Source organism: Xenopus laevis, chromosome 3S (assembly GCF_017654675.1).
Source record: "Xenopus laevis strain J_2021 chromosome 3S, Xenopus_laevis_v10.1, whole genome shotgun sequence".
NCBI classification, from domain to species: domain Eukaryota; kingdom Metazoa; phylum Chordata; class Amphibia; order Anura; family Pipidae; genus Xenopus; species Xenopus laevis.
In genome coordinates, this window is record NC_054376.1 from 95,084,816 (window position 1) to 95,187,763 (window position 102,948).

The 102,948-nt window shown below is 38.2% G+C and overlaps 2 protein-coding genes across 11 annotated transcripts; one reads left to right on the forward strand and one right to left on the reverse strand.

The window, feature by feature from the left end:
• Window positions 1–16,667: 16,667 nt before the first annotated feature.
• On the reverse strand, window positions 16,668–21,825 carry rps16.S (ribosomal protein S16 S homeolog). The gene is made up of 6 exons (XM_018256034.2): window positions 21,735–21,825; window positions 21,595–21,646; window positions 18,218–18,319; window positions 17,790–17,886; window positions 16,943–16,990; window positions 16,668–16,852 (listed from the first exon to the last, which is right to left on the reverse strand). Exons 1-6 carry the CDS (start codon window positions 21,743–21,745, stop codon window positions 16,707–16,709), a joined length of 456 nt encoding a protein of 151 aa, XP_018111523.1. The 5' UTR covers window positions 21,746–21,825; the 3' UTR covers window positions 16,668–16,706.
• Window positions 21,826–28,548: 6,723 nt separating this feature from the next.
• mon2.S (MON2 homolog, regulator of endosome-to-Golgi trafficking S homeolog) lies at window positions 28,549–92,455 on the forward strand. Of its 10 annotated transcripts, XM_041588654.1 has the most exons (38): window positions 28,551–28,897; window positions 31,002–31,257; window positions 39,025–39,088; window positions 40,888–41,015; window positions 43,018–43,149; window positions 44,589–44,718; window positions 44,977–45,074; window positions 46,364–46,489; window positions 48,363–48,557; window positions 49,660–49,784; window positions 50,164–50,303; window positions 50,532–50,597; window positions 51,236–51,389; window positions 51,754–51,986; window positions 52,179–52,260; window positions 53,494–53,675; window positions 56,303–56,415; window positions 57,278–57,382; window positions 58,412–58,492; window positions 58,867–58,940; window positions 59,028–59,118; window positions 59,461–59,562; window positions 60,115–60,117; window positions 60,918–61,028; window positions 62,074–62,249; window positions 63,481–63,643; window positions 64,649–64,942; window positions 65,664–65,862; window positions 67,780–68,408; window positions 69,494–69,637; window positions 70,839–70,856; window positions 71,062–71,190; window positions 72,657–72,847; window positions 76,431–76,491; window positions 79,085–79,208; window positions 84,779–84,986; window positions 87,607–87,689; window positions 91,798–92,455. In XM_041588654.1, the coding sequence occupies exons 4-38, from the start codon at window positions 40,929–40,931 to the stop codon at window positions 91,962–91,964; spliced, it is 5,016 nt and encodes a 1,671-aa protein (XP_041444588.1). In that variant the 5' UTR covers window positions 28,551–28,897; window positions 31,002–31,257; window positions 39,025–39,088; window positions 40,888–40,928; the 3' UTR covers window positions 91,965–92,455. The 10 variants fall into 10 exon arrangements, 9 of the variants coding, with proteins under 9 accessions (XP_041444588.1, XP_041444583.1, XP_041444585.1 ...); XM_041588649.1 differs by lacking the exon at window positions 31,002–31,257; XR_005966682.1 differs by lacking the exons at window positions 31,002–31,257; window positions 87,607–87,689; window positions 91,798–92,455 and adding an exon at window positions 80,308–80,472 and having other exon boundaries at window positions 28,549–28,897; window positions 84,779–84,874.
• Window positions 92,456–102,948: the final 10,493 nt, after the last annotated feature.

A 102,948-nucleotide genomic window follows, 5' to 3' on the forward strand; every position in this document is an offset into this window, starting at 1 on the left:
AATGAAAAATCAACACATTGACTGCATTTTTGTGGGGTAAAAACACAGAAATATATGTTTACCCCCCAAAACCCATATATCTTTGGAAAGTACACATTCTACCGAATCTAAAATGGGTACCCATGCCTTTCTGCTCCAAACTACTGAGTCGCAAGGCTTTCCCACAATTGTCGGTTTTGGTGAAATATCTGAAAATTGCCTCAAAGCTTCAACTTCCCAGCACCATATCACCCATGTGTCATTACGTACTAAGAAAAAGCACCCTAAATATGATTGCCAGGGTTCCTCTGAACATTTTGGTGGCCATTGTTCATAAGTTTACCAAAGTATCTGGCATTTAGAGGCCCCAAAATGAAGTTAGCGCATACAAACAGTCCCGTGGGTAACTTCAGCTAATGAAAAATCAACACATTGACTGCATTTTTGTGGGGTAAAAACACAGAAATATATGTTTACCCCCCAACCCCATATATTTTTGGAAAGTACACATTCTACAGAATCTAAAATGGGTACCCATGCCTTTCTGCTCCAAACTACTGAGTCGCAAGGCTTTGCCAAATTTGGCGGTTTGGGTGAAATATCTGGAAATTGCCTCAAAGCTTCAACTTTCCAGCATCGTATTGTCCATGTATCATTACCAGCATAAAGCATCCTAAAAATAAACATAGGGGTCTACTAAACAGTTTGATGCCCAATGTGCATAGATATACCAAACTATGTGGCGCACAGAGACCCCCAAATGACAACATGTATAGACATTTTCACCGCTGACGCACTGGCTGCTGCAATATAACCACCCGGTGTGTGTATTATGCGACATTAGACCACCTAACAGTACAGAGACCCCAGAAAACCATATATTTTCAGAAAGTACACATTCGGACGAATCCAATATGGGTAAATAAGTGTTTCTACTGCAAACTGCCAAACTGCAAAGCAATGCTGAACATAACGGTTTTTATCAAATTTCTGAAAATTGTCACAAAGCTTGAATTTTACCCCATTATATGCCCCACATTTCGTAACTTATCAGCATAAAACATCCTAAATATGAACGCCAGGGGTCTACTGAACACTTTGATGCCCAATATGCATAGATATACCAAACTATGTGGCGCACAGAGACCCCCAAATGACAATAGTGTATATACATTTTCACGGCTGACGCGCGCTGGCTGCTGCAATATAAGCACCTGGTGTGTGTAATATGCGACATTAGACCCCCCTAACAGTACAGAGACCCCAGAAAACCATATATTTTCAGAAAGTACACATTCTGACGGATCCAATATGGGTAAATATGTGTTCCTACTGCAAACTGCCAAACTGCAAAGCAATGCTGAACGTAACGGTTTTTATCAAATTTCTGAAAATCGTCACAAAGCTTGAATTTTACCCCATTATATGCCCCACATTTCGTAACTTATCAGCATAAAACATGTTAAATATGAACGCCAGGGGTCTACTGAACACTTTGATGCCCAATATGCATAGATATACCAAACTATGTGGCGCACAGAGACCCCCAAATGACAATAGTGTATATAAATTTTCACAGCTGACGCGCTGGCTGCTGCAATATAAGCACCTGGTGTGTGTATTATGCGACATTAGACCCCCCTAACAGTACAGAGACCCCAGAAAACCCTATATTTTCAGAAAGTACACATTCTGACGAATCCAATATGAGTAAATAAGTGTTTCTACTGCAAACTGCCAAACTGCAAAGCAATGCTGAACATAACGGTTTTTATCAAATTTCTGAAAATCGTCACAAAGCTTGAATTCTACCCCATTATATGCCACACATTTCGTAACTTATCAGCATAAAACATCCTAAATTTGAACGCCAGGGGTCTACTGAACACTTTGATGCCCAGTATGCATAGATATATCAAACTATGTGGCGCACAGAGACCCCCAAATGACAATAGTGTATATACATTTTCACGGCTGACGCGCTGGCTGCTGCAATATAAGCACCTGGTGTGTGTATTATGCAACATTAGACCCCCCTAACAGTACAGAGACCCCAGAAAACCATATATTTTCAGAAAGTACACATTCTGACGAATCCAATATGGGTAAATAAGTGTTTATACTGCAAACTGCCAAACTGCAAAGCAATGCTGAACATAACGGTTTTTATCAAATTTCTGAAAATCGTCACAAAGCTTGAATTTTACCCCATTATATGCCACACATTTTGTAACGTATCAGCATAAAACATCCTAAATATGAATGCCAGGGGTCTACTGAACACTTTGATGCCCAATATGCATAGATATACCAAACTATGTGGCGCACAGAGACCCCCAAATGACAATAGTGTATATACATTTTCAAGGATGACGCGCTGGCTGCTGCAATATGAGCACCTGGTGTGTGTATTATGCGACATTAGACCCCCCTAACAGTACAGAGACCCCAGAAAACAATATATTTTCAGAAAGTACACATTCTGACGAATCCAATATGGGTAAATAAGTGTTTATACTGCAAACTGCCAAACTGCAAAGCAATGCTGAACATAACGGTTTTTATAAAATTTCTGAAAATCGTCACAAAGCTTGAATTTTAGCCCATTATATGCCACACATTTTGTAACGTATCAGCATAAAACATCCTAAATATGAACGCCAGGGGTCTACTGAACACTTTGATGCCCAATATGCATAGATATACCAAACTATGTGGCGCACAGAGACCCCCAAATGACAATAGTGTATATACATTTTCAAGGCTGACGCGCTGGCTGCTGCAATATGAGCACCTGGTGTGTGTATTATGCAACATTAGACCCCCCTAACAGTACAGAGACCCCAGAAAACCATATATTTTCAGAAAGTACACATTCTGACGAATCCAATATGGGTAAATAAGTGTTTCTACTGCAAACTGCCAAACTGCAAATCAATGCTGAACGTAACGGTTTTTATCAAATTTCTGAAAATCGTCACAAAGCTTGAATTTTACCCCATTATATGCCCCACATTTCGTAACTTATCAGCATAAAACATCCTAAATATGAACGCCAGGGGTCTACTGAACACTTTGATGCCCAATACGCATAGATATACCAAACTATGTGGCGCACAGAGACCACCAAATGACAATAGTGTATATACATTTTCACGGCTGACGCGCTGGCTGCTGCAATATAAGCACCTGGTGTGTGTATTATGCGACATTAGACCCCCCTAACAGTACAGAGACCCCAGAAAACCATATATTTTCAGAAAGTACACATTCTGACGAATCCAATATGGGTAAATATGTGTTTCTACTGCAAACTGCCAAACTGCAAAGCAATGCTGAACATAACGGTTTTTATCAAATTTCTGAAAATTGGCAGAAAGCTTGACTTTTACCCCATTATATGCCCCACATTTCGTAACGTATCAGCATAAAACATCCTAAATATGAACACCTGGTGTCTACTGAACACTTTGATGCCCAATATGCATAGATATACCAAACTATGTGGTGCACAGAGACCCCCAAATGGATATATAGTATATAAAATTTACAAGGCAAAACAAAATAAGGCAGTAAAGAGTGAAATGCAAAAAAATCCAATAAAACCACAAAAATCATTGTTTTTTTTTCCAGACTAGTGTTATCGGCCGTCAGAATCACAGTTTGAATATTTTAGCTGGGCCAAACAGGTTCTACGGCTAGAAACAAGTGAACACAACATATGCAGAGCTGAAAATGCAATAAAATGGCTAAAAATTCAATAAAATGGCTAAAAATGCACCAAAATACCCAAAATTGCAATATAATCACCGAAATAACATACAAAAGGTATTGCATAGTACGGTTAGCGAATACGGTATTCGTAATGGCAATAAAACATTTTTTTCAGCCAAAAAAAGAGACAATGCGATAAGAAAAAAAAAAAAAAAGCCACAATGCCATGTATGTGCGTGTGCGTGTGTACAAATGGTAAATTACATGTTATGTGTGCGTGTGTGCGTGTGCACATGTGTGTAAGTGCAGTGAGTGTAAGTGACCCCCCCCAATCCCCAAAAATGTATGTGTAAGTGTGTGTAAGTGTGAATCTAAGTGTGTATTACTGTAATAAGTGTGTGTTGGTGTGTTTGTGTGTGTAATTGTTGCACTAACCTGAAAAAATCGCTGAAGACTGTTGCAGGCGATCAGGAAGAGCCCCTGGAAGACATCTGCCTCGTGGTTCCTGTCTGTGTGCTGTGGGGGCGGAGATCGACGATCCGGTGCAGGCTGCAGCAGCAGGACACGTAAGTAACACGTGCCTGCTGCTGTTTTTGGGCCCCTGGGCGATCGCGCCCCAGGGGCCACTCGATCCCCTGCTCTGCTTGTTGCCTAGGGGCAGGGGATCGAGCAGGAACGGAGCGAGCGGCTCTAACAGCTGCTCCTCCGCTTCTGAACCCGGAAGTGCTGCAGAACGTAGAATCTACGTTCTGTGGCATTTCAAGTACCTTTGCCACAGAACGTAGATTCTACGATCTGTGTCATTTAAAGGGTTAAAATTGCCATAATTTCTGTACCTCTTTCAAAATATTTAAAATAGTTTGTTAGTATCCTAATGTATGCTGCAAACGATGAATGCATAGATCACTGATGTTTGCAAATATTTCTTGTATTTAGTAGAAAAAAACATAAAATGTATGTTATTGCTGTAGGTGTGCCATTCAGTGTACAGTTTGATTCCACTCATAGGCAAGAATTCTTTCAGCTAAATTTAAAATAGAATTGTAAATTACCATAGATGAGGAATGAGTATAGAGTAAGGAGATGAACTGCCTGAATATTATAAAAAAGATGAGGTAACAAATAAAAATTATAAGCTCTACACATGAGAAATGACCTTTACCATTGTTTACTACAGAATAAAAATGTGTACTGTTATCTCAAGAGAAGGCAATAAAATAGATTGTGATAGTATTTGAAACACCTCAAATTCCATCTGAGCAATACCAAGATGATATCCTCACCTGCTCGTCCAACTCATTTGCCAAGTGCCTCCTGTTCATGGGAGCTACAGTGCGTGTAATATTAGGAGAGAAACATGATGTCCAGGGCACACTATACTTGACTGCTAAACTCAGAAAACACTATATAAGAGCCAACACTTTGGGGCCGATTCACAAAGGGTCGAATATCGAGGGTTAATTAACCCTCGATATTCGACTGGGAATTAAAATCCATTCAATGGTTGAAGTAGCCCAAAAAACACCGTTTTTTTACTTCGAATCCTTCACTCGAAGTTAGTGAATCGGCCCCTTTGTGTCATGGTCTGAAAATGTAAGCTTAGGGGCCAATTCACTAACTTCGAGTGAAGGATTCGAAGTAAAAAAACTTCCAATTTCAAAGTGTTTTTTGGGCTACTTCGACCTTCGACTACGACTTCGAATTGAACTATTCGAACTAAAAATCGTTCGACTAATCGACCATTCGATAGTCGAAGTACTGTCTCTTTAAGAAAAAACTTCAACCCCCTAGTTCGCCATCTAAAAGCTACCGAAGTCAATAATCCTTCGGTCGTTGGATTAAAATCCTTCGGATCGTTCGATCGCACTATTTGCGCTAAAATCCTTCGACTTAGATATTTGAAGTCGAAGGATTTTAATTCCCAGTCGAATATCGAGGGTTAATTAACCCTCGATATTCGACCCTTTGTGAATCGGCCCCTTAATGTTTGGACACTTTAGCTTTTACTCATATATTCTATGAAATACATTGTAGATAGATCTAATACAGAAGCTCACAGCTATGCTTGCTCAGTTTTCCCATTTTGGATACTTATGTCACATGGATCCACTATTGGGATGTTGACTGGTGTTAGACAAGCAGATGATAACTTCCAGGCATTTGCATGGAGCTGAGGCTTTCCTTCAATCATCCCTGCTGGAGACCTAATAAACATGTCTTTCACAAACACATTTATGAGAAATGAATCTAGGATGTAATACTGTGCAGAAGAATATAATTCAGTGCAGTTTGGAATGTTTTTTTACCAACAATGCATTATTTTTTTTTCTAGAATGCCAACATCTTTGTGTGTGCTGCAAAATGTGTCACACTAATTTATACAGGTTACAAAACTGTGAGTGGAACGGTTATATCCTTAGAAATTTTATATAGGGGAAAACTACCCTTTATAAAACATAATGAACTGTGTAATTGTGAGACTTTATAACATTGTGCTTAATATTAAAGAGATACTGACAGCAGTTTGAATTTCTAAATAATGCAGCAGTGCCACCCTGAGGAACCAATATGGGATGGCACCTAGTGCAGTATTTTTTAAAGCTACTGCAGACAAAAAATACAAACCAGACTGCCTTATATGACTTCCAGTGCTCATTATGCAGTCTGGTCTGCCTGAGTAGCCCAACATACACAGAGCCTTAAAGCAACTGTTCTGTGTAAAAATTAAACTGGGTAAATAGATAGCCTGTGCAAAATAAAAAAATGTTTTCAATATAATCAGCCAAAAATGTAATCTATAAAGGCTCGTGTGAACACATATATCTAGCCAGAACACTACTTCCTCCTTTGCAGCTTTCTAACCTACCAGTCAGTAACTAATCAGTTACTTGAAGAGGGGTCACATGGGACATAACTGTTCAATTACTTTGCTTTCAATCTGACCTGCGTGCTAAGAATCAAAAGCAAACAAACTAAGCAGTGAAAAAAAGAGTGGTGTAATGGAGCTGTATTTGGACAACAACTTTGCCCAAAAGCCTAAGATCTACTGGTAAATTGTCATCTACTTTTTGGACACCCCTGAATGTAATTAAAAGTTTAAAGTATAACTGCAGATCTAGACAAATATAACAATATGATTCATGGTTAATTATAATCTTACAGTTGAGATCTTAGAAATCATGGAGTATGTTGTATATATGTATTGATAAAGGTCCTAGAAGGGGACCGAAACGTCGGCCTGTTTTTTAATTAACTTAAATAAAATGATGTTTTAAATAACCTACTGAATGGTTCCCAGTGTGCACTCACTACTCGTGGACTGCTATAAATATAAATATATATATATATATATATATATATATATATATATATATTTATAGCAGTCCACGAGTAGTGAGTGCACATTGCAATATATATATATATTTTTATATATATATATATATATATATATATATATATATATACACCATAGCTTTATCTAGCAACTTATTGTTAGAGGATGAACACTGATTTTATGCAAGGCTAAAGTCAAATTGTAACAAAGTAGTTTGGCTGCAAATAGGGTAATGAGGTAACATGTATTGCCTAAATCACCATCAGCTCATTTACTACTCTTTTTTAAATACCTTATGCCTCTGTCTGATAAGGGCTCTGCTAAGAGTCATTGGTTATTACCATATATCCCCGAGTATACACCATATATATACAGATAGACAAGACTCTTTGTGCAAAATAAGTTATGTATTTTACAGAATAACAAAGTAAGAAATTGACCCCCCAGCTAATTAGATATATTACCCCATTTGCAAATACAGTAGAACCCCCATTTTACATCCCCTAATTGTAAGTTTTCCCTCATTTTACATTGTTATTTTGTGGTCCCACCCATATATTATGCATAATACATTTCTCTGATTTTACATTTTCCTGGATTTTACACCATTTTTTTCTGGTACCCTGAAAAATGTAAATTGGGGGTTCTACTGTAATCAGCATTATTGCTGGCTTTGCCCACAGCCAATCATCAGCTCTACTTTATGTTAAAACTATTCTTTAAATGGAATAATGGCAGTGCCAGCCTATGCATTATATGGAGTAGTTTTGGTGATATACTTTATTTGTAGGGAAGTGTATTCTGTCATTAAATTCTGGGCTTCATTCATTCTGAGCAAAAAGCCATTGTTTTAATTTCAATTTTCTTAAAAGCAACTCTATCAGTGTTATGTTAATAATGTAATATATGAGGTTTTATTCCAAAAGAGGACATGTAAAAATGTGGCAGCAAAATTTTTCTATGCTTTCTATGTGGATGTGTCCCAGTAATTTTGTGAGTTGGTTTCATGCTTTCAACAGATTTGATTTGTATGAATCACAGGCTAATTGTAGGTCATTAAAATACCCTTCTCTGCCTCCGTGTATGAGTCTTGTGCATCTTTGTCCTAAATCACAACAGAACAATACCTATTTATATAGGTATATAATTACAATATATTAATATTGTAATGGTGATATGAGGAAAGAGACCCATGGGATATTACCATCAACAGTATGTTCAATTTTATTTAACAGTTTTGATGTTGACATTGCTCCTACTTTAACACCAATCCAGAATTAGAAATAGGCAATATCAAACTAGACATAAACCAGCAAGCAAATGTTGCTACTTCAGTGTTTCATAAGCATGGGCCCCAGAGATACATATGGAATTCTAGACCTGTATTTTAAGACTTTGGTCATGAACAATAGAGGCTGGCAATACTCCAAGTATGCAATTGGGATTGTCATTACAAAAAAGACTATCTACCTGTATAAAAGGATATAAAGAGCTCTGTTCTATTCCCTGTGCTATGTTTAGCACTAAAATTATCTCAGACTTTCCCATAAGGCATAAAACCAGAAAGAGGATTGGACACTCAGTTTATAAAAATAAAAATGTTTATTAAGTCAAAAAAAGGGGGTTACAAAAATAATTGGTGAGCCCAACGTGTTTCAACCATAGTGGTCTTCCTCAGGGGCACATATAATAAATAATCAAAAAAAGGTATCACAGGGATTTTTAGATGGCATCCAGAGATAATGTTTTAATTGGTAATACAAGCCAGCCCTATATGCAGAAAAAATGCTAGAGAACTCATATTGATCCAAAAAACATGCCTGCTATGCAAACTGAAACAATCCCAAAACTGATATTATGGGACTCATGAAAAACAGCCAGCCTGGGCACTTCACACAAAGAGCCTGTTGTTGGTTCCAAGACTATTTCCCACTGCACTTTTGAACACTTGGCTGTTAGCCTTATATTCATATGGTCTGTCAGTGCCCTCCTCAAACATGGTCCAGTGTACAGCTTAGTCTAATAAGAGGTTTCATTCATCTCCCTGATGGTAAATTAGACCATTCTCTGCCAATCAGTAGATTGATGTATCTTATTAATACACCTGTTTGTGTTGTAATAGAACCTAGTACTTGTGCAATCATGCAAAAGATATCCAGAGAACCACAGCAGCTCAGTACATTTCAAATGTATATATAACGGCCATCAAATGTGGTGAAATGCGCATCTCCAATTACAGAGCACTGGCTTGATAAAGGATCCGGAGGGGTCCGAAACGTTGACCCTTTGTGATGTATACTTTGGGCTTCAAATAAATCACCGTTTGGACACAATTGCAATTAACAGGTGTGCATCTGAATTTCTTTTGCTATTTACTCGTGTACTCAAATGACCCTTGTGCGAGGGAAGGGTCTTTCGGATAAGCACCCTACACTTACAACAAGTGTGTTGGGATCAGGTTGAGCTCTCCATGTTCGTGCATTGTAACTAAGCTGGAAATGTCTTTATTGTATTAAACATGCAGGGGTTATTTATCAAAGTCCAAATTTATCTCAATATTTTCTGCTACAAACGCCAATCAAATCCGCTCGTTTTTTTACGCTAATTTATTATTACATTTTCCTGAAAAATTGCTTTGCGGGAAAAAAAACTGATTTTCATGATTTTTTTTTTTGGGATTTTTCCATCCGATTTTAACGGTTTTCATGATTTTTTCAGAATTTTCACCTGAAAACTCCAAAAACTTCAGGGTATTGCACAAAACACAATGCACCTCAAAAAATCATTGGGACTTCCCCTTGACTTATATGCAACCTTGACAGGCCTGAGATGCCAGATTTTCAGATTCAGACTTCCATCCTCGGGGTTTAATAAATTCCAAAAAATTTGTGATTTTTTAAATGTCTGATTTTATAAAAATAAATCAAATTTTCTTTTGTGATTTTCACATTGGGAGTATAGTAAATAACCCCCTTGGATTCAGCCACTAATTATTATGATTTTTAATTAATAGATAAGAGATACACAAACAAAAAAAATGATAATTTGCTATATTTACCACATGCTGCATTCTTGTTCAATCACAGAACCTGCTGGATAGGCCGTTCCATGATAGATGCATGGACAACTGGTTACGGGCACACAGGAGCCATTATTGAGAATCAAGCCTAGTTTATGACAATTAGATGGGAACAGGATAACATGGACAATCAAACGCTGATCATAGGGTGCAATATATTTTTACCTGATGTACGAGTGATGTATTTTGAATTTATAAGAGTAATTATTTATTGTATTTAGACTTAAAGGGATACTGTCATGGAAAAACATGGTTTTTCCAAAACACATCAAAAGAACAGATTTTTTATATTTAATTTTGAAATTTGACATGGGGCTAGACATTTTGTCAGTAAAGATAAAGAAAAATGTTTGATCAAATATTTGGGGCAAATGCTATGCAAAAACAATGCTTGAATTTTTCTTTGTCGCTGCTTAAACAAATCCCAATGCAGTATTTCAAAGTGGCTGTTCACCTTTACATTAACTTTAAGAGGCACATTTATCAAGGGTCGAATTTCGAATTCAACTCCCATAAAATCCCGTGAATTCAAAATCGAAATTTAGTAATAAAATCTAATTTTCTCAGCTCGGACTAATTGAATCGAACCAAAACTCGAACCAAACTCGAATCAAACTCGATTCGAATTTAAAAAACTTGAATGTCAGAAAGGCTGCAAACATCACCAAATTGATCCCTGCACCTCTCCCATTGACTTATACAGCAATTCGGCAGGTTTTAGTGTGGATTTATGAAGCTCAATTACCCTCAAGTAGAAGGTATTGTTTTATTATTACAGATAAAAAGGAAATTGTTTTTCAAACAATTAGAATTATTTGATTAATATGGGTTGTATGGGAGATGAACGTGTAAACTTAGGCCAACATCGGAAAATGAAGCTCTGCGTATTTTATTCCACTTTGCTTTATTGCTTGTGAGAAAGCATTTTGGGGAGATTTGTCGCCCACTGAACTGCAGATTTAACCACAGGGGGAAAATATACAGTCTGCCATCACCCCTAGCCCCAGCACAGTTAGAAACTATCTGGATATCGGGTTTCGAGATAAAGGATTCCATACCTGTGTTAATTGCAAAAGTTCCAGGCACAAAGGTAGACGGTTCCTACTTTATTGTTCCCATTTACTTTCTCAGGGAAATATTCTGTATTTCCTGATTGTCCAGCAAAAGTGGTTAACAGTTGGAAAAGTTGACAAATCTTCCAATGCTCGGCCACAATGCTAATGGGAAGACCACTAATGCAGAGAGGCCAAGGGCATGCCATGTAAAGTTGCAAAGGTCACAAGCACATGCACTATTCACCTGCTTATGGTTCAGCTACTTGAATAGGACAGTTGCTATCAAAAAACCTTGCTTGCAGAACAGTTCAGAGGCAGTGACCGATGAAGTGTCCATTCAAAGGAAAGGTCCTACAGATAAAAGATCATGTTCAAACGTCTTTCATTCATACTTTGTGAAACTGGAATACATTCATCAAGTGAGTTGCTTTTTGCTTCAGTTGCTTTTCAGATTACTTTTTATAAGGTGAAATCTGCACAAGGGTCTGGATTCCTAAAACATCAATACAATCTTTGCTAGAAACCCCACTTACAGCCAGCAAATGACACACATTTGACTGCATTGTAAGAATGAGATGCAGTAACTTTTGATGAAGCACTGCCATTAAACCAGTATCTGAAAATACACTGCAGCCTACAGTGCCTTTAATACTAAAGGTCAAACATGTTGCATGGCATTTAGACTTGTGTTTTATTGTTGTTAAAGTGTGGGAAGTGACATTTTATTGGACTAATATATACACAGGGGTATCATAATTAAGATATGCTCAGAAGAAAGAAGATTATATTCAGCTTCTTCAAAATTAATATTTTTTCCCTTCCAGGGAAGGTTCTTCCTGCTGCTACCCCTTCTTATACTGCTGAGATTCTTTCAACCAGATGTCACAATAGCTCTTTATTCTTAAACTTATAACATGTAGTTTGGAATGAAGCTCAGGTAATTTTAGATAGTTAGCTGCTATCGAGATTTAAGTAGATGTAGGGGAGGGGTGTAATTTTAAGATTAAAGATTAAGCTCACAACCTCCGGTCTTCTCATGTCAGTCATGCCACAAGCACCAACGTTGCAGCATGTTATCTCCCTTACTAAAGAATACAAAAAAATACCTTGAAAGGACAGCTAAAGCCTCAATCGCCTTGTACCCCCCAATGCATAACATCTCTAATGAGTCGAGGGCAGGGCAGAGAACTTCCAGCACATCTGTGCAATGGCTAACGTCTTTTTAAAGGGATAGAGACACTTCTCAGGTTTTAGAATAACTGAATTCATCATCAAAATATGCCTATATGTCCTTTAGACCATTTTCCTCAATGTGACCTCTTTCTATGTATATTGGACATAGGGTCACATCTCCTTTAAGAGTGTCAGACTCCGACATGTTCTTATGGTCCCTTGGGGCTTGTCAATCAGAGCTGCAAAGGCCGGAAGTTAAATGCTTGACTGACAGGAAGAATCTGGCACAGTTTAATGGTGGTATACTAAGTTGGCTTATACTACGTTGCCACATAGGGTCAGCCTTTACATCCTCCTTATCACAGTGCTGATGATTCCTTTCATATTTAGATATAAGACAATAACAATCCTCCTCCATCACACTGCAAAACTCCTCTTTTGCACCGCTCTGTGTTGCTCATTTTTTTTTAATGGTGCTTTTAACTTATTCTGCCTTACTTGATTACATGTAGCCCTTGCTTGCCTGCTTTCCCTGCACAAACAGAATGATCTGTGCCAGGACTGCTTGCAAGATTTACCTTTTAACCCCCAGAGCTGGAGTAGATCATTATTGCAGGAAAAGTAAGGAAAGGGACATTCATATATAACCTAATAAGAGGGATGAGTTCAAAGCACCATCTGAAAAAAAAACAAACAAAACCTGAGCAGTGAAGGAATGGAGAATGTCAGAAAGAGGAGGCTTTTATTTTTTGCAGGAGTGGGTGTGAGATAAGAGAGGCTGAAAACATTAGTACTCGCCCCCTACGGGAAGTAGTTTGCCCCTCCATATGAGGAAGTGGAGTGTTTTGTTTTTTTTAAAAATATATTTTACTAAATTGTGGGTTGACATCAGTGTATATATATATATATATAATTGATCCATGAATGCACAAATATGGAATCACAGGAGGTAGGCAGGGACTAATAAAGCTGCCAGTAAGGATGTCCACTTCATCTGTATAGCTACACGGTACAATATTATTGTAATTAACAACAGCCAATAAGGTCAGCAGTTCAGCTGTCCATTAAAGGAGCACATAACACTGTTAAATATAGGTTGTAGCATGTTTAGTAGGTATGAACCAAATCCATGATTGCACTATATTCTAGTGCCTGGCTGAATCCAAATCTTTAATCACATGATTTGTTTGTTCTTTTTAAGGCAGATTCAGTTCATAAAATATTTGGGATTCAGCCGATTCCCACAGTAGTGGATTGGTCAGGGGTATAACTACAGAGGAAGCAGACCCTGCGGGTGCAGGGGGGCCCGGGAGGTACAGGAGGCACCATGAGGCCCAAATAATGTTTCCTATACATGTTTACTGTGCATGTGCCGGAATGCTACATAAATAGCGAAGGGAAGAAAAGGATCTGCAGATACAGAAGATGGCGCCCGTGAGCTCTGCTGTGCTACTCTGAATGGGAAGGTTTGTGCGAATTTCTGCGACAATTTTTTACATAGGGGACTATGCAGGAAACAAGTGAGGAGGGAATGGGGGCTATTAGATGGGGAGTTGGGGGGGTTAGTTCTCCTTTAAATTTTGAATTGCCCAAACAAAATACTTAAACATAGATGGTGATCCTTATTCTTCACAGAGTTCTGCCAATTTTTGAAAACATGCTGAATTATTTTAAAATTTGCAGTTTTGCTCGAGTTTAACAAGCCTCAAAATACAGGGGAAATTGCAGCAATTTCAGTAGGGACAGTCACCTCAAGATGTATATGCAAAAAAGGGCAAAATTACTATATCCTGACTCACACAGGTTACTAATGCCTTGTTTGGGTACTCCAAAACCCAGAAGTGTTATTAATCATCCAGACTACCACAAAAGGAATTACCTATCTTCATGGTTTGTTATTAAGAATATCACTGAATTCCAACCATATAGAAGCATATAAAAAATTACTATATAGAAGGCACCTCACGCCAATAAAGCTTAACAAAATAACAGGGACATACTCTCCTATGTGTTGAGGGGATGTGGACAACAAAGATCCCTATTACACATGTGGTGGTCTTGTCCCTCGGTCGAGGAGCTATGGAAAAAAAATCTTCACTCTTGTAATTGTTGACCTACAATATGAGGTCCCAAGCGCAGCTTTGCTACTAAACCTACCAAACATGGTCACAAAATATAAGAAGAAACTACTATTTCACATCTGTAATGCGACAACACTTATGATTGCCGAAAACTGGAAAACTAGTCTAATGGACTTTCAGCACATATTAATCTCAATGGACTCTAGAGCAAACATTGAGTTTATGGCAGCCAGAAACGAACAGAATCCCAAAATTTGACAAAGTGTGGTCTGATTGGCAGGCATTCAGCAACCCAACTCAAATGTCTACCTCAAGATTGCAGAGTGTTAATTAAGAGAAAATCAATTTTGTTTAGTAACATACAGTAAGTGGACATACCTGGTGACCTAGTTGACTGTTGACCTTAAGGGTCTTTCCCTTTCTTTGATCTTTTAAGGCTGTTTCCTCATCTTTTGTTTTATGCTTTGTCATATAATACAATGTTTTATATGACTTGGATTGTATGTATGTTACAAGTATATTGTACAAAGATATGCAAAGTGATAAAAGAACTATGTTGCATTAATGCCTTTATTACATGTGAAATTGCTTCCTCAAATAGAGAAGTTAAAAAAAAATGAATATCACCAAATTCTTTCAGCTTTATCCTAGGCAATTTGGAACAGCCAGCACCTAGATACTAGGCCAGTCACTTGCGAAGGCAAAGCCAACAGAATATTGTACTTCATTCACAAAATGAATCTATGAGTGGCGGTCACACAATACCACCATATTATATGTGATTGACTACTGCAATGCACTCTGGAATAGCTACAAGGGTGGTTTTGTCAGGCTCTTGCTTTACAGATTTTCAAATATTTTTTTCATGTTTTGCAACACTGGTCATCATTTATATTTAACGTTTTAGAAGAAGGATTTTGGCAGTATTATGCGAATTGAACTGCAGGAATCTTAGCTAACAAGGTTTCTTTGAGCGCTAAAAACAACAACTTTTAGCACTATTCCCATCCTGAAGCTAAGATTCATTTGTGCATCATTTGGTCAAACCCTAGGAGATCTAAGCAGTAACATACTGTATGACCTCTAAGGCAATGAGCCACCTTTGTGCCACTGCATCCTATTACAGAATTGCCACAGACCTTTGCAATGGGTTCTGAAGCTCTGTCTTTGGCAGCACAAAGGGGGCAGTCAAGGGAAAGAACTTTACCTCCTCCCTCTAATGCACAAATTAAGGAACAGCAGGGGATGCAGGTTGCAAAAGGGCCCAGGTGCTAGGACTTGTCAGCAAATCTGATGTTGGGTAAGGTGAACAGCAAGTCTCACTGGCAGAAATACTGTGGATGAACACAAACATGTGCTCTTGCTTTACGCCCAGTGGATTTGTAAGAGACTGCTAGCCTACAGTGGGTATTCAATAATTCAGTGACTGGTCTCTTAAAATGCATCAAAGTTTGGACTTTCAGTGGGGTTTAAATTAAATTATTACGAGTTTCATCTCGTTCTCAAACACTTTTACTCAGCACTTCTTCCACTCATTTATTTTATCCTGTACTACACCCTTTTCTTAGTTTCTTTAGAATCTCTTCCCATCAAAAGACACCAATGTGCTCCATAGCTAGTAAAGTGCAGTTGTAACAGATTGCAGCCACCATCTTTATACCTGCTAACTTTGCTGGTCCTGAAGTCCAATGGTCATGCTTTATTTGGAGATGGCACACAGACAGGTCTTGCAGCTTATGTGTCATCACTTTGTCAAGAATAAATCAAACTCCACAGGACAAGCCTTCGACATGGTCACCTGCACATGTGAAGAACCTGCCACAAATAAAATGTTTTTCTCCACAGCCTTGTGGATGTTCTCACTGTACAATTTATGTAAAATCACTTAACCAGACATGAATGGTTAACCGAGAAGTACTCTATAGGGGTCTCTGGTTGTTGATCACTTTTCCCTTCAAATTAAAAAGCTCCTGCTTTTAAAAACGCTATTTGTTAATTATTGTTGCTTATCTTTCTATATAGGCCCTCCTCCACTTAATGGTTGCTAGGGTAAGTGGGAGACAAGCAGCCAGACCAAAAACTACAATTAAAAAATATAAAAGACAAATGGTCTTAGAATATAATTTTTCACAAGTTACTAAATTGTATGGTGAACTACACCTTTAAGAATCAAATAGAAACTACAGTTACCTTTATCAACGGTTACTAGTAAAACTGAATAGTTTCGATTCCATAAAATATGGATGCAACAATTTAACTTTCAAAGTTTTATTTGCAGAAAAACATGAATTTTAACGGTAGGACTTCTGGTAGCGAGCACGGGCTCCAGGTCCACCGAATTTCTTGGACTCGCAGCGGCGAGGATCTGCAACAAGAAGGGTCCTGTCATACTGGATCAGGATGTCTTTGATCTCCTTTTTGGAAGCTTCATCAACATCTACAAAATGAAGAATATGCAGGTAACCAAAACAAGGAAAAATGCAAGAGGGAGTGAGGAACAGAAGGACAAAATCAGAACATTACTTACATTTCTGGTAGTAAGCTACAAGTGACTTGGAAATAGCCTGGCGGATTGCTGTTGAAGATAAATGGTTATCGTTATTGATATTGTTTGAAAAATTAATTTCAACAATTTTTCTTTACGTCTTATTTACCTTTATGTCAATAGACAAAACAAATATTAAAAGTACACAATGAGCATATATTTAACTACCTCCTTATAGGAGAACAAAAAGTAGAATCACATGGGGGGTAAGCCTGGGGTAGAAAATAAAGACTAATCAAAAAACATTACTTCATTGGGAATAAACTGCTGCAGGGCTGCAACTGACTCAGTAATTTAATTAAGAGCCAAGTCATAGCACATCCTACTGGCAGATTTTAGTGACAATTTACCTTAGTGTTTAAGAGTCCAACAAACTAAAGGCTACTGGTGGCCCAGGAAGCCAAAGATCAGATCATTCTTGCAGGGCTCCAGATTTTCAAAACTGCCCAATATTCAGGCAGACTTTTTTTTTGTATTATAGATTTTTATTGAGCAATCAATAAAGTAAATTAGGTATGGGTACAGAAAGAAAAAAGGGAGGGGATAGTATTACAGTAATACATAGCACTGATTTCAAGTTTTATAGACCTTCAGCTATACAACATATGTAATGCTACCTAGCCGCATTATAATTTCAACGATTTTTCCTAAGTGCCCATAAGTTGTTTATACTCGGAAGAGTTCCTGAACAGGAACCACCGTAAAGGCAGGACTTTCTGAGGGCTCTTTACATTGCCCAAGAAGTATCACAGCTAAATATATTACATCTAGAAACCTAGTTAAGTGCATTAATTGCATTCGAGCTGCAAAATTTTAATACAAGCCTTACCATAGACTTGAGCAACATGTCCACCGCCCTTTACACGAACTCTGATGTCAACACCAGCAAAACGTTCCTTGCCCAAGAGAAGAACAGGCTCCAGCAGCTGGGAGAAGAAAAAAAATGCGTAAGATCAAAACAAGGTTAAGACTGACTATTCTACATATTCAGTCTTTGGAGTAGAAAGGAGTGGGCTCTCGCAAATCCTGCTGAATTCGGTGCATCCCTAGCTACGATTATTTCCCTGTCTGATTGGACTAAAGACAGCGGTACACAAAACTAGCACTATTTCTCTTTCATAACGAAGGGGGAAAAAAACTGCCTATGGCAAACACTGTCATATTCGGGCGATATACAACATTTACACAAGATTTGGTGTTACATTACCATATCCCTTAAAAAGATATAGAAGCAACACAATTTACACGCATACTTACTTTGTACTGCAATGTAGCAGGTTCAATCATTTCAAGAGGTCTTCCATTAACTTTGATAAGACCATTGCCTCTTTTGCAGTGGGCAACAGCTGTAGCAGTTTTCTAAAATGGAATTAAAATACATATATGAATTGTAACGGCACAAACGGCAGGAGCCTCTATACTTTTGATAATCATTTGAGCTAGTTACAGAGCAGGCAATAACCAGTCTCCTCAGACATTTAGAAATTCTTGATGACACTGAAAGTGATGACAATCGCATGGTTGTGCAGTTACCAATTTTAACACATGTATGAAAGAAGAGTGGGCAGAATTGAAAATGTGGAAGGGAAGTATTACAGTGGAGAAATTATAATTGAATTTAGAATTCAGGAAAACTTAGGTCTGCCTGTTCTTTCATTTCCAAAATTACAGTTCCTATGTGACATCTCACCCACAAACTCCTTGGTCAATTAAACAAAAAGTTGATTTTCTTTGAGTATCTTTATCTGTTGCATCACTTGGGCCTTCACAGTGCTAACGTTGCTTGCCAGGCATATAAGCAGCTGGGAAAGGAATAGTTCAGTATAAATAAAAATTGATAGGCTGTGCAAAAAAAATGTATATAGTTAGCCAAAAAATATAATCTATAAAGGCTGCAGTGACTGGATGCCTAACATAATAGAGCTTTGCAGCTCTTACTGGGCCTGAGGGGGTCTCATACGGGTCATAACTGTTTGCTTTTGAATCTGACCTGTAATCAATTGCAAACTCACTGAACACTTATATCCCATGTAGCCCCCATTTAAGTCACTAAGTTACAAAGATGTAAAGCAGGAAGTAGTGTTCGGGCTATTTATGTTAGACATCCTGTCACTCCAGCCTTTATACATTATATTTTTGCTTCACCAACTATGTGGCTTTTTTTTTTTTACTACACACTGTAAGGCGACCTGTGACACTAATAATAATAACAACAAGAAGCCTACTGTTAAGTTATATGGTTAACAACCCTATGTATCCATAAGGGGGGGTGGGGGGACCAGGTGAGTTGAGCACTCAGATTTTAAATAGAAATAAATAGAAAAGAGGTAAGTTACCACAACAATAAAAATTCTCAATGCACTGTAGTGTTAAATAGCTAATGGGTAATTCATTTACAAGACAGCCAGCCAAGCAAAACATGCATGGTATAACGTTATTATATATATATTTGCATAAATGCAGTCCAAAAATCAATCCAATATCAGATGCATATTTGTGAATAGACATATAGGCTTAATAAAACCATAGTGCTGGTCCTTCAGAAAAGTTATATACACAGATATATAACACTACATGTCCTCCGCAGGAAAACGCACTGCCAAGTGCCAAACTTTCAAAACGACTAGAAAAAAAACTAGGCGGGGGGGGGGGGGGGAAGAGTGTCAACTCCTATGATCACCCAACATCAGTGCTGTGCACAACTGGCAGAGAGGCATATGATACATCTCCTGCTGGAGTTTTCCCGGTGGCAGAGAAGCCCGGTGCAGTTTAGTCTGTCAGATGAATGAAATTTGCCAGTCAGTAGAAAGGGCAAGCAATTCTGTGGCCATAGATGCACAGATATCGTAGGAAACAAATTTTCATACGATATTTGGTGCGTGTATGGTGGGAAAAGAGCCGACCAATATCGGCAGAAGACTTGGATATCGGTCTGCTAGTCGATCGGACAGGACGGAATTTTTTCGAAGGCACCCAAACATCAGCCACTGTTCCTGAATCGTCAGATACAGGTAGAATTCTATTTTTTCTACCTGTATATAGGACAATTCCACTCTACACGTGTGTATTCGTACGAACGATCTTTCTTGGAAAGATCGTAATTGTTACATTTATGGCCACCTTAAAGGGTCTGTTCACCTTCCAAACACTTTTTCTGTTTAGGTGTTTTCAGATTGTTCTCCAGAAATCAAGATTTTTCAATTACATTCCATTTTTTCAAAATCTAATTGTAAAGTTTAATGACTTTGGCGTTTGAGTCTGGCAGCTCAGTAATTCAGGCGCAGACTCTAAGCTAGAGTCCTGCGTGGGTCCATTTTTTGAGACCCGGACTCGCATTCTTAACCGATTGGAACCCGCAAGTACCTTATCCGCAACCTAGACCCGCTGACCATCAAGAATCAGGAAGTGCTGTCATTGTAAACCAGAAGTGACAGTCATCAAAAGTAGCCTTGACCAGAAAAAAGGAGTAAATATTGCTACTGAGAATACCCGTGGTCCGACCCACAGTACCGCGTCTTTACCCGCACCCAGAACTCCACCCCTCAACCCGCAAGGTACCACAGGTTTTTGCAGGTAAACCGCGGGTACCTGAACCGCTGCAGGACTCTATGCTGTTCCAATTTTGCAACATTTAGTGGATACATTTCTCAGCAGCATCTCTGAAGTATTAGCAACTATTGTATCAATTCTTACAGCTGCCTGTGAGGAAACCCAAAGATTCTGCTCAGCATGGACAAAGATAATATATAATACACAAAAGCCATGAATATCTTGTAAATTATATCCTTATAAACGGTGAGTTCTGATGTCATCAGTTATAAACGGTGAGTTCTGATGTCATTTCTGTCACATGACTCACTGAAATTTGTGTATTATAATAAATAAAGTACCCCCAGTTGCAAAATATGAGGATATTAGAAGTTACCTCGGAGTTTCATGACCTGTATAAAAACACTCGGCTTTCGGCCTCGTGTTTTTATATGGTCATGAAACTCCTCTGTAACTTATAATATCCTTATATTTTACAAGAGGGGGTACTTTATTCACTATATCAACTAAATATATCCATTTAGAACAGTTTACAGAGTCAGCAACCCCCCTACCCCCCCAGAGCTGTGATAGGTTAAAAATTATACTTTACAATTCATTAGAAAAATTGTCACACATGGAAAATAGAAAGCAATTGGGAAAAGTCTTATTTCTGGTGATCTGAAAGCAGGCAGCACACCTCCCCAGTTTTTATAAATGCACATGGGACAGTAAGTTTATACAGCAGGAACTATTTGATTTCACAACGAGCTGCACAACAGGAACATGTGCACAAATGAGCCAATGTATAAAAGCAACAGCCAAGCCTGTGCCTGGAATAGTCTTTACATGTGGGCTTTACACTGCACAACTGCTGAGAAACGGAAGTTGCCTTTGAGTTATCAGTGAAACGCAGAATTCCAATGAGAGGCCTCATATGCCGGCTATAGAAACACACGCAAAAGGCAACGTGTCCAAACCAAATCATTTCCCTCCGCCACAATAGAAACTGCAGAACTGCTGTGACATACAAACTTGTGTCACCCGCCAATGCTTACATAGCGCATACAGAAATAGGCCCGGGCACACGCGGTCACAAAACTCACCTTCCGCCCAAAAACTTGGACTGACTGCAGAGGTCCCTTGGCCGGCATGCTCCTGAGAGAAAAGGGAACAAATGGATCAGTCACAGGTGCCGAGAATTGGGCACAAACGACAATTGTAGAAGAGCCACAGCAACCCTCACCTTTCCGTCATGAGTAGCGATGAGAAAAGGAAGGACAGGGTTTCCAGGCCCACACATCAGGGGCCAGCGTGGCTTCGGCGCATGACGTTGGCCGGAAATAGTGCGTTCCATCGCGGCCATTTTACTTACGGGACAATATTTCCAGCTTGTAAAAAAAAAAATAGCTTTTTTTATTGGATTAAAAAGAATAACATTACCTTAATCATGTGCATGGACACGCATGAGTTATGTCTCGTTACTCGCAAACACGAAGGGCGTCCTAACATATTCCCGCAAATCCTAATGTGGATGTGGTTTGGTTTCATCAGTATCACACGGCAAAGCAACGCAATTTTATAGCATATTAATAGAATTTATTAACTTCTGTGATTACGAGGTGTTTCAAACAAAAAGTGGACACCGTGAATACGCAAATAAATGTGTCAAATTGGAGTCCGCAATTACTGGCAATGTCTGACTGCACGTCTGCACACCGTCACCGGGGTTGCCAGGACTAGGTTTCAAAAGCAGCCAAAAGTCAGCTACAAAACCAGCCCAAAACTATCCATGAGGCGCTTCAAAAGTAGCCCACAAATAGCACAATATGTGCAGTGAAAAAAAGTAAAAAAAAAAATGTTATCTTAATTGTTACAATTACTTATTTGCTTATCTCAAAATTGTTACAAATGTATGTTAGTGTGCCTGGTGGCTATTCTTGGCCTCTCTGCCAAAAGCCAATTAAGTTAGAAACTTTGTATCTTTTTCTGGCCATTCAGTGCAGGAGAAGAAAAGTGAAAGTCAGGACATTTCAGTAACAAGTCGGGACTGCCAGTTGAGCTGTCAAAAGGGGGACTGTCCCGCTCATAACGGGACAGTTAGGAGGTATGCATGTATGTGAAAATCCACCTTTGTCAAATTTTGACTCATTTGTGCATTTTTCCATGAAGCAAAATGGGACGGATTCACCCATCACCAGGGGAGGAACCCAAAATCTGGTTAAACAAAAACTGCATTACCCAACATGCATTGGGAGATGCAGGTTTGGCACATTAGGCAAGAAAAAACTTTGGCTGGTTGCCAAAGTACAAACCAGCAAAAGGCTCATAAAGTAGCCCAAAACCATACCTTGCTAATTTGTACTTTCAAAACCTTTAAATTAGTAGCCCAATTTTTCTGGAAAACCACAAACCTGGCAACCCTGCTGCACACCCTGTCACGCTTGAAGAGCAGGAAATCATTTATGTCTCAGAACCCTTTCTGTGTGTCAGTAACATGACTGACATAATCTGTGATTATTAAGAACCAAGTCCTTGTCGTTAGGGTTAAAATGCTTATGTAACAGAGTTGTTTTTAACAAACATAAACTAAAATGCAAAGAAAAATTTTGGCGTGAATCAATAGCACCCTTGCTGTAACTAGCGTTTTCAGGCTGACTGGGAAACAATTGGTAGGACCTCACTTCCTATTCATCACAATCGTCTGTAGCAATGTGGAGCACTCTTGGGTCAGGCGAATGCTGCTAAAATATGCTAACTTCTGCATTGGTCAAAATGCTGGGTTTTGTCAAGAACAACTATTAGAAGCTCAGGTGACAAATTGCTCAGAATAACTCAGGTACAAATCTTTGAATATGGGTAGGATGTCAGAAAACCTGTGGCGGTAGACTTAGTCAATTATGCAAGTGTCACACAAGATTTTCATCACAGGGAAAGGAGTGACAGCTCTTTTTGTGTTTTAATTACTCAGCCCATACAGTCCAGTGATCCAGATTTTTAAGGAGCAGTCCTGAATAGCAGACCACCAAACAAACAAAGCAAAGCTTACCAGAAAGTGGTCAAGGTTTTGAACGATCCATCTAGGTTTGCAAGGGTCAGTTAAGGCATGGCCTAAATTTTCTAAGTTCTAAAGAATCACATTGTATACTACAGAGCTTATCTGTTGACTGCTGTGTATCCTGTGCCTTTTCTCCTTTCTCCAGCTTGAATGGCAGCCCCATGGCTACAAAACATCTTGTTTATATAAACTTTAGTAGAGGTTCTGAAGCAAAAACACCAGTTGTACCAGTACAGTACAGTACATTATATTTTCATTACTTTAAAACACAATTTTTTTGGCTTTACTGCTTCTTTAAATTTATATTATGGTTGGAAGGGGGTGGAGTCAGTGAATTCTAAGAAAGAAGCTCAAGACTCAACAAAGTTCTAGAACCATCTTTGTGTAAACAACACATTTACTGTTAACTGATATAAGAATCATTTATATCTTAATTAATAAAAAGTGACTACATTTTTACTGTCTGTCTAAGGTTGTCACTTTCCCATTTTAAAACAAGACATATACTAAATCCACATTCTTTTTATTGGCTTTCCATGGCCAATATGTATAACTGTTTTTTCATGAGTATGATACATTTTAGAAGATCTGCAGTTCTCCACAAGAAAATGTTTCAGTTTCTGTGAACAATAAAGAAATTTCACCTTTGAGCCATTAGGGGTCATGTTCCACTGCACATCAAGGTGCACAGACAGATGGTAAAAATACCTTTATATTGCACCAACAAATTCCATAGCACTTTTACCGAGATTTTACATCATTCCCATCAGTTCCTTCTCTTCAGTGGAGAACCTGACTGTATGTCTTTGGATTTTGGAGGGTGGGAGGAAACTAACACCACCACAGGGAAAACATACAAACTCCTTGCAGTAGGTTTGCCACCTTTGCTGATGGCTAAACCCGAACATGGGGAGCGGGGCAGATAACATAGGGGGTGGGGCAGTGATGTAGGAACAGGCATGATGACATCAGAGGTGGTTACAATGATGTTGGTGGAGTTATGACACAAGGGCAAGGTTATTGCATCACTTAGATGCAACTGGCTGGATTTCTATCCAGTTTTCGCAATGTTTTAAAGTGTTGATGCTCAGTTCAAAACCACACAGGTGGCACCCCTATCTCTATCTATATTCTGCTTGATGATTAAGCCCAATCCTTTAATTACATATATGAGATCTTTTATACAGAAATCAGTTATCTAGAAAGCTCTGAAATACAGCAATGCTAATTTAGAAAAAAAACATTCTTATTTTTGATTGATTTGCTTTTTCTGTATCTGTAATAATAAGAACAGTGAGTTGATATTGATATGCTGTTTTGAAATCAGGAATCTTCCTGAGGCACTGATTGATAATTGTATCTTACAAAAACCGAACTGTTCGGGTCAAAACCGAAGAGGTGGCAACCCTACCTTGCAGACAGTCCTTAGATGGAATACTCTAGCCCAGCGGTCCCCAACCTTTTTTTACTCGTGAGCCACATGAATGTAAAAAAGAGTTGGAGAGCAACACAAGCATGAAAAATTCCATGGGGATGTCAATTAAGGGCTGTTGTTGGCTGTTTGGTAGCCCCTTCATGGACTGGTAGTCTACAGAAGGCTCTATTTGGCAGAACACCTGTTTTTTATGCAACCAAAACTTGCCTCCAAGCCGTGAATTCAAAAATAAGCACCTGCTTTGAGGCAACTGGGAGCAACATCCAAGGGGTTGGTGAGCAACATGTTGCTCGCGAGCTACTGGTGGGGGACCACTGCTCTAGCCCATTGGTTATCTCACTTTTTGCCCAGGGCCCCCTTAGCTCATAACAAGGGAAAAGATATAGGAAAAAATTGTCATCATCATCAGCTCCAAGAATATCTATGAAAAGGGTCTCTTAAACAAACATTTAAGTGTTTTTTGTGCATTTAAAAATGCATGCCAAGCTTGTAAAAATGCCTGTTGCATTTAAAAAAATGCAATGAAATGTGAATGCAACAAAATGCAATACTCATGATTCCAAACAGGAAGAATGCAATGGAAACAGTTTATTATACATTAGGTGTGCTCATGCATGTCAAATGCACAAAAAAAGCCTGTGTGTAAGAATCTTAATTGACAGTGGCATAACTTAGTACACCTTAGTACATGTGGGCCACAAACAACTGCAAGTTCCCTGGCCACAGACACCAGTAGACATGGCCCTGTGCTGAAATGAGGTCCACAGGATGTGGATAGGGGTCACAGGGGTCAGAAACAAGGAATATGGGACACGGTGAGAAGGTCTTCTACTACCAACTAGTCAAACTATTGCTAACTGACCTTCAAAATGAGCTAGCCTCACTGTTTGGAAACTATTACATCAAGCCTCAGCTGTTATTGTCTGGCCACATGTTTCATTTATTACCTTCCATGACACTGCTATTGTGTTATAAATAGGGTTGCCACCTGGCCAGTATTTTACCGGCCTAGCCGGTATTCGGGCAGGATTCAGCCTTTTTCAGCAGGATTATGATTCAGACGAATCCTTCTGCCTGGCCGAACTGAATCCTAATTTGCATATTGCTTATGATTAGGTTCGGTATTCGGCAAAATCTTTTGAGAAGGATTCGTGGTTCGGCTGAATCCAAAATAGTGGATTCGGTGCATCCCTCAAAATTATAAACAGCATTCAAAGATAATGTTATGATGGAATGAGTATAATGCCACTGGAAAATTTATGTTATAAAACACTTTAACATTGACAAAAAATGACAATAGGACCAGTAACTGTATGCACCACAGTTATTATCACCATATATTTATAAAGAGCTAACATATTCTGCAGGTCTGTACAATGAATGGTTGTATACCTTGCACATACAGATTTATAAACAATAATCGATACAAGACGTAAAGAGGGCTCTGTCCAAAAGAGCTTATAATCTGAAGGAGAAGGGTTATGAGACATGGTGTAAGGCAATGTTTATTAACAAGGGTTGTCATCTGGGTGGTGCATTGGGCTGGCTAATATTTTACTGGCTTAGCTAATGTTAAAAATTAACATTGCCAGTAAAGTAATAAAGGTGGCCATAGACGTGCAGATTTAACCTCACATTGGATAAACGATCGTTCAGTGCTATCTCCCGACCAGCCACTAACCATTCAGATCAAATAAAGAACAGATCAGACAACGTTATGCGAAAGTTATGTCCGACAAAAGCGATCAGCAATACATGCAAAGATATTATCGGTAGCCGGCAGAAATTTTCTAACCTGTCTGCTTGTCTGAAGGACCGATTGCCATGGCACGAAAAATGTCGGGACACTCCACGCATGGCCTGAAAATCATACGAATCAAATTTTTGCGTCTATGGTCAGCTTTAGGCTCCCTGAAATAGGAAACTTTCTAAATGTAATCAATTAAAAATTCTGAAATAGTCATTTATCTTCTATGAGCATCTGTCTCTCTTCATTCTCTGTTCATGCAGGTGTTAGGAAGTTAGATTTTGATTGACAGTTACATTTATTCTTTGGAGATAGGGTTGCCACCTATTCTGGAAAAAAATACAGACCTTCCTATATATTTATCTTTTTCCCCCGATTAATAACGTTGGGATCAACCATCATTTGTACAGGCCAGGTCGGTAAAATACCGGTCAGGTGGCAACCCTATTTGGAGGGGGGGCTCCCTTTCCTAGCAGATATATTAGAGCTCAAATATTAGATTCCAATACAAACGAAATCTAACAAAACTGCTGACTTTGTTGTAATACATCTTCTGGACCAAAGGAGCCCCCAAAAGCTATATTAAACCTAACAGTTGCAGAAAGGGGGCAATGAAGATAAACTTGATTATTTCAGAATCTGTACAGCATTTTTATTGATTACATTAAAGAAGACATATTGGATAAGTTAAAAACTCTAACTTTGTAGGCAATTATGAGTAATATATGGTGTTGCTTTTACATGGTGCTAAAAAATTATATTATCTTTAAAAGTAGCCCCTTTGTTGGAGCTCCCTATAGATGTTCTCTGGTCCCTGATGAAGTATGTCTAATACGAAACGCATTGGGCCTAATTAATAAAATATATACTTTCATAATTAAATATTGAGTGGGACTGAATACGTGACCCCCTTATACCGAACTCCGGACCGATTTGCCAACATATATATCAGCAGAGACCAGCAAACAACTCTTCCGTAAGAGAAACACTAACAGCGACTTTACAATAAAGGCTTTACTGCACTATTACAGTTTCTTTTCTAGGTATACAGAATACCGGCTTTCTCTTTAATTACATGCGGCACCAACTTCCGCGATAAGCTAACAAACAAGAGATTTCCTTGTGAGTAGATCCGGTTGTTCTCTCTATTCCCCCTGAAAGGAACACTATATACTGTATTCTTTATTTAGGTACTTGGGCAAAAAACGTACCATTTCCCAGCGCACTGAACCCTGCATTTATTCTCTGGTTTCAAATGAGGGGTGGGCGTGTCCTAACAGTCCCTGAAGAAGCACAGTAGGAGGGGGACACGACAGCCAATCACAATCCTGCAGTCACACAAGCATAGTTTCCTATCAGGTCCTGCTAGCTGCTGATTGGTTCCTGTCCTACAGTACAGTGAGCTGAGAGCCTCCGGCTCTCCTGCACAGCCTGGGAATTCAGGGAACAGGAAGTGGAAGAGAAGAGAGGGACTAGTAGGATTTTTTTTTAGAAATATTCAATAAATGAGCCTGAAACACTATTTTTTTAAACACGATTCTTCTATATCTAAATGAGTATAATGCACTGGTACGTTCTTATTTTTTACACAAAATGTCTCCTTTAAGAAAATGTATTATTTTAGTATGAAGAAGCTTTAACTACTGTATTCATCTTCGCAATAGCTTCCCTTTAAAAATCAATCAAGATTTTCTTAAAAGTGTCGTTGTGGCCAGCTGAAGCCCACAAGTCATGCTATGGGGAGTCCTGCAGAAATCCCATCAGAACTTCCAGCTGTACCACGTGAAACGGCTCATCACATTACTGCGCCTGCGCCTTCGTCTGCCCATTTGTGTTGACGGAAGTGGCCGTGACGTGTCAGTGTTGACGCTGGGGATTGTGGGAGCCCGGAGTGATGGCGGAGTTAAGGGATTGACAGCTCTGGCAGATAGCGGTAGGGAATCATGATACGGGCTTAAACGACAATAATATCAATAGGGTGCAAAGTACCGGGCTCTCGCCCCCTAATTCCCGCCCCTGTTCAGAGGTAGAGGGTTGAGACGAGTCAACATGTCCTCCACCAGCACCATCAGCAGTCCGGAGGCCATCAAAAAGCTTCTGGATAACATGCAGAGTGACCTCCGGGGCTTGTCCATGGAATGCAAGAAGAAGTTCCCCCCCGTGAAAGAGGTAACATCCCCCTATCAGCACTTTATATGGAGGCACTGACTCTCTGACCTGCTATGTGTCACTGCCAGTCTCCTACTATATTCCTTGTGTTACTGATATGATGAACTACAGATACCAGTACAGACTGGGAATCCCGGCAGTGCGTAAATGCACGTCTACAAAGGGAAGGGTAACTTCTTTTTAACGCAAATCTAAATCTAAAATTCTTCTGAATGATAATGTAGTGCAGCTCTATGCAGGCAAAGGCTCATGGGAACTGTAGTTTAAAAAAACGCGTGCATTCTGGAGTATTTCACCTATAGACTCCGAGGTCAGACTGTAGGTTGTTCCTCCTATTTGCACATACTTACCCTTTTTCCAGAGGAGCTCTAGCTTAAAGGATAAGGAAACCTTATCGGAATTCACAGGCACCATCTTCTTCCACGCAATCTTCTTCCTGCTTTGACCGGCGTTTTGGCGCATGCGCAGTAGGAGCATTTCGCCGGTACGGATTTACTGCGCATGCGGCAAAACTCACAAAGTTTTTGTGACTTTTGGCGCATGCAGTAGTAGATCGTACCGGCGAAATGCTCCTACTGCGCATGCGCCGGTCAAAGCAGGAAGAAGATCGCTTGGAAGAAGATGGCGTTGTTGAACTCCGTAGACTGGACCTGCGCAGAAGGGTAAGTAACAAGTTAGGGGCATTTGCCCAGCTTGACAGGTAGGCCAGGGGGGAGGAGGGAGGGTTTTTGCGCCGACTAGGTTTCCTTCTCCTTTAAAGGAGACGTAATCCCCTACCCCCTGCCCTACATAGACCCCCAGCCTAGCTGCTACCCCGGGCAAATGCCCCTAACTTTTTACTTAACCCTCAATGCAGATTCACGGCATCGGTGTTCACAGGCCCCACCTTCTTCGGTCTTCATCTGGTCTTCTTTAGCACTTCGGCAATTTTCGTGACTTTTGGCGCATACGCAGTTGACAAAGGCCCGCCAAACTGTTTCAACTACGCATGCACCAATACAGAACTTACTTCCCAATGAAGACCGAAAAGAGAAGATGGCTGCCGTGAATCTGCACGAATCTGCACCGAGTAAGGGGCATTTCCCCTGGGTCTATGTAGGGTAGGGGGGTAGGGTTTTTTTTTAATAAGGGGTTTATGTCTCCTTTAAAGGGGAACGATTGCAAAAATGAAAATTGAATACAAGCTTCATCATACTGAAAAAAATAAACTTTCTAAATAGAGTCAATTAACAATTCTGTATGTTTTCTGAATTAATCAAGTTTATCTTCACTATCCCTCTCTCAGCATCTGTTTCTCTTCATTGTGTCTTCTTGCAGCAGTTGGGTGTCCAATAAATGATCCGATATATCTTATAGGGGGGCTTCTTTAACTAATGGATGAATTAGAGCTCACTTAAATAACTGATTCCAGTACAAACAAAATCTATCCAAATAACTGCCTTTTGCATAAAATTCTGCTTGTAGAGAGAGACAGGATTTCTGGTAATTTTAATAGAGTGAGCTCTAATACATCTTCTAGGCAATAGGAACCCCCCTATAAGATATATTTGATCATTCATCTGACACCCAAATCCTTAATGAAGACAAAATGAATAGAAACAGATACTGAGAGAGGAATAGTGAAGATAAACTTGATTATTTCAGAAATAGTGCATTATTTTTAATTTATTATATTTAGAAAACTTCTTATTTCAATATGCTGAAGCTTATATTACATTTTAATTTAAAGAAGTAGGCTATAAATGTTGTACATTATGTTTGGTTTTCTGTACCAGCCCAAGGCAACCACAGCCATTTAGCAGAAGATCTGTGCTTTCAAAGATGCCCCAGTAGCTCTTCATCTTCTTTTCTGCTGATTCACTGCATATGCTCTGTGTTGCTGTCACTTACTAAGCTTTTAATATACAATGCATATAGACTATAAATGTCACAATATAAGTCTGATTAGTAATTATTACAGATAATTACTACATGGCAGCACAAAAACCAGTGCAACTAGCATGAGAATTTAATTATCAGCCTTGTAGCCTCAGTTTATATTAGATGCCAACCTAATTTTCTGATGGATAATTTGCTACGATCCCTAAGATTATCTTCTCAACAGCTGCTCAGAGCCCACTGCGTATTTGAGTGTCACAGACACTTTCCAGGATGGTGACAAGCCCTTTACCTATGATTCTATGAAAGAAGCATGGGAGGATGTGGACAATCCTTTTCAGTAATCTTCAGTGTTCAAGCCAAAGAGTGAGATCTCTATAAAGTGCCACACAGTAAACTGGAATGCCTGGATTATGAAACGTAAACTGGGGAGGAAATGATCCATGTAAGGATGGCTTCAAGGTTTTATAGCCCAATTATAGGTAATTAAAAAATACTTTCCTACATCAGTGCCCTACCTTCAATTCTTCAGTCTTCAGATCATATGCATATGCTTCCAGACTATAGACTTACTTTATATGTGAGGGGTGGGGCTATATTACAAAAATAGTTTTTACGAATGCAAAATTAAAATGTGTTTTTGTTCAGTCTTTATGTGCTCTTTAATTTCTTTTTAATTTTTCCTTCAATTTAACCCTTCTTTCTAAGGGCAGACACACACGCAGCTATTGTGGGAGATTAGTCGCCCAACGACAAATCGCTTCTTCGGGCGACTAATCTTCCCGAACTGCCTTCCCGGCAGCTAGAATGAAAATTGCCTGGCAGGATGGTATTCAGAACGCTTTGTTTTCCGAAGTCGCCCGAAGTTGCCTCACAAGGAAACGTTGGGCGACTTCGGAAAGCCAAAGCGATCTGACCGCCATCCCGCCTGCGATTTAGATTCTAGTCGGCGGGAAAGCTTTTCCTGGAGATTAGTCGTCTGAAGAAGAAGTGATTTGTCGCTGGGCAACTGATCTCCCGAAATAGCAGTGTGTCTCTCTCCCTAAACCTCAGTGGGGGTCATTTATCAACACTGGGCAAATTTGCCCATGGGCAGTAACCCTTGCCAACCAATCAAATTTCTGCATTCATTGTTCTACTTGCAGCTGGCTTCAAAAACCTAATCACTGATTGGTTGCTATAGGTAACTGCCCATGGGCAAATTTGCCCAGTGTTGATAAATGAGCCCCAGTATGTCTACTGTAGCAGTCCTTTCATGATCTTTAGCATGCAGATGTATTCTTTTGTTAGAGATTTTTATTGATTTTCATATGCTACCCCATTTTTCATTTTCAACTGTTATTGCCCATCTGTACATTTGTGAATGTGTAACTCCCCATTTTGTCTCTCCCATATATCCCAGTTGTACTAATCCTCCATATGTTGTAATACTACCACATTACAAATGTAATAGTTTTACAGATATTTGTAATGTACTTCGCTGTATTTATCTTTTTGTGTTCTTAGCATTCACTACTAGTTCTAAGTCTTGAAACAATGCAGAAGTGAGTTAACCTATTAATCAGTTGGCTTTTGTTAAATTGTTTCAAAAGTCAGAACAACCAGTGAAGATAATATAAAGAGACATATTCAGTCAGCCACAATCACCAATTTTGTTCATACCTTGTTTTGTAATGGGGGCATTATTGCGCTTGAACAGTAAAGGGCATTCCAAAACAGTGGCCACAAATTAGGAAAACTGAATTGTTATAAATCCCACTTTACACTGTAGTTTTAAAGTTTGATTTAAAGGAGAAGGAATGGCTTCGTACACTTTTGGTCGCCAAATGTTAGGCACCCCAAGTGATTGTATATACTTACCCGAAACCCCGGTCCGGTGCTTCTATAATCAGAAAACTGCACCAGCCCGGGGTTATACCAGTGAGCACCATGGAGCGATCCTCTTATTTCTTCCTCTTTCCTTTCACATTCGCAGTAGAACGAAAAGCCAAACTTTAACTAAAAAGTCAACTATTTTGTTTAACTGCGCATGTGTTTGTCCTGGGAAATTTGAAGAAAGAAGCCGGAAGAGGATCACTCCAAGGTGTTCACTGGTATAACCTCGGGCTGGTGCAGTTTTTTGCTAATAGGAGCCCCGGCCTGGGGTTTCAGGTAAGTAAATACAATCACTTGGGGATGCCTAATATTTGGCACTACCAAGTGTACAAAGCCTTTCCTTCTCCTTTAACTTTAACAATGAAAGGCAGCCCCAGACCATTATTCACCAAACATTACAGTCCGTATCACACATTCAGGCAGGTAGAGTTCCCTTGGCCTCCATCAAACCCAGATTCATCCATCACACTGCCTGAAGGTGCAGTACATCACTCCAGCTGTCACCTGGCATTGCATATGATGATGTTAGGCTTGTGTGCAGCTATTTATTATTATTTGTAAGGTTTAGAATACTTTGTCTTGATTCCCAATGTTATTTGCACAGAGAATCTTATTTATGGGCATATAGTGAGTACTGTGGTTGTTCGATTACTGTGAAACATTATACGTTATAAGGAAATAACTCAAGCTAACTTTCTCCAAAGGAAAGGAGAATCTCTGTCAACTCAGCAAGACTAGGCAAATCATTTTCTAGTAATTCATTCGTGCAATGAACATTTCTTCTACTAGCATTAAACAGATCTGTTTCTAAAAATCTTTATATATGAATATTTCTACTATTGAAAAAGTTATTTAAACAGTGTAAGCCACCAACTTTGTGAGCAGACTCAACATATTCACAGCAAAGCTGCCAAAGCCTGAAAACTGTGCTAAAAAGTAAGTTTAATCTAGTGATTTTTGAAATTAATGAAGAGGTTTTATTCTTAGTGCACAGAACTGTAACATGGTGTTTACCTATGACTGTAGAAGAAAGGATTATATGAGTGTTAGTATGGAAAAAAATTGTTAAGGATTATATTTTTTTTGTGTAAAAAGAGAATAGAACGAGAACAAACATTTCTTTTTTGCTTGGGTGCTGGAGGTTAATATGTGGGCTTATTTTTGTTACTAGTTGCTCAGGAAACAAGTATATTTTGGGTGTTTAACAGTAACTGGTACAAAGGCAGCATAATTATGTGCTTTTTTAATGTCACACAGCAGATTCTTTTCTGTAAAAAAAAATCAGGTCTTACCAAGGAGTTCTTCTTCTTTGTATATGCAGCAGTGTATAGCTTAACCTTCCTTTACAATGGGAATAAAATGTAAAACACCCCCTGTACAGTCACAGGTAGCCATTCAGCAATATTACCAGTCATGTGAACTAGAATGCCTGGTTGTATAACAAAATCTAAAAGTAAACAGGAAAATAAACACAAGTTAGAAGAATTTAAAATAAAGGCTACACAAATATAAACAGGTGGTATCTCTCTCAGAACAGAACAGAAATCTTACAGTGATAGCAGGGTGAAAGGAAATGTATCACCAATTCTATAGGTAATTCAGAGTTGCCAAGTATTTTTGAACTTGGAATGGTTGTCTAGGGTGATGCTAGTCAGTTTCTTGTTCACCATTTGTAAGGGAGAATTACCTTCTGCCTCCACGCCAACGCTGCCCTGCTGTCCAAGATGGCGGCGCCCAGTCCTCCCACGTGGTTCTTCCCAGGCGCGGCACTGTGACGCCAGCGCGTGTTCGCCAGCGTCAGAATGGACGCCGGCACTTGGATGGACGCCAGCGCTTGGATGGACGCCAGCGTCAGAATGCCTGCGCAATTACGCCAGCGAAGTGACGTCATCACGCTATCTTTTGGCGCCAATGGAGGCCTATTTAAGGAGCCTAAAGATCTGCAAACATTGCCCAATTATAGGTTCTACTCCGTGTGTTCCTGGGTGTGCTAGTATATGTTGATTCTTGTTCCTGATCTTGACCCATTGCCTGTTTATCGTTATTGAACTCTTGCCGCCTGAACTGATCTATTTGCCTGGACTTTGACCATTCTTTTGCCTAATCCTATTGTACCGCGAACTGTGCTGAACTTCAGCTTCCTCTTTGGTCTGCTACTCCAGTTTGAGCCTTCGGGCCCTTACACCATTATACAGTTGAATTTTGCTTTAAAAGATAAAAATAAAAACTTGGTAAATAGATAGTATGTCCAAAATAAAACATGTTTCTAATATAGTTAGTTAGCCAAAAATGTAATCTATAAAGGCTGCAGTGAGTGGATGGGGAACATAATAGCCAGAACACTACTTCCTGCTTTTCAGCTCTCTAACTCTGAGTTAGTCAGCGACTTTAAGGGGCCCACATGGGACATAACTGTTCAGTGACTTTGCAATTGATCCTTAGCATTTACCTCAGATTCAGAAGCAAACTGTTATAATCCATGTGCCCCCCCCCCTCAAGTCACTGATTGGTTACTGCCTGGTAATCAATCAATGGAAACCAAGAGAGCTGCAAAGCAGGAAGTAGTGCTCTGTCTATTATATTAGACATCCACTCACTCCAGCCTTTATAATTTAAATTTCTGGCTAACTAACTATATTGAAAACATTTATTTTGCACATCCCATCTATTTAACAGGGGAGTTGATATGTAAATATTTAATTGAGATTGCCCTATGAGGGGCTGTCACATTCAGTCGACTGGCACATAAGGCTTTTGCTTGCAGGAAAACCCTTGCTTTAATTATTTGTGCGGAAGTGCAGTGTTTCAGGGCCGCACCCCTTTACATACATACATACATACATACATACATACAGAAAATATATATATGGTAATCAATTAAAAATGTACATACATAATAGAAAAGTGTATAAATTAGGCGTACAATGATTATGACAGTACACGTAAACCATCCCCACATATGAATAATCCAAGATCAAAAAAAGTGTGTGATGTTGAAATGCAGTCCATGGGAACAAAAAGCATGTTCCAATGCAAAGGTACATAATTGAAAAAAAGTCCATGAAAAAAATAAAAAATGTTTTTAAATTGCAGTCCTTATAAAGTCAGTGAGATAAAATATACGTGAGCAGCAAAAGCCACTGCAAAAACTCGATGAAACAAAGTAACAAGCAGTGAGCAGGAAAGAACTTGGCAAATAATGTATCAACTCCGATATGCAATAGTTATAACTCACCCTGCATGTATAGGAAAGGGAGAAAGGAGTTTTACCTAGCCCTGGGTGATTATTGCGGAAGTTTTCTTATCTGTTAAAAAGGAGAAAACATGGTTAGTGAAAATGAAATACTTCATAGACAACAAGACAAATTGTAATCTTCATTAAGGCCCTTATGACACCTGGATTGGAGTAACCAAATCCAGAAACATTCCCTCTGGAGTATTCAACACTTGTCCTGACCTTGTTTTACCGTCACTTTTTCCAAAATTTGCCAATGGAGTTGTGCCACACGATGCTCTTTTGTGTAAAAATGTCTGGCTAATAAAGCTTCTTTTTTTATTTCTTGTTTTCTTTTATTTCTTTATTACCCGTGGGGTTCAGTGGTGTAGGAGGTGGTTGATAATTCTGTATAGTGGATTTATGTTCATTGCCTAACTTTTATGGGTCTGGATGTTTGACCCACAGATGCCAACCCACATGGGCATTTGATACAGTGCACCACATCATTCGTGTCACACGTAAAGAACCCTTAAATGGTGTGTTTGGTGCCATGTTGTAGGTGTGTGACCATATTACCAGGAATTATACCATTACAATGACCACAGTTCCTGCAAGGAAAAGTACCATTAGAATTACAACTGGTGGAAACATGGCAACCTTGCCTGTATAGGGAACTTGGTTTGATGAGGTCACCAATATTTCTGCCCCGTCTGTATGAAAACATAGGAGAAGATTGGAACAAATGGCCATATTTGGGATCGGTACTTATGATAGCCCAATATTTCAATATGATTTTACTAATAGCTTTAGAATTGCTATCAAAAGATGCAATGAAGGGAATTCCTTTGTGTCTTATTAGGATTCACAATTTTTTTAGAAAGTAACTCTTTCCTAGGGATAGCATGTACACTCATTCTATTAGCCTCAAGGCTGGCTCTGTCGGATCCTTTATCCAAAAACTTGTTCACCGTCTTAGTTCATTCTTAATCATATAAAGCATCAGTGGAGGTAATAAGTCTCACCCTTAATAATTGGCTTTTGGGAAGACCTCTGCACAACCCTGGAGGACGATACGAAGTAGGTCTCAATAAATTGTTTCTGTCCTCAGGTTTAATGTAGACTGAAATATTGAATGTAGCTAAGAAAGTAGCTGTTTGTTATTGAGGATTAGAGAGTTTCCAATATGTGTTTATAAAATGGACTATTTGGCAAGAATCTGGCATATGTTTATAGTACCTATTAACCACATCTAGGGTTGCCACCTGGCCGGTATTTTACCGGCCTAGCTGGTAAAAATGATGGTTAATCTATAGTAAATGTATAGGAAGGCAGGTATTTTTTTCCAGAAAATGTGGCAACCCTAGCTACATTAGTGGAAAGTTTACATTTCAGATTGGATAATTGCCATAAATTATGCTCCATTATGCAAAGCTGTGCTACTTCCAACTTTGTTTCAGTGCCAAAAAAGCCATCCTAATACACTGTAAATCAGGGGCCCTGGTGGGGAAAAATGGTGAAACACATTGGGATCCTGGTAAAGCCAACAGGACCTTGGCTATATTGTGCACTCTTTAGTCTGCAGACTGCCTTATTATCTCCCCAGGCTCACCCCCCCCCCACCCCCTGAGAAGCACATCTATGGTTTAAGTACTTTAGAAAGATGAGACTTTAATTTTTTTTTTGTTGGAAGGGATTCACAAACTTTTATATTTTATTGGGAATAAATTATATGAGCAGCGAAGTAACACTAGTGCTGACACTTTTTTTTTCTCTGTTTTAAGTTAAACTCAGTATTGTGATCTTATTGTGAAAATCCCCAACTACAAATCAAATAAATACTATTTATTTATTGCTATTCCTGCTGAGTAAACAAAGGTTCACCCATTATTTAGAAGCATTATACACTATATTATACACTATAATTTGTTTGCTGGAAGGTACTTGTTATTAGAGGCCATGAATGATTTTACCTCATTAGTGTAATAACTAGGGATGTACCGAATCCAGGATACGGTTAGGGATTGGGCCTGGATTCAGTCTTCTGCCCCGCCGTACCGAATCCGAATTTGTGTATGCAAATTAGGGGCGGAAGGGGAAGTCGCATGACTTTTTTCACAAAACAAGGTAGTAAAAATGTTTTCCCCTTCCCACCACTGCATAGGATTCAGATTCAATTCGGTATTCAGCAAATCTTTCGCGAAGGATTCAGGGGTTTCGGCCGAATCCAAAATAGTTGATTTTGTGCAATCCTATTAATAACAACGCTATCAATAAATCTACATCAACGTAACACCCCCTATCCATAGCATCCTATACCAATATGCTCTGTAGAATAGTGGTGAGCATTGCTATAATCAATCATTGTGCCTTGGGTTCAGTAGTTGGTGTAAAAAATGCAAGAAAGATCTACATCTCCCGTTTTATGCATTGACGCTTTTTTTGTTTTTTGTTCTATGTTGGGATTTTATTCCCCAAAAATAAAAAGTTTCCAGGCTTTCGGTAGTTAGCTTTTTATTTTATTGAAAAAACATGCCTGTTAAAAAAAAAAAATCCTGCACAATAAAGAAGGGAAAAATGCAATCACTGTATAAAAGGAGTTGTTTTTTGTGTTCCCTGTCCTTTAGTTATGAAATGCCTTTCTTGGTAGAATGCATTTATTGCTGCCGTCTTGCTAAAAAGTTAGAAAAAAAACTAAAACTGCTTTCCACGCCACTGGAAAAAAGGATATGAAACATTTTATAACAGAAGCTTGACATGGGGGAGTCTTAAAAATCTATTTGAGATGTGACCCATTGAGGCCTGTGGGTTTTTTCTGAGGCAAGTTGTTGAGGCAAAATTTCAGAAGCAGTGGGACAAGTCCACATACCTCCCAACTGTCCCGTTTTTGACAGCTCAACCCACAGTCCATGGTTTGTTACTGAAATGTCCCAAGTTTCTCTCCTGCACTATACAGCCAGAAAAAATACAAAGTTTCTAACTTAATTGGCTTTTGGTAGAGAACCCAGAATAGATACTTAGATACTTTTGTAACATTTTAAGGTCTCTTGAGGAAACTGATTTGTATCTTAAAGGGCAATTTACCTTCTTTAGCAAAATATATGCTCAGATTATTAGAATGCAGTACTTGCTACATTAATGCTCCTTCTGTCTCTTCCAGGCTGCAGAATCAGGAATAGTTAAGGTGAAAAACATAGCAGCAAGGAGTCCTGATGTACTGACAGGTAAATATTAACATAAGGAATTGCATATATTTACTTTCTGCCTCATTACAGCCAGTCTTTAGAAATGTCTATTTTCAATTCAGGAAAGCTTTTCCTCATGTTTTTGTCAATAAGACTTCATAAACCCTTTATCGTTTTTTCCAGTCTGAAAAATGACTGCTCGAGATTTCTCTTTCCTAACTTCTAGACATTATGTTCAGTATTTATATACAGTGTATATATATATATATATATATATATATATATATATATATATATATATATATATATATATATATATATATATATATATACATAAATACACACACACACACACACAGACTTTCTTTTTTTACATGTTCCACATTTTGACGTGTATTGCATTGTGTTAAAATTTCATTGTGACTTCCTTATGGAATTTTATGAAGAGTAATGCAAGTGCAGTCCAATTGGTTATTTGGTTTGTATAATTTTTAAATGCTTTTTAGCAGCCTAAGGCATGATGCTCCACATGATGTAAAGAACCCTTATCAAGAAAGCCCCAGGTTCTAATCATTGTGGATACTAGGAGCCATACTGCAAACATTTTCTTCCATTTTGCAGAGCACAGCGTAGACATGTCAACATTTGGCAGTTCCATTCGGAATCATTTTAATTTTTGGATTGTAAGTGCATACTTGTGACTAAAGGTGGCCATACATGGTACGATCACTCTTTCTATTGTGTGCATGAATGAGCGAAAGCAACATGTAGTAAAGAGAAGCTCTGCATTTTCTCATTTACTGATGCACCTTCACTGGTCAACGTGATGAATCAGTAGTTCAAATATTGAATACTGAGAAGCTATATCACCCAATCATACTATAGTATGTAATATGCTAAATTATATCTGAGCCAGTATCATAATTCTTTATGCTTTAAACCTGTCAACAATCTAGTTATTCTCAAATCAACATCTAAATTAATCTTAAAGTAACAATATAACACAGTTTTAGAAAAGTATATGACTTATATGCCTCTATTTTTATTTAAAAAAGCCAAACCATTACATATCCATAACTGTAGCTGGCCAGCCTGAAACTCCTCAGTCATCATAATAGATGTAAAATTAACAGTATGCACCCCTTCAGATCATTAAGTAAAAAAAAAACGTTTGTATGCCTTATTTCATCTAGAAGAAAAGTAAAAGAACATGTATCCTATATTATATTATATACTGTACTTAGGACTCCTCAAAGTCCAAAATTGCCTACTTTAGTTTTTTTTCAGCAGCTGCTGTTATATTGATATACCAATTTAGGCACCTGAAATTTATATAAATTAATAACACACTTTGGGGAGTAAGAGAAATAGGAGAGTTGGGTATTTTGTTACTTATTATTGTTAATTATGTAAAACTTTGCCCCCCTCCGCTATATATGAGGCCCCTGAAATGTTGTATGTTTCACAACTGATTTGACAGACTGCTTAATTAAGCTTAATCAGGCTTCTAATATAATGATCAAAGTGTTGCTTAGAACAGAATACATTTCTGTGCATTTAACCAAGTTCTTTTCAACTTGTAGTGGTTGGGTGCATACAGTGGAAGCCAATGCATGGGTGGTGTGAACTGTAAAATACATGATTTCAGGGTTGGAAAGGGTATGACCATGCTTTGGGAATGGTTATATGATGAAAAAGAATGCTGTGGAGTACTTTAAAATACTCTAGTTCCTCTTTAAAATATTTTTAGATACATAGTTTTCAATCCATGAACTGATGTGTTGTGGTTTGGTGTTGTAGTATAATAAAAGTAATTAATTTTCTTATTTTTATGCAAGCTTTGAAGGAGAGCAGTTCTGAAGTAGTCCAGCCCTTCCTCATGGGCTGCGGAACAAAAGAACCGAAAATAACCCAGCTTTGCCTTGCTGCTATCCAGAGACTCATGTCGCATGAAGTGGTGTCTGAGGTACGGTGATCACAGATCAGGGTACTTCTCCTTTCCTTAGGGGAAACAAGATGCCAAAGTCAGGAAGAAGTGAGTGGAACAAGCAAACCTCTAATTGCATTAGTGTTGCACATTTCAGGGTCATAGTGGAATTTGTGCATATTAGAGGGATTGCTTAGCTGAAATATATGAATTTATGTATGTTATTTCCCACCGGGTGATATGTCTGCCCTATAAAGCTACACTAATCATAACCTACCATGGAGTTTGGTGTTTGGTTAAGGTATTCCCGGAAACCACAAGTGATTTGTTTTAAAATCATCTATTATTTATATAGTTCTTTCTGCAGTTCATTGCAGAGGGTATACATTTTTTTTTCCACCGTTAGAGTTTGCAGTCTTTTTTACACCCCTCATTCTTATGTGCCTGCATTCTGTGAACATATGGAGCAAGCTCGTATATATTTAGTAGTGTGGCGATACTTCCCCCCTCCCCACACACACACCCACCAACGACCCACAATTGCCGGGTCTGCTTCATCTATAGTTAATCCACTGGTGGGACTAACTACAAATTGAAGTTTGTGTCTCCCTTTTGGGACGTAATCGCAAGTGCCTAAGTTATGCTTATTGTCTGGTTTCACATATGCAGACATTGTGTCAAGTACGGCTCCCTTAATTCATAACAAGTGCTAAGCTCCCTGGTCACAGCTCACTCTTCTGCCTGTAGCAGCCACCTTTCGCTGCTCCGAAGCCGCCAGGTCTTAACTTGAGAGGTGCAAAGCAGATGTTCTGAAGGAGCAAAGGGGTATGTGCGTTTCCAAGGTATTAGACAAAAGGCAACCGTTCAGGCAGTAGATGAAAATCATAGTCAGACAGGCCAGGGTCGGTATGGGCAGAGTTCAAGCATGGTCAGACAGGCAGTGGTCGGTACAGGCGTGGTTCAAGCAAGGCGAATCATGCCGGGTCAGTACTGGCAGCGTTCAGAGAATAATCAGGCAGGCAAGGCCCAATATAGGTAGAGTTCAGGATATAGATCAATATAAATCGCACCCAGATACCCAGTTTGGCCGCAAAGTCCCCTTAAATAATTTAATTTTGACCAAACGAACGTGATGACGGCATGTGAACAGTGTGTAAAACCCGGAAGTGCGGCCACGCGCGCCCTAGACCACCAGGGTGAGTTATTACACATTGGCTTTACATTGTGTAGTAAAGGAACCTATATATAAAAACACTCCTTGAGGTCATGGCCAAACAACTTGTATTATATTCATCAAATATGAAAAAGAAAAGGCTTATTACAACCATCTCTACGTGATCTTGGCAGTGGAAAATATGCCTTTAATGTATGACTGTGCTACTTTCTGCCTTTCATGCACACATTTTGAGCTCCATTTACAAAATGTTGTTGAAGTTTTGGAATTTTTGGAGTTATTTTTGTGTGTGGAAAATAGTTGTTCAAATCCTGCACTGGGCACAATCACTCCTTAGGGAACAATCGCATAGGACTGGTAGTGTATTAGCTAAACACTTCTTATTGTTACTGTAATTATCTTTGGGTTTTTTTTTTTTTTGCTTTTTTTAAAAACATAAGGCACATGTCAGATGTGATGATTTTTTGAAAAACGTCGGTCATTGCCTCCCATCGATCTGGAAATATAATATTTCTAAAATTGTTAGGTTGAGGTACAGTATATATTATTTGGTGAGTTCTCAGCTCTAACAAATTGAGTCTATTTTAGCTGGAAAATTGATTCTGAGGGAAACTCATGGAATTGCTAGATTAAACTCATGGAATTGCTAGATTAAGTTCTTCTTTGATATGTATCATTGTCTACATCACCAAAACCATTGTCCTCTTTTAGAAACACCCAAAACATTTGTTCCTACTGTAATATAAATGATACAAGTCTTCCATAAGGTAATATTTTCAATAAAGTCAGTGACAGATGTTTTGCTGCCACACTTTTACAGAAAAGCTATGCCATTAAATGTAAACATTAAATATACACATTTTGCAGGGTGCTGCTGGTAATATCATCAACATGTTGTGGCAGCTGATGGAATATGGCCTTGAGGAACTTAAGCTGCTTCAGACTGTTCTTGTCCTTCTAACAACCAACACAGTAGTCCACGATGAATCCCTTTCAAAGGTAATTGCTTTCAAATTTAGTGATCATCAAATGTGATCTATCTTTGTAAACTGATGGGAACTTAAATGTCATATTTGGAAAAAGTTCTTAGCAATGCTTAATGAAGAGGACAAACACTTCCAAAATATATAGTTATTAAATAATTTTGCACTATGACACTGTTTAATAAAATATTGCATACTGTTGTGTTGTACATTTGATCTTAATTGAAGGGGAAACAACAAAAACTGACTAATGGTTTTAGAGTTATTTGGGAGGGGGTAGATTTATAGTTAATGTTAGAGCTTACTCCTTAGAGAAGTATATGAAGATATAATGTATATATTTGTTGGAAAAACACAAATAAAAAGAAAATCCTGTCTCTCTACATGAATTTGTGCAAAAGGCAGTTATTTTGTTAGATTGTGTTTGTACTGGAATCAGTTATTTGAGTGAGCTAGGAAAGGGAGCCCCCCTCCTATAAAATATATTGGATCATTCATCTGACACCCAACTGCTGCATGAAGACAGAATGAAGAGAAACAGATGCTGAGAGAGGGATAGTGAATATAAACTTGATTATTTCAGAAACAATGCAGAATTTTTAATGGATTGTATTTAGAAAGTTTCTTACTTCAGTATGAGGAAGCTATCCTTTTCCCTATAGTTCCCTTTTAATTTACCAGAGACCAGCCAAGAAAAACATGGGGGTGTCCACTGTGGAACATTTAAGGACAGGACCATAACACCCATTGGCTAGGAGTTTCTTAGGACCCTTGCATATACGGAAGTAGTTGTCCAACAGTTACAGCAGGCAGTGCAGAGTATATTGAAAATTGGCCAGCTGTTGACATACATACATTATATAAGACAGCAAATGTATAATTTTGTTAATTCACAATAAATGTTTCTTCCACTCTGGATAATTCACCATAGAGCTTACAGTGAAATTATTTATCTTATTATGTTTACATAGCACCAACTAATTCCACAGCACTTATGATTTTGTACATCATTGAAATCACTCCCTGGCCCAGATGGATCCACAATCTAAAATCCTTCAAATTTGCATATACTATGGTCTGTTTTATCAGGAGCCAGTACAACTTCCTGTATGTTTTTTGAGTTTAGGGAGAAACATACAGTCATGAGGCCTTTTCCTGGCTGCAATTAAACCTAGTGCTACATGGCAGCAGTGCTAACCTTTGCTCCACAGAGCTGCTCACTTAGCAATTTGTTTTGTGGACAATATCAATCAATTGGATGAGAACAAGTATAGCCGTTCTTTCCATTAACATTCATGAAGGTTTGCTATACTTAGGTCGATTCCTATTGTCCAGAATGGGAAGGGATAGGTGATCATTTCACATGACTTGCCAGTGCTGCTTTTTCTGCTACTTTAATGAAAGTAAAATCTTACTAAGAGCACCTTTTGTAAATGGATGCTGTGCTTGTTCCAGGCAATTGTCCTCTGCTTTCGACTTCACTTCACAAAAGATAATATAACTAACAATACTGCTGCAGCTACAGTGAGACAAGTTGTGACTGTGGTATTTGAGAGGATGGTGGCTGAAGATGAACGTCACAAAGGTAATGTAAACTGTAATATAGGGTAAAGGTAAAAATTATTTGGTTTTGGGTTTTTGAATTAAAAATGCATTTTACCACACATGGAATACGCTATAAGACTTAGAATATATGTTTTGTTAACATATATTTTGCTCTTATTTTTTACATCCATCAGTGTTTTCTTACTGCTGTGGTATAAAGTCCAGATAAATATATCAAAATACCTTTTTAGTAATGATTGTTTTGAATTTTTAATGCTGTCCTTTTCTTTGCTTGAAGATGCAGTGGAGCAACTGGTACCTGTCACTGGAAACAGCAACAGAAGATCTGTCAGTACTTTAAAACCTTGTGCTAAGGATGCATACATGCTCTTCCAGGTATTAACTGGTTTTTCTTCTTAGTGTACAGAATTATTATTTAGAATATGTATTTTGTTACCTCTTGTCTTCCATATGCTATTCACAAACAAATCTCAATACAAGTATGGGACCTGTTATCCAGAAGGCTCGGGATACCTTTATACCTTAAGTCTACTAGAAGATCATGTAAAAATTAAGTAAAAACAACAAGCTGGTTTTGCTTCCAATAAGGATTAATCATATCTTAGTTTGGATCAAGTACCAGGTAGTGATTTAATATTACAGAGAAAGGGGAAATCATTTTTAAAAAATTTGGATTATTTCTTTGGATTATTTCTTTATAATGGAGTCAATGGGAGCCATTCTGTAATTCTGAGTTTTCTGCAGATTTGGTTTCCGGATAATTTCACTTTTTTTTTTTTTTAACTTTCAACAAACAGCTTGTCTAAATCACCCTCCTGTTTCATGCTTTTCATTCAGATATTTATTATTATTAAGGTTACATAAGAAATAGTTGTTTGTTAAATATAGCAATATATATTTTCTCATAAATCAATATTAAAATATTTTCCGTGCAACAGAATGCAAACAATACTTTTATGGATGTAGATCCCAATGGTACAGCATCACTAAAATTAGACCTTGCATTAGTAAAGTATGAGCACGAATCCAGGATTCGGTTCGGGATTCGGCCAGGATTCGGCCTTTTTCAGCAGGATTCGGATTCGACCGAATCCTTCTGCCCGGCCGAATTGAATCCTATGTAGCATATGCAAATTAGGGGCAGAGAAGGAAATCGTGTGACTTTTTGTAACAAAACAAGGAAGTAAAAAATGTTTTCCCCTTCCCACCCATAATTTGTATATGCAAATTCGGATTTGGTTTGGTATTCGGCCGAATCCTTCACGAAGGATTCGGGGGTTCGGCCGAATCCAAAATAGTGGATTCGGTGCATCCCTAATTGATATGTATTCCTACCATAGCTTTGGCAAAGCTGAACCACTGTAATACTTAACTTTCTTCTACCTGCCAAAAAAAGTGTCATAAATTATGACAAATTATAAATAATAAATATATTTATAATAAATTATAATCTATTATTATACATATATTATATTTATAAATTATGACTCCTAATGTAATGTTTTTTTTATCATTGTCACTTTTGAGAATCCTTGTTAACCACTTAATTCAGCTGGTATTCGAATACTTATTCTATATTTTCTCTGACAGGTAGGGCATATTCATGTTGTTAGGCCTAGTTATTTTACAGCATTTCATTTGGGGTGCAACTTTGTTTTCCCTAGGATCTGTGTCAGTTAGTAAATGCTGATGCCCCCTACTGGCTGGTGGGTATGACAGAAATGACACGGACATTTGGTCTAGAACTTTTGGAATCGGTCCTTAATGACTTTCCACAGGTGTTTTTACAGGTAAGAAAGTATGACCTTATTGTGTATTCGTGCTGAAAATGTAAGTCTGCACTTTCTACTAGATAGATACCCCATGTATAAGAAATATATATGCATTTTCTGAGCGCATCCCACAGCTTAGAAATTTCAAAGAAACATACACCATGACTTATTGATGTTTTTGTCACATACAAAAACCATTGTTTTTTTTAGTATTGGATCCTTTGGCTTTAAAGGGTCATGCATTATGGTTTTGGCTTAAAGGGGTGGTTCACCTTTAAAGGAATTGTTCAGTGTAAAAATAAAAACTGTGTAAATAGATAGGCTGTGCAAAATAAAAAATGTTTCTGATATAGTTAGTTAGCCAAGTATGTAATGTATAAAGGTTGGAGTGACTGGATGTGTAACATAATAGCCAGAACACTACTTGCTACTTTTCAGCTCTCTTGATTTACACTGACTGGGTACCAGGCAGTAACCAATCAGAGACTTGAGGGGGGCCACATGGGTCATATCTGTTGCTTTTGAATCTGAGCTGAATGTGGAGGATCAATTACAAACTCACTGAACAGAAATGTACCATGTGGCCCCCCCTTCAAGTCGCTGACTAACTCAGAGTTATAGAGCTGAAAAGCAGGAAGTCGTGTTCTGGCTATTATGTTAGACATCCAGTCACTCCAGCCTTTATACATTACAGTTTTGGCTAACTAACTATATTAGAAACATTTTTTTTATTTTGCACAGACTATCTATTTACCCTGTTTTTATTTTCACCCTGAACTGTTCCTTTAAGGTAATTTTTAGTATGTTATTGAATGGCCAATTCTAAGCAACTTTTGAATTGGTTTTCATTGTTTATTTTTTATACTTATTTTTCTTCTGACTCTTTGCTGCTTTCAAATGGGCGTTGATGCCCCTTCTAAAAAGCAAATGCTCTGTAAGGCTTTAAATGTATTGTTATTGCTAATTTTTATTATTCATCTTTTTATTCAGGCCTCTCCTATTCATATTCCAGTCCCTTATTCAAATCAGTGCATGGTTGCTAAGGGAATTTGGACCTTAGTAACCAGACTGTTTAAAATGCTAATTGAAGAGCTGCTGAATAAAAAGCTAAATAACACAAAAAAAAATCAAAAAATCAAAACCAATTCAGAATATCCCTCTCTACACCATACTTAACATTAACTCAAAGGTGAACAAACCCTTTAAAGTGGACCTGTCAACCAGATACAAAAAGCTGTATAATAAAAGTCCTTTTCAAATTAAACATGAAATCCAATTTCTATTTTTATGAAAGCATTCATAGCTGTTGTAAGCTTATTTAAAAATCTCAGCTGTCAATCAAATATGGTCTGCCCCTCCTCTATGCCTTAGGCAAGACTTGCCTTAATAACAGTGTCCACAAAATGGCTCCTGCCTGCTTGCTTATAATTATGAATTCCCAGACTGAAGGAAACAAGATTCAAATAACTTACTGTATATAGTGTAATTAAAGTTGATTTTGCTTGACTGATGTGATAAAATAGGATTTTGAATAATTCTTTTGGGTGACGGGTCCCCTTATTTAATGCTGTGTCAGTTCAGTTGACAGTTGGCATTCTGATTCTAAAAAAATAATTGCTTGGAATTTCTTATGTACATCTAGGATTACCCACAATGAACTTAACGATTCTAAAATTGTGTAAATCTTCTCAGCTTTACAACTAGATAGCCTAAATCGTATTTGTATTTCAATAAATGACAAATCTATGTTAAGTTCTGCTTCACCTACAGTTTGTCCTTAACACCCCATGTTGTGCATAGATGTTAGTGTTTGTTAGTACTTTCAGATTATAAAACTATATGAATAATAAAACAATAGGAAATAAAAAACATGTTTCTGTATTTTTTGCAGCATCAAGAATTTAGTTTCCTGCTTAAGGAAAGAGTTTGCTCTCTTGTGATTAAGCTGTTTTCACCAAATATTAAGTTTCGGCAAGGCTCCAACAGCAACTCTTCACCAGCTCCAGTTGAGAAGCCATATTTTCCAATCTGTATGCGTCTCCTCAGAGTTGTGTCTGTCCTGATTAAGCAATTCTACAGTCTTTTGGTAAGGTTGTAAAAAGTTTATATTTAGCAAAGGTATAAATATTTTTTTTCCGATATATTCCCTTGTTAAATGTTCTGTGCAAATATAATTTTATTGCTTGCAATTTGCTATATTTGTGATCTAAAAACGATGAAAATTCAAGAGCATGAAAAAAGGTAATGATGGTGGGGTTAAAAACCCAGTAGCTGATAAGGGAGGAAGTGAAACTTTTGGGCAATAATACACGGGGAGATTTGTCAGGCATTGTAAAATTGCTTTCCCAATGGCAATAATGTAAATCACTGGTGGGATTGTTTCCATTCATGAATTATTTTTTTTTTTAGAAGTGCTCCCCAGAAAATAACTCTGAAGAAGATTGCAGAAACTTTGAGTGGCTAAAACAGTCATGTAGAAATTATTATTATAATAATAATTATAGCATACCCTTACCAAAGCTGGGGTAAGGCTTCCTTTGGGGTGGGGGGGGGGGGGCTTCCTCAGTATTGTGGCAAGGCTGACTGGAAAGAAGAGTTACTGGGACTATAGAATCTCCAAAAAGTTAGGGTAAGGACACACGGGAAGATTCGGGGAGATTAGTAGCACCGGTGACAAATCGCCTCTTCTTTGGACGACAACCTCCCCAAAATTGTCTTCCCCTACCTTCCCGCCGGCTATAATTAAAAATCGCCAGCGGGATGACACTCGCAGCACTTCGTTTTCCGAAGTCATCTGAAGTTTCCTCGTGAGGCAATTAAGGGCGACTTCGGAAAACGAAGTGCTCAGAGTCCCTGCCCCCAGACGATTTTCTTTTTTTGTCGGCGGAAGGCAGATCAAGGAGATCAGTCGCCCTAAAGAAGAGGAAATTTGTCACCTGGCGACTAATCTCCCCGAATCTACCCGTGTGCCCCGACCCTAAATGTTTACAGCTATTTGCTATTAGTATATTTACATCTTTAGCTCATTTAGTTTAAAATAAAGTATTTTGCAGCTGTCCCTTTCATATTAATAAGATGATGGATAAGCAATAGTTATAACAAGTTAATTGAGTATGATTAATAGCTGGTAGATCTGGTAGGAAAGTGCTGTACTTTTTGTATGTGATCTTTTATCATGTGTGTTGTAGGTAACGGAATGTGAGATTTTCCTGTCTCTGCTTGTCAAGTTCTTGGATGCAGATAAGCCCCAGTGGTTGAGAGCTGTAGCAGTAGAGTCCATACACCGTCTTTGTGTGCAGCCACAGCTACTCAGGTACTATGACAGATCGAGGCCCATTTATCAAAGGTCGAATTTCGAATTCATGTGAGTTTTTTAAACTCCCATAAACTCGAAATTCGACCAGTCAGAATTATTTATAAAAATCACATTTTTTAAACTCAGGTGAATAGGATCGACCTGAAAACTCAAATCGAATTTTAAAAACTCGATTTTCAATTCGACCCTTGATAAATCTGCCCCATAGAGTTCATAAAACTGTTTATATAAGTAAGAATATTTTTATTTGTATTGCTCTACTTGTAGACAGATTTTTTACAGTGTACGCATAGCTTAAAAAATTCCACAACCGACATACAGTAGACCTTACCATTTGATATATTTTTGTTGTGAATACAATTTTGTTTGCCACCAGGTCTTTCTGTCAATCCTATGACATGAAACAACACTCCACAAAGGTTTTCCGTGATATAGTCAATGCACTTGGTTCATTTATTCAATCTCTCTTTCTCGTACCAAGTGCTGGGCCTGCATCAGCCACCACTAACCCACCTGGTAAGTACATTTTCTAATGATACCAGACACTTTATTTCATTTGAACTTCCTGTTTAATACTTTTTTCCTAAAATGGCAAAAATATATCCTTTGGGGTTTTTTTGTTTTTTTTTGCTGCTTACTGCTGTAATGGCAGAATCTGTAGTTGAACTCTCTCAGATTCTGCTATTACACTGCCATTTAGTTCTTTCAAAAATGAGTTCAGTTCAGATGCTTTTTTCTTTTTAGCTGCACATCTCATAAATGGTGGCATAGTTCTATTACTGCATATGGAAAATGCTGTTGTCCAGGCAGGTGAGAAGTAGTTCTATAAGTGAAAGACAATCAAGCAAGTTTTTAGGAACATTGAGTTTTGAATGGAGCATCACTTGTAAATGTCAGACCCATCAGCTTGATTCTACAAGCTTAACAGTTTTGATTTGCCTAGATAGTTCAATCCTCTTACATTGCAAATAAAAACAATAGTTCTCAATCCTTAACTGAATAGTTTGTCTGATGCATTAGATGATTTATACATCACTGGTCTACTTATCTACTTGCTTTCCCATCTATTAGTTCAAATGCATATGTCATGTGTTGATTTGGAAATGTAGTTTATTACTGACTGGATAACATAAACAAAAATCACTTGCTCTCTGATTTGATTGAAACACTTCATGAATCGGGTTAGTTTCTGTCTTTTGTTTTGTGGTATTGGGTAGTAAAATAACGAAAGTTTTAGAAGTTTCCCCACCAAAGCTATATGGTAAGTTCGAGATAGTTCTGCATATAGGTGTCCATGGCATGTACAGAATTCGATAAAATGCTGTAAATTCACCTATTATTTTTTTTTATGTTTTTATTATAAAAAAAAAAAAAACTAAAAAGCTAAAATGATTTTCCTCTTGTGTAGTTGGATTATTATTTTTATTATTATTACAATATTTCTTTAGGTGGGTCTAGTTCCATAACTCCAGCCTCAAATCAGTCCACATCTGGAATGGCTGCTACTACTACTAATACAACTGTACTCCCAGCTTTTGAATACAGAGGCACCTGGATTCCTATCATGACCATTTCTATTCAAGGAAGTGCTAAAGCTACATAGTAAGTAATGCATATGCCAATGTTATAACAAATTCACTACTTGCTTTTTTTTATTTTTTTTTATACTAGAAAGTCTATATATTGGTACATATCAAGGTCTGTGACATTATGGGGTGGATTTAACAAAAAAAAAATATCAATTTTTTTTCTTGCAAACTCACACATTTGAGTTATATTTTAAAAACTTGAATTTCTGGTATTTATTAAGCAAATAATTGCAAAAATTTGAATGGTAAAATTTGACATCTAAAAACTGGCAAGGTCACGTAGAATTACACATAGAAAACTCAGGCACCATGTTAAAACATTGATATTTTGCACATGAATCTTTGGGACACTGCTTATTATTGCATTTCTTTTCTAGTCTAGAAATGCTGGATAAGGTAGAGCCACCAACTATTCCTGAAGGCTATGCCATGTCAGTAGCATTTCACTGTTTGTTAGACCTTGTGCGAGGTATTACCACCATGATCGAAGGAGAAATCGGTCAGGTTGAAACAGACTCGCATATTTCAGCAGAGGAAACTCCTTCACATGCCCCATCTATTAATCCACAAGACCTTCCAGTGGTATCTGATCCTGCTGACAAAGACCCAGGTAAGTTGATTTTGATTTTTACAGAAAAGTACCTGAGCATATGGATATCAACATAATTATTTTCAATGAAATAATACTTAAAAAATTTAAGTTGAAATATAAACATATTTATGTGATAGTTTAATACATAAAGAATAATGTATGCTGCATTGCTTGTTATGTTTTTTTTATTTATTTTTAATATATCTAAAGGTTGTAGAAGTGTTTGGGAAGAAATGATCAATGCCTGTTGGTGTGGCCTTCTTGCTGCTCTCTCTCTACTTCTTGATGCAAGGTATTTCAAATGGGTAAACCCTCCCTGAACTAGCAATTATGGTACATTCGTATTTCTGTAGTTACCAAAGGTGTAAATATTTACAGCAGTTCGTACAGATAATGGAGTGCACAGGCCATTGCAAACAGGAATACTCTCTCTCTATAGATGGAGCATCATAAAATAGTGAAAAACACTAATTATGGGGTTATTTATCAAAGTCCGAATTTATCTCAATATTTTCTGAAAACAACTCCGGCCAAATCCACACAGGTGTTTTGGCCTTATTTATTAATACACTTTCCTGAAAATTTTGTTTGCAGGGGGAAAAAAAAAATCAGATTTTCACGATTTTTTCGGATTTTTCATCCGATTTTCACAATTTGTTTGGATTTTTCACCCGAAAACTTCGGGGTTTTGCCAAAAACCCAGCGCACATCAAAAAATCATTGGGACTTCTCCCATTGACTTATATGCAACTTTGACAGGTCTGAGATGCCGGATTTTCTAAATTCTGACTTTTCCATCCTCGGGATTTAATAAATTCCGAAAAATTCATGATTTTTTTTTAAAGTCCGATTTTATAATTAAAAAAAAATCAAGAATTTCTTCGTAATTTTTGCATTTAGTTTAGTAAATAACCCCCTAATACAGTATGGGCACTCCTGTTTTTAAAGTAATTAAAATATAAGGTACTGTTGCCCTGCACTGGTAAAACTGACGTGTTTGTTTAAGAAATACAGCTATCATTTATATAATCAAGTTGCTGTGTAGCCATGGGGCAGCCATTCAAGCACAGGATACACAGTAGATAACAGATAAGTTCTAACGAATCCCGTTGTATACTATAGAGCTCATCTGTTATCTGCTGTGTATCCTGTGCCCTTTCTCCTTTTTCAGCTTTGAATGGCTAACCCCATGGCTACACAGCAGTTTTATTATAGAAACTATTGTAGAGTTCAGAAGTAAACACACACATTTTACCTGTGCAGCATGACAGTAAATTATATTTTCATTACTTTAAAAGACTTTTATTTTTTGGTGTTACTGTTTTTTTAAACTCCCATCTGGGCAACTTTGTGGCTCAGCTCTTGTCCTAAGGGCTTTAGTTCAGCTTTAAGCTTTACAGTGCTCGATACTGTGTATAATAATTTATGAGTTACAGGTATGTCAATTCTTTATTTGCAAGTGTTGTGCTTGGATGCAACAGATACTAACTGAATTAAAAAATATATTGGCTTTGTGTTTTTAAAGCACGGATGAAGCGGCAACAGAAAACATTCTGAAAGCTGAAATGACCATGGCTTCTCTGTGTGGGAAATTAGGACTTGTTACTCCTAGGGATGCTTTCATAACCGCTATTTGCAAAGGTTCCTTGCCGCCCCATTATGCTCTCACTGTTCTTAACACGTCATCTGCAGCAATATGCAACAAATGTAAGTGCTCTTCAGTCTAAGTAGTATCTCATTTTCCATTGGAGACTTTAAAAGGGGCAGTATACACCCTTTATCGACATGCATTTGATAAAAAGTGATTATACTGAAAAAAATGTTGTCTTTTATTTTTTAATATAATAAATATACATGTTTTAATTGCTTTGCACTTAACAGTTTTACTTTCTAACTTCCTGGTTCTGCTGAGCAGCATCTTATCTTAAATGCTGTAGCATTTAGGGCAGAGACACGTGCAAAGATTTGGGGAGATTTAGTCGCCCGGCAACAAATCGCCTCTTCTGCGGACGACTTTCTCCCGGAACTGCCTTCCCGCCGGCTAGTATCTAAATCGCCAGCGGTATGGCACTCGGAGCACTTCGTTTTCCAAAGTTGCCTCACAAGGAATTTAGATTCTAGCCGGCGGGATTGCTTTTCGGGGGGAGAATAGTCGCCCGAAGAAGAGGCGATTTGTCACGGGTGATTAAATCTCCCAGAAACATTGTGTGTCTCTGCAGTTTGCATATTCAGAGCAGTTTGCATATTCAGAGCACCTTATCTTCTTGTGTTTATATGAGAGGGTGGAGTGAGTTCATGGGGAAAAAAATTCCATTAGTTGTTTATAGCATCACAATTTGTTGTGCTTAAAATTAGCAAAATTATATAGATGTATACTGCCCCTTTAATGCGCCACAGTTGACTTCACTAGCTAAAACATTGAACTGAACCTTTAAGTTATTAACTGGCTTGCACTTGGGAGAGTATATTTGCACATTTTCTGTTTTACTGGGTTTCTTTGCACTAAACAGTTTTACTTTCTAACTTGCTGGTTCTGCTGAGCAGCATCTTATCTTAAATGCTGTAGCATTTAGGGCAGAGACGCGCAAAGATTTGGGGAGATTTAGTCGCCAGGCAACAAATCGCCTCTTCTGCGGACGACTTTCTCCCCGAACTGCCTTCCCGCCGGCTAGAATCTAAATCGCCAGCGGTATGGCACACAGAGCACTTTGTTTTCCAAAGTTGCCTCACAAGGAATTTAGATTCTAGCCGGCGGGATTGCTTTTCGGGGAGAATAGTCGCCCAAAGAAGAGGCGATTTGCCGCGGGCGATTAAATCTCACAGAAATATCATGTGTCTCTGCAGTTTGCATATTCAGAGCACCTTATCTTCTTGTGTTTATATGAGAGGGTGGAGTGAGTTCAGGGCGAAAAAATTCCATTAGTTGTTTAAAGCATCACAATTTGTTGTGCTTAAAATTAGCAAAGTTATATATAGATGTATACGGCCCCTTTAATGCGCCACAGTTGACTTCACTAGCTAAAACATTGAACTGAACCTTTAAGTTATTAACTGGCTTGCACTTGGGAGAGTATATTTGCAGATTTTCTGTGTTTCTGTGTTTCTTCAGAATTTAATCTAGGAAATTCATTAAGGGGCCGATTCACTAAGGGTCGAATATCGAGGGTTAATTAACCCTCGGTATTCGACTAGGAATTAAAATCCTTCGACTTTGAATATCGAAGTCGAAGGATTTAGCGCAGATAGTTCGATCGAACGATCGAAGGATAATTCCTTCGATCGAACGATAAAATCCTTTGAATCTAACGATTCGAAGGATTTTAATCCAACGATCGAAGGAATATCTTGATCAAAAAAAGTTAGCCAAGCCTATGGGGACCTTCCCCATAGGCTAACATTGACTTCGGTAGCTTTTAGATGGCGAACTAGGGGGTCGAAGTTTTTTTTAAAGAGACAGTACTTCGACTATCGAATGGTCGAATAGTCAAACGATTTTTACTTCGAATCCTTCGATTCGAAGTTGTAGTCGATGGTCGAAGTAGCCCAAAAAAAACTTCGAAATTCAAAGTTTTTTACCTTCGAATCCTTCACTCGAAGTTAGTGAATCGGCCCCCAAGTGTTTAGGGTTAGGCAGTATCACAATTAAGTGCCATATCATAATGGAACCTGCTGTGAAATATTAGCTAAATTTAACTAACTGATACAATTGCAAATTACTTAGATGAGATAAAATAGTTTTTTTTAAAGAATTAAAAAAAATATATCTGCCGCCTCCCTTTAGAACACTGTTCTTTCTTGCCTGTGCTGACCACATTTCATTGAAATGTTTGTTTAAAAAAAAATATTTTTAATGCTTGAGAAGGCTGTACAAGTATGGGGCCTGTTATCCAGAATGCTTGGGACCTGGGGTTTTACAGATAACAGATCTTTCCATAATATAGATCTTCAGACCTTAAGTCTACCAGAAAATCATGTAAACATCGAATAAATCCAGTAGACTGATTTTGCTTCCAATAAGGATTAATTATATCTTTGTTGGATCAAGTACAAGGTACTGTTTTATTATTACAGAGAAAAAGGAAATCATTTTTACAAATTTGGATTATTTGTATAAAATGGAGTCTGTGGGAGACTGCTATTCCGTGCTTTCAGAGCTTTCTGGATAATAGGTTTACAGATAACGGATCCCATACCTTTATTAAAAAATATTGAATGACAGGTAAATAAATAGTAATATTTTTACTTATTAATAATTTTACTATACATCATGAAATAGCAAAAAGATAGATAATTATCTCTGCTTTTATTTTTACTACGCTGTATATTTTTTGTAGCTTATTCCATCCAAGGGCAAAATATTCAGATGATAAGCCCTTCTAGTGATTCTCATCAACAAGTTGTAGCAGTTGGACAACCACTAGCTGTACAGCCTCAAGGAACTGTTATGGTAATGTTATTTCTACCATTTTGTCTTCATCTCTGATTTGCATTGAGAAAACTATCAAGTTGAACCATGTGACTGAAAACTACTGTACATGTACTAAAGCATGTTAGTCTTCTGAAAATACAGAAGTCAACAGTAATTGAAAACCTTCGTTTTTACAAATTCTCTTTCTCTTAAATTAACCAGCAAGGTTATTGAACATTGGACACTATATAATACAAATGATAACCCACAAAAATCTCTTATGGGCGGTAGCTCATACATTCTTTAAAGGAAAAATATACTCCCTAAATGAATACTTGAGCAACAGATCAAATTAAGTGGCATATGAAAGAATCTTACCTAACTGGAATATATATTTAAGTATTTTGTGATGGTCTCTGTGCTGCCTCAGAGATCACCTGACCAGAAATACTACAGCTCTAACTGTAACAGGAAGAAGTGTGGAAGCAAAAAACAGAACTGTCTGTTAATTGGCTCATGTGACTTAACATGTATGGTTTGTTTGTGTGCACCGTGAATCGTATGATCCAAGGGGGCGGCTCTTATTTTTTAAAATGGCAATTTTCTATTTAGAAATACCCAATGACACATACTACTAAAAACGTATATTATTATGAAAATGGTTCATTTACATGAAGCAGGGTTTTACATCTGAGCTGTTCTTATGCAATATCTTTTTATAGAGACCTACATTGTTTGGGGGGTATAGTTTTCCTTTAACTCCCCTTATTTTTTTGTAAAATATGCATTTTTCATCTCAGGATGTTGAATACAACAATAATTTTTTTATTTTTTTTATTAAATGTTTTGATGAATATTGTGTAATTTGACTCTAATGTGCGTCTTATTTGTATCAATACAGCTCACAGCTAAAAATATACAATGTATGCGCACATTGCTGAATTTAGCTCATTGTCATGGAGGATACTTGGGAACTTCATGGCATCTCGTTCTTGCAACTCTTCAGGTAATGTCATTCAATAATATGATGAAACAAATAGCTGCTGCTTGCTTTATTTTGGCTTTTTGTTCTTTGGGAGCTAAGAGAAAATTCTATGTGGCCACAAGAAAATGTAATATAGGTTATGTGAGTATACTTTCTAAATTCCATAAGAATATGAAGAATGAAAACTTTGTATAGTATATTATTTGCAAGTTTATAGGTAAAAATGAGCAGTTTGCTAGGTTTTAATGTTGTGACACGGGGGGGGGGTCAATTTCTCAAGGGTCGAAATTTCGAGGGTTAATAAACCCTCAAATTTGACCCTCGAAGTAAAATCCTTCTAATTCGAATATCGAATTCGAAGGATTTTAGCGCAAAAAAAATACTTCGACTACATACTTCGGTAGTTTAAACCTACCGAGGTTCAATGTTAGCCTATGGGGACCTTCCCCATCACTTTTCTAAGTTTTTTTTTAACGAATAAAAATCGTTCAATCGAACGATAAAATCCTTCGAATCGAATGATTCAAAGGATTTTAATCGAACGATCAAATGATTTTTATTCGATCAAAAAAAACTTAGAAAAGTGATGGGGAAGGTCCCTATAGGCTAACATTGAACCTCGGTAGGTTTAAACTACCGAAGTATGTAGTCGAAGTATTTTTTTAAAGAGACAGTACTTCGACTATCGAATAGTCGAACGATTTTTAGTTCGAATCGTTTGAGTCGAAGGTCGTAGTAGCCTATTCGATGGTCGAAGTACACAAAAAAATACTTCGAAATTCAAAGTTTTTTTCATTCGAATCCTTCACTCGAGCTTAGTAAATGTGCCCCCTAGCGTGACACCCTATTGTGACACATATTCATTATTACGTAAAGATTAAAAATGAAAAGTTTTGTATGAGGAGCTAATGATTTTCCATGCAAATTCTTATATAAACTAGCAGTAACTAGCAATATTAACCTTTCGTTTTGTTTGAATCAAAAAGTTAGTCAATTTTTTTCCAATAAAACTACATTATATTAATTTAGATAATATTTATTTTATTTTAGCACCTAGTGTGGATTCTTGGATTAAAACCTAGCAGTGGTGGAGCATTAAAACCTGGGCGAGCAGTAGAAGGTCCTAGCACAGTAAGTTTATACAGTCTGGAATATTAGCAGTGGTTTGGCGTAAATACCTGTCAAACAGTAGGTGGTCGTAGCATATCAAGTTTTCACTACAGTGTATCTGGATTATAGAACAATCTCCAAAATATATTCCAGCAGCACTCCGGTTCAGTGAAAAAATCATTTATTTGTACAAGTGTCACTTGTCGCACAAATAAATTATTTTTTCACTGAACCGTAGTGCAGCTGGAATATATTTTGGAGATTGGATTTGACCTGGGCAGACAGAGTCACAGTCGGCACCCGACGCTGCAAAGAGCGGTGAGAATGATTGTGTAGCACTTCTTTCTATGGATTATAGAAAAAATCCACATGATAAGCAATCTCTCATTTTTTAGGTTCTGACAACAGCCGTTATGACAGACTTACCCGTTATATCAACTATCTTGTCACGCCTTTTTGAGAGCTCACAGTAAGACTCACTTACATGTTATTTTTCTATCATCATATGTTTCTTTATGTTTGCTTACTGTTAGTCATTTATCTATCTCTTGTTTAGGTACTTAGATGATGTGTCCCTTCATCACTTAATCAATGCTCTCTGCTCATTATCTCTGGAAGCAATGGACATGGCTTATGGCAATAACAAGGTATTAGGGTCTGGCCACACGAGCAGACTTGTGGAGCTTAGTCGCCCCAGCAACAAATCTCCTCTTCTTCGGGGCAACAATCTCCCCAAACTGACTTCCCCCTGCCCTCCGCCGGCTAAAATAAAAATCGCCTGGAGGAAGGCGCACGTAGCGCTTCGTTTTCCGAAGTTGCACTTTGGAAATCAAAGCGTCGCGAGTACATTGCCACAGGCGATTTTCATTTTAGCCAGCGGAGGGCAGTGGGAAGGCAGTTTGGGGAGATTGTTTCTGTATATTTATTCTTCAATTGCTTTCTGCCATATTGATCAGAATATTTATGCCCGTAACTATTATTTTGTTTAGGAACCATCCCTTTTTGCTGTGGCAAAGCTGCTAGAAACAGGATTGGTGAACATGCACAGAATTGAAATCCTATGGAGACCCCTAACTGGACATCTTATAGAGGTACTGTCAAAACTTTGCAAATATGTACAAATATTTTTTTTAAACACATAATTTAGCTCTTATTCTGACCCACTCACCTCTCTGCACACACAGCATTTTGCATAAAAAAACAAAACAAAGGGAACATGTGAATATGCACATAATTTTGTATACTAAAGTAAACAAAATATAAATATTATATGTTATTATAGTAAACCGATTTCCATAAGGCTTTCCAGACAGTAGAATTTGTTATTGTGTATCTCCTTCATGTGTGGCTGAAAAAAATTGTTTGTAGCTTTTGGCCAGAGCAGTCGCACTTCCATTCTTTTGTGTATTTTAGCCATATGTTTCCACCCACTCCCCTTTTGTGATTTATAGCAGTGTAACTTGTCACATAATAATTAAGGTATATTTTTGGTTGGGTTCTTCATATAGCTTATATGTTTTTATAACCAGACACTTTTGGTCTGTGACGTCTGTGATATCACATGTCCATTTTTCGTTTTTTTATGTGTTCCCTATTTTTATTGTGTCTTCTGTCCTTCCTTTGCTTGCTCTTCTGCTGATCAGAAGGTAGGTCTGGTCTCCTTACGACAAATATATGTGTAATCTTGTGCATTTCATGTCAACTCTGGCTCCTTTACTTATAAATCTTAATTTACACATGCCTGTTTTTAACTGTGGTACCAGTACACCATCACATTCCAAAAATTCCAATTCCAATTAAAAGCTGTCAAAAATGGTGTTATGCTTCAAGGGCTCCAAAGAATCTGTACAGACACTGTGGGTTCTGTCAAATGTCTGGGGGCTGCTATTAGATGCCATAGACGGTCACAATTTATTGGAGAGGGGGCTTTTGGTCCTTTGTATACTTAAAATGCCATGGCTTATTTTGAATCCCAGTCTGGACCGGTTTTAGCCTAATTCAGCTTTATTGTTTTTACCTAGCTTTAGATTCACTGTAGCTGCATTTCTGCTGCAGGGCTAACTATGTAATAGAAGGTGCAAAATGAATTTGTATGTGAGACCTGAGACAGACAGCAGCCATCTGGTTAAAGGAGAACTAAACCCTAAAAATGAATACAGCTAGAAATGCCGTATTTTATATATTGACCTTTGAACCAGCCTAGAGGTTCTGCATCTCTATAGTAGTAATGATCCAAGCCTTCAAAGTTGTCAAATGAGTTTCCAAAATTGGAGTTAGGAGTGTCTGTGACACACATGCTCAGTGTGCTTTGAGCTGTTAAGAGACTAAGCTTAGGAATTGTCAGAAATCATCAAGGAGAAAATTGGTTTGTCTGTCATATAAACTGATGTGTGTGTGTATATGGAAAAAGGAAGCAGGAAAAATCTGTTTTGATCTTTCTTCCCAGGTCTGCCAGCATCCAAATGCAAGAATGAGAGAATGGGGAGCTGAAGCATTAACATCCCTAATTAAAGCAGGGCTAGACTTTAAGCATGAACCACAGCTTTCAGAGAACCAGGTAAACAAAACTTTTTTTTTTATCTATAAATCGTCCACATTGAAATAAGCAAACCAATATTTAACAAAGAATGTTATTGTAGATTGCAGGAGACTCTAAGGAACTCTTATGGCATTATCGTTTAAAGGCAAAGCTAGCCACTTCTGAAATAAATTTGAATGCAGAAAAATTGCTGCCACTATATGGTTCCTACTTTAAAGGAGAATTCAACCCTTTAGCAAAAAAAAAACCCCACCCCACATAGACCACCCTCCCTCCTTCCCCCCGCCTAACCCCCCCCCCTCCCCCGGGGAAATGCCCCTAACTTCTTACTTACCCTTCGGCGCAGATTCAGGCATCGGAGTTCCAAGCAGCCATCTTCTGGGTTTTTGTTAAGCAGAGACGGAGGCCGGCGAAGCGGCACATGAGCAGTTGGAGCAGTTTTACCGGTTTGCGACAACAGCTCATGCTCCAAAATGGACGGAAACTGCTGAAGCACTGGAAGTAGACACAAAGACCTGGAAGATGGCTGCGGTGAACTCCGATGCCTGAATCTGCGCCCAGGGGTAAGTAAAAAGTTAGGGGCATTTCCCTGGGGGACAGTTAGGCTGGGGGAGGAGAGCCTAACTGTCATTTTAGCCGGCGGAGGGGGTCAATTCTGAGAGTCCACCATTGTAATATCTGCTAACATTCTGTATAGAAATATAGAATGGTCTTTTTGCTGCCATATGGCTAACACACGTTTGATGTGTCTATAAATATTGCAGTATTTCCATTAAAGCACTACTTGCTATGCATTTTTTTTATTTGCCTGGTAATAACTTCACTTGATAAGTCTTTTTTACCAAAGAAATCAGTCTGTTACTAAGAAAAAGTTTAGCAACACTTATGTCTTCCAAAGCTGCATATTTTGACTTTTTGATACCCTTGATATCTCAATGCTAACCTACGCATATATTCTTGCCATTTGGGACAACGTGTTATTCATTTAACAATAACCCTTTTGTTGTGATGTTTTAAGTAGGAGAAGCATAGCTTTCTGATCTAATCTTTTGTTTCCCTCTAGAGACTGCAGTTACTTTTGTTAAATCCCCTGAAGGAACTTTCAAATATAATCCACCATGATATTCGACTTAAGCAGCTGGAATGTGTGCTGCAGATCCTACAGAGTCAAGGAGACCGTCTCGGGCCTGGCTGGCCACTTGTCCTAGGAGTGATAGGAGCTATTAGAAATGATCAAGGGTAAGCATTCCTAACAAGAAATGCACCAGATTTGTTATTTTGGGTTTAATAGTACATTAATGGTCAAATCAATTGTAAAAAAATTCCTAAAAGTAACAAAGTCCAAAGTGAAAATCTTTATTCACTGCCATTTTTAGGGGTAAATTTGAAGCAGCCTAAGAGAAAATACAGAGGCTGTTTTGTTTGTTTGGTTTGGTTAGGGATACAGTCTTTTTGTTTCAAAACGTATCAGTTAATAGTGCTGCTCCAGCAGAGTTCTGCAGTGAAATCCATTTCTCAAAAGATCAAACATATGGTTTTTTTTTTATATTCAATTTTGAAATCTGACATGGGGCTAGACATATTCTAAGTTTCTCAGCTACCCCCAGTCATGTGACTTGTGCTCTGATATACTTCACTCTTTTACTGCTGTACTGCAAGTTGGATCACCCCCTCCCTTGCCCCCCCCCCAGCAGCCTAACAACAGAACAATGGGAAGGTAACCAGATAGCAGCTTCCTAACACAAGATAACAGCTGCCAGATCTAAAAACAGCACTAAGGGTAAGGCCACACTAAGCGATAGCGCGGCGATTTGACTCGCCGCGACTATTCGCCGCGACTTTTAATCCTCAATCGCTGGCGAAACTTTGGCGCTGGCGTCTATGGGGAATCGCTGCGTAAAAACACACGCGGCGATCTTTTTTCTATTGTCGCTCGAAATCGCCTCGCTAGGCGAGGCATTTTCAGGCGACTGTTGAAAAGCGCATCGCCTCGTGTGGTTAGCACAGGCGTTTTTACATAGGCGCCCATACAAAACTGTCGCCTGCGCCGGTCGCGGCGACTGGCGCGGCGCTTTGTCGCCGCGACCGCAAACGCGTGGCTATCTCCCCGTGTGGACTAGCCCTAATAGTAAAATCCAGGTCACACTTAGAGACATTCAGTTACATTGAGTAGGAGAAACAACAGCCAGAAAGCAGTTCCATCCTAAAGTCCTGGCTCTTTCTGAAAGCACATGACCAGGCGAAATGACCTGAGATGGCACCTGCACACCAATATTACAACTAAAAAAAAAATACACTTGCTGGTTCAGGAATGAAATTTTATATTGTAGAGTGAATTATTTGCAGTGTAAACCGTGTAATTTAGAAATGAAAACTACATCATAAAAATCATGACAGAATCCCTTTAAATTAGGACTGAATTTTCTAAAATACACTTAACAGAAGCATGCTTTATACTCTTTTTCCCCAGTGAATCTTTAATACGGAATGCGTTCCAGTGCCTTCAGTTAGTCGTGACAGACTTCCTCCCGACAATGCCTTGTACTTGCCTACAGATAGTTGTAGAAGTGGCTGGAAGTTTTGGGCTTCAGAATCAAGAACTGAATATTAGTTTAACATCTATAGGACTACTGGTGAGTTTACTGCTTTTTATTTGCAACTTAAATTTGGTGAAATTTATATATAGATATTTCAAATATTTTTTGGATTTAGATTATGGAAAACAACATTTTATTTTACTATTGGTTACTAAACTAGAGCAAAACTTGGCAGACAGGCATCCTATATGTCTTTGCATAAGTGAGTGACATTCACTGTGTTGTTGAAATTTGTTTAATGTACAGATGAAGCCACTTTGGTTCTTGTGTTTAACACAGAATATCTAAACGCATTTAACCCACTTATCCCATTTAACTCTGAAAATTGGGTGTCAACATCCCATCTAATTACAGAGTTCACCATTTGTTAAGCTAATGAAAAGGTTAAATGAGTTTAGATCACTTTAGATAACACAGTTTCTTCAGTTTATCTCGAATCATGATGCATTTAATACACAAATCCAAGTGGATTCATCTGTATACAGCATCTATAAGGCATTGAGAATACACTTTTTTGATATTTCATATGTTTCTCATTTTGATTGTATCATGTGTCCCTAAGGATTAAAAAGTGCCTTCTCAAACTGATAAGTATTAAGTTACTTTATGTGCACTAACTCTTTAGATTAAAAATTCTGTTATTCCTAAAACAGTTCTTTGGCCTCAAGGATCTCTATACAAATAAATATATACATACACACAAACATACAAATACATTTATCTTTAGGCATGACAATTATTGGATTGACTAATTTAGGTTTTTCATCTTCTTTGTTTTTAATGATTGACATTGCAAATATTTTATTTATATAAGTGATATTTATGACACTGATATAGCTTTGCTGATGCAGGAAATATTGTCATGGAGGGAATATAATCAGTACTGAATCATTTTGGAGAGAAAGAAGAACGTGCAATACTAAAAACACCTTCAGATATTTTTTGTCATTAAAAAGCCAAACCCGTAGAAATTATTCAAGATTTATGAAATGTGGTCCTTTTAGCAATGCAATGTAATTTTGTGCGTATTCATTCTTGTAGTGGAATATTTCTGATCACTTCTACCAAAGAGGAGAAGCTATAGAGAAAGAACTTAACCGTGAAGAAGATTTGCTTCAGAAGCAAGCAAAAGAAAAAGGGATCGCATTAAATCGTCCTTTTCACCCTGCGCCGCCTTTCGATTGCCTTTGGCTCTGTCTGTATGCCAAACTGGGGGAGCTTTGTGTTGATGTACGACCTGCTGTGCGTAAAAGCGCTGGCCAGACATTGTTCTCTACAATAGGGGCACATGGAACTTTGCTGCAGAATGCAACATGGCACACTGTCATATGGAAGGTACTATGAAAAGAATGAATATTTTAAGGAAAGCATATCATTTTGTGTGCAAAGTGCAGGGGGAAGCTATGCATACTTAAAACCTCCCCTTAGCTCTATCTTTCTTTTAGCTGTTTCTGCTAGAAGTAGCAGTAATAATCAGAAACCAGGTGTGCCATAGACCTTTGAGGTGCAGATGACATATAGGTTTACTCTTCGATATTTGTTACCTTGGTTTGATCCCAGTATGAACTCCAAAACATCACCTTGTTTTATCAGGTCAATAAATCTAATTATTACACAGTTCACAGTCCACCCAGAATAGGACTGAGCCAAACATTGTCCTTCAGGCCACCAATGGGATCACCATAGAAGTCAATGAAATGGCATAGGCTCTGAGCCACAACACTTATGGAATCTTGAAGATTAAATTATTATTTACGTATCACATCTTCTTAAATTGAGTTATTATGCATGTGTTCCAAATACAATACTTTCCAGATTATTCCAAATCCTTTCCACAGTCAAAATCCTAATCTGTTCGTCTTATTCCAGAATGTCACTTTAATGGTAGTTTACGCAATTCTAAACAAAAAATAAAATTAAAATGATCAAAAAGAGTTGTGCAGATTTAATTTACTTTAAAGTGCTTCCATGACATCCTTAGGTAACATTCTGATGCAGCATATGTCCTGGCTATAATTATGAAATTCAAAATTCTGCTTTGCTTTGGTTGTTATAGGTTTTGTTTCAGCTGTTGAATCAAGTCAGAGAGTCGTCATCTACAGCTGATAAAGAGAAGATTGAATCGGGAGGGGGCAATATACTCATACATCATTCAAGGGACACAGCAGAAAAGCAGTGGGCCGAGACCTGGGTACTTACACTAGCAGGCGTGGCTCGAATATTTAACACTAGAAGATACTTGCTCCAGCCTCTAGGTAAAGTATCCCACCTCTTTTCAGTAGCAGAATACCTGACAATGTTTAACATATAGATTTATCACACTATCAGTCTTAGTACTTATTTACACTACAGATTTGTATGCCGTTTGGTCTGACCAGAAACAATGAAACCTTACACTTGCTCATCTAGGAGGGTGAAAGGGGCACCTGTCCGGATGCTTAAAATGCTTGCTTTTGTATGCTGCCATAGTGTTGCTGCAGCTATATATATATAGAAGCTTGCAGGGATACTTCTACAACTGGTAGTAAGTGAGTATTTTAAACAGCCAACATATAGTGTGGCATATTAGTTAAAATGTGTACATTCCAGTTGGCAACCGAGAAGAGCTGCTCAGTCCCTGAATTTTTATGCAGATTTAAATTCCTGCCAGTGGTAGATATGCAAAGATAAACAGCATTTGAGAAAAAAATAAAAGTAAGAAAAGATGATATGATTGGAGTGGATAAATCTGGGGTGGAGCTGGTTTAAATATTGTCCAAAAATAAAAGGAAGCACTCACGGCATAAAGGTTGTTAGAAGTCCTTTACTGAATCATATAAACATCTACGCGTTTTTGGTACCTCAAGGGACTGTCATCCGGATATATATATATATAAATACATAAATAGTAAGTTAGACACAGGTCCATCAGATTCAACTATTTGACCTAAATAAAAATCCTTGCTGAATCTAATATGGCATTTGACCCTAGAGCTAATTTCAGTAGCCCTGTATTTTCTCACCTGTTAAGGTACCCAACCCATTCTTGAACCTAATGTTTCTTTCAGTACAACTGATTCAGGGAGAGAATTCCACAACTTCACAGCTCTCACTTATAAAATACACTTTTTTTGCACATTAAGATGGAACCGCCTTTCTTCTAATCTCAAAGTGTGCTCTGTATCTGCTGAAAGGACCTACTGGTAAAAAAAGCATCAGTTTAATGTATGGTCCCCTTAAGTGCCTCTTCTCAAAGAACCTCAACTTGCCCAGTCTCCTGCAATAACTAAGTCATACTCTTAACCTGCTTAGTTGGCAAACTGATAGCTGATGAAATTCCAAACTGAAAAATAAAGGCCAATTGTATATTGACTTGTAAAATCTACATTTAGAGGCCAATTTAATAAATCTCAACAAAACGCTAATCCACTTAATGTACCAATAAATATTCTCTGGGAAAAAAATGTTTGTGAAAAAGTCGCAACAAAATAGTGCAACAATTCAATTCAATCGTCTTTTTTGCTTAGTTGACAAACCGATAGCTGATGAAATTCCAAACTGAAAAATAAAGGCCAATTGTATATTGACTTGTAAAATCTACATTTAGAGGCCAATTTAATAAATCTCAACAAAACTCTAATCCACTTAATGTACCAATAAATATTCTCTGGGAAAAAAAATTTGTGAAAAAGTCGCAACAAAATAGTGCAACAATTCAAATCATTCGTCTTTCTTGCAATTTGGCGCTCAAAACGTACAAACTTGCGACAACCTGAATTTACCTGATTATCGAACAAAAACCAGCACAAACAACCCAAAACTATCGAAAATCCTGAAGGTAAAAGCATGTTCCAAGTGTTAAAGAGACTTCATTGATTTCTACATGATTTCAGTAGTAGAGCAGTAGCATGCTTGATAAAGGGTCCTGTGAGACTCGAAACGTTGCATTTTTTGTCTACTGAGCCAATAAACCAAAAATTTTTCACAAGAAACAACGTGTCAGTGTGCTGCGGTCTGTTGGACATTTCAGTAGTAGAGCAGTAGTAGTCTGTGCTAAATGACGCCTGGTACATGGGTTGTTGTAAGTGTGATTCAAACCAACATGTTATTGTATACAATAAGTGTTTGCTTGTTAATAATATACAATATTTAGTGAAAGCATGTAATATATAGATGTCTTTTTCCCAATTTAGGGGAATTTACCAAGGCCTGGGATGTCCTCCTTGATCACATTCAGTCAGCCGCTCTCAGCAAAAACAATGAAGTCTCCTTAGCTGCACTAAAAAGCTTTCAGGAAATCTTACTGCTTGTTAGCCCTACTAGGGACACTGACAAGCCAGAGTCTTTGCCTGGACTTTCGGTACCTATGCCTGTTCTTATTGGACCAGTCAATGCCTCTGGGCCAGGAAGACCGTTGGTGAGAGCTGATTCCACAGGGGAAAGACTTAGCAGGTATAGTATCTCTGAGCAGCCCATAGCTGTGGATGAGATTGAAGACTCGGCTCTATGGTGGGCAGCCTGGAACACCTGGTATCGGATCGGTACACAAAGCACTAAACCACCAATTACTTGTGACAAACTGACGTTTATCCCTAGCCAGCCTTTTCTCACAGCTTTAATCCAGATTTTCCCAGCTCTTTATCAGCACATCAAGACTGCTTTTAGCATGGACGATCTACAAAAGCTGGGAGTTATATTACATGGGGCAGTTTCAGTGCCTATAAGTTCGGATGCCTCTCCTTTTATCCTTCCCTCTTACACTGAAGCAGTGTTGACAAGTCTGCAGGAATCTGTGCTCACAGCCTTGGATGTCTTACAAAAGGTGACTAAATTAAAATTGCCTGCTGACTAATAATAGCATCACATTTCAAACAGTCTAGCCCTGGGAAGGGGGTACTTGTAAAATGTATTAGGCTGACAAACAAATTATTTTATTGGTGTTCTTTATTTTATGGTTTCTATCTTCTAACCATGAAAAGCAACTGGTTGTTTTGTATTTACTAATGAACTAAAATGTTCTGCTGGTATGTTTCAATTTTGAATTGCATAGACCAGTTTTCCAACGGAGCAGTCTCTGTATATATGTTTTTTTTATTGTATATTGTTTATCGTGATTTATAGTTTAGGAATGACATTAGAGCTGATGGGAGCAGTAGTTGATTATTAACAAACAAAGCCCTTCTTTGAAGATCCCTGTTCCTGTGGTGCATAGTACATTCTTGTGTTATTCTATTGATTGTGTTTAGATTATCTTGTAATTTTCCAGACATTGATAGATCAAGAGGGTGGACATAGTAATTCTCATTTCACTTAGCTATAAATGCAATATGCACTCCTTGTAACTTAATTCTAGTGTCAGTAAACCACTTCTGTATTCTTTAATGAATCGGGCACAACGTGAGAAGTGTGTTTTTTAATGTACATGTTATTGTGCTGGTATTCTAAGAGCTGTATTGGAATAATGTGCACAAATTTGTGCACCTGCACTTGCATTCAGAAACATAGCTTATTTACTCTTCATTATAAGCAGTTACTTGAACTAGTTACAAGTGAGAAATGAATAGCCTATCATGTAGAGAAATACACTCTGAAATATATTTTTTAAAGGGGGTAGTTCTTTACCAATATCACATACAGTAAAAATTGGGTTTCCTAAATGTGGCAAAAATTGTGTATAGACTGTATTTTACCAATATATGACAACAAATTGTTATCCAGTCATGCTTTGAAAGCATTTCAAAATACTTGTTAAATTCCATCAGTGTGCAAAATGATATGTGTTTGACAATCCTTATATTGTAAGGATTATATATATTATATATCAATATATACGATTATTTAATATATATAATATATAAGATTATTTAATATATTAATATATATTTAATATTCATCTTCTCTTTTTAGGCAATCTGCGTAGGACCGGAGAATATGCAGATTATGTACCCAGCGATTTTTGACCAGCTGTCTGCATTTGTGCAGTTCTCCTGTAAACCTCCACAATATGGCAAGCTAGAAACAAAGCACATTGCAAATGCAAAATATAATCAAGTAGGTGTTTTTTTTATCTTTTCAAACTTTGTTTTATATCTTTATCAGCAAATACACCTTGTATTAACACCAACTGAACAAGAATATATAGTCAAATGAAATACATCATCACGGAGATAAAAGTAAATAGACAGTTATATTTATTTTATTTTCTGCGGCCTAGTGTGCCGATACAATTGCTGAAGAAGCGATTTGTTGCTGGGAGACTCATCTCAAAAAATAGCAGCTTTGGCTGCTCTTCACTTAAAGGAGAAGGAAAGGCTTGCAGCACTTGAGGGTGCTAAATGTTAGGCACCCCAAAGTGATTGTAGTTACTTACCTGAAACCTCTTATCAGCAGAAAACTGCACCGGCCCGGAGTTATACCAGTGAGCACCTCCGAGTGATCTACTTCCGTCTTCTTCTTTCTTTAAATTTCCCAGGGCAAACACAGGCGCAGCTGAACGAAATAGCCGACTTTTTAGTTGAAGTTTGGCTTTTCGTTCTACTGCGCATGCGCAGCCGTGCGAAGAAGAAGGTAGACGAAAGAAGATCGGTGCTCACTGGAATAACCCCGGGCTGGTGCAGTTTTCTGCTGATAGGAGCACCGCCCGGGTTTTCCGGTAAGTAACTACAAACACTTGGTGGTGCCTAACATTTGGCACTCCCAAGTGCACAAAGCATTTCCTTCTCCTTTAATCATCTGCCAATGAACACACTGACAGATATGGTTGATTTGGCAGAGTAGGTATTTAAACCTGTTCCGATGGACTACCAACCAATATCCAGAGTACATGGATTTTGGTCAGGACTGTTGGGCCACCAAAAATCAAGCATATTCTCTGTTAATGTATGCCCATTTTAAGGTGTTTATTTCACATATTACATATGGCTTTCTTTTGCCGTTCTTGTCTGATGCACATATGTGAAATAATGTAAATATATAGCAGTGCATTTCTGTGATTTGACAGGCATGTGAAAAATAATTATTGGTAATACTTTATGAAGGCTTTGCTATTGAGTTTTGGTTTTTATTTAAGCCATTTACTAATACATCATCCTTACTGATGTACAGGATTATAGCAATACATCATCATTGCTCTATATTAATCTCACATATTTCATCTTGATTTATAGTAATTTGCACCACACTTTGTTATTTACATGTAGCTGAATTAATTTCTTTATTCTGTTTGTTCTGCAACACAATGGAATCACAATAGATCCAACTTTTTGCACCGGTGAGTGATATTTTGTTAACAACTGCACTCTCGAAATCAAAATTCTTTTACTTGCAAAAATCAGTTCTCTGCCTACTTAATAAGCGTGCCTTGCTTCCTTTTCCATAGATAAATTACCTGTTTCTGATCATGCATGCTATACATTAATCATTTTTACCAGATTTTTTGAAAAATTCTCTATTCATGTTTTTTTTTTTCCCCCTAGGCTGAGTGGGTGGCCTTAAATTATGTACCTTTTGCAGAGAAATCTTTAGAAGTCATGGTGGATCTTTACCAGAAAACAGCTTGTCATAAAGCAGTGGTGAATGAAAAAGTTCTCCAAAATGTCATTAAGGTAAATCGGTCTATAATTGGAGTTATTGGCCTATATGTTTTACAATTTTAAAGTAGACAATACTTTTCATGGCAGTACTAACAATGTCAGTATTTTAAATTGCTACAAGTATGGGATCATTTATTCCAGAAACCTGTTATCCAGAAAGCTTTGAATTGCGTATAGGGTGTCTCCCATAGACTTCATTTTATCTAAATAATCCAAATTTTTAAAAATGAATTTCTTTTTCGCTGTAACAATAAAACAGTACCTTGTACTTGATCTCAACTAAGATATTATTGGAGGCAAACTGGTCCTGTTGGGTTTATTTAATGTTTACATGATTTTCTAGCAGAGTTAAGGTATGAACATCCAAATAACAGAAAGATACATTATCCAAAAAAAAACCCAGGTCCCGAGCCTTCTGGATGATGGGTCCCATGCCTGTATTGGTCTCCTTCTGTGTATGAGATTTGTATTGTTTTTTCCCTTTTCTGATCATAGCCAACTGAATAGTTACCACAGAGTTAGTATCTCTGTGGCTTTTGTACTTGAAGATACAGGAAATCTACTCAGCTCAGACTCTGCAAAACTCCGTAAAACAGTGATGCTAAGTGATATCTAACAAGAGATGCAAGTTCATTTTTGCATTTTTTACAGGTTATTGTATTATGTTTCTTTAGAATGAATTTCACTGTCCACCATAAAAAAAAAAAGATGTCTGATCAAATATGTTATATCAAATAGAAATGTATCCTCCACTAGATGTCAGCCAAGATATATTTCATATTGTATGTGATTTTAAACTGTTCTTGTTTAAAGACATTGCAAACACATTTTAGACTTTAATACAACAATTGTCAAATTGAGCGGTTTGGTTTGACAACTTGGAAGACCAGATTTTGGTGTTAATTTTCTAACAGCATAGCATAAATATGTAGAAAATGTTCAGTCTAATTGGGCGGCAACCTGACTCATTGTGTAGCACTTCTGCCTTGTAGAGCTTAGGTCCTGAGTTCAATTCTGTCTTGGGCAGTATCTGCAAGGAGTTTGTATGTTCTCCCCTTGTCTGTGTGGGATTACTCCATGTACTTAGATTTTAAATTACACTGGGGCAGGGACTGATATAAATGATGTAAAGCTCTGGACTGCAGGAAATTAAAAAAAAAAAAGTGGTCAGGTTGAACTGTTGTTTTAATCTCTTTTGTGCCCTTTTAATCTGATCCACTAGTGTGAATGGACCTCTGGAATAATCATACTCAAATATTTAGTTTTTTTCTTATGACAGCTTAAACCAATGATAATTACAGCCAAAGCCCAAGGTGGAAACATGTCTGCAGTGTTAACAAGGCCTAAAATGTCAGCATAGAAATAATTTCTATTATTAACTACCAGCATTTTAATTGTAAGAAGGGTTTCCCAGATTAATAGATGACCGGGAATGGCATATATAAGTTTTCTAGTGACACGAACATTTGTATTTGCAGACGTTAAGGGTACCGCTCAGTCTGAAATATGCCTGTCCTTCCGAAAGCACATGGAAGCTGGCAGTGTCTTCCTTGTTGAAAGTTCTCTCCGTTGGGCTACCTGTTGCTCGACAGCATGCATCTTCTGGGAAGTTTGACAGTATGTGGCCAGAATTGGCTTCCACCTTCGAAGACTTTTTATTCACAAAAAGGTAAGTGAGCTTTATCTATGTAATAAACACTCAATAAACATATTCATCCTTATGAAATTGAATACAGGTATGGGATCTGGAAACCTGTTATCCAGAAAGCTCCGAATTACAAAAAGGCCGTCTCCCTTAGACTCCATTTTATCCAAATAATGCAAATTTCTTTTTCTCTGTAATAATAAAACAGTACATTGTACTTGATCCAAACTAAGATATAATTAATCCTTATTGGAAGCAAAACCAGCCAATTGGGTTTATTTAATGTTTATATGATTTTCTAGTAGAGTTAAGGTATGAAGATCCAAATTAATGAAAGATCTGTTATCTGGAAAACCCCTGTTCCCGAGCATTCCAGAAAACAGGTCCCATATCTGTACAAAATATATTGGCTTATATTTAACTGTGCTTGTGAACCAAGAACCCCCTATTTCCTAAACTCTATCCGGATGCCACTAAACACTATTTGAAAAAAATTTTCTAAATAACTGGTGAGATGATACTTATTCTTATTTTTCTAATTTGGGAAAAAGATGGAGGTAAAGAATTTATGCCAGAGCATAGACCGTGATTTACCTGTATCACTATGGTTAGTGGTATATAAAATATTTCACATGTTCAAGAAGAATATTATGTGTATATTTAATGCCAAGGCTGAATTTGTGCAACTGTGCTTTGGTGGGTCTTAAAATATAAAACACTGAGGGGCAAAGTAAAAAAGGAATCCTTGTTATCGATTGCTATTATACAGCAGTGATTGAATCCTTGGTTCAGTTATTTATAAAATGTGGACTGGCCTTCCAGGGGTGGGGGGTTATTTATATATATCTTGGCAACATTTGAACTTGAAGCAGGTCTGGGCATTTGAGTCAAAATAATCCCTGCCATTTCAACTGCAGAGAGGCCCAAACAGCAACCCCACCAGCCCAATAAATAGTGACTGACTATGGCATCTTACAGCAGCCCCTCTTCCATTTGCCAGAACCCACAGTCCAGGCCTGACTTGAAGTATTCGACTGCTTGTTGGTCTGGCTCTGGTTCAGCAAATGATGTGAAATATAAGTGCAGACTCTTCTCCCATACAAACCATTATTGCAGACCACGGATTTGGTAAAGCAGTATCTACTATTTACATATTTTATAACTAAAGAAAAGGATGAATTGTCAGTAAAGCAGAGCTTGTGTAAATGGAGTTATAGTGGCATATTTATTATGCTGGTTAAAAAAGATAACACATCGCTTGAACGAACGGAGTCTCAAGCATAGAATTAGCGCCATGGTCCTGGTCGTGGCGCACTGTTCCGTCTTTAACAACCACCTTTCGCTTCGGGAGGAGCGCTCTGCTACTCAGGTCTTAACGTGAGAGGACCAAGAAGAGAGTTCTGGGTAGGCAAAGGAACTGAGCGTTGTGTACTGGAATGGAGAACAAGGTGCGTGGTCAAGGAACAGGCCGGGTCGATACTAATCAGGAGAAGTAGTACAGATTCAAGAGATGAGCGAGTAATCGAAGTACAAGGCAGGAACCCGAGAGAGTAGTCCATACACGGGCAAGGGTCTGGACAGGCAGCGGAGTAGACAAGGTAAGGAAAGAAAAAAGGCTCTGTGTAGCCTGAAACGTTGCTTATCCAGGTCCTGCCAGTGTTCCTAATAAAGTGGTGCTGTACTTCAACCAATTGATGATAGACAAGGTAAGGGACCGGCAGGGTCAGAAACACAAGAAATTGCACCCAGGAACTTTTGAAAATAGACCTTACGTTGGGCAGCGTGTTAGCAAGTGCAAGCCCTTTAAATATTTAAATGTGTGATGACGTTACGCGGCATAAGGACAAAGATACCCAAAGAAGATGCAGGCAGGTGTCCCCGGAGTGAGCGCGGCCAGCCTCTCCAGTAGACCACCAGGTCCTATCACATTGCCAGGCTTCGCAGTGTAAAAACAACGTTAAATAAAGGTGGCAAATCTGGCGTTCTCTGGGCGTCATTTCTACAGCTTTTTTTTTTTTTTTTAGTGGATTTTGTTATACACAGGATAATACATATGACATATGCCCCATAGTGTGAGGTTGTGTATATGCAAATGTATTTAACGGCTTGTGCAAAGGAGAAAGGCTTAGGCTATGGACACACGTGCGGATATGTGGAGCGTTTTCAGGGCGGTTCATGCTGTGGCTGACTGCAGCGTAAATACTATATGGTAGTGTGCTAATTCCAAAGGCTGAAACGGCTAGCGAATTAAAGCATCAGTCGGGTTTTTTAAAAAGCCACGGCCACCACGCTGAAAACGCTGCAGATATCCGCATGTGTGTCCATAGCCTTACTGTAATGTGCAGTTTAGGGCAGATTGTTGGTGTGGGGGAGGTTTACTGTGCAAAGAAGCACATTTGTCTTCCAAAGTATACTCCAGCATCTGCACATTTAATATTTGCTTTAGTAATTTAGATGTGTTGCTCATGAAATGGCTTTAAATCTTGCTAAATAGTTGTTAGTGGCCCTGCCATAATCGTATAAATAATAGGATTCACTAAGAAAATACAGTTTACACCTGTCATAAAAATGTGCTTCTGCTTTTTCAAAATCATCAAATCTCTGCTGTACAACAGCGTATAGATAATTTAAACTGACTGGGGGACCTCAAAACGCATTTTGCCCATATGTCTCCAGTTGGACAGCTTTAATGTAGATTACATGAACATGTTTATATCTTATTCAGTCCTGTGTTTTCTAGTAATCGTAAAAAGAGACCCAAAGGCAACACAAGGAGTTGCATTAGACCAGGGCTCCCCAACCGCTGGGCCACGGACACTCCCGCACTGGGCCGCGGAGCCCAGTGCACAAAAACGAGGCGCGCCCCGAATTGGAAGCCGGCACGCCATAATTGGATGCCGGTGCGTCCAAATTTGCTGCTGACCCCCGCCGACCCCACCCTGCCGACCGCACCCCCGACCCCAACCCCCCGGTCCTCACAAAAAATAAAGGTTGGGGGACCCCTGCATTAGACCATTACAAGTTGCATAGAGACCTTTATAATTCACTAAATGTTCTTTACACCTGGATCATCTAAGTGCTCCATATTTAGTTATACTGTATAGTTACTTTGAATTGAAAAAAGAAAATACAATAATCTATCAAGTTTAACACATCCAAACTATTCTCAGTATTTAAATCTTTTGCCTTGAAATTGCACTTGAAGCAAAATTGCTAGTCTGCCTTGCATTTGCTTTTCATCTAAAAGAGTAATGGTTTAATGCTGAAGACATTTACATTTGTATTAGATTAATCTAAGCACAATGGCTTTTCAGAGAACAGGAAATAGCTTTTCAGAGGAAATACTCATTTCTAGTTAATTAAAGGGGCTGAATCATAGCCGGTATGCTTCCTATTCAAATATTCCCAAATTAATTAAAAGGGAAGGGAAAAAATTCCCGGATTAATAATGAGGCTAGCTGGAGTCATTTGTCCAGAGATTGCATGTTGTAAAAAAAAAACTGAACTGTAAGATTTTTTTTGTTGGTGTGTGTTTGTTACTTTGAAACTTTACTCTTTGTGCAGCATCATCTTATATCTTAGAAGACCTTTCTTTTTTTTTTTTCAGCACACCTCCAGATAATCTTTCAATTGAAGAGTTTCAAAGAAACGAGGGTATTGATGTTGAGGTAAGGAGGTGAGGTTTAAGCCAGAACTTTAAATACATCTGTATCTTTTCAAATAAATAATGTTTGTTTTGTTTTTTTTAAAAAAGGTTTGCCATTTTTAGCATTACTATTCAAATGTGTCTGCGTTAAAATGATGTCCTATTCCTAAATTTACAACACTTAAACAATATTGTTTTCTTAAGTTGAGAGATCAAGGTGAAAGGATAAATAACCCACATCTTACAACAGTGACATTACAAAATAAGCAAACTTCCAATAAGAACTTAATCACAAGTTTGCAATGATTTAAAGTTGTTTGTAAATGAAATCAACAGTCAGATAATTACAACTTTTAATTGCAACTCATAATTTTATATCCATAGAAACTGTGTAATGATATTTTATGGGAAATTCAATTCGAAACTTTGCAAAAAAAATTGTTTTGGGCAGGAGACCCCCTTTAATTTTAGGCTTATTATATATATTTTACTTAACTAGAAATGACTCTTCCACTGCAAATTTTTTCTGCCATATATTTATTTTATCCTGTGTTATAAATTATCTCTATTCTTTTATAAGGTCATTGCAATAGTATATTAACCTAGAATATAATAGCACTGGTTCAGTATGCCTCCATAGACTATAAATGGGGGATTAGCAATCATGCAGAGGGTTATCTTCAGAACTGTGCGGAATTTGAACACCCCATAGAAAAGGATTATTAAACTGCTTAAAGGAGAAGAAAAGGCTAAAACTTAGTAAGAAACAGTGCATTTCTTTCCTTCTATTGTGTGTACATGGGCTTCTGTTTCAGACTTCCTGTTTTCAGCATAAACCTCCAGGGCTAGGTCTTGAGCATGCTCAGTTTGCTCCTCTCCCCCTTCCCTGCTGTAATCTGAGCCCAGATCTATGAGTGAGCAGGGAGAGACTCAGGCAGGAAATGATGTCACACCAAGCCAATATGGCTGCTGCTATACTTAACAAACAGAGAGAGCTTCTAGAGCTGTTAACTGAGGTATGGTTAAGCATTCTGCAGAATAAATATAGTGTTATAACTTGCACTATTGGGACAAATCTATTGGCAATAAACTGCTTTGTTAGCTTTCACTATCCTTTAAAGCAGTAATTGGAATTTTGGTCAACGCCAGAAAGTTTTTCTAACAGTCAGTAAAGTGTTAATTGTGATCAAATTTGAACTTGTAGCTCAGGAATTCCCAGTTGGAATTTTAATAAATCTGCCCCTGAGTTAATTGCAATAGTATTGCAATTATGCATTGTCCTTCACAAATGGGTTAAATGAGTTCACCTTTTATGTAGAGCAATTAAGGCATTATACCACGGCCAGCTTTTAGATTTCACTACTGTTGTAGCCACTAATGGCATGTGGGCTGTGCAAGCTGAGATTTTCCTTTGGGCAAATTTTATTAGACACAGTGTGCACACAGTGTTGGTGGCAGGCCAGATTTACTCATTACACATTATGGGGCTGATTCACTATGGGTCGAATATCGAGGTTATTTAACCCTCGATATTCGACTAGGAATTAAAATCCTTCGACTTTGAATATCGAAGTCGAAGGATTTAGCGCAAATACTGCGATCGTACGATCGAAGGATTATTCCTTCGATCGAACGATTAAATCCTTCGAACCGAACGATTCAAAGGATTTTAATCCAACGATCGAAGGAATATCCTTCGATCAAAAAAACTTAGGAAAGCCTATGGGGACCTTCCCCATAGGCTAACATTGACTTCGGTAGCTTTTAGCTGCCGAAGTAGGGGGTCGAAGTTTTTTTTAAAGAGACAGTACTTCGACTATCGAATGGTCGAATAGTCGAACAATTTTTAGTTCGAATCCTTCGATTCAAAGTCGTAGTCGAAGGTCGAAGTAGCCAACGTGTAAAAGAAACGGATCCGCACATACACGTTTCGGATCCTGATGAAGGGTGGGTGTTTCCCCCCCGAAACGTTAATGTTTGGTGGCTGAATAAAAGGGGATAATCCCCGACTGCACTAATCGGTGTGTGTGCGGATCCGTTTCTTTTACACGTTGGTTGCTAAGGGACCCGGCCGGGTCAACGGAAGGAACGCACCACCAGCTTGCAGGATTGGTGAACTACAGGTGTGCGGTAGGAGAATTACATTGTAATCAAGAAGGTTGAAGTAGCCCATTCGATGGTCGAAGTAGCCAAAAAAATACTTCGAAATTCAAAGTTTTTTTACTTCGAATCCTTCACAATTTAGTGAATCGGCCCCTATATCTAGTATATCCAGGATCACATATGATTGCGCCACTCTCAAGATGCTGTTAGGAATAAGTGATCGCTTGGTAATACATTGCTTCTTCTAGTAATGTCTGTGCATGCCCACTGAAATTCATTCATTATGTGCTAAAGTAAAAGAGTAATTCTCTATGAAATTTTGGCTTGAGAACCCATACAGTTACATACAGCAAAGATAAAGCTGCCAAATGTCACAAAAATCTCTTTTATTATCTTATTGGGAAAGGGTTTTCTAGAAATGTATATGAATTACACCCTAATGATTTATTTGAGTTGCTGCATTGTTGATATGTTATGTCAAGTTATTATGTAACTGTTTTGTTTTATTTCAGGTGGTTCAGCTCATCAGCACAGAGATTCTGCCTTATGCCAATTTTATTCCTAAAGATTTTGTGGGTAAAATCATGACAATGCTGAACAAGGGTTCCATACATTCTCAGTCTTCATCATTTACTGGTAAGCATATTAAACCAGATAGACTAGCAAGTGGTTAATTTCATAAAATATTATACATAGTTCTATAATCACAATTAAATATCTGTTACTCAGAAAGCTCCAATATTATGGAAAGTTGATCTTCCATAGACTCCATTTTATTCAAATAATCAATATTTTTAAAACTGTTATTATTTTTCTCTGTAATAATAAAACCGTACTTTGATCCAAACTAAGATATAATTAATGCTTATAAGAAGCAAACGAGCCTATTGGCTGTATTTAATGTTTACATGGTTTTCTAGTAGACTTAAAGGAGAAGGAAAGGCTCAAAAGCAAGTAAGCTTTATCAGAAAGGTCTATATAAATACACCAGTAAACCCTCGAAGTAGTGCTGCTCTGAGTCCACTATCAAAAGAAACACTGCATTTCTTTCCTTCTATTGTGTACTCATGGGCTTCTGTATCAGACTTCCTGTTTTCAGCTTAACCCTCCAGGGCTAGGGTTTGAGCATGCTCAGTTTGCTCCTCTCCCTCCTGCTGTAATCTGAGCCCAGAGCTATGAGAGAGAGACTCAGGAAGGAAGTGATGTCACTGCAAGGTAATATGGCAGCTGCTATCCTAAACAAACAGAGAGCTTCTAGAGCTGAGAGTTTTCTTCCAGTATGGTAAAGCATTTTGCAGAATAAATATAATGTTACAGTTTGCACTATTGTGGCTAATCTATTGGCAATAAGCTGCCTTGGTAGCTTACCTTTTTCTTTAAGATATAAAGAGCCTACAGAAAGATCCATTATCCGGAAAAACCCAGGTCCTGAGCATTCTGGATAACAGGTCCCATACCTAAGTGTGTGTAATATTGAGATTTAAATGTTTATTTTTTTTGCCACAATTTATGCCTTCACATTTGTTTTTACATAGCGGAGAGTTATAGAGAAATTAGAACAAACTCTGTTCTCTCCGGCTTAGGAAGGGCATTCAACCTTTTTTACATTTTTTATCATGATCTAGTTGTTTCCCAAGCAGAAACAAGAATAAAGGTGGTTTTACTTTTGGAAGGCATTTTGAATAAGAATTCTTGAAAGCATACCTTTGTCATAAACCCTGCCTTTTTCTGCCAGTTCATGACATCACAGAAGAGGTGTTAGAAATGGCTGCCCACCACCCTGAGACTTCAGCTAGTTAAAAGCCACAAAGGATATGAAAAATGTAGCCAGAAATGATGGTCCGCAGACCAAATTGAGTCTCAAGACTATGTGACATTGGGGAAAGGAGTTGATCAACAGGTACAAAATTTGCCCTATGGCTAGTAACTCGAGTGTGCAGTATACATACATTTTTAACAAAAAACAGTGCTTGTAGAATACACATCAAGAGATTTAAAACAACCATATCAAATAAATAAATAAATAGAGAAGATGCCCCCACATAGTCTTTTTAACACTTACTCTTTGAAGTCCGGAAATCCCTTCCTTGAAGTCCAAAAATCCCTGCTACCTGTAAAAATCTCAGTACATCACAAAACCCCTGGGTTTTTTTTTCTGTTTTACCTTGCTCCAGGCTTAGCCAGTTATGTAGGTGTTTATTTTAAGTTCCTGGCAGATATCCCGGAGCTGAATGATGAAATGTGGGAGCAAATCTAAGAACAGTTGCAAGGCTTTGCCATAACATTTGCAGGCAAGATCCTACAAATGCACTTAATCCTTGTGATATATTGATCCACTTTATGCTGTTTTTCTTGGAATGTGTTGAATGCCTTTGATATAACCACTTAATTTCACATAAATGTATAAATGTGCTCTTGCAAATTTTTTTGAAAGCTAAAGGTAGTGACAGACATATTGTGCATCTTGTAGCAGCAAGAAAATGCCTACAAATTCCTTCCGATTTCCCGTGGTGAGAATCGTTGCAGGTAAAACATTCAAATGGCTAAGCCTTTTTCGGGCAGTTATGTAATTTGTTTTATATGCAGCAATTCTCACTACAAGCGTTTCCTTGCCATGACAAAATACACGGTCATCACCCTAATGCAGTGATCCCCAACCAGTGGCTCATGAGCAACATGTTGCTCTCCGACCCTTGGATGTTGCTCTCCGACCCTTGGATGTTGCTCTCCGACCCTTGGATGTTGCTCTCCGACCCTTGGATGTTGCTCTCCGACCCTTGGATGTTGCTCTCAGTGGCCACAAAGCAGGTGCTTCTTATTGAATTCCTGGATTAAAGGCAATATTTAATTGCATAAAAAACAGATATACTGCCAAAAAGACCCTCCTGCTGGCTTTAAGTACAAATAGGAGCTACCAATACCCAAGCACAACCCTTAATTGGAAGCCCCAAGAACATCTGCATGCTTATGTTGCTCTCCAACATTATTTTATTATTTTACACATCAATGTGGCTCACCAGTAAAAAATGTTGGAGACCCCTGCCCTAAAGTGTATAAACATTAAACTGTTTGGGTCCATATAGGGCTGCATACAAGTTATAGCTAAGCTTATTGCCCCCACATTTGTGTGCGTAGCCAACAAAAAATCTGCATCCCTTTGGCTTGGTTCATTTTAGAAATGTGTTCACTGCTTTTAAAGCAGCTGTTAAATGCTTATAATAACAATGGAACAGTGAGCATACAGTGTATGTATGTATGTATGTATGTGTGTGTGTATATATATATATATATATATATATATATATATATATATATATATATATAATATAATTTCCAGTGATTTGGAACACACACACACAGCCATGAGAATTTGCACTGCCTGGGTGCCAGTCTTAAAACATTCTAATAATCCCACAGATGACGGCACGCCAAGGAAACTTTCACTTCAACATCAGATCAAATAAAGTGCAGGTTTATTTAGAGACCAACGTTTCGATACCTTACTGGAATCTTTGTCAGGGTAGGAGATATGCCTGTGTACAGAAAATGGCACCAAAGGCTCGTTGCAAGGGTGCATAGCAACCGGAGTGAAGGAAAGAGTGAGTAAAGTAAAAGAGAACACTACAGCTCAAGCACAATACTAAGTCCCCAGGCCATAAAAATACTAAAAGCACTATGGACTGACCCAAACATGAACCAGCAATCGGTTAACACGCTGTTGTTATGGGTGGAGCCAATGGAAAGTATACTTGATACAGGCAGGAAAGAACCCAGCTGATTTCAGTTATATTTGAAAGTAAAATGCATTCTGTATTTTATGAAACATTATCTGTGAAGCAGAAGGTGGCAATGGTATAGAAATATAGAATGTTACAGCAGACTTCCTTGGTTGGCTGCCAAAATCTACAGAAACGAAGGCTCATAATGTCATATTGCACAAGTCCAGTAAGTTTGATGCTGAAATCCAGCAGTATCTGTGATTCATGAAAAATATAGGCAATTCAGAGGAAAGAATTGAAGTTGTTTATCTAAGGAATGATGAATCTTGTTATAAAGTATTTTCTGAGGAAGTCTGACAGAAGTGCCAGCTGCAGTATTTATTGTCTATGAGAAAAACTGGGTCAATTACAAGCAGGGAATTGAATCTGACCCAGACAAGTCTATAAAATGCTAGCAGTAACAAGCTGTTCCTCAGGAGCTTTCTCAGACATGTTTAGGCTTGCAGTATATCATTTCACAAATGCAGGATTTTCTTTTATAAGTCAACTTGATGGACTTTGTCTTTTTTCAACCTGATTTAAATGTATAACTATGTAATGTAGAGGGACAAATGTGTAGATAAATGATGACAAACTGAAGTGCACTTGAAGCTTTGGTAGCACAGCATATGAAAATCCTACAATTATATGTTTCTTACAAACTGCTTGTGTTGCGTGGTAAGGGTTGTTCTGACGGGTTAGGGTTGGCACCTTTGTAAAAAAAAATTTGTAATACCGGCCCTGGCCCTGGCAGGTGTTTTACTGGATAGGCCGGTAAAATACTGGCCAGGTGGCAACCCTAAATGGGGTTGAGATTTCAGTCTGTTCCAACTGTAATCCTAGAATGTTCAACATTTTTTAAAACGTAACCTGCCTTTGGAATGTTCTTCTTATGCAATTGGCAGTGAGAAGGATGTATGTTTTATCTAAAATAAGATGTGTATATGTGAGCCTGGTGGTATAAACAATCTGTCAAGTGAGAAAACTCAGGTTCCCCCAGTACAGACACCTTTCACTGGTTGCTTTTATAGTACACAAGCTGGCTTTTCAGGTTTTAATGCTTATTTTCTCAATCCTATATTCAACTACCCCAGTCACTCATGTTGGGTAACAGTGGGAGACTGGTTTGTACTCACCCCCAGCTCCAATGTTCCATTAATAACCCAGCAATAAAGGTGGCTATAGACACACCAATAATATCGTATTCAGTGCTTGTATGATGGGAGATGAGCCAACCGATATCGACAGAAGACTTGGATATCGGTTGGCTTGTCAGAAAATTTTGCTTGGGGGTCTTTGAAGGCACCTGAACATCAGCCACTGTAATGACTCGTTGGATACAGGTAGAATTCCATTGTTTCTTCAGCTAACACTTTTGTATTGAAAATGAACGATCTTGAAAGATCATAACAGTTACATCTATAGCCAGTGGCTTTGGAGTAGTGAAAGTGATTCATGTATTTGACCCACTGTTGAGTAAAGGTGGTCATACACTACAAGATTCGCCCATTTGGAGATGTTAGCAGAATTAACATTTCCTTTGACAGGCCCACCTTGGGTGGACAATATCACGGTATTGCCCTAAGGCCAGGCGATTGCATTACAAGCGAAAGGTATTTTAAAAGTTGGAGAGAGGACCACATCCATGAGCTCCTCAACCCTACAGAAAAATCAACCCTGTCCAATTGAGATCTTGCTGATTTTTGGCCAGATATTGACCAGGGAGGCCTGACTGAGGGCCCCATACAAAGCATTGACTTTTTATGGGGAAAATGTATTTTGCGGTCACTTTTGGTGTCACTTTGAGTCTTCACTCGCCAATCTTGAATCACATAGTCAAGGGGTCAACCCGAATGAAGGGCGATATTGGATGGATGGCCACAAATGGGAGGAGCCAACATCAGCATTGAAATTTTAATTGCTGCCACTTTAACAGTGAGGCTACATTAACCAAACTTGAATCACATAGTTATGGTGTGAACTTAAATGTGATATTGGTTGGATGCCCAAAAGTGGGAGGAACCAGCAACAGCATTGACTTTGAATGGGGAATTTCAAACTGCTGCCATCTCAAACACGTGTCCTCAAACTTTTCACATTTGGTCACTGGGGGACTAAGGGTAAAAGTCCCACAAATTGGGTGGAGCCAACAAGAGCCAATCAGATTTCATTGAGTGAGTTCACGTGTTTTTTTCAAACCAACATGGTTTGTTCTCAAACCTTCCTTTCTAGTTATAATGTTAGTATTACTATACAAATGTTTATAACATACCAACATATTTCACAACACTGTGCAATAGGTCATGCAGATTACATACTTATACTGTCCAAGAAGAGGGCCCTGCTCATTCGAACTTCTATTAAGGGCTAAACATCCACAAAGTTATACCTTTATCCATGTACAAGGTATGTGAGCTGTGGACTGACACTTTCATTCCTGTTTTGCAGAAGCTGAAATAGACATTAGGATGCGGGAAGAGTTTTCTAAGGTTTGCTTTGAGACATTGCTCCAGTTTTCATTTAGCAATAAAGTTACAACACCACAGGAAGGATACATCTCAAGAATGGCGCTCTCAGTTCTCTTAAAGAGATCCCAGGATGTCTTGTACCGCTACATAGAGGATGAAAAGCTGAGTGGGAAATGCCCACTTCCAAGGTAAGTCATTTATCACCACTAGATATTGTATATCATGACTTGGATGCATGAAAACTTTCATAGACGTTTTAGCTTTAGTGCATTGATTTTACTTTTTTTTTATTATATAGTAAGACAATTTAACAAGTTTTTTTTTGTTTTATAAGCTTACTTATAAATATGTCTCAATAAAAATGTATGCTTTCTTTAGATCACTGCATTTCAGTGGCTGAATTCTGTATAAAAAGCTGAATATATATTTCACATGCCTTATGTAATGAATTAATTATCCAGAATTCTAGGGACCTGGGGTTTTCCGTATAAGGAGTATATCTGTAATTGGGATTTCCATACATTAATTTAAAAAAAATAATAATAATTTAAACCTTAAAGCTGCAAGATAAATTAACCTCCTAAAATGACATATTTTAGGTCGGTGATCCCCAACCAGTGGCTTGTGAGCAATATGTTGTTCACTAACCCCTTGTATGTTGCTCTCAGTGGCCTTAAGGCAGGTGCTTATTTTTGAATTCCTGGATTGGAGGCAAGTTTTGGTTGCATAAAAATCAGAGCCTCCTGTAATTTGCCAGCCCACAAAGGGGTGACCAAATAGCCAATAACAGCCCTTATTTGATACCCCAGGAACATTTTGAATACGTGTTGCTCCCCAACTTTTTACACTTGAATGTGGCTCATGGTTAAAATAAGGTTTGTGGTCCCCTGCCTTAGGTTTCACTAGTTACAACTTTAATGTGGACAAGAAATAAGCTAAGTCTCTGCAGCTATGATTTGTAAAATCACGAGGGGTAAGGTGAGCACAGAATCCCCAAAAAGGAAGTGAAGGCAGGGGGTTTCAGTATTAAAAGATTATTATATAACATTATTTGCAGCCAACTGTATGTGATGGGGCTCTACAAAAAATAGCTGGTTGGGAGGCTTTATTTATTATATTTTCACAAAACGATAAACTCTCTCTAATTATAATGAACATCTAGAAATACACAATGTGATTTTCTAATGCCTTATATTCAGATTAATGGATTACACAATGACAATGGTAGCATCTTATTTTAATATTATTCTATATTATTTCACTTCAATGTAAAATACTTTTCAAACAACAGAATGTTCTACCGTATGCCAAAGTATGGGAGTGAAGTAGAAAGATATAAACCTTTTCATAAACAGGCAAATTGTTGAAGGGGACCGTCACCCAAAGAAATTATTCAAAATCCTATTTTATCCCATTAGTCAAGCAAAATTAACTTTAATTACACTGTATAAATTATTTGAATCTTGTTTCCATCAGTCTGGGAACTCATAATTATAGCAAGCAGGCAGGAGCCATTTTGTGGACACTGTTATTAAGACAAGCCTTGTATCATATCAGAATTTTGTTTGTGCACCAGAATGGGGGACCTGATGTCCATCCCCATGTCCTGGCTACACAATTAAATGGTGAAGAGAATCGGGGGAATGTGGGGAGAGCAGTGACATCTAGGAAGTGCTGAATGGAAAGTGAAAGTAATTGTCTGCCCCGCCTCTATGTCTAAGGCATAGAGGAGGGGCAGACCATATTTGATTGACAGCTGAGATTTTTGAATGAGCTTACAACAGCTATAAAATGATTTAATAAAATATAGAAATTGGATTTCATGTTCAATTTTAAAAGGACTTTTATTATACAGATTTTTGTGTCTGGTTGATAGGTCCACTTTAAGAGTGCAATTATACAACCCATTCTCTTACCTTTAATTTTTAGCACTTGACCCAGCATTTTTCTTTAATCATTTTGAGTTTCATAAATATGAAAGGCACTGATGATAGAGGGCCTCATTAACAGATACTGGGCATGTTTTCATGCTTATTCAATGAGCACTTGCTCCTCGCAGGCAGTAAATGAGCCCTAAAGCCTAGCTCTATTCAAAACTGATTCTTCATGTAACTGATGACTAGGGCTGGCCATATTCTAGACTTGTTGTAAGCTTTTCAAAAAAAGTCTACTGTATAGCTAACAATTTTGCCACAAAGGAGGTGAGATAAATAAATTTGATTTGATTGTTTACCCAAGGACCAACAATTGTACAAACCAGGGCCCATGTGGAACCTCATTTAAAACCAATGCTGTGTCTGGCCTATGCTCCAGCCTCATACACAGACCAGTAAGCTGCTGACCTTGTCAATAGTGGCCAATTTATTGCTTGCTTGGGAATAACTGTAAGGATAAAATTACATTTCTTGTTGATTGTTTTATACTGTGTATCATCTGCATTAAAAATAGCTGTCTTTCAGCTTGAGCAGCACCATTATGCACAGCGACATCCATAATTAATTTCCATTCTGACCTTCTCCACGACACGCTCTCAGATTTAATAAGTTATTCTGTATACCGGAACAAGATTGTTTATTGAAAAATGAATGCTCTACGTTCCTGAGACACACATACTGCTGTGCCTTTCGTAGAACAGTTGGAAATTCATTAGCCTGAATAAACTTGGACAAGAATGTCTCTGCTTGCTGTCAGATGGTTGTCGGGGGAATACCTTTATACAATGCGGGTACTGTAAAATGCTTGACTGAGATGGAGAACATGACTGAATTGAACCGATCAAAGTTTTTATTTGGATTTTCTCCTTTTAAGGCAACGTGTAACAGAAATCATATTCGTTTTGAAGGCAGTCCGTACGCTTATAGATTCACTTAAGAAAACTCATCCTGATAACGGTAAGAATCCTGAGGTTTGTTTTTAAGCCTTTCATCGGGCGATGTATCTCTTCATGACCACGTCATTAGTTTCATGGCCAGCTGAAGCATCTCTCAAAAACATTAAAATATTTATATAGTCTTCTCCGTAATCCAACAAAATATATTGCCTTGTTTCCAGTAATAAAACAAAGGTTACATAATTTTAAACTAGCCACAACCAGAGTATTGTTATACTAAATCCACTTCTCATGTTATGTCAATGCACAGTACAGACTTATTTCATATTGTACAACTTGTATTAATAAATACATGGTGCAAACTGGTATGGGATCCGTTCTCCAGAATTCTGTTATCCAGAAAGTTCCGAATTACGCCAAGACCGTCTTCCATAGACTCCATTATAATCAAATAATCCACATTTTTAAAAATGATTCCCTTTTTCTCTGTAATAATAAAACAGTAGCTTGTACTTGATTCAAACTAAGATATAATTAATCCTTATTGGAAGCAAAATCATCTTATTGGGTTTATTTAATGTTTACATGATTTCTAGTAGGGGCAGAGACACATGCTCAGATTCGGGGAGATTAATTGCCCAGCGACAAATCTCCTCTTCTTCGGGCGACTAATCTCTCCTGCCTTCCCGCCGGCTAGAATGTAAATCGCCAGCAGGATGGCATTCGAAACGATTTGTTTTCCGAAGTTGCCTCATGAGGAAACTTCGGGCAACTTCAGAAAACGAATCGCTCTGAGTGCCATCCCACCGGCGATTTACATTCTAGCCGGCGGGAAGGCAGTTCAGGGAGATTAGTCACCGAAGAAGAGGTGATTAATCACCAGGCGACTAAATCTTCCCGAATCTGAGCGTGTGTCTCTGCCCTTAATGTGTGAAGATCCAATTTACGGAAAGACCCATTATCCAGAAAGCCCCAGGTCCAGAGCATTCTGAATAATAGGTCCCATACCTGTATTTTAAAAGATGTTTTAAAAAAGGTTAACTATACCCTAAACTTTTCCTGGATAATACTTACTGCAGTGGAATTGAAATAAATGAATATATATATGTATGTAAAGGCTATGAAAAAGAGCCTTGGGAGTTAGCATTGCTAGCAAGACCACCATCCTGCTAAGACTAATGCAGCTTGGATGTATAAAACATGAAAAGCTCTGTGATAGAGAATCAAATTTTTTTATAACCAAAGTTTGTCTATTAGAATCCACCAAGACAATGCCTGCAGCACTGGAGATATTAGAGCTGCTTACATTATATCACTGATGTTAATGTCCTATATAAATTGGAAAGTATATTTACTGAATCAAGTGGAGAGCTTGATAAATAGGTGGTGTAAGAGCATTGGTTCATATCTGCTAGTATTAAAGGAAAGGGGCAGTATTTTCTTCTAACCCCTCCAGCAGGTTGAATAAAATATTAAAATACTAGGCAAAAGAATTTGGAAGTTTATATTTTGCTACCAAACTATGCACATATTAGACTGTTGCTCAGGAGGGCTCATTTTTGGAAAACAAAGCTGATCTGATGATGATTAAAAACCTATTTAATATAAAGAACTAATGCAGACCATCTCAGAATGTCTGTATCAAACTAAAATTTAATTTATAGGTGAGCAACCAGACAGCCTTCAACTGATGAAAGACACTTGAAAAGTAACAGAAGGAAGAACTTCATTACAGGGTTAAATACCTTTAAGGGCAGAGACACGCGGTCGGATTCGGGGAGATTTGTCGCCCGGCAACAAATCTCCTCTTCTTTGGGGCAACTAATCTCCCCGAACTACCTTCCCGCCGGTTAGAATGAAAATTGCCGGCAGGATGGCACTCGGAGCACCAAATGCGTTTTGAGTGCCATCCTGCCTGTCGATTTTCATTCTAGCCAGGGGGAAGGCAGTTTGGGGAGATTAGTCGCCCCGAAGAAGAGATTTGACGCTGGGCGACTAATCTCCCCAAATCTGACAGTGTGTCTCTGCCCTAAAATGTTCCATGCCTAGTACTGGGGGATATCTTTACTGATTTTGGTATTCCTCTGTTATTAAACATGGCAGCCCTGCTACAGAGTAGTCTGTTTTATTGCCCTTTAATTGGCCACACCCTGCTAGGGACTGATGATGTCTAGGTAGTTAACCAGTGGCACAATGGCTCCCTTTCTAAATCTAACGGGGGTCTTACATTTTATTTCCACTTAAGATTCTTTTTCTTACCATTGATGCTTATTGGCTTTTAAAAGAAGGTGCACTATAGTTTGCACCCCTGGTGAATGATTGCAAAGAAATTATTCTGATGATCTAATTAATTGGTTAGTCTGGAACATTCCATTTATTTTGCCCCCCCCAAATGCTCTGTTTCTTTTTGATATAAGAATATAGTCTTTTGACAGTTTTTTAACACATTAGTTTTTTTTCGTATGGCTGAATCATGCATTGATGCCTGTTGCTACTACACACAGAGCAGCTGTTCTATTTGTGTTCCACATTACAAGTGTTTCATAGCATGCTCTCTATAAAAAGAGATTCCTGCAGAGTGTCAGCCAATGCCATTTTGTGTGAACATTTTTATAATAATAATCATTTACATTTCTCCCTGCACTTTCTATATTTAGAAGTGTTTTACATCCTGTATGATAATGTAATAGTGCAGAGAAGAAAGTCAGGAGCAGTGAGTGGAGCTCAGAGAAGGAGATGAAACAATAGTGATCTGATTTTTTGCACTGTTCGCTCACACAACCCCTGTAAGGTCATTACAGTCCATAACTTATCACTCTTTTTTTTTTTTTCTTACACCCATGATTTTAACAGTCCCATAAAGAAAACTTTGTGACACTGCAGTCATTTGGCAAACAATAAGTTGCCTTTATACAGCAAGTCTTAGTGGAGAAGCCTTGGTATGTTTTCTCTGCTCTTAACTTCGTGGAATATAATGTGCATGCTAATCAGCATTTGAGTATAATTCCAGTGTGTCATCCAAAAAATATTCCTACTGCTTTCCTGCCACTCTTGTCACTACAACTAAACTGCTCCGTTTTTGTTCCATCCAATATTTGATGTTGCTAACCTAACCATGGTTTCTACTTTATATAGTAGGGTCATTGTTGTCATGATTTGCTCATGTCAGTTGTGTACTAATATATTTTACAATAAATAAATGAGGTCCTACAGTCCCGAAGCAAGCCTTTAAACACCAATATAGCGTGGGACAGATTTACTAAAGAGCAAATTGTGTTTTTTGGCAAAAATTCGCCAAAATGGCAATTCGCAGTGACACCGCCAATTTACTAAAAGGTGAATAAGACGCTAGTGAAAAACCTCTGCACTATAGAGAACTTGCGTGCCGTTTTGTCAGGTGAATTTTCGCTCAGGTGAAGAAGTGCAAAATATTCAATTTATCAAAGTGAATAAATCTCTATTCTTTACCCTTTTCGCCAAAGTCTTCTTCACCAGGTTCAAGCTGGCGAACCTCCATTATAAAGATAGAGCAGCCACTTTTAAATCGCAACCAACATTACCCTTTCCATGCTAATTTTCTCCAGGGACAAAATTACCAAGAGAATTTTTTTGTTCCTACTACTATTATATGGAGAAATATACGGGCAGATTTTCGCAGAGAATTTAAGTCACGAGAAAATTCGCCACAATTCTCTTGAAAAAGTAAACTTATGGGTTTTTTTTAGAAAATATGAGATGCGTTGTGAAAATACACCTGGCAAACTTAGGTGAAGATTAAATTCACACTTTAGTAAATGTGCCCCATAGTTGGGATAGCATGGAGCCACATTTCCTGAACCATCATAAATGGTGAAAGAATGGTTGTATCCTAGCCATTTGTCAATGAACCTGTATTGCCCCTAGTGTATGATGTCTTTTGTATGTCTTCCTCCCTTTCAGTCATAAATTGCTGCTATATTGACATTAAGCACAGCCGCCTCTACACATATACAGTAAAAGGATTTGACTAAAATATATCATGGTACTATAAAACCTGGCATACAATGGGCAGTTCCATACAGACAGTTGTCATGTTTAGGCAAACGTCATCCTTCAAAAAGTGTGTGCCATGGTTTTAAATAAATAAACCAAACGTATGCCTGTACTTAACAGCATCTCCTTTGTTGCAGTTGATACCAACACGTGGGCACAGGTAATTTCTCTGTATCCAACTCTGGTGGAATGTATCACATGTTCCTCCTCTGAAGTGTGCACAGCCCTCAAAGAAGCTCTAGATCCATTTAAAGACTTCATGCATCCACCAGCAGCAGCCAAGGTCCAGAATGGAGAATCTTGACCATGTGATTGTAGAAGATATCATCTTGAAGTCTCCTCCCAAGTGAATGTTTGCTCCGAAGTGAAATTATTTTTGAAAGGACAATTTTTTTGTGAACTGCACCGAGCAGGCCAATTGTGGACAATTTTAACTTTACTAACAGACTCGGTATTTCATGAGTACAACCTCACACCTCAGTACATGTTCCCGATTACTGACTTTAAATGAATAAGATGGTCAACTTTAATTTTGTCTTGCTATAGGAGTGGTGTGATACATGAAAGTGGGTTGCTTCAAAGCTCGTGGGATTTGCTTGATGTGTAAATCAAAGTATTACAGTTCAGTCAACCTTATTAGACTGGTTATTTGATGCCACCGACAGTACGCTGTGTACTTAATTTTATGCAAGACCGTACTACAACATTCCATATTTTTTTTTTTTTTGTTAGCAACCTTTGTAAGCCAGGAGAACAGACATATTTGTGTGTAAAATAAATGGTACAGTTCTGTAATCATTTGTCCAGTAGATTCCTTTCCAATGGATATTGATTAGAAAAGTGAAGCTCGTTCCCATAATGGATAGATGGATTTAACATACAATTTTGGAAGTATATTTGGTCGATTTCAGTGGGTTGGCGGAAGTCCTTATTACTGGCTGCTGTGCTTTAATTTTTTTAGATCAATGCTACGGCTGCAATCCGACGGGATTTTTAACCCTGCCCGATTGACACCTGCCCAATTTTTGCCCAGATATCGATCGGGAAAGCCCGTCTGAGGGCCCCACAAATGGGTCGATAAGCTGCCGATTCGGTCTGTCAGCTTTTATCTGCCTGTGTATGGCCACCTTCAGGTTGTCAGTCCATTATTCAGAACTATTCAAGTAAACAGTATTAATGGAACTGGGATTAGTTGGAATTTGAAATGTTTGATGTCCCAAACTATTCATGAAATACCCCTGTGTTATACAAACATACGCCTACATATGTACCTTTTATATAATGGATACACAAAGTGAATTTTGGGTCATCTCCTGTGCTGACCCTGCCATGCCAGCCATGTATATTTGTTCATTAATCTGGAGCATAAAGCCAACAAGTGTTCTGACTCATCCCGTAGAGAAATATAATAATGTTATGTATTAGCCCCGCCAGGTTATGCACTTAACAACCCTGTCTGCAACAGTGGGCAAACTTTGCATCTAGAATTGCATACCTCCCAACTGTCCCGTTTTTCTCAGGACAGTCCCGATTTTGAAAGCTCAACCCGCAGTCCCGGGTTTGTTACTGAAATGTCCCGACTTTCTCTTTGATCTCCTCCACTGAACAGCCAGAAATATACAAAGTGTCTAACTTAATTGGCTTTTGGCAGAGAGCCCAGAATAGATACTTTTGTAACAGTTTAAGATAAGGAGTCTCTTGGGAGAACTTAGACTCACATCTTAAAGGGCAATTCACCTTCATTAGCAAAACTGTAATAACACATAAAAACCACAGAAACATGTTCAAACTTTCATAACCCACCAAATTTTGTAACATTGACATGGTAATTAGGGAGTTTGGTCTTTTTATTGCCAAAATGTTGGAAGGTTTGGAATTGTAGAATAGATAACAAAAACCCCTGTAGATTAAAAATTTATAAAAAGATTAAAATAAGTGGCCTGTGTTGCTGGAAGGCTGACTTGCCCAAAAACAACAGTCTACGGTCAAATTTACATGATAAAACCTACAGAATGGTCACAGATTAAAACAATTCTTGGCACCAATATTTATGAATAGCATTAACAAAGGCAAATTAAACAACCCAATGTATATTTATTCAGAGGCACTCCACATGGACTCCCAAAACCAGCCTTGCTCCATCATACCTGACCTTCAAATGTAGAGCTGGAGCATGCACTATGGAATCTCATGCAGGCACCCACTGTGCACAAAACATTACATTATACATTTTGAATGCTTGTTATTTTTTTGTTCATGTAAAAGCAGATGAAATATAGAAATCAATTTTTAAAAAAAATGCTGAGTGTTACAATTAAAGGCAACTCGCCCATTACCATAATTTACTACGGCAATTAGGATTTAAAAAAAAAAACTCCTGACACACAATCCCTCATACACCCAACCAACTGAATGACATCACACTGTGCTGCCTGTTTAATAAAGCTAATTCTTCGTTAATGGTTCCTTGAAAGCATCCGCTTTTTAACCTCTTCTCATTCTTTGATAAATGAACCTCCTAAAATGTGAATTATCATGTAGATAGGATTTAAGGGCCAGTAATGCAAAAAATACAAGGGTTTTCCATGCATTTAAATGTGATGCACTTACTAAACTAAAAGCTCTTTATGCTTGCTTCAGAAACACCACTTCATTTGATATACTGTAAATAAGCTGCTATTGAAGCGGAAATAGTGCAATAGGGCTCACGCTTGCATAGCAGAGAAGCTAAGAAGAATACAATGGATTAAGTTCTTACACAGGAAGATAAACAGTGGTCAGATATGATTCATTGCTCATGTACGGAACTATAAAACAAAAGCACTAGCAAACAAAATAGATCACTTGTTGTCAAGAAATGGTTTATTTTAGGATAAGTCCACATGGCGTTTTGGGGAGATTTGGTTCGCCTGGCGACTAATCGCCTCGTTTTTGCGGCGACCAATCTCCCCAAACGCCTTCTCTGTCTCTGCGCTGGCTAAAATGAAAAAAACGCCGGTTCTAATAACACGCGGCGGTTCGTTTTCCGAAGTTGCCTCGCGCCGGAGTTTTTTTCATTTTAGCCGGCGCAGAATCAGGAAAGGTATTTGGGTAGATTGGTCGCCGCAAAAACGAGGCGATTAGTTGCCAGGCGACCATATCTCCCCAAAACGCCATGTGTGACCTGACCCTTAGGGTGTTGTGTAGACAAAAGCAGAAATTGAGGGGGTTATTTACTAAAGTACATTTTTCTGGTGGGAAGGATTATTGAAACTATTGATTGCATAGAAACTATTGATAATAGTAATAATTGCAATATGTAATATATGTAAATAGTAGCAACAATAAAGGCAATTATAATTGTTAATGAAAAATAAGGAAAATGATATATAAAGTTCAGCAGTAGTGCATGCTCTGCAATGGATGGATAGTCTGTGGTTTCCAACCCTCCAGATAAGTTCCAGTAGCCTAAAATACTGTATCTACTGAAACCCAACCTGAAGATCAGCTGAGGTCAGATTTGACGTGAAAACTTATTTGATGTCCTAGACATTCTTAGAACTGTGACTGAATGGCTGCTACAACAATCATTTCATACTCATTAATAACATTGTAACATTAAGAGCAAAGGGGAAACCAGGACAAAATGTAGGAGCTCAAAGAGGGTGATTGCATTAAAAAAGACAAAAAAACCCCCCTCTGCTCTCCGATATAAAGACATGTATTGTACATAAGAGAAGACGAGTAAATGAATGATTCACCATTATAGTCAGTGATAAGATTGTGAGTTCTGACAAAAGCCACTTAGTTTTTTCTAGTTCTAATGATTCCCAAAAACCTAGCTCCTACAGGCTGCTCTAAGTTGGTGTATTAGGTAGGCTGGATATACAGATCACAGACTGGCTCTACAGTGTAAAAAGATGGCAGCCATCTATAGGAAGAGAAGATACAACAAATAAGAAAATAAGTGGTCGCCATGACGGCAGCATCAGGGTAGCAATATTTAAAGGAATAGTTCAGTGTGAAAATAAAAATTGTGTAAATAGAAAGGCTGCGCAAAATAAAAAATGTTTCTAATATAGTTAGTTAGCCAAAAATGTAATGTATAAAGGCTGGAGTGAACAGATGTCTAATAAAACAGCCAGAATCCAACTTCCTGCTTTTCAGCTCTATAACTCTGAGTTAGTCAGCGACTTGAAGGGGGGCCACATGGTACATTTCTGTTCAGTGAGTTTGTAATTGATCCTCAGCATTCAGCTCAGATTCAAAAGCAACAGATATGACCCATGTGCCCCCCCCTCAAGTCACTGATTGGTTACTGCCTGGTAGCCAGGGTAAACAGTCAGTGTAAACCAAGAGAGCTGAAAAGCAGGAAGTAGTGTTCTGACTGACATGTTATACATCAGCCTTTATACATTACATTTTTGCCTAACTAACTATATTAGAAACATTTTTTATTTTGCACAGCTACCCAGTTTACCCAGTTTTTATTTTTACACTGAACAATTCCTTTAATGTGCACAAATGAGTACAACACTTCAACTGAGGTTATTGTTTTACCAGTACAACAAAAGTGTATTATACTTATACATCCTATGTTTTAAAGACTATTGAACTTGCTGCACATTTCTGCTTGTCTTCTGTACATGCCTGGATTATAACAAATGTGTTATGTTTTCAGTTTTGTGCAGAGATAGGGATTTTTTGGAACCGTTCCACAAGTACTAAGAGATAGGAACTACATTGGTATCTATGTAATTATAAATTTTTTTCTTAGCAGAGGCATTCTTGTGGATAAACAGTTGCCTATAAATAAAGAGAACAGCTCCCATTCATATGCATACAGTATGTACATATACAGAAAAGGCATGTCCTGGGCACACAACACCAATAGTAACATAAGCAGCTGATCTAGACAAGGTGGAAAACAATATTTCATTGTTCTCAACATGCAATCATAATTCATTTGAGTCAATTCTATATTTATATACCAGCAAGTTACTTAGCTCTTTACATTAGTTTATATCAAACAGGGGGCTGACAATAAATTCATGAAAAAAGGATTGCAGAATAAATAGAGGCATCAGAACGCCCAGCTTAAAATTCAAAGGGTTAATGATTATTTGAAACGTAACGAGGATGAAACTAGCCGGTGATATTTCTTATCAGTCATTTTGTATTGGATATGCTTCTCTAAAACTGGTATGTGGGAGCATAGGGTGCATGAAAGGGTATCTTCTGAGAAATAGGGAGGAGCTTCATTGTTCAGAGCCTTTAGTTAGTGTTAGTAATCTGAATTTGGTTCAATGGGAAATTGGGGGGCAGATAATATATGGAACAATTAGATGAAAGATAGATAGATAGATAGATAGATAGATAGATAGATAGAAAAGGAGATAGATATACAGTAGATAGATACTCGATAGATGATATATAAATAATAGATAGATGATAGAAAAAGAGAGATGATAGATAGATAGATAGATAGATAGATAGATAGATAGATAGATAGATAGATAGATAGATAGATAGATAGATAGATAGATAGATAGATAGAAAAAAGAGATAGATATACAGAAGATAGATACTAGATAGATGATAGATAAATAATAGATGATTGATAGATAAATGATAGATATATAGATAGATACATGATAGATAGATAGACAGATAGAAAAAGAAATAGATATACAGTAGATAGATACTAGATAGATGATAGATAAATGATAGATAGATGATAGATAGAAAAAGAGATAGATAGATAGATATGTGATAGAAAAAGAGATAGATAGATAGATAGATAGATAGATAGATAGACAGACAGATAGATAGATAGATAGATAGATAGATAGATAGAGATATAGAGAGATGATAGATAGATAGATGATAGATATGTGATAGATAGAAAAAGAGATAGTAAGATAGATAGATAGATGTGTGCAAAAAAGGCACAATTTAGTGTGTATTTCACCAGTGTTCAGGGCCGCCATCAGGGGGGGACAGGGGGGACAAGCGTACCGGGCCCGGGCATGAAGGGGAGCCCGGCAGCGCTGCATTTTTTGAAGATCCGGGCCCCCCTTCCGAGCCCCCGAGCCGTACGTCTTGCCTCTTGCGTGCCGAATGCGGAAGTGCCGAAAAGCCGAAGCCGATGCGCCAAAAAGACCCGAAGTCACGGAAAAAGCCGAAGTCACGAAGCGCCGAAAAGACCCGAAGTCACGAAAACAGCCGAAGTCCTGAAGCAGCGCAAAGACCCGAAGTCACGAAAACAGCCGAAATTGAAGTCCTGAAGCGGTGAAAAGACCCGAAGTCACGAAAGGAGGCGAAGTTGAAGTACTGAAGCCACGAGTTCAATTCTACTGAACACCAGTTTGTGTTTTGTTTTTTTTTAATCCCCTGGCCACCAATGTATTATTTTAATATTCTATAGGCCCCTGCCACCAATCTTTTTTTTAAAACTTTTTTTTTGGGGCCCCAATTTTTTTTTAACTCGTAAGGGGCCCCTTGCCACCATTGTTTTTTTTTGTTTTGTTTTTTAAAAAAAAAAAATTAATTTTCTTTTTGGTGGCCCCAAATTTATTTTAACTTGTAAGGGGGCCCCTGCCACCATTTTTTTTTTTTTATCAAAAAAAAATTATTTTTTTTTTCAAATTTTTTTTTGGGGCCCCAATTTGTTTTTAACTTATAAGGGGGCCCCTGCCGCCAATGTTTTTTTTTTTTGTTAAAAAATGTTTTTTCAAATTTTTTTTTGGGGCCCCAATTTGTTTTTAACTTGTAAGGGGGCCCCTGCCGCCAATGGGTTTTTTTTTCAAAAAAAAATTAATTTTTTTTAAAAAAATTTTTTGGGGCCCCAATTTGTTTTTAACTTATAAGGGGGCCCCTGCCACCAATATTTGTTTATTTTTTAGTTTTTTTTACATTTTTTTTTTTTGGGGCCCCAATTTTTTGTAAGGGGTCCCTGACCATCAATAGCTTTTTACAACTTGTGTGGGGGGGGTTACTTTTTTAGCGCTGATGTCTGTGTGGTCTTTTAACTGCGATGTAGAGTGGGCGGGATATGGGGCGGAGCTTGGTCGTCAGTGTGGGCGGGGCCCAGGGGGCCCCAAAAATTTTGTTGTACGGGGCCCTGTGATTTCTAATGGCGGCCCTGCCAGTGTTAGACTGGTGAATATAAAACTCCAGGTAAATATGTGTGTTTCGGCAGCAAGCAAGGCTGGCTTAGGAAATGCTGGATAATGGGTCTCTAGAGTTAATGGAAGAGAGCAGGGTGGGCCTTCCATTCCTTACTTCAGTAAGTGTTTTGCAGCTACATAAGTAGAGGTATCTAAGTAATTAGACTGCAGGTGAGCTACAGATAAAAGAGGTGTGAGACTACACCTCAGAGCTTCCCCCTTGAGACCTCCTTGAGTGGAGGAGAGTGAGTGGCTGTGAAAACCTCCTTGAATGGAGGAAGGAGCTTGTGTGTAGCTGGGGAAAGAGTGAGAGAGTTGGAGAGAGCGCCAAAAAGGACTGGAGAGAGGAAGAGAGAAACCCCTCCCAGTAGACAAGAGTGTCTTGAGTGGATTCTGGGAGTTGTGTACGTCGATGCTGGTGAGTGCTCCTCCCAGTAGACAAGAGTGTCTTGAGTGGATTCTGGGAGTTGTGTACGTCGATGCTGGTGAGTGCTAGAAACGTGAGTTTATGTGAACACCAGTGAGGGTGTTAAAGCGGGACTGCTTTTCCCTATGTTGAAGAAATGTTTTGTGTATAATAAAAGCCTGCCAAGCTGCATTTAAATGTTAAAGGTGGTGTTAGTCTCCATTTCTGTGCTGAAAACTGTGCCATGACTATGGTCTTCACAGCCTGAAGCTGAAAATAGCTGAGCTGGATAGAGAGATGTAAAGGCATTTTTTACTTGTATGTCGTTCTAAAACAGTAAAGGCAGTCAGCTGGAGTCTGAGAAATAGTTGTACATATTCTTTGGTTGAGTGAAATATGGCTAAATGTTAGATGAATAGAGAAGAAATTACCCTCGCACACCCTGGCCTTCCTAATCTGTATGAGTCCCAGGTGCTCAATGAAGGAGGCGTTGGCGACCTCAAATTCAGCGTGAAGAGAAGAAAAATCACTGGCACAGCATGGGTTATTTCTAGCAGGGAAAACCTTGCTCATTTATTGCGGATGCAACATTTCGGGGCATAACCCCTTTGTCAAGCATGCTTGACAAAGGGGTTACGCCCCGAAATGTTGCATCCGCAATAAATGAGTAAATGTTAGATGAGACATGTAACCAGAAATGTGAATTCCATGGGGTCCAGTAATGTGTGACATATTCCCCTGTTTATTGTAAGTAATGAAGTTTGTAGTTGCAGTGATTGCTAATGCTTATGAATCCAATACAGTCTACAAGGGAATTATTTAATAAAATTGTCTTTTCAGCATTTGCATGTGTTTAATCATTTCTTTAGCATTTTATTAACTGGTACCCTGGTTCAACGCAAATCCCATAAATGTACATTGACTGCCGTTTTAATTGTCGTTATATCTCAAACACTAGGAAAACTGTAGTAGATCCTGGGCTTCCTGTGACTAAAAGCCTTAGAATAAAGCTGGCAAGAAACAGGGCAACGAATGAGATGTTAGCAGAATGCCGTACGCCATGTCCTGTATAAACACTGATTGGAGATCACTGAACAGCTTGGTTTTTCCGTTGATATCTAGTTACACCACTGGTTGAACCCTTCCAGTTCCAGGAATTGTATAAAAGTAACGAGGTGTAAATGCTGTTTATATGGTTCTGCTCTTTGATCTAGGCTGTAGTACAAGTTTACAGGCAACACGTGCCACTGCAAGATCAAAATGCTGCCACACAGCATAGCTAAGCTGATAAACACTGGTGCAATCACACAACACTTTTGTCAATGTATCACTTTAATGGGCCCTACAGATAACCCAATACAGTTTTTATGAAACTATGTGTACCTGTGTGGATACATGTTTTGCTAAAATGCAAGAGTATGCATGTGTGCTATTGTTATTTATTGCATGGTTTGTTGGATAGGCCACACACTCAGGAAGGGAGAGGAATCTATAGAAAGAAGAGCCCTAGAACCAAGAAGAAGGGGACAGCCTCGATAAACATGGAGTAGATCAGTGGAAGAAGAAATTATAAAGATGGGAAAAACATGGAATGAGATCAAGAGAATAGCAACAAATTAGATCTGAATGGAGAGCCTTCATGGATGGCCTTTACTCCACTGGGAGTCGAAGGAACAGATTGTTGATAACTAGCAACTTGGAGGACACATTTATGGAGTGGCGATGGAATAAATTGCAGTGCGCCAAACCCACACAGAATAATGCAGTGTGGGAAGAGCACTCTCGGAATTAGAACATACACACATTGGATCTGTGGCCTCTCCTGTATCATTCTGCACCCTGAGGTTCTGTAGGATACAGTTACCCTACATCCAGGGAGCACGGAGGAAATTAAAATGATGGGGTACGAATGCAGATAATAAATTCGTACCGAATATCCAACTCTTTTACCTTTCTACCTTAAAAATAATAACAATGGTATAAACCATTGGTTTTATTGGTCAGGTGGCAAAACTTCAGCAACAGTGACATAACTACCATGGGGGGCTATTTCACTCAAGCCTGCACCCCCTTTGGTCCCGTCATAGATTGCATCTCAAGCTCTTTTTTGGTGCTCTTCCAGAGGAGAGGAAATGCACATTTGGAATGGGGGAGGGGCAGGGGTTGCTTGTTATGTTACTGCTCAGAACAGGAACAAATACTCTTCCAGGTTCTTTATCATCACAGCAATATAGCCCTCCTGTACCTGCTTCCCACTTAATTACTTGTGCATATTGCCCACCCAACATGTGCAATTGTGATACTTCTACCTTGTGTGACATCTAGCTAGCCAAATCTGCACATGAAAATGAAAGTATATAGGAAAATAATAGAAGGGAAGTGTGGAAGAGGAGGTGCTGAAAAAGAGTGAAGCAAAGGGTAAAAGAGGATGAAATGACTCAAAGTAAAAGAAAAAAAGGTGAAGGCACAAAGGATGACTATAACAACAATGAAGGAACAGAATTGACCAAGATTAGGACAAGGCTGAAGAAATAAAAAATGGTTAAAGGATAGTGGAAAGGAAATAGCTTCAGGTGAATGGGGGAGATCATTATTTAAATGGAGAAAATTGTGCGAGGAGAGAGGACAGAATAACAAGTGGGATGTTTAGTAAAACCATTACCAATATTAGAAGTTTTAAAGCAGCTGAAAAAAATCTCCCTGGGGATCACTTTGCTTTGGGTTCCAGTTCATTTAGCTGTTTTAATAATAACAGTGATAGTAATCACAGAAACATTTCCCTAATAGGCAGGTTAGAGTAAAGGGGGCCTGGAGAGAGCTATGATGGAAATGGGAGTCAAGGGGAGAAATACATGAAAGAGAAAAGAAGAAAGTTAGAGTATCACAGAGAGAAGAAGAGGATTGAAGGACTGTAACATTCTTCAAATGAGAGGAGAATGCAAAAGAGAGAAAAGATCCAAGAACAAAGTATAACAGAACAAAGGTATAAAAACAGAAAGAAAAAAAGGATGGAAAATGTAAAATGACCATGGGTCAACAGAAAAACTAGTATACACTATGGGAAAATCCAAATGCGTGCTCCAGGGCCGCCATTAGAAATCACAGGGCCCCCGTACAACAAAATTTTCAGGCGCCCTGGGCCCCGTCCATCCCGGCCCCCTACCCCAGATATTGCCCACTCCACACCACAGTTAAAAGACCACACAGACATCAGCACTAAAAAAGATAACCGCCCCTCACACACAAGTTATAAAAAGCTATTGATGGTCAGGGCCCCCTTATAAGTTAAAAAAAACTGTGATGCCAGGACCCCCCATAAACGTTTTTTAAAAAATTGGTGGTCAGAGCCCCCCTACAATTTAAAAAAAAGAATTGGTGACCAGGCCCCCTATATAATTAAAAAAAAACACTGGCATAAGGGCACCCCCATAAAAGTTCTTTCAAAAAAATTGGTGCCAGGGCCCCCCTTACAAAACATTAGGGCCCCAAAAAATATTTTTAAAAAAAACATTGGCGCCAAGGCCCCCCCTTACAAGTAAAAAAAAATTGGGGCTCCAGAGAATATTTTTTTTAAAAAACATTGGTGTCAGGGGCCTATAGAATATTAAAATAATACATTGGTGGCCAGAGGATTCACATGTGTGAATAGCATAATTTCTGCAAAATGCAGTTTACAATTTCACTGCAGTGCACCCTGTACCCCTCACCCCCTCAGCTTTGCCGCCCGACAGGCC

What these genes read in the sequence shown, in the direction of transcription:
- rps16.S (XM_018256034.2), bottom strand. An exon ending in ACATGTTGCTCAAGTCTATG is followed by an intron (nt 16,991 to 17,789) that starts GTAAGGCTTGTA and finishes TATCTTCAACAG; the next exon opens with CAATCCGCCAGGCTATTTCC. An exon ending in TGTAGCTTACTACCAGAAAT is followed by an intron (nt 16,853 to 16,942) that starts GTAAGTAATGTT and finishes TTCATTTTGTAG; the next exon opens with ATGTTGATGAAGCTTCCAAA.
- mon2.S (XM_041588649.1), top strand. Translation starts at nt 28,778, where the DNA reads ATGTCCTCCACCAGCACCATCAGCAGTCCGGAGGCCATCAAAAAGCTT. An exon ending in TGGCTTATGGCAATAACAAG is followed by an intron (nt 59,119 to 59,460) that starts GTATTAGGGTCT and finishes TATTTTGTTTAG; the next exon opens with GAACCATCCCTTTTTGCTGT. An exon ending in GACTTTTTATTCACAAAAAG is followed by an intron (nt 72,848 to 76,430) that starts GTAAGTGAGCTT and finishes TTTTTTTTTCAG; the next exon opens with CACACCTCCAGATAATCTTT.